General features: G+C 40.8%; 1 protein-coding gene and 1 long non-coding RNA gene across 2 annotated transcripts; both read right to left on the reverse strand.

The window, feature by feature from the left end:
* Window positions 1-39,152: 39,152 nt before the first annotated feature.
* Window positions 39,153-104,863, reverse strand: LOC132817873 (uncharacterized). The gene is made up of 3 exons (XR_009644928.1): window positions 104,761-104,863; window positions 45,246-45,347; window positions 39,153-39,279 (listed from the first exon to the last, which is right to left on the reverse strand). It is a non-coding gene; the product is annotated as an uncharacterized LOC132817873 (long non-coding RNA).
* Window positions 104,864-113,866: 9,003 nt separating this feature from the next.
* sptssa (serine palmitoyltransferase, small subunit A) lies at window positions 113,867-138,769 on the reverse strand. Its single transcript, XM_060828388.1, has 3 exons — window positions 138,631-138,769; window positions 118,608-118,747; window positions 113,867-114,612 (listed from the first exon to the last, which is right to left on the reverse strand). Exons 2-3 carry the CDS (start codon window positions 118,708-118,710, stop codon window positions 114,509-114,511), a joined length of 207 nt encoding a protein of 68 aa, XP_060684371.1. The 5' UTR covers window positions 118,711-118,747; window positions 138,631-138,769; the 3' UTR covers window positions 113,867-114,508.
* Between the last annotated feature and the right edge of the window lie 4,519 nt (window positions 138,770-143,288).

Consider the following 143,288-nt stretch of genomic DNA (forward strand, 5'->3'; position numbering starts at 1 on the left):
GTCGTGTTGCCATGGTCTGGCGATGGAGGAGGCCAAGGACCTGCGTGTCCTTGGCGGAGTGGGAGGAGGAGTTAAAGTGTTCAGCCACGGGGTGGTTGGGTTGGTTGGTGCGGGTGTCCCAGAGGTGTTCTCTGAAGTGCTCCTCAAGCAGGCAGCCTGTCTCCCCAATATAGAGGAGACCATATGGAGTGCAGCGGATGCAGTAAATGATGTGTGTGGAAGTGCAGGTGAATTTGTGACGGATATGGAAGGATCCCTTGGGGCCTTGGAGGGAAGTAAGGGGGGAGGTGTGGGCGCAAATTTTGCATTTCTTGCGGTTGCAGGGGAAGGTGCCGGGAGTGGAGGTTGGCTTGGTGGGGAGTGTGGACCCGACGAGGGAGTCGCAGAAAGAGTGGTCTTTCCGGAACGCTGATATGGGAGGGGAGGGAAATATATCCTTGGTGGTGGGGTCTGTTTGGAGATGGTAGAAATAAACAAAACCTTTTCCCTGGGATGGGTAAGTCCAGAACTAGAGGGCATAGGTTTAGGTGAGAGGGGAAAGATTTAAAAGGGACCTCTTCATGCAGAGGTTGGTAAATGTATGGGATGAACTGCCAGAGTAAGTGTTGGAGGCTGGTACAATTAAACATTTAAAAGGCATCTGGATGGGTGTATGAATAGAAAGAGTTTGGAGGGATATGTGCCGTTTGCCGGCAGGTGGAACTAGATTGGATTTAGATATCTGGTTGGCATGGACTAGTTGGACCGAAAGGTCTGTTTCCGTGATGTACTTCTCTATGACTCTATATGTGTCAGTGGAGAAAGAATGGGTGCAGAAATGAAAAGAAAACATAGGAGACCAACCACAGACATGGAAGAGAATGACAGAAGGCAATCAATATTTCTCATGTTTATGTTGACTCCACAGGTTACACATCTACCCAGAATGTTAATACAGCCAAATGATCTATTCACAAAAAGAATCAGGAGACTGCCACTTTGTAGTTTTGCAAACTAGTCTGCGCTTACTGCCCTGCATGGAAACTTAGTAACACAAACCCGTGCTCCACATATTGCTACAGTTCAAATGTTCAACTTTCATTGGAAGATTGTACGTGTTGTTTTAATAATACAATGATTTTTAAAGTCTACCTGAAGAAGTTGCAGCTTAGATGCTCTTTGTCTGTGGCTAATTTTGTTCTTTTTCGAAGTGCCTAAATGATGAGGAGCCTGTACTAGCAACATTAATAAAATCTTTTTTAATTGGTAACTATTTCACAGTAATTAAAGTTGCCTGCCTTATAATTGTTGACATAAAAAGTCTTCTGAAAGTAAAATGTGCCTCTGCTGCATTACGTTGCAAATCAGAACTGGTGATGAACAATTTAATTAAAGGAGGAACAAAAGCAGTACTGGAAAAGCTTAGCAGGAATGGGCAGCATGGTGGCTCAGTGGTTAGCACTGCTGCCTCATAGCACCAGGGACCTGGGTTCAATTCCTGCCTTGGGCAATTGTCTGTGTAGAGTTTGCACATTTTCCCCATGTCTGCGTGGATTTCCTCTGGTGCTCCGGTTTCCTCCCACAGTCCAAAGATGTGCAGGTTAAGTGAATTGGCCATGCTAAATTTCCTGTAGTGTTAGGTGCAGGGCTAAATGTAGGGGAATGGGTCTGGGTGGGTTGCTGTTCCGAGGGTCAGTATGGACTTGTTGGACCGAAGGGCCTGTTTCCACACTGTAGGAAATCTAATCTAATTTGGCAGCATCTGTGGAGAGAAACCAGAATTAACTGAGTTCTGAAGAAGGGTTACTGGACCTTAAACATTAATCCTGCTTTCTCTTCACAGATGGTGCCAGATCTGTTGAGATTTTCCAACAATTTTTGTTTGCATTTCAAGTATCCGCAATTATTTGGTATTAAGGTGGTTAAAAGAGTGATTTAAAAAACACCAATATAGATTCAAAACCTCACTTGAGATCAGCAGCAAGTTGGTCATAGCAGGGGAAAAAAACAATTTTGAGCTTGCAAAGACTGAACAGGCTGGTAAAGAGCTCATTTCAATGAGGAAATTACAATAAAGTTAAAGATGAAAACTCTGGGAAACAGAACGAGACAGGGGACAACAGATGGAAAAGGACACCATTGCAAACAAGTTGCTATTCTTCTATTGTAAAAAAGTTATAACATTAGATTTACAGGATGCTGGACAAACTCAACAGATCTGGCAACATCCAAGAAAATGGAAACAGAATTAATGTTTTGAGATCAATGCCCTTTTTTGGAAGTCTGACTCTTCTGAAGAGTTATATCAGACTTGAAACGCCAACTGCATTTCTCTTTCCAAATACTACCAGGCCAGCTGAGTTTCTGCAGCACATTGTATTTTATTTCAAACATTCAACATCTATGATATTTAGCTTTTATATACTAGTATCTTGTACATGTTGCCTCATGTTATTAATATATTGCACATTGCAAGTACATTTCCTTCAATGTGCCTGAGGTATATTGAGTGCTAAACATTACAAGAAGTAAATGGGATAGAAAGGAAAATAAAAAATGTGCATTTATATAACATTGCTCACGACCTCAGAATATCCCAAAGTGCCTTAAGACTAACTAGGTACTTTTAAAAATGTATGTAATTATTGTATATTAAGAAATAACGCTGCCAAGTTGTCCAGAACAAACTCTAGCAAGCAACAATGAGTAGATCGTCTGTTTATGGCATATTAGTTGAAAGATAAATGTTGGCCAGGAAACGGGGTAGATGCTTCTTTTTTCTCCAAGAGGCATAACAGAATCTTTTATCTAGGACATCTCCCAGTGGTGAGCACACTATTCGCAATGCTGCTTTCCCTCAATATTTGAATGACATTAACAGCTGAGAATATAAAGCTATTCTCTGAAGTCAGACTCAAATCCACAAGTAACATTCTCAAAGGCAAGTACACCAACCCTGAGCCAAAGCTAATATCTAGGCACACATTTTATCAGTACTGTCCCCCATTGAGCTAATTAGGGGATTTCTTGGACTTTAGAAAGTTGGTGTTAGTGGTCTTGTCCTTCACTTGTCACAAGTAGATGATAAATACTAGGATATTAATATGTCAGAGATGGGAGCTCTCAGCTCTTCATTTTCTTCTCAATGCGTCTAGAGAGCACCTAAAACTGGAAGGAAGATTTGCACAGGGACTAGAGAGCAAAGTTGACATAAGGTATCTTTATTTCCTTCAGTGACTTTTTGTTTCCAGAAGCTTACTGGTTGCCATCAGGAATGTAACAAAATATTTTGTAGGCCTGCAGCTACATACCTGTTTCCATGCCCCAATCCTCGTACATGGCTATGTCAGGAGGTAGCCCATGTGGGCTCCCAAGGCAGAAACCTGAATGGATTTATCCACTCACAGATGTAGACAATGCTGCCTGCTACTGCACAGCAGTTGTGATGCCCCCAGTGGCAATCACCTCCCAGATAAAGCTCACACATTATACACGCTGTGAATTGTGAAAGCATAAGTCTGACATTGTCTTGTGATCAAACCATGAGTTGGCATGTTTGCCAATGCCTGACTGGGCATGCCAGCAGAAAATGGCTATGTTCCTTCAAAACTATTTAAAATAGCTATATTATGTCCCTTTTCTAAATGCAATGCTCAAAACATTTTATGGCCCTTTTAAAACATTGCTGAAGTGATGAGAAGATTAAAACATGTCAGACCCACTTGGCACTATTTCTTCTTGCAGCTGGGAAACAATATATAGATCTAAGCAGGAGAAGGCTTAACAAATTCATCAATTTCAAGAAATCCTATCATTGTATAAGTCCATCATTTTGGGAATTTATTCAGGGTATATTTTAAACCAAGACATTTAATCTTTGATGAAATTACATAAAATTGCAAATGATGTTCCTTAAATTAACAGACTCCAAATTAACTACAAGGCCATATAACCATTATATAGTCAGATATTTAGAAGATTGTGAATAGTTATTTTAGGTAGTGCATTTGATGATGTATCACTGAATCTTATTTGGAATAAAACATTGTTTACACTTTTCACCAGACTCCACCCTCAGCCTCCTCACTCCCTATTCCTTTTCTCCTCCAGTAACTCTGATCAGGAGCTGCATAACAATCAATAGATATGCACTTGGAATGTTACGTATTAATGCAAAAACTTACCAAACAGGATGTTTCATTTAGCTACTTCATTGTTTTATGCAGGTGCTTAATCTAAATGCCTAAGTGCACGTAGAAATAATTTGTTTCGCGGAACATGGGGTGGGGTCATATTTGGCTATTCACATGTCCACCACACAAAAATCACATGGTATTGTTTACTATTTTGGTCTTAAAATTCCAGTGAACACTCTAGGCTAACAGATTCCTGGAAATAACATTGAAACCTTTTCATATGATGAGGATATTGCAAGATAGAAGAAATAACTATACACCAATAAAATGCCTCATAGTACTTTCCGTTTCTTTAACAACACATTGGCTTAAAAAGCTCACAGAGACTCAAAACGATTTGCACACACTTGTTATTTTTTATGAAGGGTTTTAGAACAAGTTTCTGCCTTGGTGGGATTGTTTGCTCAGTGCATAAGCTGATTGAATTTGGATATGAGCCAGATCCTTCCTCAGCGCAGGCTGTTTCACGGGTCACTTGGTGTGAGCTGGTTTCTTACTCATTGTGAAATGTGAGAAGAATAGAGCAAATACCACCTGTGAATACAAAATGCACAATACCAATTAAAAACTAAATGGTAAAAGCACTTCATTAGACAATAGGACTAGTTGGCTAAAATAATTTGGAGAATGCATCATCTCATAATAATTTGGTTAACTGTTTAGAGCCTGGATTTGACTTCATGTCATTAATTGATCTCATCAGCTATCTAATGTTCATATACCACTGATTTTATATTTTCTGCCTTTCACAACTGATGACTGTGGACAAATCATTGGGTGCCAGTATTGATGCTGAGTGGTCAATGGGAATGTCAATGAGCAGTGTGCCTAAACTCTCAGCACACCCAATCATTTCCCTTAATCATGCTGATTGTTCTCTGATTTTCCATCCAGATACAAGTCTTAATTCAAGGATTAGTTAAAATTGAAATAAAAGAGAGAGAAGTTATCTAACGGGACAGTTAGTTGGGGTTGTACCTGTGAATAGTGAGTAGGGCAAGCTGTTTGAGTGGTCAACCAAAGGAATGTTGTTAATTATATTTCCTTTGAGAAACTGGGTGGTTTTGATGGAAACTTGTGTTGTTGTGCATCACTTTGATGCTTTATCTTGCCTATTCCCTGCCTAAACTATCGAGTGTTTCCAGAAATTTCTGCTTTCACTTTAGAACTCTGGCAACTGCATATTGAAAATAATATTTTTCTGATTACTCAGGCTGATTGTGCAGTTTAACCACCAAACATCAATTCATCAAACCTTTTTCTGATAGTGGACAGCTGAATTTCACAGGTTGTTCAAGCAGCCTAATCTTAGGCATTATCTGGGTTGGTATATCTCTTTGCTAGGACATTAACCCTTTGAAGAATTTTAGCAGCAATAATCCCGATATAGCTTAAGACTAAACAACCATATGTATCATCGTAAACATCCATAAAGTTTGTCATATTGCTTGCTTCATCTTTGCAAATTATCTGTTACAGAATTATCTGCCATTAAAAATCTTCTTTAATGATTTTTGTTTTCTATGTGTCCAGCATTCATAAATAATTTTAAGCCATTCTTTAACATTTTTCCTGATCTTGATTCAGAATCATAAATCTGATATGATCCTTACAGCAGTATACACCTGTATTGGGCTAATAGCTGTATGCTAATATCTAGACTGCTTCATCATTAATGACATCAGATGACATGGACCCAGAAGCTGATCGAAGAAGTTTCCAGTGAAATCCTGCTGAATGATACCTCCGTGCATAGCGTAAATTGTTATATGCAAATTTATGAAATAAGGGCAGGTTTTAGCCAAATCAACACCAAACCTGTTCCACCACCAATAAGATCATGCTGATCTGATTGTAGCTTCAATTCTATTTTTCTGTACTCCCAACCTTTCAGTTAGTTAGTAAATATTCATTCATTTACACTATTATGCTGTTCAGTCATCAGCAATCTAACGCTGTCAGAACAACATTGTAGTATATATACACAACAAAGAAAAGTAGGAGAACATGAGAATTTGAGTAAATTGTCTTTCTCTTAATGAGGTCCTGGTGGTTCACATCCTCAAAATTGGACTCCACAATTGGTCCTTCTTTAGACAGTTTTTTGATGATTTTTCATTTAGTTCATCTTCAGTGTCACAGCCAGAAAACAACTATTCTGAGAAGATGATATTCAACTTTGCCAACATGTTTGCCTTCCAAGGAGAAGATAATGCTGCAAATGCACCTCTCACTTCTTCAAACCATCCAGAGAACACCCTTGGAAACTGGTATATTTGGCAGAATACACTTGTTGGGGGGGGTGTAGGGTGTAGCAGAATAAGGATGCAAATCCAGTTAGATTATGATGTAAACTGTTTATGAACAGACAAAAGTTTGGTTGAGAGGTTTTGTGGAATATGTAGGGTTAATAACTGTATCCCAGTTGCTACACTCTATTGTGCGTAATGTCAGATCACATAGGAATGTGTGAAGAATTGCTGAACTTTGCCTCTGAACGTTGTGTAAATTAATAAACATTCATCACATTTCATTATTGTAGTGTCCAATCCTTGACATCCCATAGTTCTGACAACCTGTTCCTGATAGTTATATAGTTGAATTGCCAACAGTACGGGAGACATACAATTTTAGTAAGCACTAATCTTCAGTCAAAACAATGGAGTGATGATTTTGGCTGCTACCATTTTGTAAGCATGCACTATCATTATAATAGTAGTGATTTGTTTTATTCTTTAATATTGTGAAATAATTGAATTTAGAAGTTCTCAATTGAATCAAGACATCATACTTAATCTCTGATTTTTGTAAAGTATTTTCCATAGAAATTTCTTTGCTAAAGATCAAAAAAAATTTCTTTCAAAATAATCTGTTAAATAGACTTCAAAACTATTGAAATATGTGCAAAATGAGTCAAACGTAAATGTGTTACGTTTTACCCAAAATGTCGATTTGACCTACTACCACTGCTGTGTAGACAGGCCTAGGCTATTGTAGCTGTTTCTCCTTCTAATAGGTTTAAGAAATGCTTTTTGAGCACTATTCACTTTTACAATTCCAGTTTGACTATGCAAACTTTAATTATGAGTATTTCAGACACTTTTTCAAAATAAACTTCCATTTTAAGAATGTATGTTACAAATTAATTGTGTTTAATTGGGTGCAGGTGATAGGAATTAATTGGGGTTTCATTTGGTCCTGATAAATAAATACTGCCTAAAATTGCAGCTGTTGGGTTAGGAGCTGCTTATCTGAAATACATATCTCTTTAACTACTATAGAAATGTATAAAGGCAGCTTCCATTTCCATCTTTCTCCAACTGACTTTCCGGAATAGAACAATAGAATAGCTTGAAAATGCAAACTGATGGTAATTAAATGATCAACATACACAAGGAAATGTTTTCCACTTTAAAAACTGGAGAAATATATAGAGATGAGCAATTAACAGCAGTTAACTAGGCAACACATATGTTTCTGTTTTGAAATTGCATTGTGAGTTTATTAAACCATCCTTCTTGCATTGCTGGCTAAATTCAGGGGAAATCCTTACAGATAATATTTTCTTCTTTTTACCTACGAGTATGCTTCATCTGCTACCCCCATGTAGTAAGTGCGCAGATTATAACAAAAGAAGCAAAGAAGATAAAAAACTACCTCTTTAATAAACTACAAGACTCCAACAAAAAATAACATTTTAAAATTATAAAATATTAATTTGGTCAAGGAATTGTATTTATATGGTTTAGGTAACTTTTAATCTTTCCAGACAAAGTTTTAAAACCTAAAGCTGGAGTCAATGTTTCTTTCACTTCACCGGTTTCATGATTGCGCACATCACTTGCTGATGCACAAGGTCTTTGGTTGTTTGAAATGTGTTTGTTAATTTCTTCTTAGATAAATTGTGATTGACATGGATGTATAAAACACAACAGTCTATCATTGGGGAAAATTTGATAGCCCAGTAACCAGGATCAAGTAAATACCTGCCAGAGAGCTCGTGGCCTCCACATCCAGCGATGAGGCTGTCCACCAATGGTGAACCGTTAGAACATCTCAGAAATGTTCCTAATTTGGTTCTTTATGAAGGGAATTGACTTTTCAATTCCTTGCAGTAGACAGAAAACCTTACTCTGGGCAAGTTCCCGAGTGGTGCGAATGCATCAGAAACCATATAAAACTCCTTCCCCATTTTTTTCTAGGGGTTCTCTCTCTCCTGTTTCCAAGTCAGCCCCAATGGGACTGGGAAAATTCAACCCATTCGTACTATGGAAATTCTATGTTTCTATTGATCGAATCTGATTTAGTGCATTACTGTAAGACTGGGTATTGTTTCCATTTGTAATTGCCCATATACAATGAGGTCCCATTGTTCACTAACAATGTAAATGTCACCACAGAGAGATTGAATATGTAGTTCTTTAGCCTAGATCAGACTTCTGCACGCACTAGCATTTGATGATAATCTTTGGATTCAGGATACACAAAGGGGGAGCAGCAGGAAATGGAGGTCAGGCTAAAAGCTGTTGTGATTTCACTTCCTGTGATTTCCCACCAGCTGCATTTTGTGTGCTGGAATTCACAAATTTACGAGGACCAATCTAACATCTGTTTCCTGCTCACCAATTCTAAGCATGTCTGTGGCAGGTGGAATGGAATTCTAACTGAATGTCTTTGTACTTCTGTCTGTGATCCTTGTCAATTTTGGAATATTCTGTCAGAAGTGTCGTTGGCATGAACTATTTACCTTAATGGTGTTTTCAAATTCTGTGCTAACAACTGGAAACCATGAAACATGCATACAATCATCATTTACGCAAAAGCAGAACTGGAAACCATAATTATGCCACTGACCAAATATTTCAGCCTTGACATATAACTCTACCAAAGACTAATGTTAACTATCTTCACAGGATGGAAGTCAGAAAGAAATTTATCGCTGTTCTTTGTTCTCTAGGACACCTGCAGCCAAGCTGCAACCTAAGTGCAGCACTATCAATAGCAATCCACATTTTTTCTGTTCTTTCATTGGCAAGGATAGTGTTCATAGCTCTTTCAACCGCAGCAGTTCATGTGTCTTGTCAAATGGTGGCTCTGTGGTTAGCAGTGCTGCCTCACAACACCAGGGTCCTGGGCTTGATTCCAACCCTGGGTGACTGTCTGGGTGGAGTTTGTGCATTCTCCCTGTGTCTGTGGGGTTTCCTCCCACAATCCAAAGATGTGCAGATTAGGTGGATTGGTTGTGCTTAATTGTCCTGGCTAGATGGATTAGTTACGAAGGTTGCAGGGATAGGAATGGGGGGGGGGAAGTGGGAAGGGTCTTTGGGGGGATGTTGTGGGCTGAATGGCTTTCATCCACACTATAGTGATTCTATTCTATGATTCGAAGATTAATGTGCATGCAGCCAGACCATTCTGCTCTTGCACCACCTTTAGAATTGCACCCTTTATTGTATATTGCTCTTCCAATTGAAACAAGCCACTTCACTCTTCCCTATATTCATTTCATCTGCCACTGGTCTGCCACCAGTATGTCGATGTCCTTTTGAAGTTCAATACTTCAGAGTTCATAATATTTCCAAGCTTTGTATCATCTGAAAATGTTGGACTTGTGTCATGTACCTCAGGCCCTATGTCACTAATGTACAACAGGAATGGCAAACTTGCAACTGCTTGGGCATTCTATCACAATACTCATCCACAGAATTATAGAGCCATAGATATATACAGCACCCTTATTATTCATACACCCATCTAGATGCCTTCTAAATGTTGTAATTGTATCAGCCTCCACCATTTCCTCTGGCAGTTCATTCCATACACATACCAACCTCTATGTGAAAAAGTTCCCCCTTAGGTTCTTTTTAAATTTTTCCCCTCACCTTTAACCCTTACCCTCTAGTTTTAGACTCCTGCACTCCAGGAAAAAGATCTTGTCTGCTTATCCTATCCATGCCCCCATCATTTTATAAATCTTTATAAGGTCATCTCTCTAGTGTCAAAAGCCCCATAAACCACAACTCTCTGTTTCCTGTCACTCAGTTCATTTTATATTTATGATGCGACTGTCCCTTTTACTCTACATATTATAACTTTGCTTGCAAGTCTGCATGCAGCATTTTCTCAAATGTCATATTGGAAGTCCTTGTATACCACAACAACAGCGCTAGCTTTGTCAAACTTGTCAAGAAAACATTGACAAGTTAGTTACACCAATTTGCCCTTGACAAATCCATGCTGATTTTTCTTAATTAATCCACATTTACCCAAGTGATTATTCATTTTATCCTGATGACTTAGTTCTGTAATATACAAATCAATGCAGCCAATTTTCACACAGCAAGCTGTCAAAAACAGCAATTTCATAATGCCCAGAGATTTATGTTTATGGTAAGTATTGACTGTTTAGCCAGAAGTACATCCCCTACTCTTGAATTAGTACCAATGAAGGCTATGACACCTAGCACAGCAAGCAGATACAGCTCCAATTTAATATTTCATCTGAAAGATGACACTCTGATGACTGGGACTTGAACCTAGATTCATAGAACAGAATGTTACCAACTAAGCCAAGAATGACACGTAGCAAACTGGTGACTGCAATGCTTGGAAGCTTCTTGCCTGATGAATTGGAAAATATATGTACTATGTTGGGAATGTTTTACATCAGACTGGTTGTTCACATCACTTCATTGCAGTATCAACAGGAATCTGACCAGCCAATTAATTTTTGTACTTCACATAATATCAAGACAGAGAGCACAGTGACTGGATTCATTATAGGGATAGATTCCACTTCAAATAATTCCAGTAATTTTTAATTGATGGCAATTACTTTATAGTCCATTAAAAGTCTTGCACTTACAAAATTGAAAACATCAATCAGGTATCTTGAATATTTGTCAGCAATGAAATGCAAGCTTGTGGTTGGGGACTAAATTCCAGGTACATAGTGATCCTAACGTTACAAATATATTAACTCACAGGCTTTTTAAATATGGTGCCAGTGCCAGGAATCCCAAAATGTCCTAGCAGGAGTGAGCATTTCTGTCTAAGGCAAGTAGGAGAATTGAGCCAGCATTCCAGTAAAGGGGCTCCCAAAGGGCATTGTAAATTCGGTACATTTATGACGATGGTGCAAGAAAACTCACTAGGGCACACAGAGAAAAACTTTCCATGAAATTCAATGAAAATGATATTTAGCCAATTTCTGTTAAGATTCAGCCAGGGTTCATTGGAGAGGTAACAGTACTGGGGCACTTAAGTGCTGCACTACAATGTTCAGAGAAACAATGGTCCAAATTTTCTAAATTTAAAGTGAAAACATGATGCTTCTCAAAAAGTACTAATTCCTCAGTAACTTGTAGAAAACATATGGAACTACTAAACTTCAATCAATGCAATGGTTGGATTGGCCATATATTTTCCCTCATATTCTTTTCTCATTCAAGTGGTGACTCATATGGAATAGAATTCTCATGGATTTGGCAATCTATAGTATTTTATCCAAAAATGTTTTGCATTTGTGAACCTGGACACTCAATACTGGTAGGCTTAGGCATTGGTCCTACTTGAATTCCTGAAGAAGGGCTTATGCCCAAAATGTCGATTCTCCTGCTCCTCGGATGCTGCCTGGCCTGCTGTGTTTTTCCAGCACCACATTTTTCAACCCTACTTGAATTCAGCCTTATATTCCTCAATATCAAATACTTAACCCACTGGAGCATTTGAACACAATTCAACAAACAAAACGCAATAAAGTAAAATAAGCATATGTTAGCTCGCTGAACTTGAAGGTTTGTTTTCAGACATTTTGTCACCATACTAGTTCACATCAACAGTGAGAGACTACAAACAAGCAGTCAAAATGCAACCAAAGACTATAGCCACATTACCTTACATCAAAGGCATATTCAGAAATGACTTCCAGACTACTCAGATCCCTTGGAATCATGGTGGCCCACAAACCTACCAGCACACTTGCAGAGCGACTAATGAACCATTAGATACTACCAGCAAAACTAATGTAATTTACAAGATACCATGCAAGAACTGTTAAAAACAACACTACATTGGACAAACTTGCACGAAACTTGCCATCAGGATACATGAACACTAACTGGCCACCAAAAGACACGGGAAAAAAGTGAGGAGTGCAGATGCTGGAGATCAGAGCTGAAAATGTGTTGCTGGAAAAGCGCAGCAGGTCAGGCAGCATCCAAGGAGCAGGAGAATCGACGTTTCAGGCATGAGCTCTTCTTCAGGAAAAGACACGGCCCACTATCACTAGTTTTTATACATACAGACAAAGAAGAACACCACTTTGACTGGCTCAACACACACGAACTAGGACAGGTGAAACAAAGACATGCTCGAGAATCCTTAGAGGCATGGTGGAGGCTGATACAATTACAACATTTAAAAGGCATCTAGATGGGTGTATGAATAATAAGGGTGCTGTATATATCTATAACTCTATAATTCTGTGGATGAGTATTGTGGTAGAACTCCATCAATAAACACATTGATTTAGATCCTGTCTACCTTCCCTTGAAAAAAGGAAATGGAAATGACATCACCCACCTTAAGAAACCAAGACCTATAAATAGAGATGCAGGGCATACCACCAACTCTCTCCAGAGACTCCCACTGATGGTGTTACCTAGGATGGTGATGAAACATCTGAAAACAAACCTTCCAGCTCAGTGAGCTAATTTATGCACTTATCATCAACCTATGCTACAAATCTTCTCAAAAATCATTAATAAAGTAAAATCTCAACTTTCCAGTAAACAGGTTCTAGTTTTAATAAGGCAAGAAAAATATGATTATAATGATGTGAAAGAATGCAGTTTGACTTCTTGGAAGAAGCCATTTCAGGAAGGTGATGTGGTCATACCAGTTTGAATAAACTGTGTAACGTAAATGCCCTGGAACAGAGACAAAATACTTCATTATACACATGCAAATCATAGCAAATGGAAAGGAAACAATGATACAGGAAATTAATAGGATTGCAAATGACAAATTAAAGTTTCAAGACCTACGTAAGCAATGTGAAAAACTTTTAAAGTGACCATAGCAAACTGCTGGGATCTGTTAAAAACAAAGTGGAAAAAAATATATGAAGGAGTAGAACTACAAACCGGATAGTGTTGGTAATCTGCACAGATGCTCAGACTGTGAGAGCTCCAGTGTTCCTGTTATTGTTCTTACTGAACCCGTCACATTCTGGACCTTTTTAAAAATTCTTTTGAGAAGTACATGTCTCTTCATCTCATCTGAAAAGGGGAAAATGAGCCCATCATGGATTATTCAGCAGTTATGTGTTCTGTTCATCTTGTTCTCCTAGAAACCAATGGAAACAGACAATGCCAATGCTGTAGTGCAAAAGCAATCACAATGGAATCAGTGCTTGGCTGGAGACTTCCATACTTCACACTGTCCCCTTGGGAGCATATGGAAAAGCTGGTACTAGAAAGCAGACAGATTTTTACCAGCATGTAGCGCATCTGCTTCGCAGGATCAGACAGCTAGAGGCTCATTAACTGACTGGCCCAAGCAAAGACTGCTGTTGTAGAATATTCAGCAAAATGGAGTCATCCATGGGGGACTGCTTTGTATCTGGACCCGTAACCATGAATTCTACTTTAATTTTTAAACTTTTATCTGGGTGAGGCACATCTAATTGGAACTGAAGCCACAGATGTGGTTCTACCATCTTTCCTGGAGCAACAGATATGTTACAATACACCACAGCCTCCATATAAGATTCTCTTCAGCATTTCTCCCAAACAATGTTTTAAGAAATTGTGCAGCCTTAATAATCTTGCACAGGCCCTTGGAGAATCTCACTACAGATGCAACTTGAATTTGATTTCTTCTGCCAATGCTTTACATCTGAACTGAGCTGCATGAATTTCAGAAAAAGTCCGAAATGTTTAATCCATGAACATAAGGTACAGTTTGTAAACTATGTTATACAATAAAAAAAACCAATTTAACTTTCTGATGCAGGGTTGTCCAGTAGAATTTTTGGCTATGAGAATGAACAATAGGATTAAAGTGTTGCTGCTCTTTTGTCAAAATTTGAAGCTCAACTTCAATACGTGTCAGTTCTCATGGTTTGGGATGGGTTATTAGATTCTGTATTAACTCAAACCATTATCCTCATTAGATGTGTCTTACTAGCTCTTGACTTGGCTCCCCTTTATTGGAAAGAGCTATATATTTCCATAGGAGGAAGATCAACAGGAAGCTCTTTCTCTCCCTACAAAGCCGTCTTAAATCCTGGTGCCAACACCGCCCTCACAATGACTGCAGCTGGGGAAGTAAAGGCCATTTACTTTATGTAATAATTTTCTCAAATGGTCAGAATTCCTGAATAGCGTTTCAGATTACTTTGCTGTTTAATTTTTTTCTCTCCTTTATTATATTTTGACTTTTGTTTTCACATTAATTTGCTCTTTTAAATTTTACAGATTTGGATGTCTATTTTTGCCTTCCTTTGAACCTTGTTTCATTTTATTCTCTCTGAGGTATGAAAGCTTTATTTTCTGAATTAATAATGAGGAAAAATTTCCTCTGATTGAAATGTTGTAAACATGACAGATGTGTTCACTAGTTTGAATATAATCACAAGCTTATTCTATTGGAAAGATTCTAGGAGTTTATTAGGAATAATTAACATAGGAAATACTTCCTGCTATATATGCAATATGAGTAAAACATGGAGGATGTGGCTCTGCTAAAAAACGTATAAGTGATCTTACACTAACTCACTTCTTCTTGGGTTTTCTACTCCTGCTATTTATATATTGTTTGTGTTCCTAATGCACTCAGTACAAGGCACAAGGATTGGAGAAGCCTGAAGAAGAGTTGCCAGAATTTTTTATACACAAGCTTGAATGTACATCATAGTTGAGAGGTGGTGGTACATGCCATATTGCTAAATTAGCAATCCAGGATCCCAAGTTAATTTTCTGGGGACATAGTTTCAAATCTTGCCATGGCAAAAACTGAAATTTGATTTGAAAAACTGATCTAATCATGTACCTATTGTTGATTGGTTCACCAATGTCTTTGAGAGAATCATAGAATCCCTACAGTGTGGACACAGGCACTTCAGCCCAACAAGTCCACACTGACCCTCCGAAGCGTATCCCACCCAAACCCATTCCCCTACCCAATTACTCCACATGTACCCCTAACTAATATATCCCTGAACACTATGGGGCAATTTAGCATGGCCAATTCACCTAATTTGCAAATCTTTGGATCGTGGGAGGAAACCAGAGCACCCGGAGGAAACTCACGCAGATCCAGGGAGAATGTAAAAACTGCACACAGACAATCGCCTGAGGCTGGAAATGAACCCAGGTTCCTGGTGCTGCAAGGCAGCAATGGTAACCACTGAGCCACCGTGCTGCCCCGAAAGCAAGGAAATCTGCTGTTTTTACATGGTCTGCTCTACACATGACTCCATGCCCAGAGCAATGTGGTTGTCTCTTAACTCCTGTTGGACAATAAGAGATGGGTAATAAGTGCTGGCCTAGCCAGTGATCCCAGCATCCCATGAACAAATAATTCCCAAAGCCTGTTCATCATCTATCAGGTACAAGACAAAGTCAGGAATATGGTGGAATACACCTCACTTAACAGAATAAGTGAGGCTCCAAGAACACTCAAGATGCTTTACACCATCCAGGACAAAGCAACCTGATTGGAACAACATTGATAAATATCTATTCCCTCCACTACAGTTGCTCAGTGGCAACAGTGTTTACCTTCTGCACTCTGGAAGTTCACCAAGCCTCCATAGACAGCATCTTTTAAACGCAAGACCATCCAGTGGGACAAGGACAGTAAATACATAGGAACAGCATCACTTGCAAGTTGCTTCCAAGGGACTCACTATGTAGAATTGGAAATATATGACGAATAGTCACGTGAAATGTTAACCCGAAGGGAAGGCTGGTGTTTATAATGCATAACAGAATAATACCAGTAGGTTTGCCATGGACTCTGATTGATAGCTTCTGTTGCCATGGAAAATGCACCAATTAATGATGATTAGCAGTTAACTGCCACTCCTAGTTTAAGTTTAAACCAGGTAGGTTGACTTTACTCAGGATACTGCCCTGAGAAATCAACTGGAAAATTGTTGTCACCTACTTTGATTAATTGAAACAGGCATAGTTCATGTATATGTTCTTTCTGTCTACAAAGAACAGAGCCCTGTGTATTCATCTGTGTAGCTTCCAGTATATAGGAGAAAGTGAGGATTGCAGATGCTGGAGATAAGTGTCAAAAGGTGTGATGCTGGAATAGCACAACTGGTCAGGCAGCAACCAAGGAGCCAGAGAGTTGACATTTCGAGCATTAGCTCTTCATCAGGTTTCCTGATGAAAGGCTTATGCTCAAAACATCAACTCTCCCTCTCCTCAGATGCTGCCTGATTGGCTGTGCTTTTCCAGCTCCAGATTCCAGTATATGCAAGCATACCAACACTGTGAGTCTGACTAATAATCCTAACTTGGTTGTCTGTGTAATTCTTTGCAAACTCAGTGTTACCAGTAAATTTTGTTTAATTACGGGACCACATCTGATGCTAGATAATCTACTGCAAGTTTTACAAGTATATGCTGGATTTGGTGAGTACATTGCTTGTTGTGAACAAATGAACGGCCATGCTGTTTGATACAGTCCATAAATCTTGGGAATGAACAACCTCCAGACCTGACATCAGACTGGCACTGAAATTCACATACCATATAACTCATTTGTGTGATAGGAAAAATGCCTTTTTGACTTCATGGCAGCATCCTATAAGATGTGAACTCCAGTCATGTTGCAACTGCACAGTAGCACCATGAAACACCAATCTTCGTCAGTTGCATGGGATTGCAATCTACTAATACTCGACTGAATGGTTCTTCAAAATACTGGTAAGAGTATCAAAGGTTGCAGGTTTAACTACATGTTGAGGTTTTCCTGCAACCTGTCATACATAACACATTTTACAGTACTACGCTGTGACTACGTGAAGTCTTAGTGATATTAAATACTTGCTCATTGGTGCTTGCATTTTCCATGTTCCAAACGTCCTGCCTTTGGAATTTGATATACCGCTGACAGTATCTCCTTTCAGCATCTGGACAGTTCAACTATTTGAGAAACAACTGTCCATTCTTCTATCGTAGGTCTATGAGGGTGTTTCCACTTCCCTGTCAGAACTCCATTTTTAATATAATAGCACTCTGGAATCCTTTCAGCCTCAGCTTCAATGTGAGCTGTCTGTGCTAACATATTTAACTCTCAACAACGGGTGAAGTCCCAATTAGTACAGACATGCCAAACACTTCTTCTGAAAAGTCCACATTCTTTAAAGGATTTTCAGCTATCCTAAAATCTGCTTGTGGTATTACTGTGAGCTCTGGTGATGGACTTTGTTTGGACATTGCTTTAGTCATGATACACAATGGAAAAACACCTGGAATCTGCTCTTGCAACCATTTCATCTCTTGGACTCGAACTTGCCATGTTTATAGATAGGACAAAAAAAACTGCAAATACTGGAATCCAAAGTAGACAATCAGAAGGTTTGAAGAACACAACAAGTGAGGCAGCAAGGGGAGTTGGAGAAACTTTTCTATTATTCTCCTGACTCCACCCAACCCAATGTAGTTCCCCCTACCTCCACATCTGGTCCTGAAGAAGGGTTATACCCAAAATGTTGACTTCTCCACCTCGTGATGATGATAGATGAAGCTATTACATTAAATCCTGCCAAATTATTCCCCAGGACTAAATCCACTCTGTCCATCATTACTTTGTAACTAGCCTGACTCCCGCTCATGCAGATACCAAATCACACTTCAAATGGGCTTTGTACAATGAAATCAGAATTATTATTCCATTTACCAACACTTTGGCTTTCATTGAACTCTCTGGTGGGGAAACTAAATCCTTCAGCAACAAAAGAGTTTGAGTTGCATCTGCATCCCTTAGTCTCATTATGTGCTTAGCTGCATCATTTGAAGACAAAGGGGGTGTTTTCCCATTAGACAAAATCCCTTTATATCTGTCATCTACCCTATGTAATACAGCAGGGTTTACCTCTATTCATCTACTTGCATTTACCGCTATTATTCATTCCATGATATGAAAAGTCCCATGTTTCATCCGTTGTTGATTGTTGGAAAAAACCATCTGGCTCGCTCATGTCCTTCAGGGAAGGAAACTGCCTTCCTTACTTGGTCTGGCCTACATGTGACTCCAGACCAACAGCAATGTGGTTGACTCTTAACTGCCCTCTGGACAATCAGGGATAGACAATAAATGCTGGCCTAGACAACAACACCCTCATCCTGTGAATGAATAAAAAGACAGCTGGAGTTAACTGTGCACCATTCAGGCCTTAAGCCCATTTATCCTTTTGCATGATATACAGTGAGAAAATATCTAATCAGGTCAGCTACTATTCTGCAGTAGCAACAAGAATCCTACAAATGGCAATAATTTATCATCTGTCTTATATATTAGTTCAGGACTATTTTGGCCAGTGCACCCAGGGACCCTGGCTGCTCAGTTTCAAATAATGTACTGGTACTTTTAGCATCAACCTGAAAAGGCTGATAGAATCTCAGACTAACATTGCATCTAGAAAATGCTACTTGCGGCAGTGCACTGCACCATCAGAACTGGTTTCCCAGCCTAGGTTATATGTTCAAGTATCTGGAGCTAGGACTTGATTCCCATTGCTGTTGCCCCAACACCGCCATTGCAGGCACCCATTCCAACACCACCTCTGCCTTGGTGATTTCCAGGGTCAGTGATATTTGAGACAGAGCACAGGCAAATTGGCTAGTTTTTCTGGCTCCATTACCATTTAAGTGCACTGAAGAAGTCAAGGCTTTGGCTGTTTGGTTGGGAGTCTGCTAGCAGCTTCTCCCATTCTATTTAAATTTCCTTTACTCCTGCGAATATATAATATTGTGGAAAAAAATAGGGATAGGGAATTTACTAGATGGGCACAAGCCAAATATTAGACCCAAAGATGCTGCACCCATTTGCTGAGGTTATGCTGACATTTCCTGTCAATCTTATTAGAATATGCAGAAATGTTAAATTTACACTAATCAATGTAAATAATCTGGATTTAAGGAAGTATTTGACTCTTAGTATAAAGTTCAGATGTGAATGCAATCATCATTCATACACTTTAGGCATAACATAGATAAGAAACTGCAATTGGGGAAGCTTTATATTTATACCATTAAAATGCTTTAAGGAAAATAAAGAAAATATTTCGTAGATCTCAGTAAGGTTGCTTTTTTTTTTGAAATGCTCAAAACATGAAGATAAATCAATTTGTTTCCTACTGAGCCTGAAAATCTGGCTGTAATGTGAAGACAGGTTCTGAGCAAACACAATAGCAGGAACCATACATTTGAGGTTTGCAACTTTGAGGCAGGACCAGTTTAATAAGTGAAGATGTGTACTGGAGGAGAGATTGACAGAATCCACAAACAACCAGGGAGATTTGTGCGTACAGTAAAATTTCACCATGGTAGGCAGTGCATTCCCGGCAAACATGGCAAATGGCAAAATCAGGAACAGCAAACACAATTTCTAGTTGGAATGAATTGGATAGGTTCCAGCCATAAACACCTATCCCCTTGGATTTTGCAGGTGCACTTTTGTAGAATTTGTAATTACTGAGGGCAGTAACAACCATTGTGATTTAGTGAGTAAAGCAAAATAATTCAGAGAATAGATTTTACCATCTATTTGAAATAATATTTCAAAAATCTGTTGTGGTTCTGTTCGCTGAGCTGGGAATCTGTGTTGCAGACGTTTTGTCCCCTGTCTAGGTGACATCCTCAGTGCTTCGGAGCCGCCTGTGAAGCGCTTCTGTGATGTTTCCTCTGGCATTTATAGTGGTTTATCTCTGCCGCTTCCGGTTGTCAGTTCCAGCTGTCCATTGCAGTGGTCAGTATATTGGGCCCAGGTCGATGTGCTTATTGATTTGAATCTGTGGATGAGTGCCATGCCTCTAGGAATTCCCTGGCTGTTCTCTATTTGGCTTGTCCTGTAATAGTAGTGTTGTCCCAGTCGAACTCATGTTGCTTGTCATCTGCGTGTGTGGCTACTAAGGATAGCTGGTCGTGTCGTTTCGTGGCTAGTTGCTGTTCATGGATGCAGATTGTTAGCTGTCTTCCTGTTTGTCCTATGTAATGTTATGTGCAGTCCTTGCATGGGATTTTGTACACTACATTGGTTTTGCTCATGCTGGGTGTCGGATCCTTCGTTCTGGTGAGTTGTTGTCTGAGAGTGGCTGACAACGGAACGAGGACCTGCCGCAACCTAAAGGACTAGCCACACTACCATAAATCAAGAGCATTTCTGAACTGACAGCCAGACTACTGCGACCACTAGGACACAAAATAGCACACAAACCAACAGCCACTCTCAGACAACAACTCACCAGAACAAAGGACCCGATACCCAGCATGAACAAAACCAATGTAGTGTACAAAATCCCAGCAAGGACTGCACAAAACATTACATAGGACAAACAGGAAGACAGCTAGCAATCCGCATCTATGAACACCAACTAGCCACAAAACCACATGACCAGCTATCCTTAGTAGCCACACACGCAGATGACAAGCAACATGAGTTCGACTGGGACAACACTACTATTATAGGACAAGCCAAATAGAGAACAGCCAGAGAATTCCTAGAGGCATGGCACTCATCCACAGATTCAATCAATAAGCACATTGACCTGGACCCAATATACCGACGACTGCAACGGACAGCTGGAACTGACAACCGGAAGGGGCAGAGACAAACCACTATAAATGCCAGAGGAAACATCACAGAAGCGCTTCACAGGAGGCTCCGAAGCACTGAGGATGTCACTTAGACAGGGGACGAAACGTTTGCAACACAAATTCCCAGCTCGGCGAACAGAACCACAACAACGAGCACCCGAGCTATAAATCTTCTCACAAATTTCAAATACCTCTCCACATACTTTTTAAAGTCTGCGAGGTTCCCTCCCAGGCAATGCATTCCAGATTTCCAGCATTCCCCAGGTGAAATGTTTTCTTTCTTCAAATCCTCTCTAACCTTCTGCCCTTCGACCTAAAATGATGCCTCCTCATTATAAACCCTTCAACCAAGGAGAACAGCTGCTTCCTATCATCCTGCCCATGTCCCTCGATCAGATCCCTTTTAGCTTTCTCTGCTTTAAATAAAACAACCTTCTTTTCATAGTATCAGGTGCCCAATGTTATTGCTGTGCATACTCTATGATAGCACTAAATTTGTACGTCTGTAAATGGACTAGTTCAGGGTAGTATATTGCAGCATATTGAAGATCCAATTTGACAGGCAATTTATTTTCTAACTACCAGAGGTGCATCTATAGTCGTACTACTTCCATCTTAAGTTTGCAAGAGTAATGTTTGAAAATATGAGCAGCCAAACACTGCTTTATGATAGGCATCAATTGTGGAGTCAGAGCACTGTAAATAGCTCTGACAATGTCTGTAGTGCTACTCAAATTAACAGACACTCACACACACCTTTATTGTATGTACATCTATTGTACACACATCTATCAATGGTAATGATATTATGTTAGTCATGCCATCTGAGACACCTTGCTATTTTTAAACTAGGAATGGAATGCCAAGTTGGAGGTTTTATTGTTATGGATAATTTGCCATCACATTCCATCACCTAAATCTCCCATTAGTGGTAGGGAAACTATTGGAGAAAATTCTGAAGGAGTTAATGAATCTTTGAGCATGAAGGTTTGATCAGGGATAGTCAGCAGGGAGGTCAGGCCTGACAAATCATATTGGACTTTTCAAGAAGGGGACCAGATGTGTAGATGAGGGTAGTGCAGTTGATGTAGTTTATGTGAATCTCAGCAAAGCCTTTGGCAAGGTTCCACATGGGAGACTGAGAGAGAAGGTAAAAACACACAAAATCCAGGGTCATTTGGCTAGGTGAATCCAATATTGGCTTAGTGGTAGGACACAAAGTGTGGTTGTAGAAGACTGTTTGTGTGACTGGAGGCTTGAGTCTAGTGGCATGCCACAGGGATCAGTGCTATGTCCCTCATTGTTTGTGATACATATATATATGTGATAAAAGGAGGCATTGGTGATGATAATTAAACTTGTGGATGACAGGGAGATTGACTGGGTGATCACTAATGAGAAGAAGGTCTTTGGTTACAGAAAGTTATAGATGGGTTTGTCAAATGGGTAGGTCAGTGACAGGTACAATTTAACCCTAAAAGGTGTGCAGTGATGCACTTTGGAAGAAGTAAGAGAATACTCAATGAAAGGCAGGACACTAGGAAGCTTAAAGAAACAGAGTGCTCAGGATACTTGTCCATAGATCCCTGAAGGCAGCAGGACAAGATGGGTATATGAATAGGAAGGGTTTGGAGGGATATGGGCCGGGTGCTGGTAGGTGGGACTAGATTGGGTTGGGATATCTGGTCGGCATGGATGTGTTGGACTGAAGGGTCTGTTTCCATGCTGTACATCTCTCTGACTCTATGACTCTTTGACAAGTTAATAGGGAAGTTAAGAAGACGTACAGGACACTTGCCTTTATCAGTTGTGGCAAAGATGGTAAGGACAAAGAAGTTACAGTGGAGTTATACAAAACTTTGGTTAGTCCATAACTGCAGTATTAAGAAGAATTCTGGTTGCCATACTATTGAAGAGATTCCCCAGGCTGTTTTCCAGGATGGAGCACTTTAGCTATGAAGAGAAGCTTGTTTAAAGCAGAGAAGGCTGAGGGGAATGTGGTTGAGGGACTGGGCAGTTTGGATAAGAAACAGCTGTTCTCCTTAGTTGAAGGGTTTACAGTGACGAGGCATCATTTTAAGTCGAAGGGCAGAAGGTTTAGAGAGGATTTGAAGAAAAATTATTTCCCCTAGGGAATGCTGGGAATCCAGAATGCATGTCCTAGGAGGGAAACCTACAGACTTTAAAGAATATATGGTTAAGTACTTGAAATATTACAACGTTCAAGGTTATGGGCCAAGCGATGGAAAATAGAATTAATGTAGATAGGTCAGCACAGAACTAGTGGGCCAAAGGCCCTTTTCTGTGCATATGACTATATAATGTCTTTGGCTCCCTGAACAATAAATAAGCAGACATTGATGTTGCCACAAGTGATATGGTGTATGAAATGTAAGCACACTTGTAAAATTGTGAAAGCTGGAGTTACTATATTGTAATTATGTTAAAGATTTTGTAATCTTTGTAATGTGCACTTGATTTGTGGTTGTGTTGCATGTCTCTAACTGCAAATACCAGAGGACAGACAAAGAAATGTAAGGTGAGGCATGAGGACAGAAGGATAGGGAGAAGCACTCTTTTACAGAGTGAGCAAGAGCAGAGGGACCTGGGGGTGCACAGGCAACAATCCTTCAGGGCGACAGGACATACTGAGAAGGTCATTAGTGAAGCATTGGGCTTTATAAATAGTAACATCAAGTACAAATGCAGCAAAACTATGCTGAACCTTTTGAAAGTTGTATTCACGTCCCTACTAGAGTATTGTACCAAGTACTGGTCACCAGACTTTAGGAAAGAGAATGCAGAAGAGATTTATCAGAATGTCCAGGGATGGAGGAGGGATTTCAATTACAAGGTGAGATGGAAAGGCTGGGGTCACTTTGCTAGGAACAAAATAGATTGAGGAGCGATTTAATAGAAGTGCTTATGATTTTATTCATTATTCATTCACAGGATGAGGGTGTTGCTGGCTAGGCCAGCATTTATTGTCCATGCCTAATTGCCCTAAGGGCAGTGAGGAGTCAACCACATTGCTGTGGGTCTGGAGTCACATATAAGCCAGATGAGGTAAGGATGGCAGTTCCTTCCCTAAAGGACATCGGTGAACCAGATGGGTTTTTCCTGACAATTGATTCATGGTCATCATCAGATTCTTAATTCCAGATTTTTGTTGAATTCAATTTCCACCATCTGCCAAAGCAAGATTCAAACCTGTGTCCGGTAACATTACCTGGATCTCTGGATTAATAGTCCAGCAATAATATCACTAAGCCATTGCCTCCCATAATAAGTGTGGATGAGGTAGACAGGATAAAATTCTTCTCATTGGCTAATTGTGCAAGGACTACAGGTCATGGTTCAAAGTCTGGGCATGAGTATGAGGAGGAAGGTGAGGGAACTATGGTTTATTTTTATACAGACAATGGTCATGATTGGAACTTGTTATTCACAAGGGTGGTGGAAGGAAAAGCAACAAATGCTTTTACAAGGAAATTAACTTGAAGGAAAATAACTTGCGGGATAGGGGGAAGCAGGATGAGGGGGAAACAGGATGAGGGGGAAGCAGGAATCAGTGGATGGCTCTGAGACAAGAACAGTTACATTCCTCAGTTTTCAGACAGTTACTTACATCCACCACCAGCTATGCCAGGATAAATCTCTCAGAATCTGTAGAGAGTGCAGGATGCACCTTTTCAGCTCATGACTGTGTTCCTCCTGCATTTGGTTGTGATTATTTCAAAAGCCAGCCAACCTTTTCCTCTTAGCTGGCCACTCAAAGCCTCTGCTGTCTGTCTGATATTCACTGATCCTGACACTTATCCCTGAAAATGGCTTCCTGTACCCTTTCTGTCCAATGCAAAATGAAACTCACCAACCTTGTATTTAGGCAGCAATTCTAATCAATTCATTATTGGCCTCAACTACCTTTAGATATAGAAATAAATTGATCATTTTCAATACAACTTATTATTACCCAATACCTGTAATAACAGATCAGCACCACAGAAATGCCATTGCAAAAATGGCCACAGTGCATGCATAGTTTACATAACTCAATCGCACATATGCCATCGTTAGAATGCCAGTATCTGTATGCACATTCATGTGTGACATCGCCAGCATCAGCACACTGTAAAACACAATAATATCATCATGCACTAACATAAAGCTGACTGTGACACTGCACCTGAGCACAAATGAAAATTCACTAGTCAAATCAAAATATGTCAAGCGTAGTGGTGGCTGTAAATGTGGTCTACCTACTGCACCTTTCTGGGATTTTGGAAGACTCAATGTATACTCTTGGTAAACTCGATGACAGTTGCTGTATTCTCCAAGTACAAGTCGCTTGCTCCTTCTTAGTAAAACAAATCATACCTTTCTTTGATTTATAAATGTAAAAGCACCCAGGTTTACTATCTGGCAGACTGCAGAACAGGACACATGAACCTTTAATTTGCCCTGAATTTAGTATCAAAATGTAATCATCATATAAGCCTCTTAATTGTATTGCTAATCACATGACTGAAGACCCTTCATAGGAAGAAAGAAAGCTGGCATTTATATTGTGCTCTTCACAATCACCAGATGCCTCAGAATGCTTTATGGTCAATAAGGTACTTACTGAAATGTAGTCACTATTCTAACATGGGATATGAGATAACTAAATTATACTGAAGCAGACATATTGTGATCTGCTCTGATTTATGATGTGATTAAGGGCTAGATATTGTCCAGGTCATTGGAGATAAATCCATTGGTCTTGTTCAAAATGGTACCATGAGATCTTTACATCCACCAATCAGGCAGTGGCTCTAGTGTAACATCTCATCTACAAGACAGAACCTCCAACAATGCCACAATCCTTCTACACTGGAGTGTCTACCTGTTGTTCACAAACCTTTACTAACCAGAAGCTTGTGATTCAAAGGCAAGTGTGCCACCAATTACACCACAACTGAAATCCCTGGATCTATTCTCTGCACTCGATGCTTCTATTCCTCCTGCCTTAAGTGTGATACTCATAATTAGACACAATATTCCAACGGGTGTTTTGTAAAGTTCATCATAATTTCCTTGCTTTCAAACCCTATACCTCAGTGATATATTGTATTATGATTCTCTTTACTAACTCACTCATAAGCATACAATGTTTCCATTCATTCATTCATAAAACCAAGTTTTGTCATACATTTTACTCTTACAAGATAAACTAAATTAAGCATCACTTCCTAGGCTGCCAACCCATTACTGCTTCTTTACACCTTTCAATTTTTATAGGCCCTGTGCTGCAACAGTGTGTAGACCTGTTTCTGTATCCAAGACTACCCCTGAATAAGTGTTAATACTGTAACCTACTCAGAGCAATGCCATCCCCTTCATTTTGTTTCAGTAATTCACTCAAAACTATGGAAAGATTATAATATTAATTCACCCTTAGTAACCATCTCTTGGGACCTGAATAGGCTACAGGACATCAAACACTTTCCTCCACCAGCATGTCTCTACAGTCTGTTGCTTTTTATCTCTTAAATTCCCTTATACGCTACTTATTTCTATAAGGAGAAAGTGAGGACTGCAGATGCTGGAGATCAGAGCTGAAAATGTGTTGCTGGAAAAGCGCAGCAGGTCAGGCAGCATCCAAGGAGCAGGAGAATTGACGTTTCGGGTATAAGCCCTTCTTCAGGAATGAAGAAAGTGTGTCCAGCAGGCTAAGATAAAAGGTAGGGAGGAGGGACTTGGGGGAAGGGCGTTGGAGATGCGATAGGTGGAAGGAGGTCAAGGTGAGGGTGATAGGCTGGAGTGGGGTGGGGGCAGAGAGGTCAGGAAGAAGATTGCAGGTTAGGAAGGTGGTGCTGAGTTTGAGGGATTTGACTGAGACAAGATAGGGGGAGGGGAAATGAGGAAACTGGAGAAATCCGAATTCATCCCTTGTGGTTGGAGGGTTCCCAGGCGGAAGATGAGGCGCTCTTCCTCCAACCATCGTGTTGTTATGGTCTGGCGATGGAGGAGTCCAAGGACCTGCATGTCCTTGGTGGAGTGGGAGGGGGAGTTGAAGTGTTGAGCCATGGGGTGGTTGGGTTGGTTGGTCTGGATGTCCCAGAGGTGTTCTCTGAAACATTCCGCAAGTAGGTGGCCTGTCTCCCCAATATAGAGGAGGCCACATCGGGTGCAGCGGATGCAATAGATGATGTGTGTGGAGGTGCAGGTGAATTTGTGGTGGATATGGAAGGATCCCTTGGGGCTTTGGAGAGAAGTAAGGGAGGAGGTGTGGGCGCAAATTTTGCATTTCTTGCGGTTGCAGGGGAAGGTGCCGGGTGTGGAGGTTGGGTTGGTGGGGGGTGTGGACGTGATGAGGGAGTCACGGAGGGAGTGGTCTTTTTGGAATGCTGATGGGGAGGGGAGGGGAGGGAAATATATCCCTGGTGGTGGGGTCCGTTTGGAGGTGGCGGAAATGATGGTGGATGATACGCTGTATATGGAGGTTGGTGGGGTGGTAAGTGAGAACCAGTGGGGTTCTGTCCTGGTGGCGGTTGGAGGGGCGGGGCTCAAGGGCAGAGGAGCGGGAAGTGGAGGAGATGCAGTGGAGGGCATCGTCGATCACGTCTGGGCGGAAATTGCGGTCTTTGAAGAAGGAGGCCATCTGGGTTGTACGGTATTGGAACTGGTCCTCCTGGGAGCAGATGCGGCAGAGACAAAGGAATTGGGAGTATGGGATGGCATTTTTACAGGGGGAAGGGTGGGAGGAGGTGTAGTCTAGATAGCTGTGGGAGTCAGTCGGTTTATAGTAAATGTCCGTGTTGATTCGGTCGCCCGAGATAGAAATGGAAAGGTCTAGGAAGGGGAGGGAGGAGTCTGAAAAGGTCCAGGTGAATTTGAGGTCGGGGTGGAAGGTGTTGGTAAAGTGGATGAACTGTTCAACTTCCTCTTGGGAGCACGAGGCAGCGCCGATACAGTCATCGATGTAGCGGAGGAAAAGGTGGGGGGTGGTGCCAGTGTAGTTGCAGAAGATGGACCGTTCCACATATCCTATGAAGAGGCAGGCATAGCTGGGGTTCATGGGGGTGCCCATGGCTACTCCTTTGGTTTGGAGGAAGTGGGAGGATTGGAAAGAGAAGTTGTTCAGGGTGAGGATCAGTTCAGTCAGTCGAAGGAGGGTGTCAATGGAAGGGTACTGGTTGGTACGGTGGGAAAGGAAGAAGTGGAGGGCTTTGAGTCCTTCGTGATGGGGGATGGAGGTGTACAGGGACTGGTTGTCCATGGTGAAGATAAGGCGTTGGGGACCGAGGAAGCGAAAATCATGGAGGATGTGGAGGGCGTGGGTGGTGTCCCGAGCGTAAGTGGGGAGTTCTTGGACTAAGGGGGACAGGACCGTGTCGAGGTAGGCAGAGATGAGTTCGGTGGGGCAAGAGCAGGCTGAGACAATGGGTTGGCCGGGGCAGTCAGGTTTGTGGATTTTGGGCAGGAGGTAGAAACGGGCGGTGCGGGGTTGTGGGACTATGAGGTTGGAGGCGGTGGATGGGAGATCCCCTGAGGTGATAAGGTTATGGATGGTCTGGGAGATGATGGTTTGGTGGTGGGAGTTGGGGTCATGGTCAAGGGCAGTAGGAGGAGGTGTCTGCGAGCTGGCGTTTAGCCTCAGCGGTGTAAAGGTCAGTGCGCCAAACTACTACCGTGCCTCCCTTGTCTGCCGGTTTGATGGTGAGGTTGGGATTGGAGCGGAGGGAGTGGAGGGCTGCACGTTCCGAGGGTGAGAGGTTGGAGTGAGTGAGAGGGGTGGAGAGTTTGAGACGGTTAATGTCACGGCTTATTTCTATAAGCTTATTTCTACTTATTTCTATAAGACTACTACCTATTTTAACTTTTATTTAGGATTATTATCTTGTACTAGCATATGGATTTATAGTTTTTAAATACATATTAAATAGGGCTGCTATTCCCTTTAAGAAACTTACTATCAAAACAGCGCTTCCGTGAAACTGCATGAATGAATGTGTAGGAATTGTCAAAAAAAAGGCAATAGAACATGAAACCACTTGGCCCAGCTGTAAGAGATCAGTTTAATTTCCTCTATACTTTTATTTTTCACTTACTTACATCATTTAGGTCTGGTATTTTTACTAACATTACTAACTTCAAAGACAAAAGGACTAACACCTCTTAATTATGCAAACTCAGACCAGACAGACATTCTAATCCCGTCAGGAATAACAGCCAGCATTTAACAAGTGATTAAACTATCTCCTGCATCCCCAAGACAGATGTCACACAAACTTGTGCACAATAGATACAACTATGTGATGCCATTGTGCTAAAGTTTTAATGTATATAAAAACTGTATATAAAAGAGGCTACTGTAAAACTGTACTTTAGATTCCATCATTACTTCGAACTGTGCCACTGCGGATGCCCAATAAAGAGGTTAATTGTGCCACTCACTGATCTCGGTCATTACTGAACATAATCTCACACATCAAATAAAAACAGGATCGTTTCTGCCTTCTTATCCACATTCTCAACCTGCCTTCAATGATTTAAACACTTACACTTCTAAGTCTCTTGTTCCATACTTTATAATTATTTTCTTTAAGTTATAATATCTCACCTCATCCTTCCTACCAAAAGAAATCACATCACACTTCTCTACATTAAACTTCACCTGTCATAGGTTTACCCATTCCATTAGCCTGTCAATGTCCTCTTGATGTCTATCAATATCCTTCTCAGTTCATAATACTTTCAGGTGTTGTGTCATCTGAAAGTATTGAGATTGTGCCTTAGGGATCCTGTTATTAATATAGATCGAGAAACATAGTGTTCCGAGTACTGATTTCTGATGACACTCACTGAATACCTTCCTTCAGTCTAAATGCCAGCAATTCAAACAAAAAAGCTAGTTCCCATCACTCAGCCAACGCTGCATATATAGAATGCACTGCCTGGAAACATGGTGAAGATAGGTTCAATTGAGACATTCAGGAGGGCAGTGGATGTTATTTTGATAGAAATGACTTGCAGGAACATGGTGAAAAAATTGGCATTAGTTAATAGAACTGGGGCGGGCATGATGGATCAAGTAGCCTCCTTCTTCACTGTAACAATTCTGTGATTCTGCAGTTCGATTCAGCCACTCAGTTTTATTCCATGATCTCTGCTGGCAAACTTATTATGTAGCACCTTAAAAATGCCTTTTGAAAATCCATATCATATGGGCCACATTATCCTCATCAGAGCTCTCTGCAATCTCATTGAAAAAACTCAAATCAAGTAATTTTAAGAAGATTCACTTTAACAAATCTGTGTTGGCTTTCCTTAATTAATCCACATTGTCCAAATAACGGTTAAAGTTTGTTCTGTTCTACAATCACTGAAATTGAACTGACAAGTCTGTTGTTGTTGTGTTGATATTGACACACTTTTTTGAACAAAGGGTAACAAACGTACTTTTCCCATGCTCCGGCACAGTCTGTTCAAATGAGGAGGATTCCAAGATTATGGGCTATACTTTGAAATTTCTTCTTTCTATTCCCTTGCTAGCATTCCATCTGTCCTGTTCGCTTATTAACGTTAAGTACAGTTAGAGTTTCCACTGCCACATCTTCATCAGCTTTTAGACCATTCAGTACTTTAATTGCAACCCCTTTAATGATGATTTTGTCATGATTTTCTCCCTTCAGAAAAGCAAAGTATTCTTTTAGCACCTCAACGTGATTTCTGCCTTCATGTATAAATGCCCCTTTCAATCCCTAATCAGCCCAATAATCTTCTTTCTATCTTCGTGGCTATTTATATCTGTAGAAGACTTTTATATTCTCTTTTGTGTTAGCTGACAGTTTCTTCATTCTTTGCCTTTTATTTCTATTTTCACTTCTTTGCGGAACTCTTTATATTCAACCTGGTTCTGATTTGTATTATTAACTTGATATCTATTAGATGTATCTTTTTTCGATTTTATATTACTCTCAGATTCTATCACCATCCAAGGAGCTCTGGATAAGCTTGGCCCTAACTGACCACCAATCCCTTCCCCAACCCGTGCCGTGGTAATTTACCTTGGCTCTCCTCAAACAATCACTTCTTTAAAAGCAACCCATTGTTCTGTTATAGTATTCACTGTTTTATTCTTGATTCTAATTTCCTCAGGCCAAGTCTGTTCTCAATCTATGGAAATTGGCCTCCTCTAATTAATATTTTACTTTCAATTGTTCCTGTTCTTTCTTTACCTAAACCTTACCATCCAACAATCACTGTTTCCTGAAGATACCATGACTGACACTTCTTTCATCTTTCCTGATGAAGGGGTTTTGCCCAAAACATTGATTTTCCTGCTCCTCGGATGCTGCCTGACCTGCTGTGCTTTTCCAGCACCACACTCTCGATTCTAATCTCCAGCATTTGTAGTCCTCACTTCCATCCACTTCTATCATCTTGACTAATCTCATTCTCCAGAACCAGGGTCAGTAATGCCTCCTTCCTCATTTGATTGGAAACTTACTCAGCAGCAAAATGCTTCACCTGAACACATGCCACATGTATGCCTCTTTTCTGTATCAGCAAACCATTTCATATTGGGATAATTAAAGTCTTATTATCACTACTCTATAATAATTGCTCCTTGATGTAATTTCACAGTAAATTTGTTTCTTCATATCATTCAAAGCATTTAGTGGCCAATAGGATGCATCAACTGAGATTCTGCTCCTGTTTCTAAACTCTAACCAAATATTCTGTTCCCGAGTCCTCTCTCTCTCTCTCTCTCTCTTTCTCCAATATTGTAATATTATCCTTTATACTGCCACCATCCTTCTTTCTTTCCTTCCTTCTCTACCTTTCTGGACCACCTAGTATCCAGGAGTGCTTACTACCCAGCCCTCTTGTAAGCCACATCTCCTTTATTGCCGCAACTTCATTGTCCAATATGATTGACACAATTCACCAACGATATTGATCAAGCTTTGCAAACTTATATGAATGCAAAAGAAGTAAGATTGCATTCCCTCTTATTTTGACTCTAACCCTTACCACATATGTTGGTTTCTCAATGCTATGTGCACTTTGTTTCTTCTTTCTACCACTGTATCTTGATTCCCACAGCAGAATAGCCTCTGGTCCATTATCATCAGTAGAGATGCATATGCCTTAAATTGTCTGACCAAGCACAAATCAGTTTAACAGATTGTCCATTGACTAGAAAGTGTTTTCTCCAAAATACCCAAGGCATGATAGGGTAATAATAAATAATAAATTAAAGTCTGAACACTATGCACTTAAACCGAGTCTTCTTAATTCTTCTCTGATCAGTGAATATTGTGGGTTCACTTCCTGGCTGGTAGACAGTGGTTGAAACGCTTAGGAGCTGATAGCTGCCCATTGTTTCCATTAATCGTCTGCCAACTTCCTGCGGGAATACAAAGTATGAGAGGAAAGATGTCCATCACAACAGGAAAGCACCACTGCAATCACACAATGTTGACAGATTTGTACTTCTATTTATGTTTTTACTAATATTCCCATGAAAAACAAAAATAAATCAGAAAAAAATTATTTGTGAATTATGTTGAGGAGTTGCAGGAGTTGTGAGCATGGGTATTCAGCAAGGGCTGAATTGAACTGACAAGTCTGTTGTTGTGTTGATATTTACACAATTTGAACAAAGGATAAAAAATGTAGTTTTCCCATGCTCTGGCACAATCCATCCAAATAGGGAGGATTCCAAAATTATGGTCTGTACTTGGATTTGGACAATTTAAACATGAGCTGTGAGGATGGAGAGTTAGAGCAGGGATTTTGAGGAGGTGGAGAGACAGGGTGGTTATAACTGTCTAATGATAAAAAAAAAGAAAAATGGGATGATGAACATAACACTCAAATGGATGATATGACCGTTTGTGCTTCAGTGCAAAGTAATCTGTTTCCATGTCAAAAAGTCGTGAAAACTACTGGTACCAGATTTCAGACCAACAGAATGACCAGTATTGTGGTCATCTCCCACGCAACTCCCAATCTGAATAGATTGAATCCAATGTATGCCAATAGATCTTGATCTGGTTTCATATAGAAGTAGACAAAGGGAACTTACTGCCGAGGCAAAAAAGGTTCAGCCACCAATAGTGGGCTCTTAATATCAGGGATTGAAAGGAGGACTAAATTAGACAATTAAAGACGCTGTGGAAGTTTGAGGTGCTGGAGAAGATCGCAGAGCTAAGGGAGGGAATTGAAAACAAATGTAATAATTTTAAAATCAGAATTACTTGGCTAGGGGCCAATGTTTTGCAGAGAACCCTGCGAGGATACCAGAGGGGTGCTTGTTTTGCATTAAGACACGGGCAGCAGAATTTTGAGTGACTTCAAGTTTACAGAGAATAGGATGTGGGAAATGAGTCAGGAGTGTGTTAAAATAATTGAGTGTAGAGGTTAAAAAAGGCATGCAGGAAGGCTTCAGCATGAGCTGAGACAGGGGTGATGTTACTGAAGAGCAAATAGATAGTTTTAGTGATGACATGAGTCTGTTGTGGTTACTCTCCTTACACAAACCACAGGAGGACTCAGGTATGCAGGTTAACTTTGGGTTTATTCAAACAACCTCCGCCTTAGACTGTCTAAGCAGAAATCTGTTGGATGCTTGGTCTTACATCAGTCTAATGCAAAGAGAAAAACATCAATATGTATACATTGTTGAAATTTCATTATTGTGCAATAAACAGAAATCTTCCATTCTATGTCTTTCTCTTATCCTGTCTCCATGTATCTGTTTATCCTCTCTAGCCTGCCCCAAAGCTGATACAGACCTTAGGATATACAAGGTTTCTCTCCAGTCATTTCCACTGATCTGGACTCTTATGTTATTGAAGGTTCACACTGCGAAATTGTCCCTTTAAAGTACGAGCTTGACTTATTCTATTGTAACTTCTTCTTATAAAATTTTGTTTAACTCCCACTATAAACCTAAGTTTGGAAACTCCTCCCAGGATTAAATATGCTGCCTAGGTTGTGAAGTGACTGGAAATTTCAGTTTGTTATCTGGGAGAGGGATGGAGTCACTAGATCAGGACAAGCATTAAATGCTGACCAGCCAGCAATGCCCACAGCCCACAGGTGTATAGATAAAAAAATAGGAAATGTAGTTGGAGCAGGAACTGAAAGCAGTGAGTTCCCATATTTAATCGGGGGGAATTTCTGTTTATCCAATCCTGGGTGACTGTGTGGAGTTTGCACATTCTCCTTGTGTCTGCGTGGGTTTCCTCTGGGTGCACCGGTTTCCTCCCACAATCCAAAGATGTGCAGGTCAGGTGAATTGGCCATGCTAAATTGCCCACAGTGTTCAGTGCGTTGGTCAGGGGTAAATATAGGGTAAGGGAATGGGTTTGGGTGGGTTTCTCTTCGGAGGGGCAGTGTGGACTTGTTGGGCCGAAGGGCCTGTTTCCACACTGTAGAGAACCTAATCTAACATTTTGCAATAGTGAAGGAATCAAGAATGATGAAAGGTGGGAATGGGTATTGTCAACTTACATGCCCTTCATTCTGAATTTAGAGAGCTTGGTGTGCAGTTAGCAAGCAGGACCTCAAAAGTATTAATCTTTGAATTATTGCAGGCAAGTGAGTGTAGAAATAAGAGGGTAAAGCAGATGAATATGTGATTGAAAAGATGGTGTTGGGGTTGTATGGTGGGTTTTAGATTCTATATTGGGTTTTGAATGAAATTTATAGAAATAACAAATATATATTGGTTATCACACTGAGCCTGCGATTGGGATGTTCTGCTACAGCTGTACAGGACATTGGTAAAGTCACTTTTAGAATACTACCTACAATTGTGTTTATCTTTCAGTCTAATTTGCCCACATCGTCCAGATATCCTAAATTAATTTTGGCCCATTTGCCAGCATTTGGCCTATATCCCTCCAAACCCTTCCTATTCATATACCCATCCAGACATCTTTTAGATGTTGTTATTGTACCAGCCTACACCACCTTCTCTGGCAGCTCATTCCATGCTCATACCACCCTCTGCGTGAAAAAATTGCCCTTTAGGTTCCTTTTAAATACTTGGACTCCCTACCCTGAGGAAAAGAGCTTGGCTGTTCAACCTTTCCATGTCCCTCTTGATTATATAAACCTCAATAAGGTCACCCCTCGGCCTCTGATGCTGCAGACAAAATAGCCTTAGCATATTCACAATATCACAAACCCTCCAACCCTGGCAGAATGTAGTAACCAATATCCTGAATAGCTGCAACATCACCTCCCAACTCCTTTACTCAAAGCAAGTATACCAAACGCCTTCTTCACTATTCTATCCACCTGCGACTCTACTTTCAAGGAGCTACAAAGCTGCACTCCAAGGCGTCTTTATTCAGCAACACACCCCAGGACCTTACCATTAAGTTATAAGTCCTGCCCTGATTTGCTTTCCCATAATGCAACACCTCACATTTGGTGTCATTTGCAAACTTACTAATCGTACTTCCTATGTTCACATCCAAATCACTTATATATATGAAAAAAAGCAGTGGACCCAGCATCGATTCTTGTGGAACACCACTGGTCACAGACCCCCAGTGTTTAAAACAACCCTCCAAAATCACCCTTTACCTTGGAGCCAGTTCTGTATCCAAATGGCTAGTTTTCCCTGTATTCCATGAGATCTAACCTTGCTAATCAGTTTCTCATAGGGAAACTTGTCAAGCGCCTGACTGAAGTCCATACAGATCATGTCCACTGCTCTGCCCTCATCAATCCTCTTTATTACTTGTTTAAAAAACTCAGTCAAGTTAATGAGATATGATTTCCCACGCAAAAAGTCATGTTGGCTATCCCTAATCAGACCTTACCCTTCCAAATACATGTACATCCTGTCACTCAGGATTCTCTCCAACAACGTGCCCCAAACTGATGTCAGGCTCACTGGTCTATAATTCCCTGACTTTTCCTTACCACCTTTCTTAAATAGTGACACCACATTAGCCAACTTCCAGTCTTCCAGCACCTCACCTATGGTTATCAATGATGAAAATATCTCAGCAAGGGGCCCAACAATCACTGCCTTAGCTTCCCATACAGTTCGAGAGTACACCATCAGATCCCAAGGATTTATCCACCTTTATGCATTTTAAGATGTTCAGAACCTCCACCTCTGTAATATGGACAGTTTTTAAGATGTTGCTATTTATTTTCCTACATTCTAGATCTTCCATATCCTTTTTCACAATAAACACTGATGCAAAATACTCATTTAGTATCTCCCCCAAATCTTGCGGTTCCTCACATTGGTGGCCTTGCTGATCTTTGAGGGACCCTATACTCCTAGTTACCCTTTGTCCTGGAAAGTTAAATTTCCCTACCATTACTATCCTACTATTCTTTCTGATAACTGAGATCTCCTTACAAATTTGTTTCTCAATTTCCCACTGACTATTAGGGGGTCTATAGTACAATCTCAATAAGGTGATCACCCTTTTCTTATTCCTCAGTTCTACCCAAATAACCTCCTTGGATATATTCCCAGGAATACCTTCCCTAAGTACAGCTATAATGTTGTCCCTTATCAAAAACACCACTTGCTTTCCTCTCCTACCTCCCTTCCTATCATTCTTATAGCATCTATATCCTGGAACATTAAGCTGCAAGTCCTGACCACCTCTGAGCCACGTCGGTGAAATTGCTATGATATCCCAGTCCCATGTTCCAACCATGTCCTGAGTTCATCTGCCTCACCTGTTGGGCCTCTTGCATGGAAATAAATGCAGTTTAATTTATCAGTCCTACCTCATTCTCTAGGAGAAAGTGATAACTGCAGATGCTGGAGATCAGACTCAAACAATGTGGTGCTGGAAAAACACAGCAAGTCAGATGGCAACCAAGAAGCAGAAAAGTCGATGTTTTGAGCATAAGCTCTTCATCAGGAAAGAGGGGATGGCCCAAGGTGGCTGAGAGATAAATGGGCTGGGGGTGGGGGAGGGATGGGGTGGATGGGGGGAATGCAGATGCAGCTGGGGGAAGGTGGCTGGGAATGCGATAGGTAGATGGATGTGGAGAGTGATGGTGTGGAGTCAGAGGGTGGAGGTCGGAGTGGAGGGTGGAATGAATAGGTGGGAAGGAAGATGGACAGGTAGGACAGTTCAAGAGGGTGGTGCTGAGTTGGAAGGTTGGATCTGGGATAGAGTGACGGAAGAGGAAATGAAGAAACTGGTGAAATTCGTGTGGTTGGAGAGTCTCAAAGCGGAAGATGAGCATTCTTCCTCCAGGTGTTGGTGGCTAGGATTGGCAGTGGAGGAAGCTTCGGACTTACATATCCTTGGCGGAGAGGGAGAGGGAGTTGTAGTGTTCAGCCACAGGGTGGTGGGGTTGTTTAGTGCATGTGTCCCAGAGATCTTCTCTGAAATGTTCTGCAAGTTCTCTGCTTTGTTCTTGTCTGCCCTGACTGTTTGACTTGCTCCTTTTCCCAACTGTACCAGTCTCAGATTGGTCTCTTTCCTCACTATCTCCGCAGGTTCCACTGCCCCACAACCCACACACCACCCCCACCCCCCACCCACCTTACTAGCTTAAATTCTCCCAAACAGCTCTATCAAATCTCCCTGCCAGTATATTAGTCCCCTTTCAATTCAGGTGCAATCCGTCCTTCGTATACAGATCATTTCTACACCAAAAGAGATCTCAATGATCCAAAAATGTGAATCCTTCTCCCATACACCAGCTTCTCAGCCATGCATTCATCTGCTCTATCCTTCTATTCCTGCACTCACTAGCTCATAGCACTGGGAATAATCCCAGTATTACTACCCTCAAGGGTCTACTTTTTAAATTTCTGCCTAACTTCCTATATTCTCTCCTCAGAATTCCATCCCTTTCGCTTCCTATGTCATTGGTTCCAATGTGTACAATGACCTCCTGCTGGTCCCTCACCCCTTTGAGAACATTCTGCACCTTCTCTGAGACATCCTTGATCCTGGCACTAGAGAGGCACACACCATTTTGATGTCCACTGTCAGCTGCAGAAACACCTTTCTGTACCTCTGACTAGAGAGTCTCCTATCACAATCGATCATTTGGAACCCAACGTACTCCGCGTTACAATAGAGCCACTCTTGATACTAGAAACCTGGCTGTCAGTACTACATTCCCATGAGAGTCCATCATCCACTATATTTTCCAAAACGTCATACTTGTTTGAGATAGGGATAGCCAACAGAGACTCCTGCATTACCTGTCTACCTCTTCTACCTTTCCTGGAGTTAACCCATCCACATGACTCTAATTTTGGTTTATCTCCCTTCCTCAAACTGCCATACATCACACCCCCTAGCTCTTGGAAATTCCTCATTGCCTCTAACCACAGCTCCAAACAATGCGTATGATCCGATAGGATTTGTAATCAAGCACACTTCCTGTAGACATAATCATCAGTATCATGGAAACTCTCCCTAAACTTCGACATCCAACAGGAAAAGCACATCATTTTACTAAACACCATCTTTGCTCCTTAACAATCTACAGACCCAGAATATAGCATAGTCATACTGCTCTAAGAAACACTAACTTAGTACCTATGTTTTATATTTTTAAAGTTTAATCAAAAGACAGCACTCAATAAAAACATTCTTCTCATTATTATTGATTTCCAAAAAAAAGTAAGGTTACACTTAAAAACTAGCCACTTAGCTGCTCCAAGTGCTGTGAGCTCCTCGACATAGGTTTCTCCAAGATCAGTTATGAGTTTCACCAAGTGGTCCTGGATACACAATTTTCCATCGCTTCCCCAAATTTTGAAAGGAACCACAAAGTTGTAGGGGCAGCTGACTGATGATGATGAAAACGACTGAACAAGGTGGACAGTTTTCAACGAATCCACCAAAATACTGAAGCAAAATTCACTAGAAATAAAGGTGAGTTTTGAGAATGAATGATTCCTATTTTACCATATGGTTATTTATGTGAAATGAATTTTTGTTTAGTTTATTGTCCCCACAGAAAAAAAATTCTAATACAGTGTCAGTCATTGATAGGAAAAGTAAGTACAGTTTTAATTAATATGCCAGTCAGGTTGACTATACTTTAGGGAATATGACTTTAAATTCCTTTGCTTTGTTACCGGAAAAGACACATAGTTCAAACAGCCTGGCTACAATATTCCTTTTGATATCGAGATGCAGTATGGAACAAAGTATTTTTTCAGCAGGAATGCTCTGGGGGTTTGCTCTGATCCAGCCTTAGCTTGATGTGCTGTCACACAAGGGCATCACTGTATCCATCCAAATGGAGCACTATTGAATGGACAAATAAATCACTGGTTAACAAAAGAAAATTCAAAATATAGTAAAATACACAATAGCTCTGAAGATGAAATTGTACAAACCCTGAATTTCCCTCCAGTATCAAATTATGGATTTTACTTTAATTTAGCAGCAAAATGTTCATTTTTATTCGGTTTAACAACAGTATGGCATCCTCCAACCAGAACTTGAAGTATTTTCTTTCTCACTATTTAAATGGCAATTTTCAGGTGAAGTTGTTAAACATTCAATTGTTCCATTAAATGGTTGTTTTATTACAGTGTGCCCGAACTGTTACTCATTAATGGGTTCACAAAACAGGACCTTCTGGTTCAGCTGTGACTAAAGAGTTCCATTCAATTTTGTAGCACTTGATTTACAGCACACACAGTAAAGAAAGTTGAAATTTTAATTGTAAAATCTTTCCAAACAGCTTAGGTAGCAGCAACAACATTTCAGGGCTAGATTCTGACCTCACAGTAGGACATCACTTGAACACTGACAAGCTGGGAAGATATTCCATTAACAGAGAGCATTTAATAAGTTAATTTACAAATATGTTTGATTCTAATAGAAACCTAAGAGATTGTTGGTTACAATGCCCAGAGTTACATACTTAAAATATTCAATTTGATTTCATTTCATTTTATTTATTTATTCTTGTCACACGTGCCTAGGTACAGAAAAAGTTTTGTTTTGTCTGCAGTACAGGCATATCATGCCATACGAAGTGCATTAAGGTAATAGAACAGAGTGAGAAATACAATGTTGCCTCTGCAGAGAAGATGCACAAAGACTGAGATCAGCATTCAGTTCGAAATTTAAGAAGTCCATTCAGAAGTCCAATAACAGCGAGGAAGAAGCTGTCTTCGAATCTGTTGGTATGTGTATTTAATCTTTTTTATCTTTTGCCTGACAAAAGCAGTTGGAAGAGATTATAACCAAGATGGGCGGGGTCTCTCAATGTGTTGGCTGTCTTTCTGAGGCAGTGAGAAGTATAGATGGAGTCAGTGGATGGGAGGTTGGCTTACATGATAGACTGGGCTGTTCACAACTCTCTGTATTACCTTACTGTCCTGTGCAGTGCAGTTGCCATACCAAGCCACAATGCATCAAGATAGAATGTTTTCTATGGTGCATCTATAAAAAGTGGTAAGAGAACAAGCCAAATATCCTTCGCATTCCTAAGAAAGTAGAGGGGTTGTTGTATTTTCTTGAAAGTCATATCGGCATGGGTGGACCAGGACAGATTGTTGGTGATTGTCACTCCTAGGAACTTGATGGTATCAACCATCTCCACCTTATCCCCATTGATGTAGACACGAACAAGCTTTCCACCTTACTTCCTGAAGTCAATGTCCAGCTCTTGCATTTTGCTGACATTGAGGGAGAGATTGTTATATTTACACCACACCACCAAGCACTCTATCTCTTTTCTATATTCAATCTTGTCATTGATTGAGATCCATTCTACAATGGTAGTGTCACCAGCAAACTTGTAGATGGATTTAGGATGAAATTTGGCCACATAGTCATGACTATGTAGGAGAAGGCTGAGTATGCAAGCTTGTGGGGCACCAGTGTTGAGGATTATTGTAGAGGAGGTGCTCTTGCTTATGCTCACTGATGGCGATCTGTGGGTCAGGAGGTTGAGGATCCAATTGCAGAGGATGCAGCAGAGACCTAGATCCTGGAGTTTGGATGGAATTCGAGTTTTGAAGGTTGAACTGTAGTCAGGGTAGGAGCTTGACATAGGTATCCTTGTTATCCAGATGTTTCAGGGATGAGTGTAGGGCCAAGGTGTGTGCTGCAGACCACTAGATGAATTGCAAAGGGTGAAGGCAGGCTGGGAGGCTGGAGCCGATATGAGCCATCACTAACGTCTTGAAGCACTTCATAATTATGGAGGTCAGAGCCACAGGGCAGTAGTCATTGAGGCATTTTTCTTTGGTATTGGGATGATGGTGGTCTTCTTGAAGCAGGAGGAGAGTTCAGATAATTGTAGGAGAGGTTAAAGATGTCAGTGAATACTCCCGCCAGCTGGTCCACACAGGATGTGAGTGCACAGCCAGTGACTCCATTAGTGCCAGTCACTTTCTGTGGATAGACTGGATAGTCTATCACCACTTGGGATTTGAAGATAGTAAGATCACCCACTCAAAGCCAGCCAAGTCCTTAAGCTTATCACCATCCAGTGATGCCATTGCTGTTGCAACTCAGCTCTGAGCAGGGTGGCTGCTGCAACCTTACCATCAGCTAGCCAGTCTTCGGACAGAAGAGAATCAGAAAAGACTGAGGCTGGATTATGATGTCCTGTCCTTCTTGGGGCAGAATGCTACTTCAGGCTTCACAGGGAAAGCTTAGCTCTGTTCTTTCTTGCCATCCCTCCCCACACACACCATGCACAGAATCACAGAAGTAGTAAGGAGACCATTTGACCTAATATACCTGCACTGACTCTTCAAATGAACACATTACCTATTGCTAACTTCTGCTTTTTCCCCAGACACTTGTTATTTTTTATGCAAATAATAGTCTCATGTCATCTTGAATGCTTCAATGAATCTGCCTTCACCACACTTCCATACTCCAACTACTCACTGAATGTAGAAGTGGTTTTTTTCTCATATCATTCCTGCTGCTTTTGCAAATACCCTCTTGTTCTTGTTCCTTTTACAAGTGGGAACAGTTTCTCCTTATGTACTCCACTCGTTCACTCATGATTTTGAAAACTTCTAATAAACCTTCTCTTAGCTTTCTTTTCTCCAAATACAGCAGTCCCAATTTATTCAATCTTCCCTCATAACTTAAATTTATCATTCTTGGAACCAAATCTTTCTCTTATAACTGTATACATTACACCAGCTGATGTTTAACAAGTGTATCAACAAGTTCACCATCACCTCCTTGCTCTTGTATGTCATGTATCTACTAATGAAGCTGAGGATATTGCCTGTTTTACTACTCTCCTCACCAATCTTCCACCTTCAATAGCCTTGGCACATATACTTCCAGATCTTTCTGCTTTTAGGAATATAGGAACAGGAGTAGGACATTCAGTCTATCAAGCCCGTCCTGTCATTCAGCACAATCATGGCTGATTGACCACTTCAATGACTTTAACTCACCACATTCCCATAATCCAATATAAAAACGGTAATCAGAAATCCATCTATGCCCTAAACGTACTCAAAGACTGAGCCGCCAAGCCCTCTGAAGTGGAGAGTTACAAAATTGCACAACCTTTTGAGTAAAATCATTTCTCCTCATCTCAGACCTAAGTAGCAGCCCCTTTATTTTCAAATTTTTTTTAGATTAGATTACTTAGATTAGCTTACTTACAGTGTGGCCCTTCGGCCCAACAAGTCCACACCGACCCGCCGAAGCGCAACCAACCCATACCCCTACATTTACCCCTTACCTAACACTACGGGCAATTTAGCATGGCCAATTCACCTGACCCGCATATCTTTGGACTGTGGGAGGAAACCGGAGCACCCGGAGGAAACCCACGCAGACACGGGGAGAACGTGCAAACTCCACACAGTCAGTCGCCTGAGTCGGGAATTGAACCCGGGTCTCAGGCGCTGTGAGGCAGCAGTGCTAACCACTGTGCCACTGTGCCGCCCACCCACTGTGCCACCGTGCCGCCCACGTTGCTCCCTAGTTTAAATTCCCTCAACTGGGGTAACACTTTACCTTTATCTACCCTGTCTATCTCTTCAAGTACGTTGCAAGTTTCAACTAGATCATCTTTCATCCTTCAAAACTCCAGAGAATAAGGCCCTGTTTGTCCCAATTCTCTTCATAATCAGTCGTGTCATCTAGAGAATAAGTCTAGTGAACCTTTGTTCCATTCTTTATGGCAATAATATCTTTCCTGAGATAACGAGATCAAAACTTCACAAAATAGTCTAGGTGTGGTCTTACCAAGTTCCTTTACAATTGAAGCAAGACTTCACTACTCTTATACTTAAAATATAGACAGCAGAACTCTAGGCCATGTGAATTCCTACTGTCTCATAGAAAAGGCAGGAAGCTAGCCGAAAAGATTTAAATGTGGCCCAGCCATTAAAATTAACTGCCTCATTCTGACACAACAGGGTAGGGAATTATCTCACATGGTTTCCTGCCAGAGGCCCTGAGACAGTTAAAACCCTGGGTCATTTATTCCTGTTCTGTCATCAATAAATCATGAATAGCAGCAATAACATGGCATTTGTCTTACGTTACATTCTTCTTCTCTTCATTCTCCTCAGTGCTGCCAAAAGGGAAAGTTCAATGTAGGTGGAAATGTTAAATGTTTGATTGCTACCAAGAAGACTTTCCATTCTGAATTGATTAAATTACTAATATAATAAAAATAATTCAGAAATATCATTTAAATTACTGTGAAATAAAAATTACATTTCAATCTGATATTGATCACAATAAGAATGTCTACAAGAGGCTAAGTCACTGAACCAAGAAGGCAAATCCTATCCTTATAAATCAAACCCCAAATTCTCTCTATATATCTCAATTCTTTTTGCTCCAGAAACACATTTCATTGTCTCTTGAAAATATTTATATTGCTTGCATCAATTACCTCACATTGTCTGAAAGCATTGTGAGTGGAAATGGATTTAAATGGGCAAGATTTTAGATTAGATTTTATATCAGTGCCCTTATGAGATCCAGTCATTCACAAAATAGCCGTGCTTTGTAAAGTCTGATTGCATGTGCCAGCTCATCACCTCTGAGTTTTCATGCTTGAAGATGACTCAGAATCTCCACTCATCACTGACGACAAAGTCGAATATACTGCCTATTACAGTTTTGATTCCATGTGATGATATGATGATACACATGCTATTAAAAATTATTTCTACAGGTAACATGAGAAGCAGCAGTGAAATGTAGGCTATACATTGTGCTTAACATTCCATTGATATGTTAAATATATACTCAATCTTCTTTGCTTTACTAGCGAATGATCAGCCTGTACTGCAGGTTCTGCACCCAGTTACCGAAACCAATATCATTATCAAAAAGGATATTTAAGAAGGAAAAACAGCTCTCTGTGGCGGATCGCACGCCAAATCTGAATCTGTTTGTTCTGTTCATAGTGACGCAAATAGAATGAGAGGCGTGTTCCTTGACACCAATATGTCAGCCAATGAGTTGGAGGAGCAGGTCTGAAAATAAACTGTCCACTTTACAATAAATAAACTCTATTTTCAAACCATATAGCAATGCAAACAAAGTCAATTCACAGTCTATTCAAAAGCAGCATACGTGATAGAAATTACAGCAACTCATTCTAGTAAAAGCAGTGATGCCACTGTTACATTTTAGAATTCTCAAAAAGTTCTGACACACACACATACACGCGCGCACACACACATTCAATAGTTCTCTGGTATGTCTAAACAGAGAATGAACAGATTTGTATCTTCTGGACCTTCCCTGAAAATGACACTAACATTGGGCCTATTGCATGATACCAGGTTCAAGCTTTTACCTGCCCCAGAGGTGTGTCATAATATGTTGATTAAAATAATTCATTACCTTTGTATTGTCCCTTTGTTAATTTTTAGCATAGGTCAGTGATTGACAGTATTATCACTAACCTGAAAACTAACCAATTAAAATTTCAAAATACATTCCAATCACATATTGCGATATATTTTGCAGGCACGATTAGTAAAGGAATTACCTAAACATCTCCATTCAGGTGGGAATTGTGTTGTCACTACCTACAGTCTATAGGTCAAGGGGAAGTGTTAGCATAGTGGTAATATCACTGGACTAGTAGTCCAGAACCCCACAGTCTAAAATTCTACAAATGTAAATTCAAATCCTATCACAGGTAACTAAAATTCAAATCCAAAAACATCTGGAATTACAATCAATTATTGTTTAAAACCCATTTGGTTCATTAATGTTCTTTAGGGAAGGAAATCGGCTGTTCTTACCTGGTGGTCTATATGTGATTCCAGACCCATGGTAATGTGGTCAACTCTTATGAAACCGCCTAGTAAGCAGCTCAATGACCTAGCCAGGAGAGACATCCATAGCTATAAATGAATAAAAAAAAGACACAATGTGCTTGAAAAGAATTAAGCAAAGTTCAGAAAGCAGAATAAGAATGTACAAAGGTGCTCACATCCTTTATTTAATACTTGTTAACAGCTCAACTCCCCTCATTAATAATCAGTTTCCTATCTTACCATACTCATCAAACAAGCAAGTCACCAAGAAATTTCAAAATGGAAGTTTGTTTGACAAACTAGTAAATTCACCTTGCTGTTTGTTACAAAGGACTTCCATGTTACGTAGCACCATCTCAGGGCATGATCCACATACATCAGTCACACACATACCCCTCATCTACAATGACATTCAACATTTGGCAACCCCTCAAGACTGCCATGCCACTTTCCTGATCCCCTTCGAGACCACTCAGGAAGCATAGACTAGCACTGATGGCAACTAGTTTTGAGAGACTGCAGCAGGAACACTGAGTGCACAGGGACAGGCTCCTAGCTCACAGACTTGACCACATTGCATCTCAAGGCTGCACACATGTTCTCTTAAGTGCTCAGTCACTTAATGCTGACCTCCATACTCCACTATCCATGCTGCGCCTTTCTGTGCTATGCCTATTGGCTTCTGGTTGGAGCTGCCATGTTGATGTGCTCTTCAGTTCTGTCAACCTGACAGCTGCTTGTCATACATTTCAGTAGAGATCTGACTGGGGGCCAGGGGATCACCTTGCTGTACCATACTCCGGGACTTCAATCTAACACCTACAGTATGTGCCAGCTGCCTGTACAGCAAACACCGTGCCTGTTCATTGGGATTGCTAGTCACCCGCTCGGATCACGGTCAGATGATATATCTAAGTACAGACTGGGGAGAGTGACCATCTCACATGATCAGGGGAATCATGTACCATCAGCTGGAAGATGCAGATTGAGTGGTTAGGGAACTAGACACTCATGTCTAGGAGCAGCTTATCAAAGTCAGTCAGAGGTCTGGGCAAATAATGGGGTCCTGGGGCTTTCTGACTATCAATCATTAAAGAGGGTGCAAGAGTGCCCTTTTGAGGCAGTTGGGGGGGGGATAAACTAAAGAGATAAACATGTCAAGGCTGGGGTATTAAGACTGGCATTTACAGAGGTGGGGCCAAATACAGTGATGGAGGAGAATCTCCAGCTTTATGGGGGTTATGCAGAATCTGAGGGAATGGTAAGCTTGGGAGAGTGTTAGTGGCAGTGAACAATACCCACCACAGAGGAGCAAAGAGGAGCAGAACAGGCTTTGTTAAGTTGTAATGATGAGATTCTGGGAGCAGGAAGGACAATTGGAGAAGTTCAATATGGTGGATGTCCACATAGGGTGGTGGGTTGTTGGGATAGCGCAAGAATTAAAGGGATACCGTGGCTCTGGGGGGATCCTGGCGATGCAGGTATAGATGGTGTCCACTGTGAGGGGAAAGATATAAAAGAGACCTAAGGGGCAACTTTTTCACGCAGAGGGTGGCACGTGTGTGGAATGAGCTGCCAGAGGAAGTGGTGGAGGCAACATTTAACATGCATTTGGATGGGTATATGAATAGGAAGGGTTTGGAGGGATATGGGCCGGGTGCCGGCAGGTGGGACTAGATTGGGTTGGGTTATCTGGTCGGCATGGACGGGTTGGACCGAGGGGTCTGTTTCCATGCTGTACATCTGTATGACTCTATGGCTCTGGGTGCCTTGGCTAATGCACAGTGCTTGACCACTCCCACCACTAAGAATAGATTAAAGTCATATGGTCATTTATCTTGCTGTTTAGAGACAAATTGACTGCCACTTTTCCTCACATTACAATTGTGTCAACACTTTAAAACTACTGTACTTCATTTGCTGTGAAATGCCTGAAGCTATGCCTGAAATATATTATATAAATGCAAGTTGTTTCATTTTTATTAATCTTTTGTGGAGTGGCAAATATCTGAAAAATATGGGTACTTGAGTTTAAACATGCTTACATGAGAAACATCACCACGGTGAATCCAAGCATCCTGCTTTTATAATGTTATTCAGTATGGGTGATTGATGTAGGTTTGCTCTTCTATTATATAATGAGGATATATACATACAACATGTAAAAGATGCATCTATAAATGTCACATGTATTTGCCACATCTGCCAGACATTGTCAATATTATCATAACTGAAAACTCAAAAAATGGATCACTTTGTATGTGCTTTATTGATCCTTGTTTTCACTTGTTCATGACTAAATCACCTATCATTCTTGTATTATTCTTCAGTAATGGGGTTCACACTTCAGTGAGCACGGTCCACACACACACAGAAGAAGGTTAGAAATGTCCTTAACAGGCAGATCACTGTAATATTCATTGCTGGGTTCTTTTGGATAGTACACTTGCATGTGATTCTCAGTTGCTAGAAGGCAAACAGAAATAATCAGGACATTAAGATTGCACTGGCATTAAAGTTAGAAACATGAATAATGACGGTCATTTTTTGCAGCTTCTTCTGTCATTAATCCCAATGCTGAAAATCCCAAATGCCTTTAATCCTATTGATCCCTGGTCAAACACAGGATGAGCATTTTCAGTCTCATCTATAAGTTAATCGCAAAATGAATTGAGTACCATGAAAGCCTGATACATGAGAAAGATAAGGAAATTCAAAGGGATATTGAAAACATTATTTCTTCACATTATAAGAAGAAACATTCACTGAAAGCAATATCTTAAATATTCTTGCTTTAAAAAAGGAAAATTTGCACAATACATTCAAAGAAAACATCTTCTGGTATATGTCAAATCTCAAATGGCTATTAATGACAGGAATGATGGCAATTATTATTTTGGAAATCTCTTGTGTTTCAGATATTCTCCTTCATAATCTACAAAATGTAGCAAACACAAACAAATATTTTGCCCTGAACTTTAAGATTGGCTTATATGTTATTCCATAGTGAAGTTGTGAACACAAACATGTTGTATTTATATAGCACCTTTAGTGTAATGAAAAGTTAAAGGTACTTCACAGAAACATTATGAAGCAATGAATAATATAGAATGACAATAAGGGTAAAATCTATAGGAGTTTGAGTGAGCTGAGCTATGCCGCAATTTGTGGAAGAATTGAATGAGAAATCCAGCGAGACCTATCTTGAAGTCAGGAGCATTTCGCTCTATCATTTATCCTTTTACAAGCATCAGAATGAGATTCTCACTAGGCAGCAGCAAGATGCCAAATGAATCATTATGGATTGTTAAACACTGTGTTCACACCATCTCTCACCTCATTAATAGTCAGGATCCCATCTTACCAAACAAGCCAAACAAGCTTGACGTTGGAAAAACTCAGCAGTGAAATCGGAGCATGTACCCTGCTGGTCCTCACTTTCCACCCCACTAGCGTCCACATTCCAAAGGATTACAATTTCTCCACCTCCAGTGGGTTGCAACCACCACACACATATTCCCCTCCCTTGCCAATATTTTGCAAGGACAGTTCCCTCTGGGACACCCTCTTTCATTCCCAACACTTCTCCACAGCACCTCCCATGCTCTCGCAGAAAATATAACATCTGCCTGTTTACTATCCAAGGCCCCAGACACACCTTCTGCATGAAGCACTGATTTACCCGCACTGCACACAATCTGGTCAACTGTATTCGCTGCTGTCAATGTAGTGTCCTCTAAGTTGGGGAAATCAAACTCAGGCTTGGCAATCGCTTTGCAGAACACTTGCCTTCTGTCTACAAAAGTGACCCTGAACTTCCTGTTGTCTGCCATTTTAACACACCAGAGCTCCCTCCATCTCAGGCTTATGGAAAAATAACATTTCATTTTCCACTTGGGAACTCTGCAGCCTTCGGGGACTCAGTATCAAATTCAATAATTTTAGAACCTGAACACCTCCTCTTTGCCCTTTATCCACTCCTACATCTCAGGCCCTGTCATGGCATGGGCTGTTTTCATCACAGCCAACCCATTTTCACTCACGAATGGTCCCCGGAAACAGTTTTTCTTTCTCTCTGGTTTATCATTATCTATGCTTTTGCGTATGCAACTGTCTTTCTTTCTTCCTGGCCTCCACTTTTACCTATATGCTCACTCTTTCATCCATCTGCTGCCTTCAACATAATATCACCTTTTCCTAGCTACAATCCGTTCTGAAGATAGGTCACCAGACCTGAAAAGTCGGCTCTGCTTTCTCTCCACAGATGTTGTCAGACCATCTGAGTTTCTCCAGCAATTTCGGTTTTTGTTTCACGTACTTGTTGAGTTTGGCTCACCACTTGTTCCAGTAATCTCCAAGTGGACACCAGGCAAAAACATCTCAGAGCACAATCCATGGGTTAGAGCTGAGTGTCAAATGTGTTCCTCCTCTATGGACATTGGCATCCACATCCAGCTAATCCATCTCAACCATACTGCCACTTTTACTACTCACTGCCAGTGGGGTCATGAAGCAGAGTTACATTGTAGGGGCACCAGCATCCAATATTGAAATGCTACAGCAGGTGCACCCAACTTTCAGACTGAACCAGGTTGCATCTAAAGATGTTTGCTTGCTGTCATAGTGCGCGTTCATGAAGTGTCTACCTGCATGCTCATAGTATCTCTGCCTTGCCTTGCCTTGACATGCCAAGTAAGTACAATCACACAACCAGGGAGTTTGCCTTGCTGCTCAGCAGTCCTCAGTCAAGGGAAAGTGGATTTTGCTATACAGCAGTGTGTTCCATCAATCTCATACCCACATCATTTGCTAGCAGCTTAGGCATGTAAGAATAAGCCATTTCTCAAAGTTTTGAGGGGATCAGACTGCACCAAAGTCCATGAAGGCATCTGAAAGTCAATAGGTTAAAGGGGGACTCACATTGGTTATGATTAGGCTTTAGTCGGGGGGGGGGGTCTCAGTCAGAGGGCCCATGACTCTTCAGTCCAGGGAGCAGGCCACAGCCACTCTGTTGGCTTCATAGCACCAAATCCAAGAATAGGGTTAGAGAGAAATATATGTCGGCCCTAGTCAGGGGGCAAGACACATCTTATGCAGGGCTGTCCACTAATGTTGGTTGAGCGATAGGGCCACAGTCAGTCCATCAGGTCCATCCACAGATGAGGAGGCGGTAGTCAAGTTTGGTTGTCACATGGCTATGAGCCACAGCAGTTTTGTCATCTAGTCTAAGGGCTGCAGACTCTGGGAAAGGATGCAGTACAATTGTGGAGACAGGCAGAAGGACTTGCATTGCCATAATACCATAAAACATTGCTGGGAAGGGCATAATGCAGGAGGTGGGAGTGTTCATGGACAGGAGTATCCTGACTTCAAGGTGTTAACAGTGAATGGTCACTTCATATATCTCAGTCTCGATGGGAAAGTTAGATGGGTTATGGGGGTACTTAGGCAAGTGGGAAACCTGTAAGGTGTATGGATTGGGCTACTTCGAAAAGGCTGTGGATGTCTAGGAGCTCACTAACACATTCAGGATGAGGCTGGAAGCCACTGGCTGAGGACACTTTCTGTCAACCTCAGGGGGGAATGGGGATGAGACTGGCTATGAGTACACTCAGACAGGGTAGGGTAAGTGACCTGACCTGCCAGCAAGGGCAATACTGCAATCATCGATCACAGGGCTGTTGAAAGGAAACAACATTGGTTACAAGGTAATGCAATGTCCAACCTGGCCATCCTGAAACACTCTCTGTATGTTGCACCTCTCTGGCATAGCCCCTGCCGGTCCAATCTTTAAAATCTGTGCTTTTTCACAGAGAAGGAACCACACATTCAGGATGTTGAATGAGGTGGTGCAAATTTTTCACCAAGACCAAATGCCTTATGTATATCTTGGTCCCCCTGTTTCCAAATAGTGTGAACACACATTTACACATGAGAGGCTCTCAGCCACATGATAGAAAGTGAACATCATGAATATTTATGGATAACCTACTGTTTACAAAAATGTCTTCCTCTCCTGTGGCCTCAATAGGTTTGCTTCCTTCTCTCCCAATGTGTCTCAGTTGAGTCCCAGGTTCCACAGCTGGGCTGGAGGAAGCCTGCTGTGTTGTGGTGCTCATTGACCCTGTAGGCAAATGGGCCAAAGATGTGGTGAATTTCCTTGCCTATATGTCAAGACAACAGAGGAAAGGAAAGGCTGAGGAAAAGCTGGACAGTACCAGCTGGGAGTGTGTTGGCAGAGTCAGGTCCAATGTTCTCATTAAGCTGCGATATGGTGATCAGCATGAGATACCATTCACAGCACTGACTTCCCATTGCATATGTCACTGCTGCACACGGATTTCAAGTACCATGTGGAAAAAAATTAGCAGGAACACAGATCTGGAGATGACAGAGGCATGAATGAGAGATTCAGCAGCAAAACTGAGCAGAGATGGAGCACAGGTAGAAATAGGAGGTTTTAATGATGGCATAAATATAAGGGATGGAGTTGTAGCTGTGGAATGGAGTTTCCATCTAATTGTGTGTCAGAATTGCAATATAAGAATGCAGTTGTCCAAAATCATAGATAGTAGTGGAGAACTCATCCGCACCTCCATTTTGATTTAGTCCCATCCCGCTATCCCTCATCTTTGATGGTCTGCATTGCCCTTAATCATCTTTGCATGTAAATTAATCATGGGTGTTTCACTGGTGTTGGTTAATAGATGACAAAAAATATGCAGTGTGATTTGATGAAGGGAAAAAGAAGCATTTAGTTTGTATAAGAGCACTGCTGGTTAAAAGAAGAGAGAATGCCCAGGCTACTCAAAGAAAACACATTAGATAGCTCTATTTGGAAACAGAATTTGAGTATGCAATGGAGTGGATTCAGGTGGAAATCTTTACACGTGGTTACAGATCTAAAGATTGTGAATGTGTCATCCAAATATCAGAAATATGCATGGAGCTGGACACTGACTCATTTTGCACAATGTATTGCATAAACAAGCCAAAGGCCATCACATTCAGATCTGAGAAGTGTCCCATCTCCCTCAAATTATCCTGTAAAGGCAAAATATCTCAAAAATTAATGGTAATGAAGATCATTTCACACTGCCACTAAGCAGTGGCTACATGAGCAGAATTATCCCCTAATAAGATCCTATCATCAGTCCAAAAGGTGCCCTGCCTGTTTCTGCAATTAAGCAATATTGTGCACAAATTTCAGTGTAATGCCAGATATGTAGACCATATATTCAACCAGCAAGCACTTGCAAAAGCCAACATAAAAGGTCTACTGTTAAATATAATTTGTATGGTAGCACTCGTTGACTGTGCTAATAACTATACTAACAACCAAGTTAAGATAATCAGTCAAGCTCATAATGTTGCTCATTTTATGCTTATTAGAATTACAAATTCAGAAGCATTCTTTGCAAAGAAACTGAATATGTTCAAGACTTGTGTTGTTTCAAATAACTGGGAGCTTGGGAAGGCTAAGATCATTTTTTTAATATTTCCATGGCAACTCCTCAGCCAATCAGAATGAACTTGCCAACCAACAATAATCATTTTCTGTTGCATTATAAATTGTTTTGATTGATTGGATTTTGATATTAACCAGCAATTGATCTATACCAGTGACATAAATACTATTGCTACAACAATGGGCCAGAGGCTTGGAATTCCAAGATGAATGTCTCACCCCCTGAATCTCCAAAGCCTATCTACCATTCACAAGACACAAGTCACAATATAATGAAATACCCTCCACTTGCCTCAATGAGTGCAACTTCAACAACGGTCAAAACCTTAATACCATCTAAGACAAAGCAGACCACATGATCAGCAATCCATCATATCATCTTAAATATCCACTCCTTCCAACACACATTCAAAAAGGCAGCAATGCATAATATTGGAAAGGTGCACTGTAGTAACTCACAAAGCCTCCCTTATCAGGCTCATCATATACATAACTGTATTATCTAGAGAGCCAAGGGGAGCAGGTGAATTTGGGAACAACATCGCCATACACAGCAATAACCTGCTAGGTTACTGTCCCAAGAAGGTCATTTAGCTCCTGACCTCAAATCCACTTACATCCAAACATGGTTAAAAAAGCTGAACGCAGATGTTGAACTGAGACTGATAGCCTTTGAGATCAAGGCAGCACTTCACAAAGGCTGTATCAAGGAGCTCAAATAAAACTGCAGTTAATAGGAATCAAGAGAAAGGTCTTTACCAGTTGGAGTCGTACCAAGCACAAAAGGAAGACGGATATGATTTTTGGAGGCCAATCATCTCAGTTGTAGGAAATTGCTACATAAATTCCTTAGAACAGTGTCCCAGCCAAGCATTTTCAAATGCTTCACCAATGACTTTCTTTCCATTGTAAGAACAGAGTAGGGATGATCGCTGATGAGTGCACAATGTTCAGCACCACTCATAACATGTCAGATACTGAAGTAGTTCATGTCTGAATGCAGCAAGACCTTTGAATCAGTTGATCTTGGGCTGATGAGCAGCAAGTAAGATTTTCGTCACACAAGTACCAAGCAATGGTTATCTCCAGTAAGAGAGAATGTAACCAAATGGCATTGCCATCAATGTTTCATCCACCATCAACATCGTAGGGGGTATCATTGACCAAATGAACAAAACTTCTTTGATAGGCTTCCTAACCCACAAATTCCATTATCTGGAATGATAAGGGCAATATATACATAGGAACACAACTAATTGTAACATCCTTTCAAAGTAACATACAATCTGACTTTGAATTGTAACACCATTCCTTCAATATTGCTGAGTTTAAATCCTGAAACTTTGTTCACAATACTCCTGCAGCTCTGCCATCAACAGGAAGACTGCAGCAGTTTAAAAGATGGTTTACTATCACCTTCTCATTGGAAATTCAGGATGAGCAAACATTTTTAATATGAGGTGTATATGATTGTTATGTTTTAGGCTAAAATTGATGGGCACAGGTGCCTGTTCCCACAATAGCATAACAACTGGCCTGAGTAACATGGCTGTTATAGATGTAGGCCCAGGATGGTTCAAAGGAAAGGAGGTCTAAGGTGTTTATACTTATAGATAATGACAGCAGCACCTGTGTTCATAGTAGGTGGAGAAATAGTTTCCAAATTTCCAGAAAGCTATTGAGAATATCAAGAATATCAAGCACACGATTATTTCTCTGGTAGAAGAGAAATGGAATCTAAAGTATAGCTAATACCTACACATTAGGCTCATGTGGTTCATGTTGCTATGGAGATGGTTTTTGGAAGGAGGGCAAGTCCTTATTACGCCATTGTAAGACGGTGTTACAGGATTTCCCAGAGAATACCTCTGAATCTCCCAGAGAGAGACTGCCAGGATCTACAGGAGAGGAAGAAACCAGAGGCAGAAAGTCTCTACTATCCATTGCTCAGAAGTTTGGGTTGCAGCAGGTACCAAGAGAAAAAGACAAAATTCATGAGGATTTCAAACAAAGCTGGATAATTTGCCTAGCTTCCACCAGAGAAACAGTCACCAGGAAATACCATCATTGTGAAAGCCAGTTCTAGGTTTCAAAATTACCAAGTTGGGAATGAAAAGGAGCTGATGTAAATCCGCAAAAACTAAAAATCACTTTGAAAGGAACCGGGAGAGTTGAATATCTACTTAACAGACAGTGCAAAGTTCATCTGGGAAGTGAGTTTTTCAGTTGAGTTAAAGGTAAAAGGGACAAGTTATTTTCTGTGGCTTAAATTATTACTGGCACACACCAAAACTGTTTACTCATTAGTGCTTTTAGTTTATTGAAGTAAAAATTTTAAAATGTGAAATCCTGTCATTTCCTCCTTTGACCCATTAACTAGAAATTCAAAATTTACTTTTTAAAATGTTTTGGTCTCCATGGGGATCATAAGTCTAGCCTTGTATCAATACACATATTTCCATGAAATAAGAAGATGATACACCAGCAATTTTTCTCATTGGTTTTTAATAGAATTATATTCAGTACTGAAAAGTCACTTGGGCCAAATGGTGTATCATGATGTTTATGACTCCTTCTAGCTTAATTAATCTTACCTTATTGCCTTATCCTTCTATTTCCATCACTTTGGTGTATTTACTCAGTTTCTCCTGTCAATAGTTGTATGAAGTACAGTAAGACATTGAGCTGCAGAGATAGAACTGTTTATGTAACTTATCTTTTTAAAGACATTGCTCAGTTACTGCATGTGGGGTGTGATCTAAGTAAAAAGTTATTTATCTCAGTAAAAGTCAAACTTGTTTGAACTGAATAAAGTTTTCTTAAATTGACAACTGCTTCTAAATTCATGGTTCTTCCTCTTGAACAGTGGCTGGTGATTAAAAAGATCAACAAAAATAATTTCCTTTACTTCTCTTTGTTTTTTGCAAAATATGCCAAGTTGGAATCTCCTCTCATACAAATTCGAAAAGTCATTGAAGTAAAATGAAACTTATAAGTGGTTCTCAAAAATGACAGCAATGATAGGGCGACCAAGGAAATGCATTTATCCTGCGAGGTGGTGCTGACAGAAGGTAGGAGCAGGAGTGAGGGTTCAATGATGGTGGCTACTTTAACTTTTAATTATCACAAAGGGAGTGAGGAGAGAAGCTCAAAAAACATCTTGGACATTGGAAAATTTGGCCATATGGCATTGTTAAAGTAAATGATGACATAAACTGAAAGAACTGCTGATGCTGGAAAATCAGAAACAAAAATAGCAATTGCTTGAAAAACTCAGCAGTTCCAGCAGCATCTGTGGAGAGAAATTATTCTACCACAGAATGATGGCAGATCTGCTGAGCTTTCCCAGCAATTTTTATTGTTTTTGTTTATAAATGATTATTGGGGGACATAGTTAAAAGAATAGTTTGAAACAGGAAGGTGCAGGGCTATGAGGAGATACCAAAGTAGTGAGATTAATTTTGGATTGCTTTCATAATGTCTCATGACAAATGCAATCTTCCTTCAGTGCTGTAAACATGAAGGTTTTTGTGGCTTCTTTCCTAGCTAGGACTGGTTTACAATTGACAGGCAGTGCCCTGTATTCTTGCGGCAAAATTGAATATGACTCAGCTGCCACAACAGGCTTGGATTTGCTAATAATGGAACAAATAAAAAGGTTATTTACCTGTGAGATTCTCCTCAGAATAACAGTTTGGAAATTAACCAGTACTATTAATTTGTACTGAGCAGAACAAGCTAACACCAGAAATATAGTTTAAGATATGATCTAGCTTTAGAAATGAATACTTGCTTCATATAAAGATATGATCAATAAACATAGATTCTTCTGTAAAAATCTTGGAGCAATAATTAGACCCATTACAGATTACAGCTTCACTATAGATTTGTGTAATGAAATTTCAGTAGAAGTATAGTTATACAGGATATATACATGTCTGTAAATACTGTTGTGTTCAGCTTAGAGTTTATTATGTTAGTTTTAATATCTTTAATAATCATAATCAATCCCATTCATATCAGATTATATTGTAATATATATTGTCAACTACAAATCCCTTTGAATACATATTTGAAATCTCTTGGTGGTGGGTTAAGAGTTAATAAAATTTATAATGCATGATTTGGGGAATAGAGAGGGGCACTTATAAGACAAAGTTAAATCTTGCTTTTGTCCAGCATTTCCAGATACAGGTTTTGGATTCTCTGTAGGTCTATTAATAATAGAAAAAAGAGATATTAGTCATTATTCTTTTCCATAATTTACTTAAAAGCTGACAGGGACACATGCAGCTTTGTGGCATATCTACTTTATCATGGCCAATATAATAGTCATTTATACCATGACTGCTGAGAGTGTCTAGTAATCATTAGTTTCATCTCTTAGATGCTGGAGTTCCTGATTGTGGTTGTAAAGGTCAGTACACCTGTCCAATTATTTGATAAAGGACTTATTCTCGAAGTGCAATGTGGAAATACATAGCAAGTCTGCAAAACGGAATCAATACCTTCAGCAATGTAAAGTGACATATGCTTTGAATTTATCATTCAGTTTCATTAGACTTATGTGTTCTAATATATAGTAACACCAGTAATAGTAAGCTTACTTGTTTTATTAGCTGTATTGCTAAAAGCACTTGGTTAGTTATGTAATTCAGTTTGTTAAATCATAGTTTCCAGATGTGCTATTATAGCCGACCAGTTAAATGATTCAAGTGTAATTTTTTATGGTGGAGGGCTTCCCTATAACCAAATACTCATTAAAATTGTATTTATTTATTGGGTACGCATAATATCCTTTGATTGCATGTTTTATTAAATGTAGCATGCGCAAAGCTAATATTCATTGCCATCTTTGGATATTCAGGTTTGCACAGTAATGGTGTTGCAAGTTTTGAAATTGAAGAAATTCACAGCATTTACTTTATAAACCTTGCATTTCTCAACTGACAGTTCCTTTAAGGGACCCCTAACTTGGTAAAAGAAGCACCCACAATTAGACTCAGATGATGGATGACACTATTTCCTTAGAGTATTGCAGAACTTTGCTCAGTAATGGGCTGGAGCATAACTCAGTGCTTCTGGCGTAAGTGGGACAGATGTGTTGTTAAAATTGAGAGTTTAGAATCACATCGCATTCGTCAATTTAATAAAATTTAGGCCTGCGAGAGCTGTCTGCCCCAGGCAGAGAAGGGCTTACTTTATATTCAAAAGTTGCAGCCTGATAGCATCAACACCCTGTTGCAACTTTAACTCAGTCTGCACAGATCCTAACCCAGCAGCAAAATCTGGTGTGAATTAACAGAGAAGTCCAAACAATTCAGAGTAAATATATTTATTAACATTCCTTTTGGGGCAAATGAAAATTGAATATATCCCTGGGCCCCACATGATGTTTTTGGAAGTCCTAAGCCTTGCTTAGCTTTTCCTTCCACATTTCCTCTCAATCTCCACTCCGCTTCACTTCCACTCAACAACTCCCCAATTACCACCACCCTACCCAGCCCCCATCATCTCCCAACTCCAGTAATATTTGTGCACCATCCTCTTTAATCCCCAGTGATAATGGCTGCCTCCACAGTTCATTCTCCAGCTTACAATCCCTGACATCTGCCCATCAGACTGTGCTGCACCAATTAAATTTTACCTGCCAATGATTAGCTGCTTCCAGTGGTACTGGGACAATACTCAACACTAGTGAGTTGAGAGTGACAGCTCTTGATAACAAGAAATCATTTGACTGAATATGGCATCAAAGAGAGCTAGGAATCTGAAATCAATGGGAATCATGGGGGCAAACTCTCCTCAGGTTGAAAAAATGGTCGTGGTTGTTGGAGGTCACAGCTCCAGGACATCTCTGCAAGAGTTCCTCAAGGTAGTATCCTAGGCCCAGCCATCTTCAGATGTTTCATCAATGACCTTCCCTCCATCATAAGGTCAGAAGTGGGGATGCTTGCTGATGATTGTAATATGTTCAGCACCATTCGCAACACATCAGATATTGAAATTATCCATTGTCAAATGTAACAAGACTTGGACATTATTCAGGCCTGTGCAGACAAGTGGCAAGTAACATTTGCACCACGCAAATGCCAGGCAATAATCATCTCTAATAAAAGACATGCTAACCATCACCCTATCCCTCAAGATCAACAGCCAGGGGATTACCATAGACCAGAAACTCAGCTAGACTAGCCACAGAGGCTACAACAGCAGATCAGAAACTAGGAATACTGTGCGTGAGTAACTCACCTCCTGATTGGACAAAGCCTGTCTTCCATCTACAAGTCAGGAATGTGATGGAATACTTCCCACTTTCCTGGATGGATGCAGCTCCATCAACACTCAAGAAGCTTGATACCATCAAGGGCAATGCAGCCCACTTGACTAGCATCATATCCACAAAAGTTACTCCCTCTACTACTGATACTGCAGAAATTCAAAGATCCTTAGATAGTACTTTTCAAATGCCCAACCACTTCCATCTAGAAGGACAAAGGCAGATGATACATGGGAACTCCACCACCTGCAAGTTCCCTCCAAGCCACTCACCATCCTGACTTGGAAATACATCACCATTCCTTAAGTATCACTGGACTAAAATCCTGGAATTCCATCCCTAAGAGCATCATGAGTCAACTGTTGCACATGGTCTGCAACAGTTCAAGAAGGCAACACACCACCACCTTTTCAAGTGCAACTAGGGGCAGGCAGTAAGTGTTGGCCATCAAGGGAATTTAAAAAAACAGGTCTCAGACTCAGTTCTGAGACAGGATAAGTAGATGCAGGAATTCACCTTTTGGGGACTAACTGTGACTGCCTTACAAATGAGCAAAAAAAAAATTGTGAAACAAATCTGCACAGAACACATCTTGCTATAATGGGATGATAAAAGACCACACTGAGAATTATGATCGTTTCAGAAATCAAAAGCTTGACATATTGTTAAAGGAAGACACTTTTTTTTTTGTTGAGAACATTGCGACTTTATTATGTCAGACAAAAAGTTTTAAAATAACATGTCACACAGCATATTGTGCTTCCTTCCCAGGGGTAGAAACTGTGTTGATATACTCAACCTGCCAAGTTTTTGAAAAAGACAACTCATTCCATATTCAAGCAGCAAGAACAGCTGTTTCTGAACAGGAAGTGTCCACTGTAACTTATTTCTTCCCCCATACACATATTAGCATTGTTGTAAAAATACAATTTAATAAACTAGCTGAAAGCATAAATAGTAGCATATGATGAAAAAAGATAACTAAAAATATTTTCCAAGATAAGCAAAACATTTATTTATGAATTAATCATTAAAAATAGGGATACAGAAGTAAAATATATGAAATTGTTGAATACAATGTCCATTCTATGAGTGGGAGACTATAAATTAGGAATGACAAATGTTTTTGAGAGTAGTACAGGAGTCCTCCAGGAATGGACGGCATCACATTGAACAACGTCAAAAAGGGCTTCTATATTTATGATCACCAGTCCAGCTCTAACATCCTATTTCAGGCTAAAGTTCTGAAATATGTTATCTCCTCTCACCTTGATTAGTATTCCAAACCTCCCTGCTAAAATCTTTCCAATCTGGTCATAACACTGACACCTCCCTAAACTAGGCCTCAGTTACTCTCCTCTGAGATCACAGTGTGCTGTGGTTGTGATAGGGATGAGTTATTCCACCTTGTGGTCTGCAATGTTGACCATCTCTCTAAGTTAGTCTTCTTTTATTGTCCCACTCCATTGGTACAAAAGCAATTAGGAATAATAGTCATTCACTGAGGGCTCAGGGTCTATAAACTTTGCCATTGCTGAAAAAACAAGACAACAGTGAAGCAATCAGGATTCAGGTTTCCATAAGAACCATGACCAGGAGGAGGCAATTCAGCCCTTGAGCTTCCTTCGCCATTCAATATGATTATGGACGATCTCATTTCAGCCTCAACTCCACTTTCCTATCCACTCTCCTGAACCTTTCAACCCATTACTTATTAAACATCTCTCTATCTCTACCAGCATCCACTGCACTCTAGGGTAGTGATTTCCACAGATTCATGACCTTTTGAGAGAAGCAATTTTTCCTCGTCTCTGTTTAATCAGCTAGCCCTTATCCTAAAACTATGGTTTCTCATTTTAGATTGCCCCACATGAGGAAACATCCATTTCACAACTACTTTATCAAATTCTAATACCTTAATGACTCGAAGAACTTTAAACTTCATCTGCCTTTGATTTCCTGTCTGTATGGACACTCCCCCCTGCCCTTGATTCTTTTTAAGCTTATTATCTGCCTGTGTCTCTAGGTATATCTGTGTTTGTATGCCACATCTTTATTACTGTTTTCAGAGGTGGCAGATATAAAAAATACATCCATCTTTCACTAAAGAAAATGTATTTTGGCTTCTTCATTTTGATCTAGTTAAGCACATTTTTATTGATGTGTTACAGCAGTGTGCGAACAAAGAAGTAAAAATATTTGCTGTGACTGACTGAGAGTGGTTACAAAGAATGGAGCCAATACCACCTCCTCACCTTGTCATAACAGCATCAGTATATTGTGATTAGCTCAGCCGCGAACCTTGTTAACTGCTCATAATTTAACCCTTTAAACCATGCTAGAATTCTAATGATTCTACCATTCCCAATGACAGCGATTCTTCAAGATCCAATTTACAAAGCTGAACACAGAACTCCAGATGGGATCTAACCATGATTTTGTAAGTCTTAAACGTGACATCTTTATTTTTGCCAAACTTGACATAAAAGGCCAATTTACCATTTTGATGACCTTTTGTCGTAAGTTTTTTTAAATGATTTGTACATGAATATCTAAATCCTTTGCTCATCTATTAGTTTCTCACCATTACAAAGCTAATCTGACCTCAGTCATTATTGTACATGGTAAAGAATTAAGGCCCCAATATTGATTTTTGAATATGGAGTTATATCCAGCCAATCAGAAGCTGAGTTGTTCATCCTCTTGTGTCTCAAATATTACTAACCCATATGTTAAAAGTTACTTCCTCCATATACCCTCATGCTTCACTAATACTGTCTCTTCAACCTATAACTTAATAGAACCGATCTATGGTCTTCTGGAAGGCCATATGGTTAATATTCATAGATACTTTACAATCCACCATTATCCACTTTACTATCTACAGTGGAATTTAAACTCCCTGTAGGTTTATCTATTCACAGTTTAGTTCAAATTACTGACAGCAAATTATGTCTCTATTCTTTTAATCTACTTTCCTGAAACTCAATATCGTGGTTGTAACTCCCCATCTTCCCCCTCAAACCAAGTATCAAATTTAATATTACACCTATTTTTTTTCAACCTGACCATATTGCCAGAAAGTTGTCTCAATTATGTAATTATGAACTGGCTATTTTCAGGGGAAAAAAAGCTGCTAAAAACTACTGATATTTGTGATAAAAAGCTAATCTGAATGTAACTGAACAAAGTTGATACAAACATGGCTTTTACAAGTCAACTGACTATACCACTGTGGTTCTACATGGCTTACAAGCAGATATATCTAGACATATAAAATCTCTCATCCAGGAGTTCTAGACAACTCATTGTGAGATTGTAAATTGGGCACTGGTCAGAGAAAAAGCTAAGGGTAACAGATGGCAGTTAAGCTGTCTCCAAAATGCCAATGCCGCATGTGGAACATGACCTGGTGTTTGCATTGTCCATCCAGTAGCAGCAGCCATCTTAACCTATTTGTCAAAAATGATTAACAAGGTATGCTGTTTAGTCAACAATTCCATTGTGAATCATCCAGAAGACTACACATCTCCTGACAGACAGAGAGAGAGAGAGAGAGAAAGAGAACAAAAAAGAAACATCATGAAACAGCTGCAAAGTAACTGGATAGCTAAAAGCGTAATGTCTGAAGGTTCAGAAGCCCAGAATCCACTCTCTATTGCTCTTTCTGAAAATTTGATTGTTCACCTGTATAAGAAAACACCAACTATTCAACTACAGACTTTTGGAACTGTTGAATCTGATGTCAAGCGTTAGTTTCTTCACTTCAGCAACAACAAAACATAAGCAATGGGCCTCAGTGTAAACCTTGGAGACTTACTGGGACTGTCTTCTTACAATTATCCTTTTGAATGATCTATTCTTGATATCTGGAATTCTCTGATGTAATACAAGTTTACAATATGTTTTCATTTGAGAATTTGGATTTTAAAGTAGAGTTAAAATAGATTTGTAGTTTCAGTTCTGTGAAAGTAACTTTTTTTAAGAGATCATTTAGAAACAGAACTAACTACCTCACTTCCAAGAAAACGTGATTTAAGTTAAATGCCCCATCAGCTACCTGCATAGTTAGCTGATGAAGTATTTATAAATTTATGCTTAATGGCATACAGATAAATAGAGCAGTAGCCACTAGTAGTTCAGTTCAATAGAATCAGGTTTGTCATTTCAGAAGAGCAGTTTAGTTTCAAAGAAGGATAATCGCTAGTTGTATAGAAATCTTTAGATCTTTTAAAATTCATTCATGAGGAGAGGGCATCACTGGTTCAGCCAGCATTCATTACCCATCCTTAATTTCCCAGAGTTAGCCATATTCCTGTGGGTCTGGAATCGCATGTAGGCCAGACCAGTTAAGGATGGCAGTTTCCTTCCCTAAAGGACATGAATGAGTCAGATGGATTTTTCTGACAACCAACAATGGGTTCATGGTCATCATTAGACTCTTAATCCCAGATTTGTATTGAATTCAAATTCAACCATTTGTCATAGAGGAATTTGAACCTGGGCCACCAGAACATTATCTGGGTCTCTGGATCAACAGTCCAGTGATAATACTACAATAATTTATAATCTTATAAATTGGTCAAGATTAAATTTTATAGTCTCCAAGCTGTGAGAGATTCTATTGAGATTTTCAAACTATCAGAGGCTATGTGGCGGTGCAGTCACAGTAGTGATGTCACTGGGTTAGTAACCCAGAACCAAAAGATAGAGTTCTGAGGATGTGAGCTTGCATCCCACCATGGCAGATAGGAAATAATAATTCAGTAGAAATCTGGAATGTAAAGCACATAACAATTGTCAATTATCATAAAAACCTAGCTGGTTCACAGGAAATCTGCCTGCCTTTCCTGGTCTGGCCTATATGTGACTCCAGATCTACATTATGTTAACTCATTTGATCCACAGATGCTGGTTTAGCCAATGATGCCTACATCTCGAGAATAATGGTTTTTAAACCACCAGCTTTTTTTGTTTTTGTGTAATTAACTCATATTCTTCTGTTAAAGAACATTGGCAGCCTCTTGCAAATATGTTCAGTGACTAGCCCCCACAGGGACAAACTTCAAAAATTAAATTCATGATTATCAAGCCAGGTTTCATTCAGGAGTATGATGTTTCCAGTATTACTATCGTTGTTAATAACTTTCATTCTTTATCCCAAAGAAGCCTCAAGTAATAACTTGCAATAAACTAAACCCAAAGCTAATTAAACCAAAAACTTGACTGCTAGTCTGTTTTAATTTGAATCATTATAAATTTAAAAGGGAGCTACATAAACTGCATTAATCTACAGTTCCAAGATCATGTGGTGACATAGCTGGTTGTCATGCCTATTGTCTAAATCTACCTTTTTAACATTTAACATCATTAAATTTTGTATGGACTGATGTCTTTGTGATTCTAAGGCAAATTGTTCAAGTAAACTGTCACAAATGCATTTTATAAATTCATTGCTTTTGTTACTTGAGCTATTCTACTTCACCCGTTACAATCACTTTGTTTCTGCTCCATATTTCCCCAATCTTTGCATTTTTCAATCCCCCAATTTAATCACTGATATCATGTTAGCCGTAAACATTGCTTTCCAGTGTCTTGTATCTTTTGTTGTTGTTTGATTCTCTCCATGAAATCTCAACTGTAATTATATCTTGTATCAATATTGCTACCCCTTCCCTTCTTCCAATTTCACTGTACATTCTCTGTATCCCATTGCCCAGGATATTTTGCTTCCAATTATAGGTTTTTGCTAGTTCTCTGTAACTACTGCATGCCACAATTTAAGCTGAATGAGTGTTTTATTAACTTGTTATATTAGGCAATGTGCATTCTCTCTGAAATCTTGACTATAGTAATTATATCTTGTATCAATATCACTGCCCTTTCTCTCCTTTTAATTTCTCTGTACATTCTAAGTATCCAATTGCCTCGGATATTTTGCAATCATTGGTTTTTGCAAGCTCTCTGTAATGATTTCTGCATCCCACAATTTAAACTGAATGAGTGTTTTATTAACTTGTTATATTAGGCAACATGCATTCATGTACAGAATTCTTATCTGGGCAATTGTTCCCACCGTAACCATGTGTCCTGCTGGTCTTTTCTCACACTTATTGAATTTCAGCATGGATTGTTCCCTCCTATATGCTCCCTCTTATGTTATTAGCCACAGGCATTACTTAACTGAAGCTTAACAGGTAGTGAAATAAAAAGACAAATTGTACGTTAATAGCTTTGTATTTGCTCAGATGCTGGTAATGCATCAATGTATCAAAGTGGTCATGCCTAGGCACAATATCGACAGGTAATAGAGCTGTGAAAATTAGCTTGTAACCAGAGTACAATCTTGCTTTGTTTTGAAGTGTCGAGGAAAACCAGTTTCCATGGCTGATAGCACCACCTGCAGCTGAGTAAATAGGCTGCACACAAGCTGAGAAGCTGTTGTCACAAGAGTTTCTATTTGTGTTTAGAATATGGCTGGTTACTGACCTAGTCATGTAGTGTTGGTGCTGATTCATTTTACAGGGGTTCAAGTCATGCAGCTCTGAGTCAGGCTGCACCTTCCAAGTACAATTTTATTTTTAAACAGTGCCTCAGTCACAAACAGAAAATCATTGCCACCCCCAGGCAGTCGGCAGTCTGTGACGACATTGCTCAGGGTAATGATTATACAGTCCTCTGCCTCTAATCTCATGGAAAAGGCCACCAAATCTTCAACATGACTCCCCTTTTCCAGCTGCTAGTCTTCAGCTTCCCTTGAAAATGTGGAAGTAATAAAGAGCACAAGAAATTAATAATTTAGAAAGGAAGAAAAAAAGCAAAAGAAATGTATTTTCATTTTCCTTGGAAATGCACTAAAGCTGACATTTTTATATATTTTCTCATTGACAACAGATCTAACCTTCAAAAAATAATTTTTAGAAGAAATTCTGACAATTTGGAAGAGTACAAAGCATAGGTGATTTATTCAAATGAAATGATGAATGTGTAATCTGTCCCTGATCAGCAGGAAGAATCTTAGAATACATTGTTCATTTATTTTATATTATATTAATAGACACCATGCCACTCCAAACATCCATCTTAAACCGTTCATCTCTTTATGTTTTCTGTCCTTCAAAATCAAGATTATCTTGATAAATAAATTCAGTAATGTTATAACTGTGCAAAAACATTTTTTACATGACTGCCACTGAGACTCATAAATGCAATAATTTATTTGAAATACATTGTTCTTCCATCACCCACATCCTTTTACAGATCACCATCACATAGATTTCTCCTCCTCGGGTAGTGAACCTGCTTACCTTGAACCCTTAACTGAGAGGAGCAAAATGTCATTCCTCTATAGTTTAAAAAAAACACCTATGAGCATGGCTGAGGACTGGTAACATTTATCAGTTTCTTCCCAACTACCATATGAAGGAACCAAATGTTCCATAATGATTTCAGTGCCTTGAAGTGTTCATTCATCACAGACATAAATATATATCAAGGAGCATAAAAGCAAAACACAATGGCTACCAGAAAGCTGAAACAAACTCAGAGAATACTGCAGCATCTGTGGAGAGAGAAATAGATTTAACTTTTCAAGTCCAATTGTCTCTTCTTCATAAGTACATTAATGATGGCCTCTTGATCGATTATTTTACAATAATCAGAAGTTAATTTGTCTCTGTAACAGGAACACAGAGACCAGAGCATTTTTCCTCCTACATTTGTTTGGTTAGGCACTTGCACCTTTCAGAGTTTGCTGGAAGTCAGCCTTCTGCATTTTCTTTTACAGGAGACAATCCAATAAGGAACCACAATGCAAATAATCTTCCTTTTCTAAAATATTACACATTTCTATCACACAAAGTATCATTCTTCACTAAGATTTGAAATATACACCAAATTCAACAATCCAGAGTCTGCAACAACTGCAGCTTTAGTCTCACTGAAATCAATTTTTGCCAAAACAGAGATCTTAATGTTTATTGTCAGAGATTGTCTCTGTATTGCCGACTCAAATTGATAAGAAATACTAACCCTGAATTAAGGTAGCATCTGCAAATGTTTATCTTATTCCACTAAAACACTCAGTTGTATCCATGGGCTTTCTTTACTTGTTGGTTTAATTCAGAACTTCAAAACAAATAACAAGCCAAAATGTAATGGAACTGATCACCTAAGTTAAAGTGCCTGCCTTAGTGCAGCTGATAGCTGGTGAGATCAGAGAGCTGTCACACTTCAACAGTTTGGAATTTTAAAGCTGCGATGCTGTCAACACAATCCTCCCATTATGTGTCAGATAGCAGCTTCAATGTTCTGTTATTTACACAGTTTTGAAACAATCACCACCTGTAAGTTGAAGAGCAGAGAGGCTTATAGAAAAGATTCAATTAGCTGAAAGAAGTGATTGCACTTTACTGCAGTGAGCTGTTCCATATTTACCAGGCTCAAGCTCTGTGATATATAGAATGCTGCCTTGTTCCACTCAGACCCTTACTGTAAATCATCTCATTTGACGCTTTCATATTGTCATTGTTGCTGTATCCTTGACCACACATTTCTCCATGTAATACTGAGGTCTTGTGACAGATCTGATCTGAATAGTATTAATTTTGAAGGATCCCATGAAGTGACCTTTGATCTTCACAGATAATTCAATGTTAAAACTTCTCGTGTAGCAGGGATTTTTTGTTCCTGTCAACATATATCTTAAGATTAAGGGGTTAACTGTAGCAATACTCTAATAATCGTCACTGATCATGTATATAAGTAGCAATGCTTTGATAATGTAAGATCACATGGGACTGAAGGCTGACCAAAGAAGACACCAGTGAAGCCCTGATCTACTATGCTTACCTAGATAGTTCATAGGCAAGAAACATTATCAGCCTATGTTAACCTGTGTTCAACGGTCAGTTTTCTCGAGTTCGTAATGATCCCACCACATTGGGAAGTGTAATTAAGTATTACTGTTTAGTATTTTACGTTCTGGGCTTTTGCCTTCGTCCTTTCAAATACTAGATTAATTTATCTATTTATCTATCAGGTTTTGTGTCACAGACCTGTACATTTTATCAATGCCAGTCAAACACTGTTATCATCTCTATTGAACTGAGAAAATTCTCATTTAGCTGGCAAATAGAATTAGACCCCACTCCCACTGCCAGAACCTGACCTATCCAACCTCCCAAACACCCAAACTACACCCCAGCACCCAGCCATCAATGAACACTCAATCCAGTTCCTCACCACTAACTGAGCCTGCCTCTGACAATGTGCATCTCACAGCCAGGCCACTCTGATAAGCAACTGCCCCTCCACCAACATCTCAGCATTACTGAGCCCTCAAAGGACCCCAATGATTCCTGAATTCCCAGCCAACACCCAATCCCCCAACTGTCAACCCACCTTATCCTCTCACCAACTTACCCCTGTACCCCCACATATACCTGCCACACTACTGCAGCACCCAACCACCTGCGACCCTCCCCTTACTGATTCCCCTCCATCTTGCCCCCTCACCTACTCATCTGCCATCTTACAATGGAATCAAGGGGCTGGGGAGGGGGCAGACAAGAACACGAAGTTGAGGCACAACCGGAACAACCACATACCATTGAATGATGCAAGGCTGAAAAGGTTAAATGGCCTAACCTGGCTAAATCCCAGATTTCTATGCACTCTTTAATCACCTGACATCCCACTCGCCAACCTTATCCCTCCCCCATTTACTTACCACCTTTCCCACATATTCACTTACATGTCCTAACCCTCCTCCTTACTCTACCAACCTCCACCCTTACCAACTTACCTGTTACCTTACCTCTTACTTACCTGCCATACTACCTGCTTATTGACTTGACAATCCATTCCCCAACTCAGCTGCCACTCTACCCCCTCATACCCACTATCTCTCACCCACATTCTACCCCCTTGCACCCACTATCTCTCACCCACAGCATCCAATTTCCTCAACCACTACAACCAATACGCCATCCCCTCATACACTTGCCAGTCTAACTGCTCACCTACCTAATGTCCTAACCCCTTACCCATTTACATGACACCCCATTCCCTACCCCTCACCCTAATAAACCACTTATCTGGCAGGCTACACATTCACATGTCACCCTACTGCCTCACCCCACATATTATTTCTCTAATAGGAACGCCTTATTTCTCACAATTGAAGATCTTCCTAACTTGTTGTGATCTGAGCAGTGATAAGAGCTTAATTGCAAGTCCGCCTGTTTGAATGCAACTGTTGCACTCTGCAATCTCCTTTTATGCCAAATAATATCAAAAGCATTTGTCACATTTTAAAGAAAGTCATGAGCTGTTTCTTCAGTTAAGATAGATATCAAGCTCCAATTCTGTTGAAGGAGACGCTTTCTTGTTTTTTTATAAATATTTTATCATCTCTCATCAGCACACCTATTAGTTAAGATGACTTTCCAATATATCGTGATAAACTAAGAAATGACTGTTATATATAAAATTGTTCTGCTTCAGCAGGTTCTACCTAGATTATGCATTGCTTATTTCCATTAAACCTTTGTAAAATCTCATTTCTGGTCAAAAAAAAGGCAAAAAGGTCTCTGACCAGGCAATCATGCTTCTTACATGAATACAAGTGTTTATTCCAGCAACAAACATGCTTTCGGGCTTGGGTTACCATAAGAATGTATATCCCAGCCTCACAGCATTAAGGATGAATCTCTAATACTGCATCTTTGGAGAAGCAGTTCAGCTTTTGAAGGGATCCAAATTTTGAAAGTTAGACAGGTTATTCCTAATGGATTTGAATTGGATGAAGAAAGCTAACAAATAGGGCTAACGAATCCAGGAGGTTTAATGCCAAGAACAAGTCAGTCCCAGCACAGGATTTCATATTGAGCCACACGATGAAAACTGAAAAGAAAATATTCGTCATTTTGCTGTGAACAGGAGACTGGAAATCACATAGTGACTGTTCAGCTCAAGCCGACTTACCTAAATTGGAAGATTAAGGAAGCTGGAGTGATTCCTCTGGGACATGAAATGCTTATATCCTTGAAAGTCTATTAGCTGAACACTTGTACACTGTGCACAGACTGAAAAGATGGTTGGTACCTGTTCCTGAAGGACTGCTGTATTTATTCCCAGTGCAGTGAACAAACCAGCTAGCACATTTCTTCTCATGTAACCCTGTATTACTTCACTTCAAAAATCAGCTGAATATTACTGTTTGGATTTACTGGTGAGATGGAGGGAGTAAATTGCTCAAGTCATTAACGGACCATGAACACATTACATTTGGAACCAGCAAATGGATGAACTCACTTATCACTGACTGTGGAGCACATATTAGATTGAAAATATAGGTCAGTATTAACAGCTTTCCACTAACTAAATGGCAGCTCATGTTAAAGATGTAGCAATTCTACAAATAAAGCCACTATCACTAATTGACAAGGCTGCTTTTGTTAGAAGACTTTCACGTCCAGATTATACCCCCATTCCTGCATCTTTAAAAATAAACAACTTGTCCAAGAATCCTTAATGATTGTAATAAAGCTCTTCTCAACATATTTTCATCAGTCCTCTCCACCCATCACCCCACCCAACCACCAGAATCCCCATCACATCCTGTCCTGCCCACCAGCTTCACCAACACCTCCCCCCCCCAAAAAAATCACTAATTTTGTTCCTTCCAAGGACTAGGTCCTCAAGAGTCTTCTGGTAATTTTCCACATGAAAATTGTCAGTTAGTACTTCCAAACTATTCAATCACAACTAAACTTTCTTTGTTCTCTCATGGGAGGAGTCACAGGTCCCAAAAGAATGGAAACCCAACCATAATTCCCTGCTGTAGTTCAGAGATACTAAGGGCTATTTCCTTAGGTGAAATATATTAACAAAATGGGAAATGTGAATCAAGTACATAGGTTTCTTATACGACACCAGAGGCAATGGCATAGTGGTATTACTGCTCGTAATCTGGAGACTCAGGTAATGTTCTGGGGACTGGGTTGGATCCCCCCATAGTAGATGGTGGAATTTGAATTCAATCAAAATCTGGTATTAAAAGTCTCATGATGACCATAAAGCCATTGTCAATTGTTGGGGAAAAACCCATCTGGTTCCGTCAGAGAAGGAAACTGCCATCCTTACCTGGTCTGGCCTACATGTGCCTCCAGAACTACAGCAATGTTGTTTGACTCTGGACTGCTCTCTGGGCAATTAGGGATGGGCAGCGAATGTTGACCAGAGACACACACATCCTGTGAATGATTTTTTTAAATTACAACATGCATTTACCAATTTACCCATTGGTACTCAAACTTTCACACAAGATGCATACTCATCCTCAACAACTGTGGCTTATATAATCAGAACATACGCCTGATGAATCTAAAAAGCAAATTGGAATTATGGACTGAAGTAGATTTTAGGATTTTCTAAATGTTAGTGTTGTTAGCAAAAGCATCTAAGTGAAACATGGAAAGTGGAAAATTTACAGCACATAATCAAATCACTTAAATAAGCCTCACATTATGCTTCTGTTATTCTTCCTGTTATTACACATTTCAGTTTCTGGCATTATTTTACCTCCCCCCCATCCTACGACAATCTCAACCACAAGCCAGTGAGTAGCGTCTTCGCAAAACAATGTTGGCCATTCACAAATTTTTTTTTATTTGGCCAAACAAGATCCTGGTGACTAATTCTCCTCAGTTTTTCTTTCATGTCTATGAATGAAGACTGTTATTCTCTCTGCAGGGTCTAAGATTTATCACATACAATTCCCTTTAAAATTCTGTTCAGCAGAGTGAGTCCTGAATGATGCCTTTCTATAATTAGGCTTGCAATACTTGCGAAGCTGCTCCTGAAATTAATGCCTACTTGTTTACTGTAATAATGCAAATCCTAATTTACTCATTCCACTTGACCAGCCATGCACACACCATTCCGATTTCTCATTAAGTCCACCAGTTGGAAAGCTTTGAGATATAAATGAGAAAATGCATTTTCACTATTTTACGGTTAAAAATACCCTCCCCCATATTAAGTATTTGATGATAATACTATATGTCCAACATAAATCTTAATTTCTTTTAAATTACAAATGTATTAACAATCTTTGATGGGGTTCCAGCTGGTAGTTACATTTACTAATTAAACCCAAGCGCAAGTTAAACAAACTAAAAAAAACTTTTATATCCAGTTGCATGTTATACAAATCATGAACTCTAGTTTAATACAAGATACTGGAGGAAATATTGAGTCACAGTTGCAGCCATATTGATCTAGTAATTATGAGCAATTGTCAGGCATAAAGTTTTATTGCAGATAACAGACCTCGATCGAACTCTTCAGATTTTAAATGACTTGAAATCGGTTTAAAATAAATTTTGTACTTAAATGTTCCATTAAAGACATAGGCTCTGGCACAAATCGTTACAATCTGTACTATAATGTGCTAAAGCAGTCGAGCTTTTTGATTCTACTTGAACAGCATAAAATAACTCTCAGTGCAGAACGCATAGTTCCAAAACACTTGTAAACTTAGTATTAAATAAGAGCCTACAAACCAGCTCTGGGACAGATATTCCTGTAAATATACAGTGGACAGTCGGATAAATTATTCGGCTACATGGGCATTTTGCACTTGTCAAAGGGATTTCCAAAGGTTCTGCACAGGAGGAACAAGAGACTTGTGTTTCTTGGCTTAAGCCTCATTTTTACAATTATTTGGGGAAATGTTGCTAATGTGTCTTGCTGACTTGGAAATTCCAATATATTGCCCCATTGGCAGGAGGTCACCATGGTAGACTGTGAAAAATTACAGTAAATGCACTCCTGAAAGTATAAAGTTAGTTTTTTTAAAAAGTGATCAATTGATGAAAGAACTATTTTGCTGTTTTCTGTTTCCTCCTATTGGAGCAATGATTATTTTTCCTATTATGGATTTCTATTTGTCCTCTTCAATTTGGTTTCAACTTTACTGATTCATCCCTCTATTCGAAACATTTTTGCCTGGCATCTGCTGTTGTCCTTACCACTTAGATATTAACAGTGATTTGTTTCATACCAACATAATTTTAAACTTTGCTACCAAGGGTAAGTAGAAGATGTGCTTTGAGAAGCAGCACCAGTATGTTTAGTTCCTGCCCAGGGAACATATCAATTCTGCATTCTTAGCACATGCTGCAAATCTGACTCAGAATAGGATGCAGGACACCAGGGTGCACCAGAGCCCCCACTAACCAGGGCCAGAGGCCTTAAGGGCCTGCTGTGCTCTGCCAGGGATTGGATTGCAGACCAGGAGCAGTATGTTTTCTGTCCCTGCCTCTGACTGAGAACACAGTAGATGACAACTTGGGATAGTTCCCTTGATGCAACAGCAATAAAAAAATGGCAGTGAATACACTGGCAAAGATGTTCCTCTGAAATTACTGCAAGAAATAAATTCAAATAAAATTTTGTGTCCTTGGATCTCAAAGCTTATGGTTGATGAACTGACTGTGACATTGACGAATCTCTTTCAATAGTAAATTAACACCAGCTATTTCCCAGGCCAATGAAGTCAAGCTAGCATCATGAGAAACAGGTATTTGAAAAGGGAGATAAAAGTCATGTAGAAACTACAGAGAAGTATTTTTCATGAGCATAATTTGCTAAAAAGTTACAAACGGGGTGTAACTATTTGTATATGACTGCAGGCTCCAAACACCATGGAACATTCATGAGGTTATCAGTTATTTGTGAGAGATTCTTCTAGTATTGTCAAAATGGTGGGACCAATGGGAGATGGCATGTAAAGTCAAACGCTTCAGTCATATACATCACCAACAAAGAGGAGCCACCAACAAATAGCTTTAAATTCCATAATCTAATTCTCCAACACACACATAATCAATCATACTGGGGCTTATCTTACAAACAAACAATCTTTAATGGGGATTCCACATTCAGCAAATAACATCAAAAGCAATTGAGGTTTTTGGATTTCCAAATAAATTATCTTTAATATCTCAACAAAAGTAGCAGAATTACAGCTTACCAAATACTGCTCGTCCAAACCTGAACAGTGTAAATTGTGTATGAAATCCCTATATAATGATGGATATAAATAAGATTGAAAAAATCCAAATATAGACTGCACGATTCTTCACAAATCAGCACAGGAAATACACTAGTGACACATGTTTGATCAAAGATTTGAAATTGGATTCACAATAGCAAAACAGGAGAGAGAAAAAAACAAGTTGTTCATGTGTATCCAATAAAATATGGAATGGACTGGTGAGAATTGACAGAAACAAGTACATAATGCCCTCCAGCAATGATAAACACAAGGCAGCTACCCACATAAACTACAAAGACTAGTTTTCAAGACAGTGTATTAACAATTTCTCTTCCCAAGGACAATCGCACAGTGGAAGGAGCTGCAAAAGGAAATTAGGAATCACAGCTCCATCACTTGAAATCTTCAAGAATCATCTTTTGATCATTTCCATCTTTGAACTTTTTCTTATTGTGATTACCATGCCAGCAAATTATACATGGTACAGCTAGCACTAAACATATTCATAAATGGATAGGGAAACTTCCCAACATTCATCATCAATTAAAACAGGAAATGAGTGGGTTTGGGTCAGAAACTGATTTTCTCTCACTTTACAATCCCTGTCCAAGCACACTAACTTGTTTTTTGTCAGTTAAAATTCAGCCCTCTAAATCATTTTACTAAAACTCAGTTGAGGATGTCTGGTTAGTATGGACAGGTTGGACCCAAGAGTCTGTTTCTGTGCCAGTATAATTTTATATATAAAGATTAACATAAAAATGGGAATTCCACTGCTGGAAAAATTATTCAAACTCCTTTCAACAGCCACACAGGTTCTTGACATTCTACCATGATTCCTTAAAAACATTATTTTAAAAATAGCAAATAGAATAACAGCAATTATTTTCAGAAATCCATTTTAATTTCAATGTTAAGAGTCCATCAATGCCACTTTACACATGTTTTCAGTGCTCTTATACATATTATTGCCCCACATTACTTCACGTATGTTTCTTCCAAACACTTCCACATAGTTCCATGCACAGGACGGTTGATGGAGGAAAAAGCAAATTATTAGCTATAGGCGGATAGATGCTGAGAGAACAGAATCACACTTCAAATGTAAACATCCACAAAGTCATTAAAGATAAACTACCAAGTGACAATAGTTGCAAGAATAGAAGAAAGAAGAATTTAAAAGGACAACAGAAGCAAGTGAAGGAAGAGGCAGTGTGAAAATTACAAGAAACAAAGGTTTGATCATTTGAATAGAATAGGTTTATTACGGAGTACTTATTAACCAGTTAGATTACATCCGAAATACCCAATGGCCTCTTATAAGCCTTCAAGCTGAATTTAAGGCTAACATTACTGTTTAGCTACACTGAACTTGGAACTGGATTTCAAAGTGGATTGGCTTTCTGAAAGATAACAGAGTTTTCTCACAGAAAACAGAACTCATTGTGGGGGGGGGGGGGGGGGGGGATGTGAGAGTGACAAAATTACAGCAACAGCATGTGTTAATACAACACCTCCAATGGGAGAAACTGGTCCAGAATGCTTCACACATAATGAGTTATAATGATGAATTACCATTAGTCTCTCTAAGGAAGGGATAGAGGTTAGAGAGAAGAGGTTTAGGAAACAAATCCCAAGATCTTCACTCAGCAGCTGAACTTACTAACACCGACAATGAATTGAAAGTGACAATTTGGAGGAGTGCAGAGATGTCACAGAGTTGTAGGACTGGAGGAGATTGCAAGGACAGGAAGTGAAGAGGTTGTGACAGGATTTGAAAAAACAATGGCAATGCCAGACCTGGATCCAATAGAGGTCAGCAAACATGGGTGTCATTATGAACAGAATAAGTTATTAACAGCTTTGGATGAGTTCTGATTTATGCAGGGGAAAAGCATGCATGGAGGGGATCCATAGGAAGCCAATCTGAGAACATTGAAGCAACCAGGTATGTAGACAACAAAGGAATGGATGAGGATTTCAGTTGCAACTAAGGCAATAGTGGAGTCAGGCAACACTGTGGGCACTCTTGGTGATAGCACAGATAAATGCTCAGGAGTTATCTCATGATTAAATATAACACAAAGTTTGCAAATAGACTGGCTGAGCCTGACACATTTGCCAGGGATAGCAATAAGAACAGAGTTTGTGGCAGGAACCAAAGACAATGGGTAACATTTAACAGGTTTTTTAATTCACTCATGGGACACAGGATGGAATATCCCAAACAAAATTGTGTGGGGAATTCACTTTCACTTCTAATGGCTGCCCTGCAGCCATTTAATGCTCCAATGACCAGGAATATAGGCCACCCACCATGAAATGGGCATGAGGTCCACCATCAGAGAGCCGCTGGTGAACCACAGCATGTCTGATCATTGTGACCATGACAGGAACTACTACACTCAGTCCCAGTGAAAAACCACCAGAACCAGTTGGAAGGCCAGTCTAGGAATCCAGTTCTCACTGGGGACCATAACCAATACTGGGGCAGGTGAAGTTAAAGTTAAGGGTTAAGTTAGGTAGTCTAAATAAAACAACTGAAAACATTCTAAATGTTAAGTCGCTCATTGCTTGTGGGTAAATTACTTAAAATATTTCAACAGCAGAATCTGAATCTCCACAAGAAGCTCATCATTTCTAACTTGAACTTTACCTTATCAGGTTTTGCTGAAATTGTCCATTGTTTTTAAGAGATGGATTGCTTACAGATGAACAGACTAACAAATGAGAAAACATTACCCTCCTCATTTTCAGTAGCATGGGTAATAATACGTTGTGGTCCTGCCCAAAAACTCCAGAGCCTTGGGTAGATTCACTGCCATCAATCCTTCATATTGGTGTTAGTCAAAGTCACTGATATGGAAAGGATGTCCATACAAAGTCTTTGCCAGAAAACAGGCTTGGTCATTTGAATAGAATAGGTTTATTATGGAGTACTTATTAACCAGTTAGATTACATCCGAAATACCCAATGGCCTCTTATAAGCCTTCAAGCTGAATTTAAGGCTAACATTACTGTTTAGCTACACTGAACTTGGAACTGGATTCACAAAACTGGTTAGCTCCTACTGAGAGCAGCCCTACATATGCTGATAGGCAGGGCTTATCTCATTACATCAGTTAACCCCTTCAGGTAATAACTACCTTATACAACATCCTGTAGGGAAATTAGCATTGCAAACAAATCAGACAATGCTTTAAGTTTTCGTATTAAGCTGCTTATTCTGTCGTCCATATTAGTCATTCTACGAAATTCTAACTATTACAGAAAATGCATTCAAACCCCAACTATCTTTGAGCACAGTCAAGGAGAGATCTATTTCTGTATTAAATTTTGTGTAAGGAAAGGAGATGTAGGAATAGGATACAGGCTGGTACCAATATTGAGGCGAGCCCCACAATGATGAAGGTCTCAGCAAGTTCATATAAACCTAGACTGAGTCTAATGCTCAGTGGAACCTACCACAGTAACTTTGGCATATTCAAGATGAACAGAAATTAATCCACAAGCAACCATCATTTCACTGGCAAGTAAATATTATTTTTTTTAAACCAGATTCTATTCTCATACCACAAGCTTAATCTATGATTTAAATCAAACTTATTGCATTGAAAACAATCTGCATCCAGTATCTTGTGTGTCAGGTTATTTATGTAAATAGTTTTTGTAATACAACCATAATTGTTCGGAATTGTGACTATATTAGATCTAAAGGTTAACATTGCCATCTACTGTTAGTAAATGGTAATTAATGAAGAAATACAGTAATTGTAAGGCTTGTTTTATAAGTTAATGTTAATTGTAAGTTATAGAATCCTTTATGAGCATTGCCTTGATAGTATCAGTAAATTTTAATTCCCACTAACAATTTCCATGTGTTACTCTCCATTTGTATCCTGCTTCTACTCCAAATCCCACCTCTTTCTGTCTCAGTCCTGAGAGAAAAAAACAATCTTCCAATTCACTTCCAACTGCATTCTCATAAAAGAAAAATAATGTGGAAGCTGAAAATCTAAAATAAAAACAGAAAATATTAGAGAAACTCAGCAGGTCTGGTCGCATCTGTGGAGAAAGAAATGGATTTAACGTTGACTTTGAGTCATGGGACTGGAAACATAACTCTGTTTTCTCTCCATGGATATTGCCAGACTGGCTTATTTTCTCCAACACATTCTGTTCATATTTCAGATTCACAATTGTCTAATTTTGGGCCCTCCATTTAAAACAAGATTGGAAAGAATGATCTACTCAAATATCACCTCTTCTCCATCTTTGATGCCCTCATCCCATTAAAACCATTGCTTTCTCTTGCACCCTTGCCATTTTACTTGGCACAGCCCTCATCTTCACATTCGTAAATGCAAGGAATGCAGCTTGAACATGTATGGCAGAAAACAGGTTTAGCCATTCACCACCCATTTTGGCTGGGCCACATAAAGTCATCTGGTAAAACTGTTTCAGTATCACTCTGGAATGCAAAGCTAACTGATGGCTCCTTAAATCACAAATGCCTGTCTCCTCTACCCTCACTTCCAATGACATGCAGGAAAGTTCATTTATTTATAGATCAGCCATTCAGCTACCTTTGCCACCTCTCCTATCCCATGGGGTAAACTTTTGCCATGGGGTAAACCCTCCCTGCCCACGATTTGACTTATATATGTTGTATGAGGGCGTAAGGGTCTGAAAGGGTTAATGCTGATGAGTTCCTTACATACCAGCCACAATGAAGATGCGACATGGATTTGCAACAAGAACTGCTCAAGATTCAGTTGGGTAAGATTTATCATCCGGGTCTTCCTCATTGTCTCTGTAACAATGCCTTACGTGTTAATGTAACTTGCACCGAGTTGTTGTCATGAAATTATCTACATCTTGTTTAAGACAAGAGCTCTTCTAAATAGACTAACAAGTAGTTTGCCCTCTATCACACGATAACAAATAGGCCCTGTAGACCAGAAGAAAGTTGGCACTAACAAACTGGGGTGGTACAGTGGTTAGCACTGCTGCCACATAGTACCAGAGACCTGGGTTCAATTCCTGCCTTAGGTAACTGACTGTGTGGAGCTTATACATTCTCCTTATGTCTGTGTGGGTTTCCTCCTACAATCCAAAAATGTGCAGGTTAGGTGAATTGGCCATGCTAAATTGCCTGTGGTGTTAGGTGTAGGGGAATGGGTCTGGGTTGGTGTGGACTTGTTGGGCGACTGTAAGTAATCTCATCTAAAAAGTCAACCACATTGCAAATACATGACGATGATTCATTTTACAATAAAATCTTTTTCCTGTATCCTTTGTATATCTCTTCATGCCTCCTCTAGGTTCATTCTGCCTGTAAGAATCTGATCTTTCCAGCCAGGGAATCAAAGTCACAGTACATTAAACTACTGAGGTATTAGAGAAAGGGATTCTAGTGTGAGAAATGTTCCCTCTAAGCTGCATTGCCACTCAGATGCTCTGTGCACACTAATCAGTGTGCACCCTCATCAAGTTCCTATTCCAGAAATTCCAGGACATACGACCTCTGAAGTCTGCACAGTGGTTGAAAAAGTTAGAGAGTATGTAAGGTATGAGTACGGCACAAGGATTGCTGCTAGGCACTACGTAAGTGATGAGTCCTTTGTTTTTGAAAAGTGTAGTTTTGGGATTATATTGTTTGAAACTCTTTGAATTTGTGTTATAAGTAAACAGATTGGTTGATTCTATTTTATCTTTATTTCTTTGGCTTTAATAAATTTCTGTTTCACTGTTAAATCCAGACTTGCGGCACTGTGTACTTGTGTCTCAGTGAGGGACCACGTCGTCAAAACCAAAATACGATCCATCAACCAGATTTCAGTCTGGAGTCTGACATGTCCAATGGGATTAGGTAACCTGATCTTGCTTCCTATACCACATCCCTTCCTTCAGCACACCTCTTAGCCCTCTGATTTCCTGCTTTCAGACACTCAAAACCTACACCTGGCCAGCCCCAGCAACTCCAGGAGGAAATCAAAGAGAGAGAAAAGGAGAGAGGGAGACTACAGCACAGCAGAGATAAAATGGACCTATCACTTGAACTGAAACCTTTGAGCCATCAACTTAGATGTTGAAGGGTAGTAAAGAGACAGATCAGCAGATAATTTGTCATCTAATTAAAAATGGGTGGCAGCAAGACCAGAATAAAAAATGCTTAGTTGCCAGAGATCAGAGTCGCAAATAAGGACTGCTGCAGGAGACTCAGAGTGAAACTTTGTTGGAATGGCATGCATTCTGAGATATTCAGGTATATTTCTTGCTCTGTCAGATAGCAATGGCAACAACTTGTATTTCTATAGCAGCTTTTACACACACAGGAAATGTTAAGACAAGAACCAAAAGTGTGGTCCAGGTTTAAGCAGCATCAAAGGAATGGCATGAGATAGAAAGCCACAGTGGTTTAGAGGGGGAATTGCAGAGTCACCAATATGGAACAATTAAGCTCAGGAATACACATAAGGCTTGATTTAGAAGAGTCCAGATGCCTTAGATGTTTGCAGGGTCACAGGGGAATGACATAGATAGGGAGATGGAGGGATTTGAAAAGCAAGATGAGAATTCTAAAATCCTGGCATTGCTTAATCAAGAAATACCGTAGACCAGTGAACACAGAAGAGCTGGCTGAACGGTGTTAAGACTGAGTTAGGGCACAAGCAGCAGAATTCTGGATGACTGCAAATGTACGGATGGTTGAACGGGGAAGTCAGGTAGGAGTAAGTCTGAAGGAAACACTCTGCCAACTTCTGCACCTCCTAATACTGCCTGGCTTGCTGTGTTCTTCCAGCCTCCTGCCTGTCTACTAAAAAAGAATGGTTTCAGCAGAAGAGCTGAGGCAGGGATGGAGGTGGGCCATATGTTAGGTGGTTTTGGTAAAGACACCAATATATTTGAAAGCTCATCTAAACGACACTATGTACAGCTTCATGAACATCAAGAGGGCATAGTGCCAGTTTTGTGTCAGGACCAGAAAACAGATCAAAGGAACTTTTTTTTGGGGGGGGGGGGTTACTTGACCTGAGACGTTAACTTTGAATTCTCTTCACAGATGCTGGCAGACCTGCTGAGCTGTTCCAGCAATTTCTGTTTTATTTTGGATTTTATTTTAATATTCATTCACAGGATGTGGGCATCGTTGGATGTGCCAGCATTTATTGCCCATTCCTAATTCCATAGAAGGATGTGACAAATGTACCAAAATACCTCAGAAAAATATACCCGAGTACTTTCAGATACTTTATAGTGGAAGAGGTTCTAATAATGTATCATTTGCAGGCATAGTCATGATATGTAATGGTCAATGTTGGTATCTTGGTATCATATCAGCTGGTTTAGCTGAATGACTTGAGGATAATGTCTTATCTGTGTGCATTGGCACACATTGGGCCACAGCCTGCTCTCCCAGATCAAGGAGAGGCTTTGGGCTGTGCAGGTAGCTGCCCTGAAGAACACAGATAAGTCAGCATTGTGCTCTTACACAATTTAATTTCTCACCCATAGAATCACATGAGGCCAGTCAGCCCATTGTGCCTCTGATGGCTCTTTGAAAGAGCTATCTAATCAGTTCCTCTCTCTTGTCCTTTCCCTATAATACAGCAAATATTTCCTTTGTTTCGTCCAAATAAAAATACATCAGTACGAAAGCATCATTGATGGCTGCAGAACCAAAGACATTGATTGTTTTATGTGGCCATTTTTTAAAATTAAGTTTATCTACATGCAACATCTTTTTCTAAATAAGCTCCTCATCAATTTTAAGCCGCATTAATATATTAAGAATCAGCCAACCAGCAGTTTCTATGCATGCTAATTGATTTCAAAATGAAAACCTCAGTGAACATGCTACAGCTGTAAAATGTTAATAATTTCTGAAAAAAAAATGTCAATAAAGAAGCATTTTTCAAAGAAAGGCAATTCACCTCTCGTTTAACCATTTGAGGGTGATAGCTGGATTGTTCTGATGTAATGACAAACTATTCAGTTTAGTTTGTCGAGAAGTAAGATTGTAGCTATTACGTAGCGGGTATGAATTTTATCTTTGATTTATCCTTTCCCACAAAAGAGGGATACAGAGGAGCAAGATCATTGCTGTGGGTCCAGTTGAAATTCTGAGTATAAGTGGACTATTCACAGAATCATACAATCCCTACAGTGCATATTCAATCCATCGAGCCTGCACTGACACTCCAACCAGCATCCCACCCAGACCTAGCCCCCCACCCCATTCCTGTAACCCTGCATTATCCATGGCTAATCCACCTAACCCACAAATCTGTGAACCAGAGCACCCAGAGGTAACCCACAGCTACAGGGAGAATATGCAAATTCCACAGACAGAGAGACACCCGAGGATGGAATCGAACCTGGGTCCCTGGTACTGTGAGGTAGGAGAGGAACAGCTGAGTAAAGTGGAGAAGTGGGAAGTTGGTGGAAGAAGGACATTGTGCAAATAACACATGCATTGGATCGGCTGAGTGAAAGAATATTCAGTTCATGAGGAATCTCAGAATTCAACAATATTAGCAGATTTCTGCCAATCTGGGGCAAGGTATCCTATACTCCACAAGCATATTTTCTTGTGAATTCTGTACTTGCATTTTTTTTGTCTTAAGTTGCTTACGAGAATTTCTTTTTCCATTGTTGTGTTCTAATGCTGTAAATTAACTATTGTGATTTTGCAATTTTCCTTCATGTAACACAGCAGAAATTCATTTGAGTCATTAGCTGTGACTGATCTCCACCTATTCCAATTGACTTTCAAAATGGGTGGAGGTTCATTAACACACACACAATCTGATGCAGGATGACCTGTAAACAATTTCAATGTGCTGGCCTGCCAAATGTATCCAGCAAGCCAGATATTCAGGTTTGCCAGGAGCTGAGACATAAGCAAAGGTTGATTTGAAAGACACAGTGATGTAAATACAAGCAGTTTAAGGCCACGTACATCAGACCAGTTTCTTTTATTTCCTCCCCATATTACTGAAGCTCATATGGACATTCATGTGAGTTGCTCCATTGATTTTCTACTCTTCACTGCCCCCCATTCAATCTTAATGGCACTGTGGGGTTTCTCAAAAGGAACACTGAGGAGACAAGTTGAAAGGAAGCCAGGGACCTCAGGCTGCACAACAGGTCTCTTTTGTCTACATGCTGTCGTATGCACAACAATATTGATAGCCAGAGATGGCATCTCACTTGGGTACAATGGCACCAGTGGAAGCTATGCTTCTTAAAATAGCTTATGTAGCAGCGTTCCACCAATCCCCGAGAGTAACAGAATTGCCCACACGTAGAATGGCTCCCAATAGAGATGATCGTGTTTTCAGTGGCATTGCTAGAAGAAGAGAACAGCAAGAATCAGTGTTGTTAAAATGGGCCCACCTTTAAGATTTCACAAATCAGGTCTGCACATTCTGGCAGAATTACGCGACAGGATCTGGATTAGCGGGGAGAAGCTGATGGCATCTGCTGCAAAAATAGTAGCAATTATCGTGCAGCACAGCATTGTCACAGACTATGAAAGTGATGATCCCACCTATGGTTTCCTTTCCTACTACAGAGCACGGTTGCTCAATGGTTAAGCACTGCTGCCTCACAGCACCAGGGACCCGGGTTTGATTCCAGCCTCGGGCGACTGTCTGTGTGGAGTTTGCACATTTTCCCCATATCTGCGTGGGTTTCCTCCAGGTACTCCAGTTTCCTCCCACAATCAAAAGATGTGCGGGTTAGGTGAATTGGCCGTGCTGAATTGCCCATAGTGTTCAGGGGTGTGTAGGTTAGGGGCATTGGTCAGGGGCAAACATAGGGTAGGGGAGTAGAAGTGGGTTACTCTTTGGCGGGCCGGTGTGGATTTGTTGGGCCAAAAGGTCTGTTGCCACACTGTAGGGATTCTATTCTATTTCTCATTACTACTTAAGCCAATGCCTTTCAGGCATTGTGTATTGTGTTCAGATGTCTTTTGAGGCTATCTAAAGATATTCAGAATTTTTGTTTCAATGTTGTAACATGTCCTCAGCAATTACTGATTCCTTTTGGAACATGTGATTTTCCACTTCTTTCAGTAGTCTGATCCCTTAGACCTGCCCAGTTTTACCCTTAGCTTTGTGAGTAGTGTAATTATCAAAACAATCTTAAGGTAGACAATTAACTGTTGTTAGCAGTTTCATATTGCAGATGCAATTGCATTCTCAAATTGTACCTTTAAATATTATTTTATGAAATAAATCTATTTAATTTGCTTTCAATTGAGTCCTTGTTACTGATTCCGTCATCTCACTTGTTAGCCTGTTCCATAAGTTCATCACTTACTTCTCAAAATAAATTTTCCACAGATTACTTATGAACTTATCCCTGTTACAGGGAGTATCCTGCGGTTCTACATTTTTGGGCATGGTTAAAAAGCTCATTGTTCTTTTAGAATCTTAAGAAAATCTTTTAAAAAGACAAAAAAGCTGTAAAGGTACATGATGAAGAATAAAACTGAAGTACAGAATAATCAGAAGTGGATGAACAAATAAATCATATGCCCCTAATACACCATTGATGTGTTAACTTCAAGATATATTGGACAAGACTGTGTTGAAGGGATCTGGCTTCCAAATATCATGCTCTAATTTTTGCATTTCACCTTCAAGGAACATTTTTTTTTTATTTATTATTCTGTGGGATGTGGATGTCACTGGCTGGCCAGCATTTATTGTCTGTCCCGAGTAGTCCTTGAGAAGGTAGTGGTGAGCTGCTCTCTTGAACTGCTCCAGTCCACCTGTTGTGGGTTGATCCACAATGCCATTAGAAAGAATTCCAGGATTTTCACCCAGCCACAGTGGAGGAACAATTACATATTTCCAAATCAGGATAGTGAGTGGCTTGTAGGGGAACTTGGAATTGGTGGTGTTCCAGTATATATGCTGCCCTTGTCCTTCTAGATGGAAGAGTTTGTGGGCTTGGAAGGTCTGAGGATCTTTGATGAATTTCTGCAATGTAGTACACACTGTTGCAACTGAGTGTTAGTGGTGTATGCGGTGTCAATCAAGCGGGCTGCTTTGTCCTGGATGGTGTCAAGGTTCATGAGCACTCATCCAGGCAATTGGGGAGTTTTCCATCACACTTCTGACTTTTGTTTTGTAGATGATGGACAGGCTTTGTGAAGTCAGGGTGTGAGTTACTCGCTGTAGCATTACTATATTTCAAATACATTTCAAACAGCTTTAAGTCTTTGCTTTCAATGGCTTTTAACCCTCCTCAAAATGTATACCATTAAAGAAAATGCACAACAACTCAGGTGCACATCTTCTGGTCTTTGGTTCATCAGAGAACCATGGTAAGTAACATGAGAGATACAGATAGTGACCTCACCAAGGAGGGGAGAACTTACCCTTTGAAACTAGTGCAAGCGAGTAAGCTCAACAAAGCCTGGCTACCATTGACAGGACAAGGTCTAGAAGAGTAATTTATAGTGAGACTGCAGTATTAAAAACAGTCTATGAATGTTGATAAAAAGGTAACTTCCAATGATTTGAAGAAAGATTTCAGAGAAGTAAGTTAAAAATAATTTTAAGACAGGCTCACAACATTTTACTATTTACAGCATCTGCCATCTTTTCAGTTGGCTCACTAAGATACACTCAGTTAAATGAAAAAAATAAAGCATGGTCAAAACTTTTTAAGCAAAAGCACTGACTTTTAAACAGCATTACTAAATTGCTGATCCACCCCACTCTGGCGTGGCTTATTGCCATCAGAATTGCAGATGGAGCAAAACTGATGATTTAACACCCTATTCCATAAAATAAATTGACTCATAGCAACTATAAAAATGTTGGTAAAAAAATGATCAGCCTATTGGGACCAGCAGGGTATGCACTATAACATCACTGTGCATGTCAGCTGTCCCAACTCGGCCCCAGGTCAAGGAATCTCAATAGGAATAGAATGATAGTTCACAAGTCTACAAACAAGCAATAGTCATGTATTCTTTGTACAATTGAGGAAGAATTGTAGAAATCTTGTCTCATTGTCAAATAGTTTGACACTAATGCTTGATTGGGATGAACCCAATGAGGAACATCGTGACAGTAATATTTACAACCAACCACAGTCAAGATCAGAGTCAAGATTAAGACTTAAGAATTAAGATTGAGCAGTCTTCAAGATCCAAAAAGAATGCTTTTCAAAAGAATTGCAAAACCTCCCTCCCATCTAAATTTGTGAAGTTCAAGACATAGAGGGAGATGGAGTAGAGCTAAATATAGAAGTCGATATATACATGAATGCATAACTGGAAACAATGGTGAAAAAGAGAAGTTGTTGCACCAGAAAATCATGGAATCATAGAATCCCTAAAATGGAGATAGATGCCATTTGGCCCAGCGATTCAGAAGAGCATCCAACCCCACCATCTTATTCCATAATGCCACCTTTCCCAAGGTTAATCCATCTAACCTGCACAGCTTTAGATTGTGGAAGGAAACCGGAGCACCTGGAGGAAACCCATGCAGACATGGGGAGAACGTGCAAACTCCACCCAAAGCTGGAATCAAACCTGCGTCTGGGAAGCAGCATAGTGCACTGAGCCACCACACTGGCTCGCAAAGAAAATGGCTATCAAAAAATTAAAGCTGAGGTTGTATTGGCTGCATGCAATCTTTTGATGTAACAGGTGGAGAAAATTATTTTTGCACAAGGCATCGTTGGAAGCAGACATGATATACCCAGTGCCTGACGGTTATAATTATACCTAACTAGTTAATGGTAATTTGTTTTTAATTCATTTATGGGATGTGGACATCACTGGCTAGACCAGCACTTATTACCCAGCCCTAATTGTCCAGATGGCAGCTAAGAACCAGACACATTGGTGTAAGTCTGGAGTCTCACATAGACCAGACCAAGTCAAGGTGGAAGATTTCCTTCCCTAAGGGACATTAGTGAACCAGATGGGTTATTCCAACAATCGGTTTCATGGTATTCATCAGACTCTTCATTCCAAATTATTAGACTTCAAATTCCACCATCTGCCATGGCATGATTTGATCCAAAACCAGGTCCCAGAACATTATCTGGGTCTCTGGATTAATAGCCTTGCAACAATACTAATATTAGTACTGTGCAATGAACTATAGCTTGTTATACGAGACAAGTGACTCATTTTTAAGACTATCTAATAGTCTATCTTCTATCACTGATGATTACATTGACTTTTAGACTCCACATAGAAAGAAGGATTGTTGGCAAAGTGCCACCTGAAGCTGCCAATGGTTAGTACCCACTACACAATATGACACGTCATTGAGATGCAAATCAAAAAGTACAGTGAGAATGGTGAATGTGGAAGACTGTAAAATGGATATTGAACCGTTATGTGACTCAAATTCAACAATTCTCAGCTCAGTTCCGATTGAATAAGTCCCAGAGCATGAAAATGTCTCTGATTCAGGACTACATTGACAATCTCTTTTGGGAATATCAGAAGATAACAAATGCAAGAAATATAAAATATCCCATTTGCCGAGGTTGTGGCAGATCTACTTTGCCGAGGTTGTAGCTGTGATCTTTATTCGTATTTATTTTTATCCAGCCTGGCATGCAATTACTTGCCTGCCTGAAATGCTGACTATTGCATTCATTTCTCAATTCAGAGATGTACCTGCATGGCAGGTGAATGCTCTACTTTCTCAAATTATTTGACTGAAATAATGAATGTCACAAGTAAGATGCCTTGTGCAAAAGCTTCTGGATCACAGCTCAAATTCTTTTATCAGAGTAAAAGTTATATTAGTGATTATGTAATGGGAAAAATAAACACAAAGCATTTGTGGGAGAGCATTTCGGTGATAGTGATCACCCAACTCCCTGACCTTTACTGTACTCATGAAGATGGATAGGAGCAGCCAGTATGGGACAGAATTTAATTGGGAGAGGGGGAATTACAATGTTATTAGGCAAGAACTGGGACACCTACATTGGGACAGATGTTCTCAGGGAAATGCACAACAGAAATGTAAATGTTGTTTAGTAAGCACCTGCTGATGGTGCTGAACAGGTTTGCCCCACTGAGGCAAGGAAGGGATGGTAGGTTGAAAGAGTCTTGGGTGACAAGGGATGTGGAACATCTCGTCAAGTGGAAGAAGGAAGCTTAAGGCTGAGGAGGCAAGGATCAGACAGTACTCTAGAGGGTTACCAGGTAGCCAGGAAGGATCTGAAGAATGGAATTAGGCGAGCTAGAAGAGGCCATGAGAAAGCTTTAGCAGGTAGGATTAAGGAAAACCCGAAGGCATTATGTGAAGAATAAGAGGATGGTCAGAGTGAGAGTAGGGCCAATCAGGGATAGTGGAGGGAACTAGCACCTGAAGATGTAGGAAGAAGGGGAGATCTTTAATTAATATTTTGCTTCAGTCTTCACTACTGACAGGGACCTTGATGTTCCTGAGGGCAACGTGAAACAGACTGAAATGCTCAATCAGGTTATTGTTAGGAAGGAGGATGTGCTGAAAATTTTGAAAAACTTAAGGATAGATAAGTGCTCTGGGCCAGTTGGGATATACGCAAGTTACTACAGGAAGTGAGGAAAAAGATTGCTGTGCCTTAAGCGATGATCTATGCGTCCTCACTGTCCACTGGAGTAGTGGCTGTTGATTGGAGGGTGGCAAATGTTGTTCCCTTGTTCAAAAAAAGGGAATAAGAATAATCTTGGGAATTATAGACCAGTCAATCCTACATCTGTGGTGTGCAAAGTATTGGAGAGGATTCTGAGACACAGAGTTTATGATTAATTGGAAAGCCATAGTTTGTTTAGAGATAGTCAGCATGGCTTTGTGAGCGGCAGGTCGTGCCTCCCAAACATTACAGAATTCTTTGAGCATATAACAAAAAACATTGATGAAGGTAGAGCAGTGGATGTGGCGTATATAGATTTTAGCAAGGCGTTTGATAAGGTTCCCCTTGGTAGGCTCATTCAGAAAGTAAGGAGGCATGGGATACCAGGAAACCTGTTTGTCTGGATACAGAATTGGCTGGCCCTAGAAGACAGAGGGTGATGATAGATATAAAGTACTTAGCCTGGAGCTCTGACCAGCGGTGTTGGGCAGGGATTGGTTCTGAGACCTCTGCTCTTTGTGATTTTTGCAGGATGCTGAACTGGGCTGATAAGTGGCAGAATGAGTTCAACCTGGAAGAATGTGTAGTCACTCACTTTGGAAGGTTAAATTTGAATGCAGAATACAGGTTACTGCTTCTTGGCAGTGTAGACGAACAGACAGATCTTGGGGTCCATGTCCACAGATCCCTCAAAGTTGTCACCCTGGTTAAGTCCCTTTTAAGTCACTCCCCTCTCACCCTAAACCTATGAAAACAAATAAATAAAGCAACAGCTAGGTCTTAGCATGCAAAAGATTGCAGGTGTGATATTTTGAAAAATTAAAAAACTAGAACAGACAATGTTTTTTGTGACATATCAGTAAAGTGTTGCATCTGAACATACATTAAACACATCGGTGAATACGAAAGCTGCAAGAATATATTTGGATCACTAGAATTTTACTAAAAACAGTCACAACTAACGACTAGGTAACATAGCTTAAATTGTGATCAATAGACTTCTGCGGAAAACACAGAACAATATGCAAAAGGCATGTCATAGCAAGCGATGTGCAGCAGTGCTTGTTGCATTTCAGAGTTAATTATCAGACCATAAATAATTTGTATTTTATTGGCAACTGCAATAATCAGTGTGAACTAGGTTCTATTTCTGCTTAATTTCACTTTGACAAACATTTCATTTTAATTGAAGACCCAAAGCTATTGCCAGCATTTGCCACACCTCATTTTTGTGGAATTAGAGGAAATCCCTTCCTGGCATAACTGCGCCTGGAGCTACATTCTACATTCTACATTGCAATGAAACTTCTCACCATCTTTCACAAATCTTTAATTTCAAGACTAACAGGGCGTTACTGAGACATAGGGTAGTTTCCAGGCCTGCTAGCTTTCTGCAATACACGAAGTAAGTCAAGGTCCAATTTGTTTCCTTATGAATCATATTCACAAAGCAGCAGATGTGTCTTATGCAGCACATTTATATCCACATGTTAATACTTCTCATTTACATAATAGTAAGTCACATTGCTTTTCATTTCCTCAACAAGAGCAATCATTCCAGAATGTGTTTTTTTGTGGCAGCAATATTTGATAACTTGCTCATCATTGCAGTTTTAAAAATATGGCTGGCAATGTAATATTACCTAATTTCAGGGGATATTGTAGCAAATATAATTCCATCCTCACATTAGTAGGGCACATGATTATATTAAATGATTGTGAGTAGTCAGTGATCAGGAACAGGAAGTCGGTCTGATTTTTCCTTCTCATTGCTCAGGGACAAGGACTAACTATAACTTCATGCCACAATATCAGGTGAAATAGTCAATCTGAGTACTATTTTAAAAAGACCTGCTTGTCTTGAAGAACTCAATTCCTGACATGCAAGAACTACTGAATCATCATTATGAGTAATTTTACATCTTAAACACCTAGGAATGCAAACCTTTTGAGATTTGACCTGATTTTCATCTCATTTTGAAATCAAATTGAAAATCTTCATCCTCAAACTTCTCAACAACTTCATTCGCTCTGCAATCTCTTCCAAATTTAATTCTGCTTCAAAGCCCTCCACCCCAGCCTCACTTTTATCTTACACTTACTGCCATGTATTTTTTAGATGTGTTGTTTCCAAACTTGGCAATTCCAATGCACACCTTGCAAATGTTGCCAGTATTTGGCTGGGTAGTACAGAATGAGGATTTTAAATGAGCAGAGAGGGCTGGATTGAGATGAAATGTTTAATGGAGGACAAAGTTACAATGCAGTTAGGGGACAGATCGAGAGATTTGGCTATGAGCCACACCACCAACAATACAATGAGTGAGTGACCAGGCCATTTTCAGAGAACAGTAAAGAATCAAGCACATGCTATAGATCTGAAGTCACAGTATGGGTCAGATCAGATATTGACAATCTAAATGACATCTCTTTATGCCTTGCCCCATCATATCTATCATCATTTAAGCTCTCCTGTCTTCTATCCTCATTCAGAATTCCCCTTTGGCTCATTTTTCACCAACCTCCCCACCACTGCCCTTTTCGGACTGAGATTAAGGGAAATATCTTTAACCGGAGAATGGTGAATCTATGGAATTCTCTGCTACAGAAAGCAGTTGAAGCCAAAGCATTGAATGCTTTCAAGAAGGCGTGTGAGATGGGGTAGTGAGTTGGAGGATCAGCCATGATTATATTGAATGGTGGAGCAGGCTCAATGGCCTACTCCAGCTCCTATTTTCACTGTCTATCTCTATGTCTAATCCATCTATGCAAGTTTACTAATGATACAGAGACAGGCAGCATGGTAAATGGTGTAGATGGAAGCCTAAAATTACAAATTGTAGCTTATGAGTGGGCAAAAATATAACAGATGCATTTCAATTCAGGTGCATGTTTGGCCACCCATTTTGGACCAGAAAAGATTGATTAGAGCATTTCTTTCACATGGTTAAAAAGCTAGGAATGGAGGTCCAATGAGACTTTGGACCATTTACACAGATTACTGGTAGCCAGATACAATAAAAGAATCAGAAAAGGCTAACAAATGACCTGGATGAGGGCATAGAAGGATGGGTTAATAAATTTGCGAATGATACAAAGGTCAGTAGAGCTGTGGATAGTGATGAAGGATGTTGTAGGTTACAGAGAGACATAGATAAGTTGCAGAGCTGGGCGGAGAAGTGGCAAATGGTGTTTAATGCAGAAAAGTGAGAGGTGCTTCAATTTGGAAGGAGTAACAGAAATGCAAAGTACTGGGCTAATGGTAGGATTCTTGGTAGTGTAGATGAGCAGAGAGATCTTGGTGTCCAGGTACATAGATTCTTAAAAGTTGCCACCCAGGTTGATAGGTTTGTTAAGAAGTGTGTTGGCTTTTATTGGTAGAGGGATTGAGTTTTGGAACCATGAAATCATGCAGCAGCTGTACAAAACTCTGGTGCGACCACATTTGGAGTACTGCGGACAGTTCTGGTCACAACATTATAGGAAGACTGTGGAAGCTTTAGAAAAGGTTCAGAGAAGATTTACTAGGATGTTGGCTGGTATGGAGGGAAGGTATTACAAGGAAAGGCTGAGGGACTTGAGGATGTTTTCATTAGGGAGAAGAAGGTTAAGAGGTGACTTAATTGAGACATATAAGATAATCAGAGGGTTAGATAGGTTGGACAGTCAGAGCCTTTTTCCTCGGATGATGATGGTTAGCATGAGGGGACATAGCTTTAAATTGAGGGGTTAGAGATATAGGACAGATGTCAGAGATAGTTTCTTTACTCAGAGAGTGGTAGGGGGGTGGAATGCACTGCCTGCAACAGTAGTAGACTCGCCAACTTTAAGGGCATTGAAATGGTCATTGGATAAACATATGGACAAGAATGGAATAGTGTAGGTTAGATGGGCTTCAGATTGGTTCCACAGGTCTGCACAACATCAAGGGCCAAAGGGCCTGTACTGTGCTGTAATGTTCTAATAGAATGCTGGCATTTTTAGCTAAAGACCAATTATTATCAAGAAACAATAGAGGAGTTAAATAAATATATTGCACCAGTCTTTATGGTGACTGCATGATTATGTATTTCTAAATGCTCTGCTGTTACATCATTTGTAATAAATTCCTCAGAACTTCCCTGATGACAAATGTGAAGATAAGTGGATATATTTACACGTTTTGTGTTTTCCTTCTTTTTTTGAATAATGGTGTTGCCAGTTAGCTTAACATTCTTCACCAGGCGAGGAGGCGAAAGTGAGGACTGCAGATGCTGGAGATTAAAGTCAAGATTAGAATGGTGCTAGAAAAGCATAGCAGGTCAGACAGCATCCGAGGAGCAGGAAAATCAATGTTTCGGGCAGGAGCCCTTCATCAGGAATCTTCACCAGGAGAGTATTTGGGTCTATTTTAAGGGACTTGACAGCAGGACATTTAGAAATACATGGTATGATCAAGCAAAGTCATTCTGGCTTCAAGAAAGGAGGTAACAAGCAGAATATATAAGGGAAACCAGTAGATTTGGATTTCCGAAAAGCATTTAATAAGGTACTGCACATTAGGTGCACTTAAGATATAAGCTTGTCAGGGTAGTATATTAGCTTGAATAGAGATTGGCCAACTAATAAAAAAAGAGAAGATAAGGGGCATTTTCAGAAATGCAACCTGCAACTAGTGGTGTGCTGGATATCAATATGGATTCTAATTATCTACAAGATATTTATAAATTACTTTGATAAGGATAGTGAATGTACCAATTTTTCAGAATAATGATAGGGGTGGGGCGAATGGTGGAGAGAAGAGATTGCTGAGGAAGACACAAAGTCAACAGTGGCATGTCGACAAGTTAAGCGACTGGGACTATATGTAGAAAAATGTGAGCTTATGCAATTTTAAGGAAGAATGGAGGATCAGAGTATTATTTAAATGGAGAAAGACTGCAGAAAGCTGCAGTACAGAGGGATTTGTGTAACTGCAAATCACAAAAAATTAGCGAACAAGTTCATCAGGTAATAGGGAAGACAAATGGAATGTTGCCTTTATTTCAAAGGGAATGGAATATAAATACAGGGAAGTCTTCCTAAAACTATACAAGGCACTAGCTTGATCAGAGCTGAAAATGTGTTGCTGGAAAAGCGCAGCAGGTCAGGCAGTATCCAAGGAACAGGAAATTCAACGTTTCGGGCATAAGCCCTTCATCAGGCTTATGCCCAAAACGTCGAATTTCCTGTTCCTTGGATGCTGCCTGACCTGCTGCGCTTTTCCAGCAACACATTTTCAGCTCTGATCTCCAGCATCAGCAGACCTCACTTTCTCCACTAGCTTGATCACATCTAGAAACTGAACAGTTTGGTCTTAACTAAGATATACTGGGAAGGTTCATGGCTGGTGCTGGACACAGAGGGACATTCTGAAGAAGAGAGGTTCAGTACCCTGGGTCTATTTCGAGGAATGAGAGACAACCTTATTGAACCATATAAAATCCTTGTGGGACTTGAATGGATTGATGCTGAGAGGTTATTTTATCCTGTGGAAAAGTCTAGAACCAGAGGACATAATCTCAGATGAAGCCGTCACCCATATAAGAGTGATGAAGAGGAAATTCTTCTCTCAGAGGTTAGCAAATCTTGAAATGTTTATGAGGGCTATCGAAGTTGGGTCATTAAGTATATTCAAGACTGATATTGACAGATTTTTGATTAGTAAAGGGAACCATGGGTTATGCGGAAAAGGTAGGAAAGCACAGCAGGTCAGGCAGCATCCAAGGAGTAGGAGAATCAACGTTTCGGGCATAAGCCCTTCTTCAGGAATGAGGAAGGTGTGCCAAGCAGGCTAAGATAAAAGGTAGGGAGGGGGGACTTTGGGGAGGGGTGTTGGGAATGCGGTAGGTGGAGGTTAAGGTGAGGGTGATAGGCCAGAGAGTGTGGCCTCCTCTACATTGGGGAGACAGGCCGCCTACTTGCGGAACGTTTCAGAGAACACCTCTGGGACACCCGCACCAACCAACCCAACCGCCCTGTGGCTGAACACTTTAACTCCCCCTCCCACTCCGCCAAGGACATGCAGGTCCTTGGCCTCCTCCATCGCCAGACGATGGCAACACGACACCTGGAGGAAGAGCACATCATCTTCCGCCTAGGAACCCTCCAACCACAAGGGATGAATGCAGATTTCTCCAGCTTCCTCATTTCCCCTCCCCCCACCTTATCTAAGTCCCAACCCTCGGACTCATCATCGCCTTCTTGACCTGCAATCTTCTTCCCGAACTCTCCACCCCCACCCCCTCTCCAGCCTATCATCCTCACCTTAACCTCCTTCCTGACTACAGATGCTGGAAACCAGATTCTGGATTGGTGGTGCTGGAAGAGCACAGCAGTTCAGGCAGCATCCGAGGAGCAGCGAAATCGACGTTTCGGGCAAAAGCCCTTCATCAGGAATAAAGCTGAAGGAACTACCAACTGTACTTTGCCATGGGATATTTTATGTCCTTTTTAAGACCTTGGTTTAACATTTCATCTGAAAGATGGCACCTCAAATAATGTAGCTTTCCCTGGTAGTGCACTGGAGTATCAGCTCAATTATATGTTCAATTGTTGGAGCATTGGCTTGGACCCAGAAACAAGAGCACTATCAACTGAGACATGGTCATTGGAATATAGAAGTGTAAGAGATCATTTGCTCGAAGTTATTAGGACTTTGAATGAAATTGATAAAGTAAAACTCTCCCTCTACAGGTGAGGGTGTCCAGAACAAGGTTACATAAAAGTCAGAGGCAGGTCTTAAAGACAAAAAAATAGGAACATTTCACCCAAAGGGTGGTAGACATGCAGAACTCTGCCTCACAACAACATTGTGAGGCTAGCCCATTTCATAACAATAAATCTGAGTGACATTTTTGCTGATAAACAGAATTAAAGGATCTGAAGCCAAAATGTTAGGATATAGATTAGTGCTCAAAATACACAGAACAATTGACCCCAAAGAGGCTTTCAATCACTCAGGAAAATTCAATTACATGGCCAACCAATGGAAAACAAGTCACACTGACTCAGCTCCAGTAAGTCACCTCCATCCTGGCTCACTTCCAAAAAATCCCAAAGGTGGAGTTCAGGAAGCCCACTCACTCCTTGTTCATGTTGCCAGGGTATGAAGCTGAGGATAGGGAGACAGCTGTCCATTAAACGATCAACTTCTGTAACAGTAACAAGACAGATCCACTAGAGGTGAGTTCCACCAGAGGGACAGTGACACAATCTCCTAGGAAACAGTTGCCCAGGGGATCCTCCTGCTGATTTGTTATTTGTTTTATAATTTTGTGGGATGTGGACATCACTGATTGGCCAGCATTTATTGCCTGTCCCTAGTTGCCCTTAAGAAGGTGGTGGTGAGCTGCTCTCTTGAACTACTACAGTCCACCTGCTATGAGTGGACCCACAATGCCATTAGGGAAGGAATTCCAGGATTTAGACCCAGTGACCATGAAGGAACAACAATATATTTCCAAGTCAAGATGATGAGTGGCTTGGAGGGGAACTTGAAGGTGGTAGTATTCCGATGCAACTATTGCCCTTGTCTTTCTGGATGGAAGTGGTTGTGGGTTTGCAAGGTGCTGTCTGAGGATCTTTGATGAATTTCTGCTTTGCTTCTTGTAGATAGTACTTGTAGATACACTGCAGCTACTGAGCATCAGTGGCAAAGGGAGTGGATGTTTGTGGAGGTGAAGCTCATCAAGTGGGCTGCTTTGACCTGGATGGTGTCAAGCTTCTTGAGTGTTTTTGGAGCTGCTGTCACCCAGTCAAGTGCAGAATATTCCATCACACTCCTGACCTGTGACTTGTAGATTATGGACAGGCAAAAATTGGCCAATCTACCCAGTAACAGAATTTAAATAGAAAATGTAAATCAAAGTTGTATAATATATTATTCAGCAGATGACAGGTAGTGTTTAAATAATTAGGTGAAACTAATGTTTTACAACCAATCACTCTTGGTTGAGATGAACACCAGCAAAAGAATCTGGAAAACTGTCATGTCTTAATGTTAATGCAGTGGTGGCAGCTTTCTGTCTCATAAGAATGCTTTAGGCTGTGGGGATCAACTTTGACATGACAGTCTCTGCTGTATTTGCAGGAGCAGACAACAATGGGCAGAGAAGATAAACAATTAGATGGCCTCTGCTTGTTCTGTGCCCCATTTGCAGCCACTTGTTAGGATTGAGCCCTCCACTACCACCTGATGAAGGAGCGTCGCTCCGAAAGCTGGTGTGCTTCCAATTAAACCTATTGGACTATAACCTGGTGTTGTGTGATTTTTAACTTTGTCTCATTAGACAGAGAGAGAAAGAGAGACAACTGGTGGTGGTGTACCCTAAGGCGCCTCAGATTAGGTTGAGAAGGGGCGTCTGTCATGTTGCACTTCAAAGCAGTTTGAAAATTAACAGCACCAATTTCTATTTCAATTGGTCCCACCATTTTGTCTCTCCAGTTCAAGGTCAATGCAGAGGAAAACCCTGTGATGTCAGCACTCCTTATTTGGAGCAGACTCCATCTAGTGGCAGAATCCTGTTATTACTGCAGGTATTTCTTAAACAATCAAATGTAATTAAAGGAAAACAACAAGAAAAATAAAAGTGAAATAATTTGATTTAATTGTCACATGTACTCAAGTACAAAAGTACAGGAGTACAGTGAAATGTGTATAATGTCACCATCAAGGTGCCATCTTCGGTACAAGTACCTAGCTACAGAATCTTAAGAACAAGGTAGAAAGAAAGAACAAAGTTAAAAGTTAAACGTTGTAGTAATTATTGTATTGCATAAAACATACGAGATAAGGTTAAAAGTTGCTCATTGTAACCTTCTTAGTATTATGTAGAAAATAAAGAAATAAAGCTGCAAGTTCAAACGTTACAGTCTTTCGTAAGTGGTTAGCCACTGGGACCACACTTCAAAGAACCACCACAATGCCAGAAGTCTACACTGAGGCGACACTGTGACGAGAGACTGTCATGTATCACCAAAAGACGACACACTGGGCCGAGAGACTGCCACACTGGGCCAGGGGACTGCCACACCGTGGCAAAAGGCGGCCACACCTGGCCAAGGGACTGCCACACCTGGCCAAGGGACTCCCACACCTGGACAAGAGACTGCCACACCGGGCCAAGGGACTGCCACACAGGCCAAGGTACTGCCACACTGGGCCAAGGGACTGCCACACCTGGCCAAGGGACTGCCACACCGGGCCAAGAGGCTGCCACACCGGGCCAAGGGGCTGCCACACCGGGCCAAGAGACTGCCACACCGGGCCAAGGGACTGCCACACCGGGCCAAGGGACTGCCACACCTGGACAAGAGACTGCCACACCTGGACAAGGGACTGCCACATCGGGCCAAGGGACTGCCACACCAGGCCGAGACACTGCCACACCTGGTTCCAGATCGGTTCAGGTGGAGACCATCCCATCTGTACAGATCGCCCTGGTTCCAAAACTGATGCCAATGTCCCATGAAATGGAATCCCTCTTTCCCGCACCAATCTCTTAACCATGTGTTTCCTTCCCTAATTTTCTTATCCCTCTGTCAATTAGCATGTGGCTCGGGCAGTAGTCCAGAGATTATGACCCTCAAGGACATGTTTTTCAATTTCCTTCCTAGTGCTTGACACTCCCCAAACAGGTCCTCCTTCCTAGCCTTGCCTATGTTGTTAGTGTCAACGTGGATCACAACAACTGGATCCTCCCCCCTCCCGCTTCAATATCCTTTCAAACCGATCAGAGATGTCCTGCACCCTTACACCGGGCAGGCAACACACCATGCAAGACTCCCGGACCGGCTCACAAAGGATACTATCTGTCCCCCGAATTACAGAATTTCCTATAACAACTACTTGTCTTTTTGCTCCCCCTCTTGAATGGCCTTCTGCACCATGGTGCCATGGTCAGCTGGCTCATCCTGTCCATAGCCCTTTCTCTTATCCATGTAGGAAGCAACAATCTCCTACCTCTTGGACAAGGTCAAGGGCTGAGGCTCCTCCTCTCCAGAACTCAGAATCCCCCTGCCTGCCTCACTTACAGTCCCACTCTGTTGTCCCTGATCACTAACCGTATTTGAATTATTTAATCTACCGGGTGTGTCTGCCTCCTGAGAAAAAAAAGCATCCAGGTAACTCTCCCCTCCTGGATGTGCCACAGTGTTTGAAGCTCAGATTCCAGATCATCAATTCTGATCCAGAGTTCTTCCAGCAACCAACACTTGCTGCAGATGTGGTCACTGCCGTTCACAATGGGATCAGCCAGCTCCCACATCATACAGCTACAGCACATCACCTGACCAGCCATCTCTACATATTTATTAATTTATACAAATTTATGAGTTAAATAATTTCTAGTACTTCTCTGTGGTCTTATTCAACTAACCAACTAATACTAAACTTTTAATCAATCATACGATACACAAATGAAACCTTAGCAACCCACAAGAGACCTTTTTTTTGGTTTGAGGAAGAGTGCGGGTGGGAGACCTTACACGTGTAGTGTCTCGGGATTCATTCGCTGCCCAAATATATACTCAGCAGTCCTCTGTGCCTTGCTGTGGCCTCTCCCTCTGCTGTTCCTTTAAAAGCTTCAATTACCCAGCACTCCTGTGTACGTTCCTGCTCAATGTTTGCTCTGCCAAGGTAAGTTTTTGTATTTTAAAATTATCTTCCAGTCGGGCTTCTCGTCCTTGCTGTCACTCCTCCCACTTCAACTGCCGCAGAGACACTGCCACACCAGACCGAGACACTGCCACACCAGACCGAGACACTGCCACACCTGACCAAGACACTGCCACACCTGACCGAGATACTGCCACACCTGACCGAGACACTGCCACACCTGACCGAGACACTGCCACATCAGGCCGAGACACTGCCACATCAGGCCGAGATACTGCCACACCAGACCGAGATACTGCCACACCAGACCGAGATACTGCCACACCAGACCGAGGCACTGCCACACCAGACCGAGACACTGCCACACCTGACCGAGATACTGCCACACCTGACCGAGACACTGCCACACCTGACCGAGACACTGCCACACTAGACCGAGATACTGCCACACCTGACCGAGATACTGCCACACCTGACCAAGATACTGCCACACCTGACCGAGACACTGCCACATCAGGTCGAGACACTGCCACACCAGACCGTGATACTGCCACACCAGACCGAGATACTGCCACATCAGGCTGAGACACTGCCACACCAGACCGAGATACTGCCACACCAGACCGAGACACTGCCACACCAGACCAAGATACTGCCACACCTGACCGAGACACTGCCACACCTGACCGAGACACTGCCACACCTGACCGAGACACTGCCACACCAGACCGAGACACTGCCACACTAGACCGAGACACTGCCACACTAGACCGAGACACTGCCACACCAGACCGAGATACTGCCACACCAGACCGAGATACTGCCACACCTGACCAAGATACTGCCACACCTGACCGAGACACTGCCACATCAGGTCGAGACACTGCCACACCAGACCGTGATACTGCCACACCAGACCGAGATACTGCCACATCTGGCTGAGACACTGCCACACCAGACCGAGATACTGCCACACCTGACCGAGACACTGTCACACCAGACTGAGACACTGCCACACCAGACCGAGACACTGCCACACCTGACCGAGACACTGCCACACCTGACCGAGACACTGCCACATCAGGCCGAGACACTGCCACACCAGACCGAGATACTGCCACACCTGACCGAGACACTGCCACATCAGGCCGAGACACTGCCACACCAGACCGAGATACTGCCACACCAGGCCGAGACACTGCCACACCTGACCGAGACACTGCCACACCTGACCGAGACACTGCCACACCTGACCGAGACTGCCACACCAGACCAAGATACTGCCACACCAGGCCGAGACACTGCCACCCTGGGCCAAGACACTGCCACACCAATAAATTGGGGAACCTTGCATAGTTTGATCAAAATCTTCAACTTTTGTAATGGCTCTGGGAATTTTGGGGCTTGATTTTCAGCACAGTTACCCCAGTGAGGCCTGATATTATGCGTGTAGTGCTCAATTCTGTGCATTAGCAGAATCACACGGCAGTCCCAGTACAGAGGAACCTCGATTATCTGAACGTGAGGGGTGGGTGCTATTTCGTTCGGATAATCGATTATTCGGTTAATTGATTAAATGCCTTTCCTCCGGGAGTTTTTAAAGTCTGCTCCTCATTCAGGAGACTGCAGCAAGACACAGCGTGCGAGGCCCCGCCCTCGACCCCATGCAACACCGTCCCCCCCACCCCCCTGCCCCAATCTTGTGCCACACCACCCCCGCGCCCTGTGCAATACTGCACCCGCCCCCAACACTGCTCCCGCCCCGTGCAACACTGCCCCCGCTCCCCGACACCACCTCCCTGCCCCCAACCCCATCCAACACTGCCCCCACCACCCCCCCATCCGCCCCCTCTCCTCCCCCCGTATACCACTGTCCCCTTTGCTGCCTTTGTGGGATAAGTCTCCAAATAGCACACACACGCGCACAGCCACAGCCACCCACACAATATTTTACTGCAACTGTTTTGACAAGTTCCACATTTGCCCTGTACAGGACAATGTTCAAGAGATTATCAGGAGAAGGAGGGTTTAGGGTACACCCCTCTGTAGAACTCCAGGGAAATGTGGGGAGAAAGAGAGAACAAAGAATAAAGAAAATTTACAGTCCAGGAACAGGCCCTTCGGCCCTCCAAGCCTGAGCTGATCTAAATGTACTGTCTAAACCTGTCGGTCAATTCCTAAGCATCTGCATCCCTCTGCCCCCCACCTACTCATGCATCTGTCCAGACACATCTTAAATGAATCTACCGTGCCTGCCTCTACAACCTCTGCTGGCAACGCGTTCCAAACACCCACCACCCTCTGTGTGAAGTACTTACCGCGTGCATCCCCCTTAAACTTTCCACCTCTCATCTTGCAAGCATGACCTCTCATTATTGAATCCTTCACCCTGGGAAAAAGCTTGTCTCTATCCACCCTGTCTATCCCCTATATGATTTTGTAAACCTCAATCATGTCCCCCCTCAATCTCCTTTTTTCTAATGAAAATAAACCTAACCTACTCACCCTCTCTTCATAGCTAGCACCTTCCATACCAGGCAACATCCTCGTAAACCTTCTCTTCACCCACCCCTCACGTTAGTGGGGCACAACCTTTACAAAACCATGTTGAAAATCCATAATCAAATTATTCCTTTCCAGATGATCATAAATCTTATCTCTTATAAACTTTTCCAACACCTTACGCGCACCGAAGTAAGGCTCACTGGTCTATAATTACCAAGTTATCCCAAATGCCCTTCTTAAACAAGGGAACAACATTTGCTATTCTTCAGTCTTCTGGCACTACTCCTGTCAACAATGGTGACATTAAGATCGAAGCCAAAGGCTCTGCAATCTCCTCCCTGGCTTCCCAGAGAATCCGAGGATAAATCTCATCTGGCCCTGGGGTCTGATCTATTTTCAGATTTTGTAAATTGCTAAAACCTCATCTTTATCAACCTCAATCTCATCTAATCTTGTAGCCTGTATCTCCGTATTCTCATGAATACTGACGAAAAGTATTCATTAAGCACTTCCCCTATGTCCTCAGATTCTACATACAACTTTCCACTACAACCTTTGATTGGCCCTAATTTACCCTAGTCATTCTTTTATTCCTGATAAACCTATAGAAGGCCTTAGTTTTCTTTGATCCTACCATCAACAACTTCTCATGTCCCCTCCTGGCTCTTCTTCGCCCTCTCTTTAGATCTTTTCTGGCTAACTTATAACTCTGAGCCTTCATGCCTCCATCCTCATATTAGCCTTCTTCTTCCTCTTGACAAAAGCTTCAACTTCTTTAGTAAACCATAGCTCCCTCTCTTGACAACTACCTCCCTGCCTGATATACTTGTCAAGGACCTGCAGTAGCTGTTCCTTCAATAAGCTGCACATTTCAAGAGTGTCCGTTTCCTGCAGTTTCCTTCCCCATCCTATGCATCCTAAATCTTGCCTAATCGCATGATAATTGCCGTTCCCCCAGTTATACCTCTTTCCCCATCCCTGCCCATTACTATTATAAACATAACTGAATTATGGTCACTATCGCCAAAGTGCTTATCTACCTCCAAATCTAACATCTGGCTGGGTTCATTCCCTAATACCAAATCCAATATAGCATCTCCCCTTGTTGGCCTGTCTACATACTGTGTTAGAAAACCCTCCTTCACATATTAAACAAAAACGGACCCATCTAAACTACTTGAACTATTGTATTCCCAGTCAATATCGGGGAAGTTATAAGTCCCCCTTAACAACTACGTTGTTACTCACGCTCCTATCAAGAATCATCTTTGCTATCCTTTCCTCTACATCCTTGGAACCATTCGGAGGCCTCTAGAAAACTCCCAAAAGGGTGACCTCTCCTTTCCTGTTTCTAACCTCAGCCCAAACTACCTCAGTGGATGAGTCCTCAAACGTTCTCTTAACTGCTGTAATACTACCCTTGTCTAACAATGCCACACCCCTGCTTCTTTTGCCGTGTTCTCTGTTCTTGCTGAAACATCTAAATACCGGAATCTGCAACAACCATTCCTGTCCCTCCTCTAGCCATGTCTCTGAAATGGCCACAACATCAAAATTCCAGGTACCAACCCATGCTGCAAGTTCACCCACCTTATTCCAGATGCACCTGGCATTGAAGTACACACATTTCAAACCAACATCCTGATTGCCAGTATCTTCTTGCCACCTTGTAAACCTATCTCTGACTTCACTACTCCTGTACACTGGAATTACAATTCAGGTTCCCATTCCCCTGCTGCATTAGTTTAAACCTTCCCCCCCCGCCCCCCCCCCCTCCCCCCCACCCTTAAGAGCATTAGCAAATTTCCCTCCCAGGATATTGGTACCCCTCTGGTTCAGACGAAGAACATCCTCCTTGTAGAGGTCCCACCTTCCCCAGAAAGAGGTCCAAATATCCAAGAATCCAAAACGCTCTCCTGCACCATCCCTGCAGCCACGTGTTCAGCCCTGCTATCTCCCTGTTCCTCACTTTACTAACACGTGGCATGGGCAACAATCCAGAGATAACAACTGTTTGTTCTAACTCTACGCTTCCAACCTAGCTCCCTGAATTTCTGCCTTAGATTCCACCCTTTCTTCCTACCTACCTATGTCATTGGTGCCTATGTGGACCACGACTTGGGGCTACTCCCCCTCCCCCTTAAGGATCCCGAAAACACGATCACAGACATCACAAACCCTGTCATCTGGGAGGCAACACACCAATCATTAGTCTTGTTTGTTCCCACAAAACCTCCTATTTGTCCCCCTAACTATGGAGTCCTCAGTGACTAAAGCTCTACTCCTCTTCCTCCTTCCCCTCTGAGCAACAGGGACAGACCCTCCATCAAAGACCTGTGTCCCATTGGTATCCATAATGGTAGCCTTGTTGTTGAGGGGAACCACCACAAGAGATCGCTGCAATATTTGCCAGTTCCCTTTCCTACCCCTAACAGCAACCCACCTACCTTCTTCACATGGCTGTGGAGTAAATACCTTCCTGTAACTCCTCTCAATAACCCTCTCCATCTCCCGAATGATCTGAAGTTCATCCAGCTCCAGCTCCAGTTCCCTAACATGGCTCTCAAGCAGCTGGAGTTGGCTGCACTTCCCACAGATGCAGTCAGCAGGGACACTGGTGGTGACCCTCACCTCCAAAATACTGCAGGCAGAACATTCAACTGCCCTAACCTCCATTCCCATTATTCCAAATTCCCAAATAGACTTCCGGGAAAAAAAAGAAACATGAAAGAAAGCAATTGTCACCTTATCAACTGGTGCACACAACATTTTTTTTTGGTTAGTGGAGGAGGATGGTTGGGAGACATTAGCTGAGTAGTGTTTTGGGTAAAGCAACCGCTCAAATATGTGACCTTGTGACCTCTCCGACTACGTCCAGGAACTGAAGAAAAACCAGAACTAAAAGAAATTTAAACCGTATACTCACGTACCCCTAGAGGCTCCACTGCTCCCTGGTGACCTCTCCAACTGCGTCCAGGAACTGATGCAATCCTCCAATATAGAACATCCATAATCTTCTATGTCCTTATTTACACCGACTGTAAACACATTAAATGGTATTTATTTGTTACAATCTTACTGGTGCAATATTTTCTGGAATAATATTAGCCATTCCTACAAAAGCTTTTAGCTGAGTTTTCAATCTGCAGTCTGCCTTTAGGTATTTTGTACAGACTGGGAGCAGGAGTCGGCCATTTGGCCATTCAAACCTGCTTTGCCATTCAACAAGATCATAGTTGATCTGTTCACGTTCCAACTTCTACATTCCCATCTAACCCCCGATAACCTTTGATTGCTTTGTCTAAAAGAATTTATCTACTCCTACTTTTAAAATATTCAGTGAACCTACCTCCGCCAACGTTTAAGGTAAAGAATGCCAAAGTTAGAAAACATTCAGAAAAAGATTTCTCCTTATCTCTCTCCTAACAGGGTGTTCCTCAAGTTTAAAATAGATCCTTCAGTTCTGGACTCACCCAACACTAAACTCATTTCCATATCCACCTTGTCAAGATCTTTCAGAACCTTATGAACTTCAATCAAATCCCATTCACTCTCTGGACTCCAGTGAAAATAAGCCCAGTCTATCCAACATATCTTCATAACACAACCAAATCATTCCGCTGAATTGCCTCCAATACATTTACATCCTTACTTTCATATTTAATTCCTTTTGTAATAAAGGATAGCATTCTATTAATGATTTTAATCATTTACTGCACCTGTATTCTAACCTCCTGTGACTCATGGACTAGAACATGTCGATCTCTCTGCACATCATATTTCTGCAAATATTCACCATTTAAATAATCATCTGCTTTTAGACTTGCTGCTAAAATGAAAAACTTCACATCTTCCCACTTTATGCTTCATATATGAGAATATTGCCCACTCACTTAACTTAGATATATTAGTTTATATCCTTCTTATAGCATCTTCACAACATACTTTGCTATGTGTATGTCTGTGTCTTCTGCAAATGCAGCCACCATGCCTTTGACCCCTACCTCTAAATAATTGAAATGAATTGTAAAACATTGAGGCCTAAGTACAGACACATATTGACTCTATTTGCCACCACCTGCCAATCTGACACAGACTCATTTGCACAACCAAAAAAAATTCCAATTATGCTACTGTATAACTCCATTTATCACGAGCTCTTAATTTGCACATTAAATTTTCATGTGGAACTTTATTAAATATATTTTGGGAATTGAAATACAGCATTCACTTTATCCACACCACTTATTGTTTCAACGAATTCCAATGAGTTGGTTAAAAACAATTTCTCTTTCACAAAACCATGCTGACTCCTCCCTATTTCCTGGGGGTGTCCAGGTGCCTATTAATCTTCTTATTGATTCTAACACCTTCCACTTGACAGAATCAAGCTAACTGAATTGGCTTTTTTAGATTTTAGATTTTTTTTTAGATTCTACATTTTATTGTCACATGTACTCAAGTACAGGGGTTCAGTGAAAAGTGTATCATGCCATCACACATGGCGCCATCTTTGGTACCAAGGTTCAAAACAAAGCTTAGGTAAAAAGTTGTATTAGAAACGAGAATGAAAAATGTAAGTGTTACTTTATAGAATAGTAGCAAAATAAAGTAATAGGTAATAGTTTACATTAAAGTCTTTCATAGTATAAGCTCGGAACAAAAAGGAATAAGTTAGATGTTCAACAGTCTTCGATGAGTCCTCAGCTTATCGTGCTCTGCTATCTGTTCTCAGTGCCGCTCCCACAGATACCGTTGCTGCTGCTGAAACCTCCAGCTCTCCGATCTCCCCATTGCCCCTGGGGAACATGCCAGGCATGATCCACTTGCATGCTGCCAAGACACTGCCATGAGCAGCTGAGAGACCAGGCCGGGACCAATCACACCACCGAGAGACCAGCCAAATACTGCTGAGAGACCAGGTTGCATGCCGCCAGCACCCGTCACAAGTTACAGAGAGACCAGATCAGGACCTGCTGAAAGAGCAAAGGGGGAGAAAAGAAAAATAAATGAAAAAAAAGAGAAAGAAACCAAAGAAGTGGAGGAGCTCTGTTTGGAGCACCCTGCTTCCTGTTTGCTATATCCCTCCGTTTCTTGATAGTGGGGTTTTATTTGCTACTTTCCAGTTTAATGAAACCTCTTCAGAATGTAACAAATTTTGGAAAATGCATTTACTACTTTAATAGCCACATCTTTAAGACCTTGAGGTGAAATCTGCCCATTAGGACCTGGAAACTTATCAACCCATGGTTTCATCAGTTTGCTTGGCAATATTTCCCTGGCAACTGTAATTATATCAATTTCATCTTTTCCTTCAAACTCCTTATTTATAGGTAGTACTGGGTATTTATTTATATTTTCCTCTATAATGAAGACATAAGCTAAATGTTGGGGTTCTGTTCGCCGAGCTGGAAGTTTTTGTTGCAAACGTTTCGTCCCCTGGCTAGGCGACATCATCAGTGCTTTGGAGCCTCCTGCGAAGCGCTTCTTTGATGTTTCTTCCGGTATTTATAGTGGTCTGTCCTTGCCGCTTCCGGGTGTCAGTTTCAGCTGTCCGCTGTAGTGGTTGGTATATTGGGTCCAGGTCGATGTGTTTGTTGATGGAGTTTGTGGATGAATGGCATGCCTCTAGGAATTCCCTGGCTGTTCTCTGTCTGGCTTGCCCTATGATAGTAGTGTTTTTCCAGTCGAATTCATGTTGCTTGTTGTCTGCGTGTGTGGCTACTAGGGATAGCTGGTCGTGTCGTTTCGTGGCTAGTTGATGTTCATGTATGCGGATTGTTAGCTGTCTTCCTGTTTGTCCTATATAGTGTTTTGTGCAGTCCTTGCATGGTATTTTGTATACTACATTAGTTTTGCTCATGTTGGGTATCGGGTCCTTTGTTCTAGTGAGTTGTTGTCTGAGCGTGGCTGTTGGTTTGTGTGCCGTTATGAGTCCTAAGGGTCGCAGTAGTCTGGCTGTCAGTTCTGAAACGCTCCTGATGTATGGTAGTGTGGCTAGTCCTTTTGGTTGTGGCATGTCCTCGTTCCGTGGTCTGTCTCTTAGGCATCTGTTGATAAAGTTGCGCGGGTATCCGTTTTTGGCGAATACCTTGTATAGGTGTTCCTCTTCCTCTTTTTGCAGTTCTGGTGTACTGTAGTGTGTTGTGGCTCGTTTGAATAGTGTCCTGATGCAGCTTCGTTTGTGTGTGTTGGGGTGGTTACTTTCATAGTTTAGGACTTGGTCTGTGTGTGTTGTTTTCCTGTGTACCCTTGTGGTGAATTCTCCGTTCGGTGTTCTCTGTACTATCATGTCTAGGAATGGGAGTTGGCTATCCTTTTCTTCTTCTCTCGTGAATCGGATTCCTGTGAGTGTGGCGTTGATGATCCGGTGTGTTTTTTCTATTTCCGTGTTTTTGATGATTACAAACGTGTCATCAACATATCTGACCCAGAGTTTGGGTTGAATTTGTGGTAGGGCTGTTTGTTCTAACCTTTGCATAACTGCTCTGCTATGAGTCCCGAGATTGGTGATCCCATGGGTGTTCCGTTGATTTGTTTGTATATCTTCACGAGAGAAGAAGAAAAGGATAGCCAACTCCCATTCCTAGACGTGATAGTACAGAGAACACCGAACGGAGAATTCACCACAAGGGTACACAGGAAAACAACACACACAGACCAAGTCCTAAACTATGAAAGTAACCATCCCAACACACACAAACGAAGCTGCATCAGGACACTAATCAAAAGAGCCACAACACACTGCAGTACACCAGAACTGCGAAAAGAGGAAGAGGAACACCTATACAAGGTATTCGCCAAAAACGGATACCCACGCAACTTTATCAACAGATGCCTAAGAGACAGACCACGGAACGAGGACGTGCCACAACCAAAAGGACTAGCCACACTACCATACATCAGGAGCGTTTCAGAACTGACAGCCAGACTACTGCGACCCTTAGGACTCATAACGGCACACAAATCAACAGCCACGCTCAGACAACAACTCACTAGAACAAAGGACCCGATACCCAACATGAGCAAAACTAATGTAGTATACAAAATACCATGCAAGGACTGCACAAAACACTATATAGGACAAACAGGAAGACAGCTAACAATCCGCACACATGAACATCAACTAGCCACGAAACGACACGACCAGCTATCCCTAGTAGCCACACACGCAGACAACAAGCAACATGAATTTGACTGGGAAAACACTACTATCATAGGGCAAGCCAGACAGAGAACAGCCAGGGAATTCCTAGAGGCATGCCATTCATCCACAAACTCCATCAACAAACACATCGACCTGGACCCAATATACCAACCACTACAGCGGACAGCTGAAACTGACACCCAGAAGCGGCAAGGACAGACCACTACAAATACCGGAAGAAACATCAAAGAAGCGCTTCGCAGGTGGCTCCAAAGCACTGATGGTGTCGCCTAGCCAGGGGACGAAACGTTTGCAACAAAAACTTCCAGCTCGGCGAACAGAACCACAACAACGAGCACCCGAGCTACAAATCTTCGCACAAACCTTGAACATAAGCTAAATATTCATTACATTTGCAATTCCTTTATTATCTATTCACCCTCCGTTCTCACCTTCTGATTCACATTCACTTAACTTAATCTTTTCCTTTTTAGATATTTATAAAAATGCTTGCTACTTGTTTTTACATTTCCAGTTAGTTTCATCGCATGCTATTCTTAATTAATCTTTTAGTCATTCACTGCCATTTGTATTTTGATTAGTCTTCTTCTTGACCACTCATCTTAGCATAATTATAAGATTTACTTCAAGTTTGAAGCTTTCCTTAGGTTCTTTAGTTAACCACATGTGGAGGGTCATCCCCTTAGAATTCTCCTTTATAATACAAATATACATATTCTGAGTATTTTGAAATAGCTCTTTCAATATCTGCCATTGCCTCTCTACCGATCTATTTCCAAGCTTAATATCTCAAATCCATTCAGCTAACTGTTTTCATATCCACACAGTTCCCTCATCTAAGGCCAAATTACTACTCTTAGATACAATATTTGCCCTATCAAACCAGATGCAAAATTCAACCATAATATGGTTGCTGTTACCTAGGTGCCACTTTTACTGAGGTCATTAATTGATCCTGTCACATTATATATTTTATGAGCTCTTCTTTGAGACTATGATGACCAATCTGTTTTTTCCAGTTTATATACGTGGCATTGTGGGTTACCCTACAGCAAGTGGACTGCAACAATTCAAGAAGGCAACTCATCATCACCTTCTCAAGGCAGCTCAGAACAGACAATAAATGTTGGACAGCCACACGTCATATACTGTCAATACTCAGAACCGAATCCATACCATTCTGCAGCTACATCTCTGGAATGGTTACCACATCATATTTGCTCACATCAATGTACGATATGAATTCACTTACATTGTTGTGAATGAACAGTCAAAAACAGACATTTTTATTATCCATGGAGTATTTCATCTTGACTGCTGGTATATTCTTAGGATTTTTTTTCTCTTTGATCCTTCCGACCATTCTCTGAGCTTCATTTTTCACATTACTACATTGTTCTCCTGCCTCAACTCCATAGCTTGGTTTGGTATATTTACTCATGCTTGATCCCTCACCCACTTCTCCATTTCCCTAATTTAGCAGCTTGCAAGAACACCCCGGCCTGCATCATTCAGGTAAAGACAATCTCATCAGTACAGATCTTACTTTTCCCAATACCTGTGTCAGTACCTCACAAACTAGAACCCACTTTCTCACACCTATCTTCAAACTATACATTCACTTCTGTAATCTTATTCAACCCTTGCCAATGTGCACATCGCTTGGGTAGTGATCCAGAACTTTGAGGTTCTATTTTTTTAAATTTAGCACTTAACTTCTCATACTCCCTCAGCAGAAACTCCTTCTCAGTTTGTCCTTGCTGTTGGTCATTGCACTACCACTAGCTCTTCTCCAGTCCAAAACAAATATCTCAAACACCAACGCTGGGCAGACAACACAGGCATCTGTGGACCCTCAATGTTTGCTGTATAGTGTCAACTTCCTCACTATATCGCCTCAAAACTTCCAAATAGCTTGTTTTTTTTTTCAAGTTCATCAATGGAATGTAGTCATCACTGGCTGGGGCAGCATTTATTTCTAGTTATCCTCAAGCAGATAGGAAGATGGTGTCAAACTGCTTTCTTGAACCACTGCAGTCCATTTGGTATAGGTTGACGCACAATGTTGTTCAGGAGAGAGTTCAAGATTTTGATGCAGCACCACTGAAGGGAGATATATTTTTAAGTATATGGTGGTCATATCATTTAACTGCTTTTGTTGTCCTTCTAGATGGAAGTAGTCATGAGTTTAGACGATAGTATGAAGGAACCTTGGTGAATTTCTCCAGGGTATTCTGTAAATTGTGCACACTACTACAAATTGGCCTCAGTGACGGGGGAGTGAATGCTGTGGTCGTAGTGCCAAATAGGCTGCTTTGCCCTAAATGGTGTCGAGTTTTTAGAGTATTGTTGGAACTGCACTCATCCAGGCAACATGGAATGTCCCATCACATTCCTGACTTATGCCTAACAGATATTGGACAGGCCTTTGAGAAATCAGGAGGTAGGTTACTTATTGCAAGATTCCTAACCTCTGACTCACATTTGCAGCCACAGTAGTTATATAGTTAGTCCATTTCTGTTTTAGTCAATGTTAATCCTTATGATATTGATAGTGAGAGATTCAACAATTGCTGAACGTAGAGACCTTGGAGTGCAGAATCATAGCTCCTTGAAAGTAGAGTCGCAAGTAGATAGGATAGTGAAGAAGGTGTTTGGTTTGCTTTCCTTTATTGGTCAGAGTATTGAGTACGGAGTTGGGAGGTCATGTTGCGACTGTACAGGACATTGATTAGGCCACTGTTGGAATATTGCTTGCAAATCTGGTCTCCTTCCTATCAGAAAGGATTCAGAAAAGATTTACAAGGATGTTGCCAGGTTTGGAAGTTTTGAGCTATAGGGAGAGGCTGAACAGCTGGGACTGTTTTCCCTGGAGCGTCAGAGGTTGAGGGATGACCTTATAGAGGTTTACAAAATTATGAGGAGCATGAATAGGTTAAATAGGCAAAGTCTTCTAACTGGAATCAGGGAGTCCAGAACTAGAGGGTTTAGGGTGAGGGGAAAGATATAAAAGAAACCTAAGGAGCAACTTTCTCACACAGAAGGTGGTATGTGTATGGAATGAGGTGCCAGAGGAAATGGTGGAGGCTGGTACAATTGCAACATTTAAGAGGCATTTGGATGGGTATATGAATTGGAGGGATATGGGCCAGGTGGGACTAGATTGGGTTGGGATATCTGGTCGGCATGGACGGGTTGGACCAAAGGGTCTGTTTCTGTGCCATACATCTCTATGACTCTGACTGTAATGTAATTGAATGGCAAAGGGCAACACTTAGAATCTCTATTGTTAGAGATGGCAATTACCAGGATATTGTGCAGGTCTTGCTGTATTTTTTATGTTTATCTTGAATGGCTTCCTGTACCACAGTACCACGAGCAGTCAACCAGCATGGCCCTCACTTCATCCAGAAAAGACGAGAATCTTGCACTGCTGCAGTTTGAATTCCCTTACCTGCCTCACTTGATATCGCTCTCATCTGTCCCTGATCAATCAAGTCAAGAGACTTTAAAAGGGATGTGATCGCCTCTTGAACTAAAGTGTCCAGTAACAGCACCCCTCCCTGCTGCACTGCTGCTCAGCTTCTATTCTAATATCTCTGAGCCCAAAGTTTCTGCAGCTGCAAGCACACTGCACATGCAGTTGTTCTCCATCATCCTTGCATCCAGTAACTCCTACATTCTGCAATCACAATACATCCCTTTTCCTGTCATCTCTAATATCTTAACGAATCAGCAATTGCTCATTACTAATTTACAATGAATACTCTATTGGGTTCCTATAAGGTGTAATGTTCTAAGTACAGAGGTTAACTATCAAGTTTGCATGAACAGTGTAAAGAACAAATATCAAATCTGGTGCCAACGTGATCTATTGAAAAGTAGAGTTGTTCAAAATGTATATTATATAAGTAAAGATTATTGCTCAATTCAAATGGATGATCTGGCAGTGTTTTCTGAAATGTTCCAACCCAAACTGATCAATCTGAATGACCCATTTAATAAGCTTAATTGTCTGCAGGTCCTCAAAACCACTTCTCAACAGATGAGACAGTCTATCCAAACTCAGACAATAGGAAATCTCCTAGACATTATATTTAGATAGTTGATTCAACACTTCCCAGGACAAAAAGATCAGGACACCAACAAAAAACTTCAAATGTTAGAAATCTGAAAGAAAAACAAAGTGCTGGAGAAACTTAGCAGGTCTGGCAGCAACTGTAAAGAGAAAACCAGGGTTAATGTTTACTCCAGTAACACAGTTGACAAAAGGTTACTTGAGTCAAACCATCAACTCTCTACAGATGCAGCCAGATGTGCTACATTTCTCTAGTACTTCCTGATTTTGTTTTAAACGATCAGGAACCTTCTTAATATAATTAAGGAAGCCCATTAAGCAACTTAGTCCGTTTGGTAACTTCCAGTAATTTGTGAAATTGCAAGGATAACAGAACATAACATTTTATACCTAAGTGACTGGCAAGAAACAGGGACACCCAATAATATGAATCATTTGATTCTACAGATGAAACAATAATCAGGGCATTTGTCAAGATCTTATAATGGTCAACGACTAATTTAACTGCAAATTCAGACACTGATTAGTTATTGTTCGCTAAGTTTTGCTTCTTCCTTACTAAGAAGCCCAAACAGAATTGTACAGCATGAGGAACAGTCTGGATGGAATTTTGTGTTTAAAACCAGCAGTGGACATCAGAAGGTGAGTTATATTGTATTTCACCTCGTGAGAGAAGAATACTGAGTCCAGTAACACTGATTGAAAACAGACATGTACTCCTATTTGGAGACTGAGCAGCAGCATAAACTAGCAAGCATCAAAATGTAAGAAAACAAAACACAATGGAAAGTCATCACAAGTATTTTATATTTATTATGAATTTTAGGACACCAAAAATATGACATCATTTAGAATTCTATACAAGTCTTACAGGTGGGCAATATCACTTTTCAAATGGTATTAAAAATGAAACATACTTCAAAATATGCATCTCGTGAAAATTCCAATTAGATCCCCAATTGCCAAAAAACTCAGAAAAGTTAAAAATTTGTTTTCTTTATAGCTTGACACATACCAAACATTTAATCAATCTTAGGTCCAAGTTATACTTGAATTACTTATATATGTATATGGAATGCTTCACACCAATTGACATTTTTGTTTAAAAATGTACGACTAACGCATTCACATCGCAACGTGCACACTATCAAAGGCAATTAAAGTACTCACATTAGTAAATATAATAACTAGATTAACAAACAAGGGCACCTTATTATGTTGCAAGAATGCATATTAAAACAATAAATACAAAACCATGAAATACACTCCACACTACTTTGATTTGCCACTCTGTAAGCTTCTAAATCCTTTATAATGCAACAGGGTTGATCTTCAACAGCATTCTTGCCAGTTATTGAGAAGTAACCATCCATTGAAGAGGAACCTTCTTTCTTCCTTGTGTATTTCTGGTCTTCATTCTGGCTTAAGGCAGTCATTGGACAATCTCAAAGTAGTGCAATATTGCCATAATATGCTGAGGCATAAACACGTAACCAGTGTATACAGCCATCCCAACAATAGATATTAATAAGGAGTCTAAAAAGTCAGGTTAAGGAAAAGATTTTGATAGTATTACCTGGATGAAGACAGTGATTATTGAACATAATACAAGTCCTCTGGCACAATTTACATGAGGGAAGATATATTTTGCACAGGGCAGAGCAGTAGACGGGATCCATACAGATTTCAGGAAGGCGTTCGACAAGGTTTCCCACGGGAGACTGGTTAGCAAACTCCGATCTCATGGAATACAGGGAGAACTAGCCATTTGGATACAGAACTGGCTCAAAGGTAGAAGACAGAGGGTGGTGGTGCAGGGCTGTTTTTCAGACTGGAGGCCTGTGACCAGTGGAGTGCCACAAGGATCGGTGCTGGGACCTCTACTTTTTGTCATTTACGTAAATAATTTGGATGTGAGCATAAGAGGTACAGTTAGTAAGTTTGCAGATTACACCAAAATTGGAGGTGTAGTGGACAGCGAAGGAGGTTACCTCAGATTACAATCGGATCTTAAACAAATGGGCCAATGGGCTGAGCAGCAGCAGATGGAGTTTAATTCAGATAAATGCAAGGTGCTGCATTTTGGGAAAGCAAATCAGAGCAGGACTTATACATTTAATGGTAAGGTCCTGGGGTTGGTATGCTTTCCTTTATCAGTCAGAGTATTGAGTACAAGAGTTGCGAGATCATGTTGCGCTGTACAGGATATTGGTTAGGCCACTTTTGGAATATTGCGGGCAATTCTGGTCTCCTTCCTATCAAAAGGATGTTGTGAAACTTAGAAGGGTTCAGAAAAGATTTGCAAGGATGTTGGAAGGGTTAGAGGATTTGAGCTATTGGGAGACGTTGAATGGGCTGGGGTTGTTTTCTCTGGAGCGTTGGAGACCGAGGGGTGACCTTATAGACCTTTATAAAATCATGAGGGGCATGGATAGAATAAAGAGTCAAAGTCTTTTCCCTGGGGTCGGGGAGTCCGGAACTAGAGATCATAGGTTTAGAGTGAGAGGAGAAAGATAAAAGAGACACCTAAGGGGCAACTTTTTCATGCAAAGAATGGTACGTATATGGAATGAGCTGCCAGAGGAAGTGGAGGAGGCTGGTACAATTGCAACATTTAAAAGGCATCTGGATGGGTATATGAATAGAAAGGGTTTGGAGGGATATGCGCAAGGTGCTGGCAAGTGCAAATAGATTAGATTGGGATATCTGGTCGGCATGGAAGAGTTGGACCGAAGGGTCTGTTTCCATGCTGTACATCTCTATGGCTATATTACCCTTAATATTTTAAACCCACCTCAATTGATCTCCATACATATAAATTCTACTGTGAATTTAGTGAATAGCAAAGGGGAACGGTAATTTTGGTTTCAGCTGGAGAACTTAGCTTCTCGATTTGCAAGGTTTAATTTAATTAATCTGATGAGCCTATTTTAAAGAACAAAACATACAAATGTATTTCAAAACTGTTCATATACCACCTTAGGTTTTAAGTGATGCACTAAATTGACTATGAAATACTGATCTCTGACAACTAAACCTTAGACAGGAAAAGGTGAAATTACAGACATTAACCAATAAGCAGTGCCACAATCGATACCACTACTCTTAGGATGCGAGAATAATTTTAATTATAAAGGGCTACTGTGAACATGTTGTAAATCATCCAAGTATTGATTAGCTCCAGATGGAAGCAAAAAGCTTTCGAACAAACTTCAAATGAATTTAACAAATGGATCACAAGCAAAGTCATTCACTGGTACTGTTAATAAATACTCAAAATTGAGTTCCTGCCAGTTTTAACTTGTTTTGGCTAGTTTTAAAGTCAAAAATGTTATGTATGCATTAGCGTTTTAGAATTCTATGCATGCAGGTTTGACTTTAAAAATGTTATATTATAATTGTACAAATGTGCAGAAGCAACCATGCTATTCACCAGAATTAGTGAAGCGCAAGTAAGGTGGGATTCAACGGGATTAAAGTAAATCCCCAAATCAAAAACTCACTTCAAATTAAACATTAGAATATAACAGAAGCCTTTTCAACAGCAGAATAGGTCAAGTGCTAAAAATCGGGATTAAAAGTGAAACAAAACTAGTGAAGAAAAACTCAGCTGGTAGAGGTAGAGTTAGAGCTATGAAGAGAGAAACAGTTAACATTGAGTCAAGTATAACTTTTTTCATATGTGGAGGGAGAGATGGGAAAGTGATGGGATTTATACTGTACAAAGAAGTGGGAGGAAGCAGTTGAACAGAAGGAAATGTCTGGGCTAAGTTAGGGGTTGAATGAGATCAAATATTCCAGGTGTCACCAAATAAAGACAAAAGAAGTGGAATATTTGTAGAGATTTAGTTTAAGAGCAGATATAAATTGCAGAATATGTCAATTCTACTGAAAGCAATACCAAGAAAACTAGACACTTCAAGGTAAGGAAGAGGAAGCTGCAGGAGATACAAAATGAGGACAGAATTCATGATGTGAACATGTTGAACTCAGCAGTGAATTCAGAAGGCTGCTAAATGACTAAACAGATAATGGAAATGCAGTTCCTCCAACACCTAGGCCAATATATATAATCTATCCCTAAATGCCCAGAGGGCAGTTAAATGTGAACAGTTATTTAAGGAAAGAAACTGTCATCCTTACCTGGTCTGCAATCACATGTAGGCCAGACCTGGTTCAGAAAACATTTTCCTTCCCTGAAGGACAGTAGGGAACCATTGCTCTATTGACAATCAACAACAGGTTTCATGAACATCACTGGACTCCTAATTTAAAATCCATTGCCATGTGGGATTCAAACCAAGGCCTCCAAAACATTACCTGGGTCTCTGCTTTAATAATCCAGTAATTAGGCTAACATCTCCCCAAAATTGATGTATGTCATTTTTCACCAACACCCTAAATGTAATGATATAATGATTACTATCCCTGAAATATTTCCCCACTATCATTTGCTCTACTTGGCCCATCTCATTCCCAAAATTCATATCCAGTAGTGCTTATTTCTTGTTGGACTGGCCAGAATGCCGTAAGAAATTCTCCTGAACACAGTCAGTTTTTGCTGCCCTTACACTACCACTATCCCAGTCAACTTAAAATCAACATCATCTCTAATTTCACTTACTAAGATGTAGGCCTCGGAGATACATGTGCAGCAGTAGCTTCTGGATTAGCACGCATAGTAGTTCTGCACTATATCCTTCCCACAAACTGGTGGCCTACACATTACACCTAGTTGTATAACTATATCCCCTTTCATTCTTTCGCTCTGGCCAAATCAATTCTGTCCTTGAGCTTTTTGAAACACCCTTTTTTCATAGTACCACAATACTACCATTAATGAAAAACATCAACATTGTCCTTTTCAATCTTTTCTGAACATCTTGTAACTAGAAATATTTAACACCAAACCTGCCTTTCTTTAAATTAGGACTCAGTTATCACCACACCATAACCCCATAAGGCCTATAATCCCCAATCTTATTAACTAGATTCCATGAATTTACAAAACGTACCTTGATTTGGACTATTACTTTTGCAGTTACTCCAGCTCCATGTAATAATCTACTATTCTCTATTTCAGTACTATTTGCATCTCCCAGTATTTCGCATTCGCTATCAAATTTATTTTCCCATCATTAGATTCATGAATTCAATGGTTGTAATTTTTGTTTAAGATACTCTATAATCTGATTTTGTTAGCCAATTTTTTTATAACAGCATTTTCTTACAATACTAAAGTATGAATTTGTTTAAAAATTCATTCATGGGATAAGCACATCACTGATTACGCCAGCATTTATTGCCCATCCAGAGTTGCCCTTGAAAAGGCGATGGTGAACTGCCTTCTTGAAGTGCTGCAGTCCACGTGCTATAAGTAGACCTGACAATGCCAACAGGGAGGGAATTTCAGGATTATAATGTGGCGACAGTGAAGGAATGACAATACATTGCCAAGTCAGGGTGGTTAACTTGGACAATCATGCTCTCACATTACAAAAACAAAAGACATTCACACTTTAAAAGGATACTGAATATGGTCCTTTCCCAGGGTTCTAACATGTAGAGTGCTGTAATCAAGAGATACTGGTAGTAAAGCCAAGACATCTGCTTCCATGCCGTTCCCAGTGCCATGGTCACTGGTTTGATTTCCTCCAAATACTGTAACGAGCTGGCAAGAACACAGACATTTCATTAGTCACTGTCTTACTCTTATTTCCTGGAAAAACAATATTTCTCTTTAATCCAAAATGCAAGTTACAGGGTGGGATATTCTTTGCTTGATGCAAAACCAAAAGACAAGACAGCTCGAGGCAACCATTCCCAGAGTGGGGGCTAGGTGCCCAAGTCAGATCACGAGTTGACATTTTGGGGTCATGAGCTGTGACACAGCAATGCCTGCGAGGAGAACAGCAACAGCACAGCGACCAAAGGAAGCCTTTGCTCACGGAGAGGTCAGGACAGTTTTCAAATCTCAATAGGGTTGCCATGGGAAAATGTTTGAGGCGCAATGGTTTAAGCTAACCGTACTGCAATGTCATTGCCTGAAATTATTATTTTGGTGAAAATTCATGACTTAATTACAGTACAAATGTCTAACAATAAAATAGTTTTTAAAAAAAGCCACACATTGTAAGTGATCAATTGAACACATTTTCGTGTTTATATTTTTCCCTGCTCCAAATGTTCATGCAGTTGAGTTGTGGTTTATAACCAAATCAAACCTTGCTTAAGCCCCCTTGTTGTTATTGCATTTCTCCTTGTGCATCTCATCTTATTCCATTCCCCTCACTCTCAAATGTCCAAAGTATTGTATTGATTTTCTCACCATGTTATCTTCATTATTTTCTTCCTTCAGCTTCACATTCAAACCATCCAATCATTTCTCTCCCTTCCCCTAGTATGCCAGGCCAAAGTTTCTCTAGTTTCCCTTCTCAATACCCTCCTATTCTCTCCAAACACATCTTGCCGATGAGATCCACTTTGACCCAATCTCCACCTAGCTGCTGACCACACAACTTCACTTCCTGCTGGCTCCCCTGTTCGCTGATATTGTTAATAGTTATATTCCCTCAGATAGCTCAAAAAACAAACCTTTGACCTGTTCTTGTAAATGATAAAAACAATGTTTGCCCTCTCCAAGATCTTTGCAATATTATCACTTGTCATATCTTCCCAAGAACACATGTTTGAATTAATCCAAGTCAGGGGTCCACTCATGTTACAGTGAGAAAAATGGCTCTCTCAGTCAAACAGCGTCTTTCCCATCACCATCCACCTGGGTTAAACTGCATCTGCCTGGTGCCAATTCTTATCCATCTAATCATATCCAGAGCATCACTTTTAGTGCCTTTTCTTCTCTGGATCATCTTCCTGCTTGGCAATCTCTTATCTACATGACCCTAGGCAATACCATCCAACAACATAGCATCAGTCGATACTGGCAACACCTAGTTCTACCTCAAAACCACCTCTTTTGACACTCTGTCTCCAGACCATCAGATTGTTAATGCAAAATCCAACTCTGGATGAGTAGAAACTTCCTCAGAGTAAATACTGACAAGCCATTGGCTTTGGTCCCCATAACACACACACACACACCACCAGTCTATCTTCCCCCTAACAATTCTCTTAGGGTTGAACCAGAGTTTTCAAAGGTTACTGTCATTTAATTCACAGCTGAATTTATGATCACATATCCAGCAACGAAACCGCTATTTCCTGTGTAATATTGTCTGACTCCAGCCCAGTCTTAGTTGCTGAAACCATCAACCTCAAGCCTCAACTATTGCAAAGCACATTATGATAACTTCCCATGTGTCTGTGAATGTGTTAGACAAAGCACTGCTGTCAGTGGCCTAGCTTAGACTAGATGTCATTCACCCATCATTCTGATCTCACCAAGCCATACTGGCTTCAGGTAAAACAACATCTCAATTTCAGCATTCTCAAGCCTGCTGTCAAGTTTCTCTACTGCCTCACTTCTCCATACACATGTAACCTTCTCCAGTGCTGCAACTGATAACAACCTGTATTTATACAGTCCCTTTACAAAACAGAGTATTACATGGAGTCACATAAGGAGATATTAGGTCAGATGATCAAAGAGGAACGTTTTGAAGAGTGAAAGGGCAAAAAACAAGATAGAGAGGCAGAGAGGAGGAGATGATAGAATTGTAAGAGATAGCTGTACTCACCTAATTTCAGCATCTTGCACACTCAACTTGACTTTTGGTGACCTTCAACTACTGGGTCCCAAGCCCAGAGATTCCTCCCCCTCCCATCATCCAACTTCACAAAAGCAAAAACCTCTCCACTTGCTGATTTTTCTTTAAAACTTAGTAAAGCTTACCCCTCTATCAAAGCGTTTAGCCATTTTTCCCAACATTCCATGTTAATTATTGTCCTATTGTGTTTTATCATGCTTCTGCTAGGTGCCATGAAATATTTTACTTTGAAAACACTATATTAATATAAATCAAGCATAATGTGGGAAAATGGGAGGTTAGTTACTTTGGCAGGGTAACAGAAAAGCAGTTTATTATTAATAAAACTAGGAGAAACTACAGAACGCAATAATAGTGGGAATTTGATGTGACTGCCCATGAGGCACAAAATGTTCGCCAGTAGGTTAAATTATACAATTAAGGCAAATTGGATGTTGAGCTTTATTTGAGAGAGGATGGAATATAAAAATAAGGAAACATCGCTACAACTGTACAGAGTACAGCTTTTGGGCAGAGACATATCCGCACTGAAGCAGTTCAGCTGATTCCTGGGATGAAGGAGTTGTGTTATGACTAAAGACAGAGAATATGGGTCTATAATTCATTGGAGTCTGAGGAGGCTGACAGGTAGTTTTATTGAAACAATAGATTCTGAAGGAGCATGACAGAATTCATGGTGAGAAGTTGTTTCCCTTTGTGGGTACAATTTCAAAATAAGGGGTGTTCCATTTAAGGCAGATATTATAAGGATTGTTTTCTCTGAGGGTAATTAATTGTTAGAATTCTGTCCCCAAGTGAGCAGTGAACTCTAGGTTGGTGACTGCATTCACGATGGAGTTAGACAGATTTCGATTGACAAGAGTGTTAAGACTTATGCAGGAAAGGTGGCAAAGTAAAGCTAAAACCACAAAGTTTTAGATGCTCTTATCCTTTGGTGTAGTAGGCTTGAGGATTCAAATGGCCTGCTCCTGGTTATAGTTTTTGCATTTTTATAATGTGTTACTGAAAATAAGATGCTGCTTTTGAAGTAATATCAACTGCAAATCTTTAATATACTGGGGGAAACCAAGTGATTCAGACTCTGTGTAAAATGTTTGTTTTAACAAACAAGTGACTTTCCATTCAGATTTATTATCAGCTCCTGAACTTGATACGCAGAGCTGTGTTTGGTAGCATCTGCAATCCATTAGTTCATACATTGACCTTGTGTCTGTGTTTCCAGAGTTTACATGAATGTTCAAACAGCTGATACAATAGTACATGTCCTGCAAGGTTAAGTAATGCCTGCATCTAAGAAATTGTAGCAGAGGTTGCTATCAAAACTATATGGGGGTGGGGAATAGGCATTGCCATGAACACCATAAACAGTATAAGCTTTCATGGATTGGGCTCAAGCAGAGGGGGAGACAGCTGGATAGTTAGGAGTTTAATAGGATGGTAGTTAGTGAGCCAGAGGTGCACTTCATGTGAGCGACAAGGTGAACTCAATCAGGTGCAGTGGTAGCATCCCTGCATCTGAGCCAAGAGACTTGGGTTCGAGTCCTATCTGCTTCAGAGTTGAAACTTATAGCACTGGAAAAGCTAAGCAGGTCAGGCAGCATCAGGAATGAAAGGCTTATGCCCGAAATATCTACTCTCCTGCTCTTTGGATGCTGCCTGACGTGCTGTACTTTTCCAGTGCCACCCTTACCAACTCTGACTCTCCAGCATCTGCAGTCCTCTCTTTCTCCCACCTGCTCCAGAGGTGTGTATTAACTTATCTAAATAAGTTGATTAGAAAAATAGGTTAAATAAAAAAAAAGGAGACACTGAAAACTTGCTAGGACCGAAGGGAATCTTGATCCGATGGGCTGAGGAAGGGAGGGAAAACAACAGAGGCAACTGATTGAGACTATTCAATCTGAGTGACACAGAAATCAATGAGCATCTTCTGGCCATTGTCATTGTAGGTTAGAATGGAGAACATACAGAAGTGTTTAAGAACATATTTGCAGTGAATGAGGAAAATCAGGGCATAACTTTACAATTAAGGATGACCGTGGAGAATGTGCAATTTCAGCAGAAGAGGACACGACCTTTGAGCATCAAATATGTAGTTCAGTCATAATGACGAATGGCTAAATTAGTCATCTGTGGTTTTTGGACTTTAGGAAATGGAGTTAAGCACCATACCAATGGATGGCCAAAGGCAATACTTTTAATGGCACCAAAGGTAGAGGAAAGGATGTAATGAGCTGGAGTAATGTCATCATCATTGAACAGCAAATGCCTACAGAGTTGGGAATTTGTTAGTGCTACTATACTTGATTCGTGGAAACAGATTTTTTTTCCCCAAGACAAGCACAGAAGAATGTATTTCAGAAGGGAAAAGGAAGGGGACATTCATGGTAAGGCAGACACAGATTGAATGGCTTAAGTGGTGCGCACATAAGAGAAAGATTATAGTCCAACAGGTTTATTTCAAAGCACTAGCTGTCAGAGCATTGCTCCTTCATCAGGTAGCTTTGGAAAAGGATCATAAGACACACAATTTAAAGCAAAAGTTTACAGTGTCATGCAACTGAAATGATATATTGAACAAACCTAGTTTGCTGTTAGATCATTCATCTTTTAGAATGGATTGCAGGTTTCGGTTCATTAAAATATAAATTCCAGAACTATTTTTAAGTGACATCCTTAAGATAAATTAAGGTTTTATTAAAAAAAAAGTGACATCTCAGCTCAGACAATGATGATGACATTAAAGATGTTAGGTGAGAGTCTGTATGTATCCCAATCTGATTCTATTTCCAAAATAGGAATTTATAATATGCAGATAGACAACCCTTTATTCAAAATCTGAAAAGTTAGGTTTTTAATCGCTTTAACAAGGTTGTTTGACTTGAAAAAGTGTTAACCTAACTCCACACCCCCTTGATGCATGCCACTCAGGTGCGACGTGAGGTGGGGGGGGAGGGGGGGGGGGGGGGGGGTGGGTGGTGGTGGTGGTGGTGGTGAAGGAGAGAAATGTGGCCCAACACTGGCAGGACTCAATTCTGTCTCAGGGCCTGTTACTCAGTGAGTCTGCTGTTCGGTAAGATTTTTTGGAAATTTCACCGTTGAACTGTCACTTATCCCCAAAATTCAAAAAGTTCCGAATTCCAAAAACCAGCTGGTCCCAAGCAGTTTGGATAAAGAATTGTGTATCTGTATCACATAGATTGACTGCCTTCAGATTGTGCGCTTTTTCAGCAAAATAGTATGTATCTGCAAATATAATTCTGTAACTGCAAATTGACCCCATCAACTTAAATGTGTGCGCGAACATGAGACAGAGCCAGTGTGCACGTGAGTGTGCGCTCATGAGTGTAAGTACACGTGAGAGTGTGTGTTCGTGTTGTGTGCATGTTTGGTAAAGTGAGAGTGAGTGTGGAGTATAAGCCTGTGAGACTAAGTGTGAGTGTGCAAGAACAAGCAGATGCTACAACAGATGAATGGATACCGTACAACAATCGCCAGACAGGGTTGGTCCCTCCCAGTCGGGGAACACTTCAGCGGTCAGGGACATTTGGCATCAGAACTTTGGCTGACCATCGTCCAAGGTGGACTTTGGGATACACAACAACACAGAGTGGCCAAGCAGAGATTGATAGCCAAGTTTGAACCCATGAGGATGGCCTCAACCAAGACTTTGGGTTCATGTCACACTACAGGGGACTCCATTACACACTATACACTTTCTCACACACACAAACACACAGATCCTACACACACAATCCCCCCCACACCCTCTCACAGGCTTATACTCTATCACACACACTTGACCAAGCATGCACAGACACAAACAAGCTCTCAGGCACGCACACACATCGTCTCTCTCTCTCTCTCTAATACACATTCACATGAGTCTAAGGGGTAAATTTGCATTTGCAGAATTATATTTGCAGATACATTCTATTTTGTTTAAAAAGTGCACAATCTACAGGCAGTCAATCCATGTATCCAACATTTTATAAATTCCTACTTTGGAAATAGAAACAGTCTGACTCAAGACTGGGAGACATACAGGCTCTAACCCCACATCTTCAATGCATTGTCTGAGCTGAGCTGTCACTTTTTTTATATATATAAAACTTTGCATTTTCTTGAGTATGTGACTTGAAAGTAGTTCTGGCATCTACATATTAATGAACTGAAACCTGCAACCCATTCTGAAAGATGAAAGACCTAACAGCAATCTAGGTTGGTTCATTATAGCATTTCAGTTGCATGACACTGTAAACTTTTGCTTTAAATTCTGTGCCTCATGATCCTTCTCCACAGCTACCTGATGAAAGAGCAGCGCTCGGAAAGCTAGTGCCTCCGAGTAAACCTGATAGACTATAATCTGGTGTTGTCTGATTCTTTACTTTATCCACACCAGTGCAACACCAGCACCTCCACATCATAAGAAAAGTAGAAAGTGAGAGAGATGAAAGATGAGACACAAGTCAAGCAACATCTTGTTGGGGAGAATATCAGTCCTGATAAAAGTTCATCTTGGTTCAAAATGTTAACTGATTCTTGCCACACATGCTGTCTGACCTGCAGAGAATTTTCAGAAATTTTTGTTTTGACTTGAAGTTTCTTGTTTCCAGACTATTTTGCAAGTCAATACAATACAAAGTCATCACAACTAATTATTGGCCCAGAATTTACAAATTAACAAATGAATGGTGCTCCTCATTCATGACACTTACATTTTCTGTGGATATTTTCACCAGAACTTAGGGTAATTTGAGAGCCAAAACAGCATAGCCAGCATCCAGTGCAGGGACATGTGTAAACAAGGTAAGGAACGTTGTGTCTCCTCAACCAAATCAGATAGATGAATCTTCTGAGGCATGCAGAGTGAACCAGAAAGTGCAAGGTGGAATAGTTCATGCAAAATTAGGTGCAAATGAAATATAAAGAAAGATAGATGAATTGAGACAGACAAAAGAAAACAAATTAAATCTCCAACAACAATTACAATGTGAAGGAATGATATTTATAACAGTAAATTTTCACTGCCGGTGAAGTTTTCTCATGGTAATTAAAACTTGCAATTTCTTTACACATTCACTTCTACTTCAATGGATAAGGTCTTCTTTGAGTCTCAAGTAGTTTTGCAATTCAGCCTGTAAAATATATTCTTGTGCAAAATTTCAGAGCAATGAATTTTCTTCACAATTCTATGGGCTATATTACTTAAGAAATAGATATTAAGACACTTCATTGCTTTACCTGCTATAATTTGAAAATTAATTAATTTTTACATGCAAAAGTAGTTGTACTTTTTCCACAGATAATAATATCAAGTCAATAGGCCAGATTTATCACTCCCAATCTTTTTTTTTGGCAGAATAGTGACAAACCAAGTAGGAAAGCACAGTACTGCACTCCCACTTCCCTATATGTTGAATCAAGTCAGTTCTCACAGAAGAAACTATTTTTAATTCATTCATAAGATGTGGATGCCACTGGCTATGTCAACATTCATTACATATGCAACTGCCCTGGAGAAAGTGGTGGAGTTGCAGTCTTTGGTGCTGAGGAATGCTTAAATGCTGTTCAGAAAAAAAGTTCCAGAATTTTGACCTAGTGACAGTGAAGGAACAGTGATATAGTTCTAAGTCAGAACGGCGAGCGGAGAAATTTGCAGATGAGGGCACTTCGACATAACTACTATCCTTGATCATCTAGGTGGTAGTGATCATAAATTTGAAAAACATTGTTGGAGGCACCTAGGTAAATAATACATTGCATCTTGTAAAAGGTGGACACTGCTACCACATAGGTGATGGCGATAGCAAATGCTAAAAGATGTGGAAAGGGTCTTCTTTGAGCTGCTTCTTTTCTGGATATTGCAAAGCTTGACCGTTGTTGAAGCTGCATATTATATTTATTTAATTTATTGTTAGATGACAGTATATATGGTTGGTCCAGCTCAGTTTCTAGTCAATGGTAAACCTCAAGATATTTAAGTGAAGGCTTCAGTTATGGTAATTTAATTAAATATTGTGATGAGTAGACAGACTTTTACTCCTGCTGGAGATAGTAATTGCCTGTCAGAATGTGGGCAATAGCATAGTAAAAAACCTTTAATAGAAGGGACCACAGCAATAATTTCGCGCTTTCTACTCATCTACACAGCAAAGTCTCAGTATACAGAGGTAGGCCAAAGAGTCTAAGTGACAATAAAGATCAGTGATAAACCTGGAAGCGATTGTGCAAATGTTTCCAGAACATGGTGCTAAATACATGGGCTTTCACTGTTAAATGCATTTGTCATTTCCAGGCAACACATTTTTTTACTACAGCTGCAAGTTTCCATCCAAATGGTGAGGTTTCTTTGAAGAGTGCACTGCAACATTTCATACGTACTTACCCTGAGCCGGACACAGTTGGGATCATCCAATAGATCTGCAATGAGCTTCCTTGCTTTAGTGTAACAACCAAAGGGGAGCTTAAGCTATTATCATGACTGTGTACTTTGTATGATATTTTGTAAAGGTGACTAATCTGTAAAAATGAACACAGAATCCTACAAAGAGGCTCCCATTAGCCACATCATTGTCCTTATTGATTAACTGCAGCCAAAACAAACACAGGCAGAGTGCTATTGCAGTATTAATGAATGCGGATATTTAAAATCTAATTACTCTCTGGGGAACACAATAGGTCCTTCTAAGGATGACAGAATTAAATGCATCTGAGAGAAAAGGAAATTACAGCATAATTGACTTTGCTTTGTGGAACAACGATTCATCAAAGTTAACAAAGTAGCCATCTTAGGTTTTGATAGGAAGTTTTATACAGATGAGACATCATTTTGACAGAACTCCAAGTGCAGCTGAGAGTCACCAGAGGTAGAAGGAGAAAGGTAACACAGCTAGAGAATGGAACAGAATAGAAACCCTACAGTATGGAAATAGGCCATTTGGCCCACAAAGTCCACAATGATCCTCCGAAGAGCATCCACCCAGACCCACCCTGCATTTCCCATCACTAACCCACCTAACCTCAGATCCCTGGACACTACAGGACAATTGAGCATAGCAAATCCACCTAACCTGCACATAGAGACAGATGTACAGCATGGAAACAGACCCTTTGGTCCAACCTGTCCATGCCGACCAGATATACCAACCCAATCTAAGTCCCACCTGCCAGCACCCAGCCCATATCCCTCCAAAGCCTTCCTATTCATATACCCAACCAAATGCCTCGTAAGTGTTGCAATTGTACCAGCCTCCACCACTTCCTCTAACAGCTTATTCCATGCACGTAACATCCTCTGTGTGAAATAAGTTGTTCCTTAGGTCTCTTTTACATCTTTCCCCTCTCACTCTAAACCTACACAAAGAGGAAACGGGGGCACCCAGAGGAAACCCACGCAAAGACAGGGAGAAATGCAAACTCCACACAGACAGTCCCCCAAGGGTGAAATCAAACCCGGGTCCCTGACATTTTGAGACAGCAGTGATAACCACTGAGCCCGACATAGTGAATAGGAGATATAAAGAATTGCTGTATTGAAGCAGACTCTCAAAGTTTACAAATTCTATACTGTAAAAGCAAAGTAAAGGAGTTTCACCATCTCTCAGAATCTGTTCTGTTCTGCTCAGTTCACCTGTAGAAGAAACCTCCAACTACTTGACTGAAAAAACACCATTGCAGTTGCTGAATTCTGACTTCAAACTTGCAACCCTGTCACTTCGGAAAGAAAAATCTTCAAGCAAGTAAAAATCCTGCAACAAAAACAGACTTATCTTACTTTCACCTTTATCCACACAGTTAAGCTTTATACTTGTGTTTTTGATAACTGACACTGCTTAATAACTTTCAGCAATAGTTGCATCCGCTAATTATTACCTGTTTAAGACTACAGCTTTGTACATAGACTTTAAATTGAAACAAAAAAAGTTCACATTTCCTCAACCCCTTCGTGGACACGCTTTCAGGGGTTGTGACACTATAAAATCTAATTTATATTCATTTACATTCCAGCCACATTATTCAAGATTCTCACACCTCGGAAATTATTAATTAATATTCTCCCAGGTTGAGAAATGCGAAAAACAAAACATACCACAAAATGAAATGAATAGAAGCACTGGCAGAGTTCACTGCAGAAGGCTCTTATTCAGGATATCCCCTTTGGTTCAGATGAAGATGGCTTTAAATGGACATTACGTTTAAAAAATAATTCCGGGGAGAAACTATTTTAAAGGAAACAAATTCAAACTAAGTTTTATGTATAGGTAGTTTACACTTATGCTAGTAGTGCATTGTATAGCCATGCAAAAACTAGAAAAATTTGTCAAGCAATAGGCCAGGTTTAGAATGGTTATACAAAAGGACAAGGGAAGAAAAAGCACAAAAACATTTAACTGGTGGACCTAAATCATTGAGTTGAGAAAGGATCCAGGTCAGTTTAATTGGGATCAAAATAGTAATTAAACAATGGGAGGACTGAGGAAATCCAAAGAGACAATGGACATAGCTTATGACTGATGAGCCTGATTGAATATTTTGGAAAGACAACTGAAGTAGTGGACATGGAAATATGGAATGTCTGAATATTATTTATATAGACTGTCAGATAACATTTAAAAATTCCCATATAAAATAGTTTAGAAAAGCTAGGATTTTCCACCTTGGAACAAAGCTTTAATAGATATGTACAAGACTCTGGCAGACTTGCATAATGCAAACTAGGAAATAATGTTCTCCTTAGCTGATCGTATCAGGACTAAGGGACACATTGTTAAAATTCCTCTTATCTCTTCCCTCAAATAAGAACTCAGAATTTACTACATCTGATGGTGCAGAAATAATAAACAATTTCTAAAGGAAATTGAACAGGCATTTATCTGGAACAAACATGCATGGCTATGGGGGAAAGCACAGTGAAACTAATTAGACTGACCCATGGAGAGCCATGATGGACCAAACTGCCTCCTCCTGTGCTGTAATTGATACTGACACTTTAGCTAATATTGAAGCTTGTGGAATTGAGGAGAAATTATTGACTTGATTCGGAAATTGGCCAGTAGCATGATGCACAGAACTGCTCAAGGCCCTGCAAACGCACTCAACCAGGTCTTTTGTATTGTGGTAGCATGACTTCCAACAGCATGTAATAAAATCCACTAGACAGAAAATCCAGTAACCATTAGCATATTTTCATATTTTTTTCTGTATTAACTCACGACCCAAATCTCCATAGACACTGTTTCTAGATTTTCACTGCTTAAATTTATTGACTTATTCTTTCCTATCCAAAATATACTTAGACTCGCCGATAATTTAAAATGAATATTCACAAATTATAATATTCCCACAATTTTATGACTCCATATACATTGCTTACAATGTCACCCATCTCAGTGCCATCAGCAAATTTGGATTTATGACTTTATATCCAGTTTTCTAATCCATTAATAAATAGTGTGGATAGTTGACGCTCCAACTTGGATTCTTACATATGCACAGTCACGTTCTGTAAACTTTTCCTACTCTAATGCTGCACAGCAGAAAAGGAAGGGCATTCAAAGCTGGAACTCCCTGGACGATCACAGGCAAGAAATTAAAATGAAACTTGAAAGAGACTTTTAACAAAAGTAAGCTTCATACAAACATTTAAATTAGGCAACAAAATTGAATATAGAAAGCACATTAACCAAAAAAATACAAATAAGGGATACAAAGAGAAAATGAGAGTTGGTTAATGTTAATCTAACAAGGAACCAAAACGCATAATTAGTAAAAGAAGCAGCAATAAAAAAGGATGACATGGATTAGGAGCTAAAAAGGTGATTTGGTGGAAGCACAAGCTTGTTCAGATATTGAACACTTTGTATCTATTTTTATTAAAGAGGACACTACCAATGTCGCAATAAATCACGTGGTCGGGAATCCTTTATCTGAAAAACTCGGGCCCAACTGGTTTTCAGTTAAAGGGTTTCTTTTCCCCTGGTTTTCGGGTCTACAAAAGTTCATTTGGATCTGTTGAGGCCTTATCGAGGAAAAAAAAATCTGCTGCATCTGAATGGATCAAAAAGCAAAGTTGCTTTTCCAAAGTTTTCAGATGGACCTGTAGACATGCTGAGTTCGGCCTTGTGGGAAACAACAAAACTTTGCTAAAGGCCCAAACCCAGTGTGTCGCAGGTCCAATCCTAAAAAGACTTTAATTTTTTTAGTTCTTTCCAGTTTTTGGAGATATTGATAATAGATATCTAAGATCCAGTGACAAATGCAGATTAGGATAAAGTGATAATGGATATCATTGAAATAGGAGCAGGAAAAGGTCATAAGATTCCTCAAGCCTACACTGCCATTCACCATTCTTGGCTAATCTGATGTGGTCTTAATGGCAGTGCAGTGACTCTCAACTGAAATGGTCAGGCAAATCACTCAGTTGTATCATTCATGACAAAGTCTCAACCAAAACTGGACAGACTACCTGGCATCAACTTAGGCACTAGAAATGACAAGAACAACAATCCTGTCAAAGTCTTTCTTACTACCATCTGGAAGCTACTGCCAAAATTGAGAGCACTGTCTCACAGACTAATGCAAGCGACAAGCCTGACAGTCATACTCACAGAATTATACCTTACAGACAATGTCCCAGATACCATCTTCACCAATGTTCTATCCCAAGCGCAGGACAGATCCAGTAGAGGCAGTGCCAAAGGAGTATATAGTCAGGGAGAGGGTGTCCTAGAAGTCGGCATGGGAGTCCTCAACATTGACTCCAGACCCCTCGAAGTCTCAGGCCATCAGCTGAACATTGGCAAGGAAACCTCCTGCTGATTACTATGGACCATCCTCTCTCAACCAGTGAATCGGTATTTCTCCATGCTGAATAACACTCTGAGGAAGCACTGAGGATGGCAACAGTGCAGAATGTACTCTGGGTGGGGAAGGCAGTTCTTCCTTCTTGTATTCCAATCCCCATACAAATAAAGGCTAATGTGCCGTCAGTTTCCTAATTGTTTGTTGTGTCTGTATAAAATTTGGTGTTGCACTAAACAAGTGCATCTTGAGACCTGTGAATATCAACATTTACAAGGTTTGTGCCTTTTACAACAAAAATTCAGCTTTGTATTCTTTGGACCATAGTGAATAACCTCTCAATTCCCCAAATCATATGGCATGAACCATCTTGATCCCCCATTAACATAACCTCTCCATATCATTGCAGCCTCTGTGTCCTCCTCAGCTTACATTTGCATCAGTAGCAAATCTGAACCTGTCTGTCTAAATCATGAACATAGATTGTAAATGGGTTAAACCCCAGCACCGATACTAGCACCACTCGACTAGTCACAGCATATCAACTTGAAAATGCCCCATTTATCCTTACTCTGTTTTTTATCCATTGAGCAATCCTTTAACAATGCCAAGATGTTACTCTGAACATTATAAACCTTTATCTTGCACATTAACCTTTTGCATGACACCTCATTCTACACAACTAGATCTAAAATAACTTTATCCCTATTAAGTTTCACTTTTTTTGTTCCATGAAACTGTCATGAAAGTATTCTAGAAATTCATTTCCAGTCTACTTCTGTCAATTTTATCATCCCATTCTATATGAATATTGAACATTTTACAGAATTATTATTCTGCCTAAATTATAGATTCCAAATAATTTCTTGTCCAAGGTTCTAAACAAGATACAACAATTAGGGACCCTAAAATAATTTTCCACAAATACTTTATGACCCTAGATTTTACTAATCCACATCCATACTGATTTTACTTCCTGGCCATTTGAGCAAGCACTCTTTCTCCCATGCTTCTGGCATTCGTCAGAATGACTGCTCCTCCTTTTCAAAACTCATTCATGCGATGTGGTCATGACTGACTGAGCGAGCATTTATAGTCCATCTCTGGTTGCCCTTGAGAATGTGGTAGTGAGCTTCCTCCTTGAACTACAGTCCATTTGGTACAGGTAGACACACAATGCCATTAGGAAGGAAGCACCAGGACTTTGATTAAGTGACATTGAAGAAACAGTGACATATTTCCGAGTCAGGATGGTACCAGACTTGGAGGAGAACTTGCAAGTGGTGGTCTTTCCACGCATTTACTGCCTTTGTCCTTCAGACAGAAGTAGTCAGGGGTTTAGAAAGAGATATCTAAGGAACCGTGATGAATTCCTACAGCACATCGTATAAATGGTACATGCTGCTGTTACTGTATGTCAGTGGTGAAAAAAGTGAATGTTTGTGGATGGGTATGTCAATCAAGCACACTATTTTATTCTGTATGGGGTCAAGCTTCTTTAGCACTGTTGCAACTGCACTTATCCAGGCAAATGGGGAGTATTCCATCACACTTCTGACTTGTACCTTGTAGATGGTGGCAGGCGTTGGGGAGTCAGGTGAGTTAATTGTCATAGTATACCTAGCCTCTGTCCTGCTCTTACAGCCACACTTTACATGGCTAGTTCAGGTCATTTTCTGGTCAATGGTAGTCCCTGGGGATGCTGATATTGGGAGATTCAAAATAATGCCACTGAATGTCAAGGTGCAATGGTTAGATTCTCTCTTGACGGACATGGTTATTGTCTGGCACTTCTGATGTGAATATCACTTAAGTTATAAACTAAACTATTTTCCAACCTTGGCTATTTTGTAACTATGCCTCTATAACAGTGAATACATCTAAGCAATGATCTCTGATTGTGCTACTAGCTCATCTATATAATAAATACTTTGTGTATTCAGATCAATAGCCTTTAATTTTTTTGTAAACTATCATTTGCATTGACCTCATTTGCAGTCAGGTTTTCTGTCCCTTCCTGTTCCACTTGCTACATAGACTCAGAATTATATAGCATGGAAACAGACCCTTCACTCCAACCAATTCATGCTGAACATAATCCCAAACTAAACTCATCCCACCTGCCTGCTCCTGGCCCATATCCCTGCAAACCTTTCCTGTTCATGCACTTATCTAAATCTCTTAAAACATTGTGACTGTACCCACACTATTTCTCTTTAATTGTCTAAAGGGCCATTTATCTGAACTCTCCCAACATGATTAGTTTAAATTCTATTCACCAAAGCATTATTGGGCAAGGCCATTCAGCCCATGTATCTTCACTGGCTATCCAAGGAGCATTATAACTATGTTATTCACATGTCTTTTCTCTACAGCCTTCCACATTGGTTCTATTCAAATAAGCATCCAGGGTTTTCTGGAAAGTTCTAAGTCACTCTGCTCCAGACACAACAAGCCAAATGCAAACCACAGAGATAATTTTTTTTCTCACATCACATTTGTTAAGTCTGTAATCACTTTAAAATCTGTGCGCTCTCGTTCGCAATCCTTTTACAAGTGGGAATAGTTTTCCCTATCTACTTAATCCAGACGTCTCATGATTTTGAAAACTACTATCCAGATTTTCACTTAGCTGTATTCTCTGAAGAGAACAGTTGCAACCTCTCCAACCTAGTTTCATAACTAAAGTTTCTCATCCCTGGAACCATTCTTGATATCATCCTCTCCTAGGTGTTCACATTCTTCTTATAATGTGGTGCCAGAACTCTGTACAGTATAGAACTCTAGCTATATTGGTCTAACCAATATCTTGAATAAATTCAGTATAACCTCATTGCTCATGTACGTTATGCTCCCATTAATAAAGCCCAGGATGCAGAATGCATTATTTACTGTCTTTGGTAATCTAGGAGTAGATATATCTGGGTATCTCTGCTCCCTCTACACACACAAGTATTGTATCCTATATTGTCTATCTATATTCCTTCTACTAACGAGGTATCATCTCAGTTCTAATGTCTTAGGTGTAGACAATGCAAAAAAAAAATGGTGAACAGCTGTTTTTTCAACTGGATTTAAGTATACAGTGGTGTTATCGAAGGGTCAGTGTTCAAACCTCTGCTCCGTTTGACATGAATTAACTATACCGGACTTGAATATGCAGGAAGTAATTTTAAAGTCTGTAGATGGCATAAAATTCAAAAGTGTAGTAAACAACAAGGATGACTTGGAAACGTATTGCCATTCCTTCACTGGAATCCTGTGTCAAAATCCTGGAGGTCACTCCCCAAGAGCATTGTGGGTCAATCTACAGCACGTGGACTATAGTGGTTTAAGAAAGCAGCTCACCAACACCTTCACTGGTCACCCAACAATGCCCAAGTCCTACAAGCAAATAAAATATAAACAGGCTCGAGACAGCAGACAGATGAAGTGAGTGATCACAAGGTGATTAAAGTTAAAAGAGACATGAAAGAACAGATTTTGGTCAGAAAAATGAGGAGCAATGTCAAAATAAATATCACAACTTTACGTGGGGGTCGCACAGGATCAGTGGCGTTACATGCACAAACCCTTTGAAGGTCAGAAGGCTATTGTTTAAAAAAAAACACAATAGAACTTATGGCTTTATTACTGAGGCATAGAGTTCGAAGTTATTCTAAACACCCAAAAATCACAGGTGAAGCCCAACCTCGAGAACAATGCCCAATTTTAGGTATCAGTCTATAACAAGGGTATCAAGGGAGGTTCACTGGAATGCCTACCGCTGAGTCAGGATATTTGGGTTTAAGTCGCCCCTTGACCCAGACATGTGTCATAACATGGACAGGTTGATTAAAAAAAAAATCTAGGATAGATAGTGGCCTCATGGTAATGTCTCTGGGGTGAGACTCTAACTCAAGTTAATGGTCTGTGGACAAATCCTACGAGGGCAGGTCAAATTTAAATTCAACAAATAAAATCTAGAATTTAAAACTGGTCCAAGTGATGTTGACCATGAAACTATTGGTTCAATAAAACATAGCTGTTATGGGACAGTAGTAATGCCCCTACCTTTGGTCCAGAGGGTCCTGGATCAATGCCCATCTGCCCCAGAGGTGTGTATTAACATGCCAGAACAGATTGACTAAAAATCTCACATTTCAGCTCTGGGGACAGAGTTCAATCAAAAAAAAATTTAATAGAATTATTTGAATCATAAACTTGTCTCATACACCATTGTTATTTAACATTCTCTACCTATGAGAGCTCCATTAGTAATTTTGCATTTATTAGATTCCCTACAGTGTGGAAACAGGCCCTTCGGCCCAACAAGTCCACAATGACCCTCCAAAGAGTAACTCACCCAAACCCATTTCCTTCTGACTAACGCACCTAACCTATTGGCAATTTAGAATGGCCAATTCACCTGACCTGCACATCTTTGGACAGTGGGAGGAAACCCACGCAGATACGGGAGAATGTGCAAACTCCACTGAGACAGTCGCCCAAGGCTGGAATCGAACCTGTGACCCTGGGGCTGTGAGGCAGAGTGCTAACCACTGTGCCACTGGGCTGGTCAGAGCTAGTTGCTCGTCTCATTATCATTTCCTGCACTTAGAGTCACAGCCATGCAGTGTAGAAACAGACCTTTTGGTGCAAGCCATTCTGCCAACCAAACTAAACTAGCCCCGCTTGACTGTATTTTGCTCATATCCCTCCAATTTCCTATTCAATTATTTAATGAATGCACAAAAACATCATAGCTGTTGGAACACTATGCAAAATGCAGCATTGCTACATATCTAAAATCTCCATAAAAGGTACTAGCTTATTTTTCATATATACATAATAAAATTTATTAGAATATTTTTGTTAGAGCTGTTGCAATATAATTAAAGGTTGCTCAGTTAGCACAAAATCAGATCACAAAAGGACTCTTGTGGAATAGTGCACCAGAAGATCTGGATTTAAATCCCACTGTGTCATAATTTACCTGTAAAACACAAAAGTTTTTTTTTAAATAAGATCCTACATCAATATCTAAAATACCATTGAAACTATTATTTTAGACATTAATCTAATTACAGCAACAGCTTTACATATTTGCACTCATTTTTAAAGTGCTTAATCTGATTGCTTTATTACCTTGCTCCCTTCATCCTGCATTTACCCCGGCCAGTCAACGCAGGAGTGCTCATATGACTGGGATCTAACTTCCAAACAGTGAAATCAAGAACTGCTAAGCATGTCTACTAGACTGTTTCTCAACATTCCAGGTTTACACTTGGTCCACCAGCAAGTTTACGAAGTTTGCGATTCATTTAAACACCTGAACATTTTATAAATGTGGCCGTCATTTTGTTTGCAATATCAAAGACAGCTACAATGCTAATCAAACTTAAGCAGCCACTGCCCTCCTTCAGTCAATTTTTTTAAAAATCAAGTGGAATCATGAGAAATATTGCTCCGATCTGCTGGCTACAAATTACAATCCATAGTTTCTAAAATATAATAGTCAGCTATTTGATAACCTCTTCTTTCCCTTTATAACTTATTCAGGTACATATGCAAATTATTATTGTGACTCACAATTACTTGAAAAAGAATCTCCACTAAAGCCCACATCTAACAATGGTCACATATACACAGTTTTCCATTATTTGGCTGCTCTGGATACATGCAAACATTAAAGCACTCGCACAACTGTATGAAGATTGAGTTCATATTCTTAAATCAGATGGATGCCAAAGTCTCAGAAACATGAAATGACAGATCAAATAGTTTCTTCAGTCAAACCTAAATGTAAACACATTAAACCCCGCCAGATCTAACTCCCAAAAGATAGCAGGGCTGGTGGAGGGGAAAGAAGAGAGGAGAGGGGGGAGAGAGAAGGGGTGGTGGGTGTGGGGATAGAGGAGAGGGGGTGGTGGGTGTGGGGATAGAGGAGAGGGGGTGGGTGGGGGTGGGGATAGAGGAGAGGGGGTGGGTGGGGGTGGGGAAGAGGCAAGGGGTGGGTGGGGGAGGGGAAGAGGCAAGGGGGTGAAGAGGCGAGGGGGTGGTGAAGGTGAAGAACGGCGGGGTGGTGAAGAGGCGAGGGGGTGGGGGAGGTGGAGAAGAGGCGAGGGGGTGGTGGGAGTGGGGTAGGGGAAGAGGAGGGGGGTAGGGGGAAGAGGAGGGGGGTAGGGGGAAGAGGAGGGGGGTAGGGGGAAGAGGAGGGGGGTAGGGGAAAGAGGAGGGGGGTAGGGGAAAGAGGAGGGGGGTAGGGGAAAGAGGAGGGGGGTAGGGGAAAGAGGAGGGGGGTAGGGGAAAGAGGAGGGGGGTAGGGGAAAGAGGAGGGGGGTAGGGGAAAGAGGAGGGGGGTAGGGGAAAGAGGAGGGGGGTAGGGGAAAGAGGAGGGGGGTAGGGGAAAGAGGAGGGGGGTAGGGGAAAGAGGAGGGGGGTAGGGGGTGGGGAGGTGGGGGTAGAGGAGTGGGGGTGGGGGTAGGGGAGAGGGGATGGGGTAGGGGAGAGGGGGTGGGGGTAGGGGAGAGGGGGTGGGGGTAGGGGAGTGGGGGTGGGGGAGAGGGGGTGGGGGTAGGGGAGAGGGGGTGGGGGGTGGGGTAGAGGAGTGGGGGTGGGGGGGGTGGGGGTAGAGGAGTGGGGGTGGGGGGGTGGGGGTAGAGGAGTGGGAGTGGGGGGTGGGGTAGAGGAGTGGGAGTGGGGGGTGGGGTAGAGGAGTGGGGGTGGGGGGGTGGGGGTAGAGGAGTGGGGGTGGGGGGGTGGGGGTAGAGGAGTGGGGTGGGGGGTGGGGGGTAGAGGAGAGGGGGTGTTGGGAGTGGAGGGATGTGGGGGTGTATGAACGGAGTGGGGTCAGAGCCGCGGTAGACGGGAGTCTGTCGGAGAGGGGTAATGGGGTGTTAACTCTCCCCGGCGAGGTGTGGCATAACCTCCAACACCGGGCCCAGTCAAGGAGCAGAGTTTTGGGGAAGGATCACGACCCGGAACCCACTGCAAAGTCACTCCCAACAACCAAACTCTCGCCGCCGAGCAGGAGCCAACGTACCGGACATTAATAGCTCCGTCCAGTCCTGTCACCCGATCCCTTCTCGTCGACAGCGGCAGAGCGGGAGCTGAAGCTGCAGCTGGAGCCGCCCTGGACAGCCGCTCACAGCGCCCCCTCCGCTCCGGAGGGACAGCCGCTCACAGCGCCCCCTCCGCTCCGGAGGGACAGCCGCTCACAGCGCCCCCTCCGCTCCGGAGGGACAGCCGCTCACAGCGCCGCCTCCGCTCCGGAGGAACAGCCGCTCACAGCGCCCCCTCCGCTCCGGAGGAACAGCCGCTCACAGCGCCCCCTCCGCTCCGGAGGGACAGCTGCAGCCCGAGCGACGGTCAGGGCCAGTGCAGTGAGGGTGATCCCTCTGTCTCCATGGGCCTGGATTTTTATTTGGTTTTGGTTGGAAGTTGAAGAGGGCTCCCCTGGGCTGAAGAGAAAACCTTCCCCAGTCTCTGCAACACCCCGCTGCCAGACCCTGAGTCACAGCAAACTCCCTGAATCGATAGAAATATTCTCGGCCAGAATGCTTGTTTCATTCAAGTTGCTAAGAATGTTTCAATGTCCTTCCCAGAAATCATTCTATTCAAACATCCTTAATGTTTGCATTCCAAGAATAATTTTAAAAGACCAACTTTGATATTAATATCTAATGTGAAGATGAGTCAGATCTCGGGGACGGGGGATATAACAATGATATTTTAGGCTGTCTTCGTTCTTATAAATCAAGCATTTTTTCATTTCTATAATCAAAATACCATTTGCAGTGACTAATGTTCTTTTACTTGTAATGAAATAAGACCTATAAACTATTCATTCGTGGGTTGTGGGAGTCGTTTGCGAGATCAGCATTTATTGTCCTGTTTTTCGGTACAGGACATAACTGAGCAATTTCCATATTGTCAGATAGATATGAGTGTTGTTGCTGTACTAGAACAGCTTGACTTATGGTTCAGCAGATTCTGAAGCACAAGTCTTCAATACTATTTTCGGAAAGTATTAAGGGGCAAATAGAGGGCGGCACGGTGGCACAGTGGTTAGCACTGCTGCCTCACAGCGCCAGGGACCTGGGTTCAATTCCCACCTCAGGTGACTGACTGTGTGGAGTTTGCACGTTCTCCCCGTGTCTGCGTGGGTTTCCTCCGGGTGCTCCGGTTTCCTCCCACAGTCCAAAGATGTGCGGGTCAGGTGAATTGGCCATGCTAAATTGCACCTAGTGTTAGGTAAGGGGTATATGTAGGGGTATGGGTGGGTTGTGCTTTGGCGGGTCGGTGTGGACTTGTTGGGCCGAAGGGCCTGTTTCCACACTGTAAGTAATCTAATCTATCTTTGCAGAATCCAGCCATCTCTTGATATCACATGGAGTGAATTGTATTGGCTGAAAACTGGCATCTGTGACGTTGGAATTCCTGAATGAGACCAAGATGGACAGTTTATTGCACACTTCAGGCTGACAATTGTTGAACATATTTTGGCCTTATATTTTGCATTAATATACTGGCCTGTTCACATTATGGAGATAAAAGCAAATTACTGCGGATGCTGGAATCTGAAACCAAACGAGAAAATGCTGGAAAACCTCAGCATGTCTGGCAGCATCTGTAAGGAGAGAAAAGAGCTGACGTTTCGAGTTAAGTGACCCTTTGTCAAAGCTTTGATGCTGCCAGACCTGCTGACACATTATGGAGATGTTTGTGAAGCCTACCCCTCCAGTGAGTTGTTTGATTGTCCACTACCATTCACAACTCAATCCAAATCGGCAGAGCTGAATCTATCAGATGTGGAATCGCTTAGTCAAGTGTATCACTTCCTTTTGATGCTGTTTGACACACAAGTAGTTGACACCTATTTTTAGGTGTGTCTGGCGCTACTCCTGACATCCGCTCCTGCACTCTTTATTGAAACAAGTTTAATCCCTTGGCTTTATGGTAGTTGTGCAGTCGGGGATATGCTGGACCATGAGGTGCAGTTCATGATCCATGAGATGCAAATTAATGGAGTAAAATTCTACAGTGCCTCACAGCTTTGAATTGCCAGATCATTTTGAAATCTATCCCATTTAGCACAGTGATAGTGCCAGACAACATGATGGAGGGCATCATCAATATGAACATAGGACTTTCTTTCCATAAGGACTATGTAGTGGTTACTCATCTGCAGCTGGCAAATTGGTAGGAATAAAGTCAAGTATGGTTATCCCTCTTGTTGGTTCCCTCACCACCTCCCACAGATCCAGTCTCGCAACTGTCATTTAAGACAATTTGGTCAGTTGTGGTGCTGCTGAGCTATTCTTGGTGATGAACATTGAAGTCACCCATTCAGTGTACATTCTGCACCCTTGCCATCCTCAATGCTCCTTCCTAGTGTCATTCAACATGAAAGAGTACTGATTCATTAGCTCAAGGAAGATGGTCCATGGTAATCAGCAGGAAGTTTCCATGTTCATGTATGATCTGATGCCATAAGGCTTCTTAGTGGCCACAGTTAATGTTGACTCTCAGGTCAATACCCTTGACAAATACCACCGTGCCACCATCTTTCCTCAGTTTACCCTACCAATAGGACAGGACATACCCAGGAATGCACTGGTGTTGTTTTGGATGTTGTATGTAAAGTATAACTGCTCGAGTATGACTATGTCAGACTGTTGTTTAACTGTTCTGTGAGACAGGAGATAGTCAGGCCTGCAGATGCTGAAGATGTCAGAGTTGATAAATTGTGGTGCTGGAAAAAGCCCAACAGGTCGGGCAGCATCTGAGGAGGATGAGTCGACGTTTCAGGCTTCATCAGTTCTTTGAGATCGGTCTCACAATGTTTGCACTAGTGCACAAATATTGGTGGGGAGGAGTTTGCAGAATCGATAGGGCTGAGTTTGTCATTGTCTTTTTTAGCACCTTAGTCAATGGCATTTGGTCCATCCAGTTTTTTTTTGAGACCTTTCAGTAATTGATACAACTAAGTCACTTGCGAAGTCATTTTAGAGGGCAGTTAAGAGTTAACCACACATAGTCATACCTGGTTTGGTCTGTCAGTTTTCCTTTATTACAAAATCAGATGTGTTTTTACAAAATGAACAATGGTTTCAATTCATCACTGGACTTTCTTTTTCCAGACAGTTCAATTCCAATTCAAATTCCACTTCTGCTACGATAGAATTTAAGCCCAGATTCTCAAAACATTAACTGGGCTTCTGGATTACAAATCCAACAGCAATATCACTATGCTAACATCTCCCCTTTCATTATAGATGTGTGTCTCTCTTTTTACTGCAATTGTGTTCTGATCGAGTGGTTTGACTGCATATTCAGTTTTTAATTTCTCAACATTAATGCATTAGACATCTTCATTCTCTATAGATTGAATAATATTTTAAGGAGAAAATGACAATGTTTGCTACATACTAAATTTATCAATGTATGCTGTTACCATTTTACCCTTCATCCTAAATGCTGCCTACTTTCCTCATTTTAATTGCTGTGATAGTCAGCACAGGTTAATTAGCTACTCCTGCTCAATACATTACACACCACCAATGACACAGAAACCTCCTTAGCCTCCTCTTGCTGCATCTGTGGCTTCTTGCTGTATTTATCCCAGTGTGCTCACTTCATCTTCCATAAATCCAGCTGTGTGACCAAAGTAATCTGTACCCTCTTTCGTGATTCCTCTGGATGACCCAACAACTATCACTGTTCCACCCTGTACTGATTTTAGGGTGAGCAACATAAGCTTCAGTAGCCTATCTCTACAGCTCAAACTAAAAATATACAATTCCATTTAATGTAAGAAAAAAAAGTTGCACATTTGAATCTAATGATACAGATCTCCATGCTCAAACGAATTGATAAATTGCTCACTTGAGTTCCATTTCCAGTCCCACTGATTGTTTCCAAGTAACAACCCCAGCTAGATTTTAATCACTATTCATATGCTCTTTATATTTAATAGAGAAAAAAAACAAGATTTAAACATTACCCAAGAAAAAAAACCTTAGTCAAATCTTTTTCTCAATTCTTAGAATGATTTTCCTTTTTCATCCAATTATCTGTCGGCAACACTCTCTGGAACCCTAAGATCAGATCTTCTTGGATCAGCCTCCACAAACCTCACCAGCAAAGGAGAAGTCCAATTGAAGGAGCAGATTACTGTATTGTTAAAATACTATTGATCCCATAGTTTTACAAAGCCTCTGGAGGCTCCTACTGGCAGGAGTAATCTTTAATCCATCAGTAAATATTGAGAATGGAAACAACGTTACGAGTGGAAGGAACCAGTGCTGTAATCATGGAGTGCTGGAGAAATTCAGCAGGTTTGGCAGCATTTGTGGAGAAATAGTTTAATATCGAGTCCAGTAGCAATTCTAAACAGTTATACTGGTCTACAAACATTAACAGGGTAAAACTTTCTCCCACCTCTATGAGACTTGCTGAGTTACTCCAATAGTTTTGTTTATATTTCAGATTTTCAACATCCGTAGCATTTTACTTTGACGAGAAGGTACCAGTACTATCAGCACCAGAAGATTTAGAGGCAAATCAAAAGGGAACAGAGCCCTCTAATCTATGCTAAGTAGACAACTCACTTTTATAAAATTCAAGTAAGACCTTTATTATAAAGTAGATGCCAGTCTACGTTTTGCTCATAACTCAGATTCTCCACAGGCATCATCA

This window comes from Hemiscyllium ocellatum, chromosome 8 (genome assembly GCF_020745735.1).
Source record: "Hemiscyllium ocellatum isolate sHemOce1 chromosome 8, sHemOce1.pat.X.cur, whole genome shotgun sequence".
Lineage (NCBI taxonomy): Eukaryota > Metazoa > Chordata > Chondrichthyes > Orectolobiformes > Hemiscylliidae > Hemiscyllium > Hemiscyllium ocellatum.

Excerpts from the sequence above, each read along its gene's own strand:
- sptssa (XM_060828388.1), bottom strand. The coding sequence starts at position 118,710 with ATGGCACTGGGAACGGCATGGAAGCAGATGTCTTGGCTTTACTACCAG. Across the intron at positions 114,613-118,607 it reads CTGGGAAAGGACCATATTCA|ACTCCTTATTAATATCTATT; the intron begins GTATCCTTTTAA and ends CTGACTTTTTAG.